Here is a 144,179-nt window from a genome sequence, read left to right as displayed (position 1 = left end):
AGACTCCTCCCGGCGGCACCCGTTTCCGTACAAGGACACTGAGTACCCCGAGGCTCTCCCGAGTCGAAGAGCAACATTCAGACCCGGAGGCACTTTGGAATACTCGCGTGTGTGCCGAGCGAAGGGCAGCAGCTTGCACACCGCCTCGGGGGAGCTAGATTTCCTCAGCACACCAACAGCCTCGGGAACACTGTGGTAGCTTGGGCAGCAGGCCACGGAAGGCTGCATCATTACTGTAGTCAGAGCTGCGCTGAGCAAAACGTCTTGCTTACAATTCCTTCTAGGACCTCATGCCTGAAGTCAGCCTACCTCAAGGAGTAAGTCGGCTGGCCGTCCAAGGGCCTCTAGAGCACAGTTTCTAGGGTAACGCTGCAGGCATTCGGAAGATGCACGTGAGCCTACGACACCTAAGGCGTTCTTTCATTTAAGCAGTTCGCTACACGCGGGGCACCCTGCCTAGAGAAGATGATTCTCGAGGGACCCAGTGAGCAGCTAGGTCTCTTTGGACTTGTTAGAAACCACAGACGCTTCTTCTGCACGTAAACCTGGAAAAGGCAGCCCTCTGAGGCAAGCCTGGTCTTCCCGGCTTGAAAGCTCCATTCATGCGGCCTTGAAGCTTCCTGAACAACGCTGTGGTTGCTGGACTTGTACTCACTGCAGGCATGGCTCTGGAAGCAGCAGAGTTTTCTCGAAAGGAAGAGGGTGCTTTCAGGCCCTGGGCGGGAGCATACCCTGCCCTGCTCTAGAGCGAAGGGGAATCCCGACGTGGGCCGTAGCCTCTACCTAAGGCCCTGATTTGCCATCCAGAAGGGTAGTTTTGCGGCCTTTTCCTTGAGGCCTTTGTCGCACTCCTGCCCTCGTGTAACGGTACTAATCCTGTCAGGACTCCTGGCCCCCTCGCGTCAGCACCCGTGTCCCTACAAGAACTCTGAGTACCCTCAGGCTCCCCTGGGCCTGCTGGGCCACACTCAGACACGTAGGCCCTTCTGGGTGCCCCTGGCTAGGCCCAGTGAAGCGTAACACGCTGCACTCTCTCCTGGGGGGAGCTAGATTGCTTCAGCTCACCAACGGATTCAGGAACACGGTTCTAGCAAGTCCAGCATGCCACGGAAGTCGGCCACATTGCCCTGGTCTGAGCTGTACTGAGAAGAACTCTGCGCTTGCTAGTCCCTCTAGGCACTCATACCTGAAGTCACCGTAGCTCAGGTGCAAAGGCGGCCTGCGTTACAAATTCCGCCAAAGCGCAGATCTCTGTGGAACACTTCAGGGTTTCGGTAGATGCACGGGACCCTGCGAGACCTAGGGCACTCTGTGGTCCCGGCAGTTCGCTACACGCAGAACGTCCTGTGTAAGGAAAGTTGAATCAGGGAAGAGCCAAGTATGTCGCTAGGTCTCTTTTGACTTGACAGAAACCACAGACACGTACGCTGCGTGTCTTCCTGGAGCTGCTGCCTGATGGGACCGGCCTTGTTTCGGCACCTTGAGAGGTCCCGTTACGCGCCTCGCAGCTCCCTGGAAAACACTGCTGTTGTCGGGCCTCCTCTCACGGCAGGCATGGCTGCGAGAGGGAAAAGACGGTTTCGCGAGGAACCGGGGCATTCCAGTTTCTCGGTCAGAGCTCATCCTGTCCTGTTCGGTAGCTAAGGGGAAGCTCCAAGTGAGGCCTAGCTTCGAAGGAGGGCCCTGATATGCCGTGCAGCAGGGTAGGAGTGCAGCAGCTCCCAGGAGGCCTTAGCTCTCTCTTCTGCTTCAGTGGAACGGTAGTAAGCTTTCCGGGTCTCCTAGACTCCTCGCGGCAGCACCCGTTTCCGTACAAGGACACTGAGGACCCCCGGGCTCTCCTGAGCTGAAGAGCCACATTCACACCCCTAGACACTTCGGAGTACCCGTGTGCGTGCCGAGTGAAGGGCAGCAGCTTTCACGCTGCCTCGGGGGAGCTAGATTGCCTCAGCTCACCAACAGCCTCAGGAACATATTTGTAGCTCTAGTTGCAGAAGGCCATGGAAGTGTGCCTCATTACCGTAGTCAGAGCTGTACTGAGAGAAGCACTTTGCTTACAATTCCCTCCAGGACCTCATACCTGAAGTCAACCTAACTCAAGGAGAATGTCGGCTTGGGGAGGGCGGGGGGGTGGGGGGAGGGATTCCAAGTGCAACTTGAGCACAGTTTCTGGTGTAAAGCCGCAGGCTTTGGGACGATTCGCAGGACCCAAGAAACCTAGCGCATTCTTTCGTTCAGGCCGTTCACCTCAGGAAGAATACCCTGCATAGAAAAGTTGATTGTGGAAGGACTCCGTGAGAAGCTAGGTCTCTTTGACTTGGTAGAAACCACGGAAGAGTCTGCCCCATGTCAACCTGGAAATGGCCGTTTGAGACAAGCCTTGCTTTCCCGCCTTGAAAGCTGCATTTATGCGGCCTCGAAGCTACCTGGAAAGCACTGCTGTGGCCCGGATTCTCATCCGTGCAGGCGTGGCTCTGAGAAGAGAAAGAGTTTCCATGAAAGAAACAGGGTGCCTTCCCGTTGCTGTTTGGGAGCTCATCCTCCCTGCCCTATAGTTACCTTAAAACTCCACTGAGCAGAAGCCTCAAATGAAGGCCCTGAATTGCGTGCAGAATGGTAGGCGCGCGGCAGTTTCCATGAGGCAGTAGTCGTTGCCCTTCCTTAGTGTAACGCTGCTAAGCTTCTCAGGATTCCTAGGCGCCTCGCGTCGGCCCGTGTCTCTGTACGAGGACGCTGTGTAGTCCACGGACCCCTGGGCCTCCCGAGCAACGTCCAGCCCAGGAAACCCTTCGGAGTACCCCTGTGCGTACGCCTATTGATCGGCAGCATTTGCACACTCCCTTGGGAGAGCTAGATTTCCTCAGCTCTCCAGCAGTTTGCGGAACACGGTTCTAGCCAGTGCAGCGTGCCGTGGACTTCTGCCTCATCGCCCTTGTCTGAGCTGCACTGAGAAAATCCCTCTGCTTTTCAGTATCCCTAGCACCTCATCTCTGAAGTCACCCCACCGCAAGGAGGCATTCAACTAGTGCTCCCACTGCAACTAGAGCACCGTTCTCCGTGTAACACGGCCGGACTTTGGAAGCTGCCCTTCTAGGAACTCATACCCGAAGTCACCGTATCTCAGGGGGAAAGGCGGGCTTGCCTTCCAACTTCCACGAAAGCACAGGTCTCTGTGTAACACTTCAGGCTTTTAGTAGAGGCAAGGGACCCTAGGAGACCAAAGGCATTCCTTGCTCTAGGCAGTTTGGTACACCCAGAGCACCCTGTGAAGAACGCTTGAAGCAAGTATGTACTAAGTCGCTTTTGCCTTGGATAGAAAGCACAGATACTTATGCTCCGTGTCATCCTGGGGCTGGTGCCCGATGGGACCAGCCTTGTTTCCGCACCTTGAAGAATCCTCTATTGCGCCTTGAAGCTCCCTGAGAAACACTGCTGTTGCCGGGCCTCTTCTCACGGCAGGCATGGCTGTGAGAGGGAAGAGACGGTTTCACATGGAACCGGGGCACTCCACTTTCTCGGTCAGAGCTCATCCTGGCCTGTTGTATAGCTAAGGGGAAACTCCAAGTGAGGCCTAGCTTCGAAGGAGCACCCTGATATGCCACGCAGCAGGGTAGGAGTGCAGCAGCTTCCCTGAGGCCTTAGTTCTCTCTTCTGCTTCAGTGGAAGGGTTGGAAGCTCTTCGGGACTCCTAGACTCCTCCCGGCGGCACCCGTTTCCGTACAAGGACACTGAGTACCCCGAGGCTCTCCCGAGTCGAAGAGCAACATTCAGACCCGGAGGCACTTTGGAATACTCGCGTGTGTGCCGAGCGAAGGGCAGCAGCTTGCACACCGCCTCGGGGGAGCTAGATTTCCTCAGCACACCAACAGCCTCGGGAACACTGTGGTAGCTTGGGCAGCAGGCCACGGAAGGCTGCATCATTACTGTAGTCGGAGCTGCGCTGAGCAAAACGTCTTGCTTACAATTCCTTCTAGGACCTCATGCCTGAAGTCAGCCTACCTCAAGGAGTAAGTCGGCTGGCCGTCCAAGGGCCTCTAGAGCACAGTTTCTAGGGTAACGCTGCAGGCATTCGGAAGATGCACGTGAGCCTACGACACCTAAGGCGTTCTTTCATTTAAGCAGTTCGCTACACGCGGGGCACCCTGCCTAGAGAAGATGATTCTCGAGGGACCCAGTGAGCAGCTAGGTCTCTTTGGACTTGTTAGAAACCACAGACGCTTCTTCTGCACGTAAACCTGGAAAAGGCAGCCCTCTGAGGCAAGCCTGGTCTTCCCGGCTTGAAAGCTCCATTCATGCGGCCTTGAAGCTTCCTGAACAACGCTTTGGTTGCTGGACTTGTACTCACTGCAGGCATGGCTCTGGAAGCAGCAGAGTTTTCTCGAAAGGAAGAGGGTGCTTTCAGGCCCTGGGCGGGAGCATACCCTGCCCTGCTCTAGAGCGAAGGGGAATCCCGACGTGGGCCGTAGCCTCTACCTAAGGCCCTGATTTGCCATCCAGAAGGGTAGTTTTGCGGCCTTTTCCTTGAGGCCTTTGTCGCACTCCTGCCCTCGTGTAACGGTACTAATCCTATCAGGACTCCTGGCCCCCTCGCGTCAGCACCCGTGTCCCTACAAGAACTCTGAGTACCCTCAGGCTCCCCTGGGCCTGCTGGGCCACACTCAGACACGTAGGCCCTTCTGGGTGCCCCTGGCTAGGCCCAGTGAAGCGTAACACGCTGCACTCTCTCCTGGGGGGAGCTAGATTGCTTCAGCTCACCAACGGATTCAGGAACACAGTTCTAGCAAGTCCAGCATGCCACGGAAGTCGGCCACATTGCCCTGGTCTGAGCTGTACTGAGAAGAACTCTCCGCTTGCTAGTCCCTCTAGGCACTCATACCTGAAGTCACCGTAGCTCAGGTGCAAAGGCGGCCTGCGTTACAAATTCCGCCAAAGCGCAGATCTCTGTGGAACACTTCAGGGTTTTGGTAGATGCACGGGACCCTGCGAGACCTAGGGCACTCTGTGGTCCCGGCAGTTCGCTACACGCAGAACGTCCTGTGTAGAAAAGTTGAATCAGGGAAGAGCCAAGTATGTCGCTAGGTCTCTTTTGACTTGACAGAAACCACAGACACGTACGCTGCGTGTCTTCCTGGAGCTGCTGCCTGATGGGACCGGCCTTGTTTCGGCACCTTGAGAGGTCCCGTTACGCGCCTCGCAGCTCCCTGGAAAACACTGCTGTTGTCGGGCCTCCTCTCACGGCAGGCATGGCTGCGAGAGGGAAAAGACGGTTTCGCGAGGAACCGGGGCATTCCAGTTTCTCGGTCAGAGCTCATCCTGTCCTGTTCGGTAGCTAAGGGGAAGCTCCAAGTGAGGCCTAGCTTCGAAGGAGGGCCCTGATATGCCGTGCAGCAGGGTAGGAGTGCAGCAGCTCCCAGGAGGCCTTAGCTCTCTCTTCTGCTTCAGTGGAACGGTAGTAAGCTTTCCGGGTCTCCTAGACTCCTCGCGGCAGCACCCGTTTCCGTACAAGGACACTGAGGACCCCGGGCTCTCCTGAGTTGAAGAGCCACATTCACACCCCTAGACACTTCGGAGTACCCGTGTGCGTGCCGAGTGAAGGGCAGCAGCTTTCACGCTGCCTCGGGGGAGCTAGATTGCCTCAGCTCACCAACAGCCTCAGGAACATATTTGTAGCTCTAGTTGCAGAAGGCCATGGAAGTGTGCCTCATTACCGTAGTCAGAGCTGTACTGAGAGAAGCACTTTGCTTACAATTCCCTCCAGGACCTCATACCTGAAGTCAACCTAACTCAAGGAGAAGTTCGGATTGGGGGGGGGGGGGTCCAAGTGCAACCAGAGCACAGTTTCTGGTGTAAAGCCGCAGGCTTTGGGACGATTCGCTGGACCCAAGAAACCTAGCGCATTCTTTCGTTCAGGCCGTTCACCTCAGGAAGAATACCCTGCATAGAAAAGTTGATTGTGGCAGGACTCCATGAGAAGCTCGGTCTCTTTGACTTGGTAGAAACCACTGAAGAGTCTGCCCCATGTCAACCTGGAAATGGCCGTTTGAGACAAGCCTTGCTTTCCCGCCTTGAAAGCTGCATTTATGCGGCCTCGAAGCTACCTGGAAAACACTGATGTGGCCCGGATTCTCATCCGTGCAGGCGTGGCTCTGAGAAGAGAAAGAGTTTCCATGAAAGAAACAGGGTGCCTTCCCGTTGCTGTTTGGGAGCTCATCCTCCCTGCCCTATAGTTACCTTAAAACTCCACTGAGCAGAAGCCTCAAATGAAGGCCCTGAATTGCATGCAGAATGGTAGGCGCGCAGCAGTTTCCATGAGGCAGTAGTCGTTGCCCTTCCTTAGTGTAACGCTGCTAAGTGATTCAAACCAATAAGATGCAAAAGTCTTTTCCATAAGAGGATGGGGGAGAATGCCTCCTTTATAAGAAAGCTTACTCCCAAAAATTGATCTCCCAGAGATCAATTTTCAAAACACATACAGACACAAACAGAACACCCTAGGAAGATCATCAGGTAGAACATTTACATCTCAAAGACACAGAAAGAGAAATGTAAGTTCCCCCTTGAAGGCCTTCGTTAAAATCAGAATTTTGAAAAGATATTTTTATCAAGCCAGCTTATTAAACTTGATTTAATTTAACTTAACTGTGTATGAAATAAAAGAGGCCCCTCATTTTTAGAGTGAGGTTTCCTTTAATTTCCAACTAAGTAAGTACTTGTAAGTGTAAGTTTTGTACATACATAAACCTGACTGTGGTGTTAGTCGGAGGCTGGCAATCTGTTCTTTCTTTTTGTTTTTCTCTGAAAACTTTTATACCCCATTCAGAGGTTGGTTTGTTGAATTACCATCACTAGTATAGCCAATTCAAGGAAAAACAACAGGCCAGTCTTCCCACTAATTACCCTGTTCAACACCACTCAGCCTTTAACTGAGCAAAGTCTTCCCAGTCTTTCAACTGAGGATAAACCACTCAGTGTCTAAACTGAGTAAAACCTTCCCAGTGCCTTTCACTGAGGATAACCCACTCAGTGTCTAAACTAAGCAAAAATCTTCCCGTTGTCTCTTACACTGAGGATAATCCAGGTACCTCTTCTTGACACTAAGTTTCAAGGAAGACCTACTCCTCCAGAGAGGAGTTTAACATAACTGAATAAAACTTAAGATCATCACCTAGATCTAGGAGATCCTAGAACCCGGAAAGATTCACCCAAATTCGTGGAAGGAAGTGGATGGGCCTAAGAGACCTCTGCTGGTACCAAGGCTCTGGATCCTCATAGAGTTCAGGCAAAGGAGAGAAGTCTGCTCTGGTCCCTTCATGGTTGCCAAAATACCAGAACTGTCAACTGAAAAAAAAAGCACAACCTAAAAGTTGAGAGTTATGTTTTATTCAGGAGACATTCTTAGGACTTCACGCCCTGAAGAGAGCCTCTCAGATAAATGCTGAGAAAACTGTTCTGAAGAGGAAGGCGGGGAGGCCAGAATATATAGAAGTTTTTGCAACAATACCACATAGAACAAAATGTTACTGTTAATAAAACAAAACTAGATATCTCAAGTTAAAGAATTTTTTGCTTTTCTATGTATGGGAAGATGCAAGAGTCTAGATTCACTGAAGTCATTCCCTTGATATGCATCTCAGCTACCTGGGGCCAGTATCCTGAGTTTTCTCATCCTGAGTTTCCTCAGGCTGCACTATCAGGGGTGGCTGCAGTCTGATGACTGCAAGATGGTGGGCATTCCTTTTTGCCATCCTGAACTCCCTCAGAGCCCACTGTTTTGGGTGGTTGCAATTGCTGCAACATCCTTTGTTTACTGATATGGCAGGCAATATTTCATTTATCATTTTTATTAGATGAGATTAAGAATATTAATGATTTCCTTTCAAAACTTCAGCATTGTCATTTCTTTTTTCCACTGCATAATAGAATTCCTTGTAACAAGTGACCCACTTTTGTTGAAAAGATGTTTCCATACCCCATTTCTGGTCATAACTGCAGTGCTACGTGGGAAGAACAGTTCTGCTTATAAGCCACTTACAGTTTGTAACTCAGACAGTTTTACTTCCTCAGAAACTTCACAGAATCAATAAGCAGCTTATCTAAGAATGACTTTTAGTGATCTGCATATGAAATTGTGACCAGGATTGATTGCAGCATCAGGAAGAAGTTTCCCTGCCTCTGCAGAGTTAGGCAATGCAAAGGGTGTGGAGAGGCTAGTGTCTTGGGCCTCCAACTCAACAGGTTTCTCTGGGTCCCAGTTCTGTGAGCTTCATCAGTATCTAAGGTAACAAAGGCTGTAACAGAGGACAATATGATACAGTCTAAAATATATTTGGAGTTGGCTTTGTTTCCCTAGTAAGCAGGCTCATTATCCAGGATTGTGGGCTTACCATCTAGCTAATATTTGTGGATGGTTAGACTGTATTTCCTAGCCACTCTCAGAAGAAGTCAGGGCAACCAAGACTTCTGTGGAAAAGGAGGGGGACTCTACTAAGACTCTGTCTTGTCTTAAGATTTTATGAATGAAAGGAAAATTTTTCTCCTTTTATCAGACCTTGTGGAGACACTTGGAAAGTCTGGACTCCTGAGGAGGAACATGCGGTTGAAGATCTCCTTTAAATTAAAGGGAGATCCTGGGTCTAGTATGCAGAATATATAAAGAACTCTTACAGGACAGAACAGTGGCTGCCAGGGTCAAGGGGTGTGGGAAATGGGGAGAGTTTGTCAAAATGCATAAACTTCCATTTATAAGATGAGTAAATTCTGGGGATGTAATATAAAGCATGATGATACAGTTAATAATACCACTTTATGTACATGAAGTTGCTAATAGAGTAAATTTTAAATGCTCTCACCAAAAAAAGGTAATTATGTGAAGTGATGGAGATGTTAACTAATCCAGTAAAATGGCAATTATTTTGCAGTACATACAGGCATCAAATCATCACCTTAAATTTACACAATATATATGTCAGTTCTGGAAAAATCATATTTTAAGAATTAGAAAAAGAAAACTTTACAATTCAACAACAAAAAGACAAGCAACTTAATCAAAATATGGGCCAAGGACTTGGATAGATATTTCTCCAAAGAAGATTACAGCCAATAAACACTAAAAGATGCTCAACATCATTAGTTGTTAAGGAAACTCAAGTCAAAACCTCAATGAGGTACCATCTCACACCCAAGATGATAACTATGACAAAACAAAGCAAAAATAGAAAATAAGTGTTGGCAAGGATGTGGAGAAATTGAAACCTTCCTACATTGCTGGTGGAAATGTAAAAATGGTCTCACCACTGGGGAAAACAGTATGAGAGTTTCTCAAAAAGTTACACATAGAATTATGATGCAGCAATTGAACTCCTAGGTATAAAGTCAAAAGAATTGAAAAGTGTTCCAATAATTTGTACACAAATATTCATAGCAGCATTATTTATAACAATCAAAAGGTAGAAACAACCCAAATGCCCATCAAATGATGAACAGATAAATAAATGTAGGGTATACATACAATATTATTCAGTTAAAAAAAGAAGAAAATTCTGCAATATGCTACAGCACAGATGAATCTTGAGGATATTAAGCTAAGTGAAATAAACCAGTCACACAAAAAAAATACTGTATGATTCCACTTACATGAGGTTCCTAGAGTAGTCAAATTGATAGAGACAGAAAGTAGAATGGTGGTTGTCAGGGACTGGGGTGAGGAAGAAGTAAGGAGTTATTGTTTAGTGGATTCAGAGTTTCAGTTTCATCTTTCATTGGGAAGATGAAAAAGTTCTGGAGATGGATGGTGGTGATGGTTGTACAGAAATGCTAAAATACTTAATGGTGCAGAACTGTAAACATAGTTAAAATGATAAAATTTTATTTCATGTATCTTTTATCACAGTTTAAAAAAAAGAAATGAAGTATGCTACATACTACAATGTTGATGAACCTCGAAAATGTTATGACAAGTGAAAGAAGTCAATCATAAAAGGTCATATGTTGCATAATTCCATTTATATGCAATATCAAGTCGGTATAGCCACAGAAACAGAAAGCAGATTTGTGATTGCCAGAAGCTGGGGAGGAGGGATTGGGGAGTGACTGCTTGATGGATATGGGGTCTCCTTTGGTGTGATAAACAATGTTTTTGAAATAGATAGAGATGATGGTTGCACAACCTTGTGAATGTTCTAAATGCCACTGAACTGTATGCTTTAAAATTGTTAATTTATGTTACGTGAATTTCACCTCAATTTTTTTTTTAATGCAGGTGAGGCACCTTCAGGGTTAGCAAAGCCCTGTAGACCAGTGTGCAGATCATGAAAAAGAGGGAAAAAAAGAGACTTTCAATGCAATGCAAGTGATGCAGGTGTACAGGCTAGGAGCTTGACTGGCCAGCCTCCCTTAATAGCACAGTTATTGACCATGTCATCCTTATCCGAAACCCTGGTTTTATTTTGTTATTTTCTTATCATAAGTACTGGTGTTACCTGCAAGCCTATACCAATGTTTTCTTAAATACTGCAACCAATATATTACCTTCAGAACCAAAATCCTTAGAAAACCACAGCAAGGAACTGTGTGTTGCAAACAGCATCAGACTGGAGAATAGGGAGCAAGAAGTGATATGCAGCAAATGGAGCAAGAGTTGAGAGAAAGAATGCAGAGCAAAAGAGAGCTTAGGCAACCTTCAGGAAAGACCTGTGGGACAAGCACAATTTCAGAGGCCTGATAAAGGGCTAGACTTCCAGCATTCACTCAAGGGGGCTAGACTCTTCTTATATAGAAATTAAAGACTAGAGAAGCTGAGGTAATCTGGTTTATACTGAAAAACATATACAGTGCCGAGGACCAGCCAGAGAAAGAGGATTTCACCACCCAGGGTCAGAAGAGAAGGGGTAAGGAACTGAAATAGCACCGACAAGTGGGGTCAGAAGGACCAAGACAACTGATGGTTGCAAGGCAAATTTTATTATGCTACAGTTGCAGATTATATAGACTAGAATAAGGAGGGTTGCCAGATGGTGGTTTACATTATCTACAGACTGTCTCGGCTCAAGGTTAACTTCCCTGGGAGAAAACCCATAAACCCAGAATCATTCAAAATAACCTGCACGTGCAGGGGGGAGACAGCTTTGCTTGTCTCATTTTACATTCTTTCTGATCTCTGGGCCCTGGTAATTTATCTCCCATGGAATGAAACAAGGAGAGGAACAAGTAGGCACAGTCCCTTCGAGCAGCGGTGGTATGCCTGGCATGTCCACAGCTTGCTCTCAAGGCTGACCGTTTCCCACAATACAGAAGTTTTCCTGTGAAGTGGAATTCTGGAAAAGATCATGGCCCAAAACATAATGCATGCTCCCAGGCACAGCACCTGCCAATCCTGAAAGAGTGTCAATTCTCTATCTAGGCAAGGACTCTCCCATAACACCCAGGGAAGGGAATTCACATAAAGGTCAGACCAACTTCTCCAAATCTGCCTTAACCATCCTTGTCTATTGATGGTACTTGTGGGTACAAGGTGAAATCCTAAAAGTTGCAGGGAAAGTGGTACAAAAAGTGTCACAACAGGAGTTTCCTGGGAAGGTTGGGGCTTGGTATAAACTGTCATTTGTTCTGGTTGGAGGCAAGTATGGGATGACAGCTTGTCCCAGCACCAGGCACATGAAACTCTCCAGTGCCTGAAACCAAGCAGGACCCTGTGGGTCCCTCATGGATACAAAAGCCTTTATGTTTCCCCCATTTCTTGTTTGTAGCAAAAGGTCTGTCAGCCTCCTAGACCTTCCCTGAGTTCCAAAGGGCAGATTCAAACAGTTACCAATTAGCGAAGTTTGGGCTTTTTGAGCATGAGCTGCCTGTTCTCTTTGCTTGGCCCTTGAAATAAAACTTTTTCTGCTCCAAATGTCGATGTTTCCGTTTGGTATCACTCCACGTGGGGCACGCAATCTTGGGTTTGACAACATGTCCAGGACTTCTGATGATGACTCCAAAGCACAGTTGGGGAGGCACATGAAATGCAGACCCCATGTGGATAGGTCATTGGCTTTGTTCATGGCAGTGTTCCTAGTGCTGAGAACACTATCTGGCACATAGTAGCTGAAAAAAATAATTGTATGTACCTGAATGAGTGAGAGGTAGGGAAGAGGAATTGATCCCAGCTAGAAACTAAAAGACCTCATTTAAAAAAAAAACAAAACCTCCTGTGTAGAAACACTAAAAAGAAAGCTCCTAAGTCAGAAAGAACCCAACTCCATCTCAACACAAAATGGGGATCATCACTGCAGTCCCTTCACTTAAGTTGTTTTGGATTGCTTTGTATGTAATACCTCTGTTTTAAGATAGAAATCTCTCAAAATTCAGATTCAGTTTGTCATTTAAGTCCATAAAAATTCCTCTCACACAAAAAATATAGGAATCAGAAAAATATGGCTTAAGGAGTTTTACTTTGTGTGTCCCCTTCTAGCAGTTTCTAGTATACTCCACAAGGTGCAAAAACAGTTTACTTTAAATGTTGGATAAATTCCAGCTGTGGGATTGACTGGCCACACACCATGAAGGCGAAAGTGTGACAGAATGTTCTCAGTAGGTACCAAGTGCTATGAGCATAGTACAACCCCATAGGATTAGCCCTAATTTTCACATGAAGGGGATCTTCAAGGAGGTTGAGAAATTCCTTTAAATAGTATGAAGGAGCTAAGTCCTCTTTGATGTCAAAGGTGAAACTCATGCACCAGGCAGTGTGGTGTGTCAGCTTCTAGTATCCAAAGATATGGGATTCTGTGTCATACTCTGCTCCAAAACATCCTCTGCTCCCTTCTCAGCCAAAATATCTATATTTTTATTATTAAACATTGTACATAGAATATTGGTAAGTCCATAAGATTTCCATGACTACATTTTTGGAAGGTAACTTGACACTGTTAATTAATTATAACTGATAACATAACCTTATACTCAGCCATCCATTTCAGGCACTCTAAAAATGTATGTGCAGCCTTACTGATTATGTCCTTCCCCATCCACAAAAAAAAACCAAAAATAAAAATGAAAAACAAATTGAAAATAAGTTAATGCCTACCCACAGGAGAAAGATGAGTCAATCATGATTTATGCAGACTATGAGATATGTGGAGGCTCCCAAGAATGGGTTGGGGCCATGTTGGCTGCCCAAGGCTTGCTGTTGAAAGTGTAATGACTTCACCAGGCTTTCAGATGACTTGGTGCTTTCTTCCTTGCTGAGACCATCCTGCTCTGACCTCCAGACTGTCCCTCATGTCCTGCTCACCTTTGTCATATCACAGGATCCCAGTATCCTCATACAACCCATATCCACATGCTCTGTTCATGTACTCTGCTTTGTTCTGTCTCAGCCTTATATCCCATCCATCAAACTTTTCTTCCACAACACTTCAGAATTCAGCCACTCACAATCCCCATTACCACTTCTCATCTGGACTCTGGCAACAGCCTCCTAAGTGGTCTCAGTGTGTCCACTCTGGCCCCTACACTCTATTCACTATACTAGAATTGGAGAAATCATTGCAAAACAAAAATCATTGTGTCGCTCTTGAAACATTTGATGGCCTCCAGCACATTTGGACATTGACATTGCCTCATGGAGGCTACACCTCTTGGCTTCATCTTTCTCTCTATTGCTCTTAGTTATGATGCTCCAGTCACACTGGCCTTTGTCTCTCAACCACCATAAACTCATTTCATTTCTGGGCCTTTTACACAGGCTGTTTCTCCTGTTCTGACTGCTTGCCTCTCAGATCTCCCCATTGCTGCTTCCTCATCATCATTCAGATCTTAACTAAAATGTCTGCTTTTCAGAGAGGATACCTCAAACATCAGGCAAAACCACGCTCATAAATTCTCTACTTTATCTTTTCCATGGTAATTATCAATATCCTTAATGATCTTATTTGTTTGTTAAAATGTTTATTCCCTATCTTTTTGGCACAATATAGGCAGGACTCTGCCTTATGATTAGAACAATACCCAGCTCACAATAGGGAATCAATACACGGAGGAAGAAAAAAAGATAACACACCAAAGTGATCAAATTGGTCTCCCTGAGCACAGAGTGGGCAGGAGAGATAAGGGGGGAAAAGGACTGTAAAATAAAAAGAAAAATGTCCATTATAAGAACGCACACATAGTGAAAAATGTTTTTCACATGCATAAAACTGAGCATGTGTGAGTTTGCGTGTGTGCGTGTGTGTGTGTTATTAAAGAAAAAAATATTTATGACACTTGTTAAAGATAGTAGGGAAGACTTTATTCAAGGGGTCTACTACAATGAGGGTTTTTTTTATACATCTTTATTAGAGTATAATTGCTTTACAATGGTGTGTTAGTTTCTGCTTTATAACAACGTGAATCAGTTATACATATACATATGTTCTCATATCTCTTCCCTCTTGCATCTCCCTCCCTCCCACCCTCCCTATTACACCTCTCCAGGTGGTCACAGAGCACCAAGCTGATCTCCCTGCGCTATGCGGCTGATTCCCACTAGCTATCTACCTTATGTTTGGTAGTTTATATATGTCCATGACACTCTCTCACTTTGTCACAGCTTACCCTTCCCCCTCCCTATATCCTCAAGTCCATTCTCTAGTAGGTCTGTGTCTTTATTCCTGTCTTATCCCTAGGTTCTTCAAGACATTTTTTCCCTTATATTCCATATATATGTGTTAGCATATGGTATTTGTCTTTCTCTTTCTGACTTACTTCACTCTGTATGACAGACTAGGTCAATCTACCTCATTACAAATAGCTCAATTTCGTTTCTTTCTATGGCTGAGTAATATTCCATTGTATATATGTGCCACATCTTCTTTATCCATTCATCCAATGATGGACCCTTAGGTTGTTTCCATCTCTGGGCTATTGTAAATAGACCTGCAATGAACATTTTGGTACCTGATTCTTTATGAATTATGGTTTTCTCAGGGTATATGCTCAGTAGTGGGATTGCTGGGTCATATGGTAGTTCTATTTGTAGTTCTTTAAGGAACCTCCATACTGTTCTCCATAGTGGCTGTACCAATTCACATTCCCACCAGCAGTGCAAGAGTGTTCCCTTTACTCCACACCCTCTCCAGCATTTATTTTTTCTAGATTTTTTGATGATGGCCATTCTGACCGGTGTGAGATGATATCTCATTGTAGTTTTGATTTGCATTTCTCTAATGATTAATGATGTTGAGCATTCTTTCACGTGTTTGTTGGCAGTCTGTATATCTTCTGTGGAGAAATGTCTATTTAGGTCTTCTTCCATTTTTGGATTGGATTGTTTATTTTTTTGTTATTGAGCTGCATGAGCTGCTTATAAATTTTGGAGATTAATCCTTTGTCAGTTGCTTCATTTGCAAATATTTTTTCCCATTCTGAGGGTTGTCTTTAGGTCTTGTTTATGGTTTCCTTTGCTGTGCAAAAGCTTTGAAGTTTCATTAGGTCCCGTTTGTTTATTTTTGTTTGTTTGTTTTTTAACATCTTTATTGGGGTATAATTGCTTTACAATGGTGTGTTAGTTTCTGCTTTATAACAAAGTGAATCAGTTATACATATGTTCCCATATCTCTTCCCTCTTGCATCTCCCTCCCTCCCACCCTCCCTATCCCACCTCTCCAGGTAGTCACAAAGCACCGAGCTGATACCCCTGTGCTATGCGGCTGCTTCCCACTAGCTATCTACCTTACTTTTGGTAGTGTATATATGTCCATGCCTCTCTCTTGCCTTGTCACAGCTCACCCTTCCCCCTCCCCATATCCTCAAGTCCGTTCTCCAGTAGGTCTGTGTTTTTATTCCTGTCTTACCCCTAGGTTCTTCATTACATTTTATTTTATTAAATTCCATATATATGTGTTAGCATACGGTATTTGTCTTTCTCTTCCTGACTTACTTCACTCTGTATGACAGACTCTAGGTCCATCCATCTCATTACAAAGAGCTCAATTTCGTTTCTTTTTATGGCTGAGTAATATTCCATTGTATATATGTGCCACATCTTCTTTATCCATTCATCTGATGATGGGCACATAGGTTGTCTCCATCTCCGGGCTATCGTAAATAGAGCTGCGATGAACATTTTGGTACATGACTCTTTATGAATTATGGTTTTCTCAGGGTATATGCTCAGTAGTGGGATTGCTGGGTCATATGGTAGTTCTATTTGTAGTTTTTTAAGGAACCTCCATATTGTTCTCCATAGTGGCTGTACCAATTCACATTCCCACCAGTAGTGCAAGAGTGTTCCCTTTTCTCCACACCCTCTCCAGCATTTATTGTTTCTAGATTTTTTTTATGGTGGCCATTCTGACCGGTGTGAGATGATATCTCATTGTAGTTTTGATTTGCATTTCTCTAATGATTAATGATGTTGAGCATTCTTTCATGTGTTTGTTCACACTCTATATATCTTCTTTGGAGAAATGTCTATTTAGATCTTCTGCCCATTTTTGGATTGGGTTTTTTGATTTTTTGTTATTGAGCTGCATGAGCTGCTTGTAAATTTTGAAAATTAATCTTTTGTCAGTTGCTTCATTTGCAAATATTTTCTCCATTCTGAGGTTGTTTTTGGTCTCATTTATGGCTTCCTTTGCTGTGCAAAGCTTTGAAGTTTCATTTGGTCCCATTTGGGGTTTTTTTTGTTTGTTTTTATTTCCATTTCTCTACGAGGTGGGTCAAAAATCGTCTTGCTGTGATTTATGTCATAGAGTGTTCTGCCTATGTTTTCCTCTAAGAGTTTGATAGTTTCTGGCCTTACATTTAGGTCTTTAATCCACTTTGAGCTTATTTTTTTGTATGGTGTTGGGGAGTGATCTACTCCCATACTTTTACATGTAGCTGTCCAGTTTTCCCAGCACCACTTATTGAAGAGGCTGTCCTTTCTCCATTGTGCATTCCTAACTCCTTTATCAAAGATAAGGTGACCATATGTGCGTGGGTTTATCTCTGAGCTTTCTATCCTGTTCCATTGAGCTATCTTTCTGTTTTTGTGCCAGTAGCATACTGTCTTGATTACTGCAGCTTTGTAGTATAGTCTGAGGTCAGGGAGCCTGCTTCCTCCAGCTGCGTTTTTCATTCTCAAGATCGCTTTGGCTATTCAGGGTCTTTTGTGTTTCCATACAAATTGTGAAATTTTTTGTTCTAATTCTGTGAAAAATGCCAGTGGTAGTTTGATAGGGATTGCATTCAATCTGTAGATAGCTTTGGGTAGTAGAGCCATTTTCACAATGTTGATTCTTCCAATCCAAGAACATGGTATATCTCGCCATCTATTTGTATCATCTTTAATTTCTTTCATCAGTGTCTTATAATTTTCTGCATACAGGTCTTTGGTCTCTTTAGGTGGGTTTATTCCTAGATATTTTATTCTTTTTGTTGCAATGGTAAATGGGAGTGTTTTCATGATTTCACTTTCAGATTTTTCATCATTAGTGTATAGGAATGCAAGAGATTTCTGTGCATTAATTTTGTATCCTGCAACTTTGCCAAATTCATTGATTAGCTCTAGTAGTTTTCTGGTAGCATCTTTAGGATACTCTATGTATAGTATCATGTCATCTGCAAACAGTGACAGGTTTACTTCTTCTTTTCTGATTTGGATTCCTTTAATTTCCTTTTCTTCTCTGATTGCTGTGGCTAAAACTTCCAAAATTATATTGAATAAGAGTGGTGAGAGTGGGCAACCTTGTCTTGTTCCTGAGCTTAGTGGAAATGCTTTCAGTTTTTCACCATTGAGGATGATGTTGGCTGTGTGTTTGTCATATATGGCCTTTATTATGTTGAGGAAAGTTCCCTCTATGCCTACTTTCTGCAGGGTTTTTATCATAAATGGGTGTTGAATTTTGTAAAAAGCTTTCTCTGCATCTACTGAGATGATCATATGGTTTTTCTCCTTCAATTTGTTAATATGGTGTATCACATTGATTGATTTGTATATATTGAAGAATCCTTGCATTCCTGGAATAAACCCCACTTGATCATGGTGTATGATCCTTTCAATATGCTGTTGGATTCTGTTTGCTAGTATTTTGTTGAGGATTTTTGCATCTATGTTCATCAGTGATATTGGCCTGTAGTTTTCTTTCTTTGTGACATCCTTGTCTGGTTTTGGTATCAAGGTGATGGTGGCCTCGTAGAATGAATTTGGGAGTGTTCCTCACTCTGCTATATTTTGGAAGAGTTTGAGAAGGATAGTTGTTAGCTCTTCTCTAAATGTTTGATAGAATTCACCTGTGAAGCCATCTGATCCTGGACTTTTGTTTTGTTGGAAGATTTTTAATCACAGTTTCAATTTCAGTGCTTGTGATTGGTCTGTTCATATTTTCTATTTCTTCCTGATTCAGTCTTGGCAGGTTGTGCATTTCTAAGAACTTGTCCATTTCTTCCAGGTTGTCCATTTTGTTGGCATAGAGTTGCTTGTAGTAATCTCTCATGATCTTTTGTATTTCTGCAGTGTCAGTTTTTACTTCTCCTTTTTCATTTCTAATTCTATTGATTTGAGACTTCTTCCTTTTTTTCTTGATGAGTCTGGCTAATGGTTTATCTATTTTGTTTATCTTCTCAAAGAACCAGCTTTTAGTTTTATTGATCTTTGCTATTATTTCCTTCATTTCATTTTCATTTATTTCTGATCTGATCTTTAAATTTCTTTCCTTCTGCTAACTTGGGGTTTTTTGTTCTTCTTTCTCTTATTGCTTTAGGTGCAAGGTTAGGTTGTTTATTCAAAATGTTTCCTGTTTCTTAAGGTAGGATTGTATTGCTATAAACTTCCCTCTAAGAACTGCTTTTGCTGTAACCCATAGGTTTTGGATCATCGTGTTTTCATTGTCATTTGTTTCTAGGTATCTTTTATTTCCTCTTTGATTTCTTCAGTGATCACTTCGTTATTAAGTAGTGTATTGTTTAGCCTCCATGTGTTTGTATTTTTTTTACAGATATTTTCCTGTAATGGATATCTAGTCTCATAGTGTTTTGGTCGGGAAAGATACTTGATACAATTTCAATTTTCTTAAATTTACCAAGACTTGATTTGTGACCCAAGATATGATATATCCTGGAGAATGTTCCATGAGCATTTGAGAAAATTGTGTATTCTGTTGTTTTTGGATGGAATGTCCTATAAATATCAATTAAGTCCATCTTGTTTAATGTATCATTTAAAGCTTGTGTTTCCTTATTTATTTTCATTTTAGATGATTTGTCCATTCGTGAAAGTGGGGTGTTAATGTCCCCTACTAGGAATGTGTTACTGTCGATTTCCCCTTTTATGGGTGTTACTATTTGCCTTATGTATTGTGGTGCTCCTATCTTGGGTGCATAAATATTTACAATTGTTATATCTTCTTCTTGGATCGATCCCTTGATCATTATGTAGTGTTCTTCTTGGTGTTTTGTAATAGTCTTTATTTTAAAGTCTATTTTGTCTGACCTGAGAATTGCAACTCCAGCTTTCTTTTGGTTTCCATTTGCATGGAATATCTTTTTCCATCCCCTCACTTTCTCTGTGTATGTGTCTCTAGGTCTGAAGTGGGTCTCTTGTAGACAGCATATATATGGGTTTTGTTTTTGTATCCATTCAGCCAATCTGTGTCTTTAGGTGGGAGCATTTAGTCCATTTACATTTAAGGTAATTATCGATATGTATGTTCCTATTCCCCTTTTCTTAATTGTTTTGGGTTCGTTATTGTAGGTCTTTTCCTTCTCTTGTGTTTCTTGCCTAGAAAAGTTCCTTTAGCATTTGTTGTAAAGCTGGTTTGGTGGTGTTGAACTCTCTCTGCTTTTGCTTGTCTGTAAAGGTTTTAATTTCTCCATCAAATTGGAAAGAGATCCTTGCTGGATAGAGTAATCTTGGTTGTAGGTTTTTCTCCTTCATCACTTTAAATATGTCCTACCAGTCCCTTCTGGCTTGCAGAGTGTCTGCTGAAAGGTCAGCTGTTAACCTTATGGGGATTCCCTTGTGTGTTATTTGTTGTTTTTCCCTTGCTGCTTTTAATATGTTTACTTTGTATTTAATTTTTGACAGTTTGATTAATACGTGTCTTGGCATGTTTCTCCTTGGATTTATTCTGTATGGGACTCTCTGTGCTTCCTGGACTTGACTATTTCCTTTCCCATATTAGGGAAGTTTTCAACTGTAATCTGCTCAAATATTTTCTCAGTCCCTTTCTTTTTCTCTTCTTCTTCTGGAATCCCTATAATTCAAATATTGGTGTGTTTAATGTTGTCCCAGAGGTCTCTGAGACTGTCCTCAGTTCTTTTCATTCTTTTTTCTTTATTCTGCTCTGCAGTAGTTATTTCCACTATTTTATCTTCCAGGTCACTTATCCGTTCTTCTGCCTCAGTTATTCTGCTATTGATCCCATCTAGAGAATTTTAATTTCATTTATTGTGTTGTTCATCATTGTTTGTTTCATCATTATTTCTTCTAGGTTCTTGTTAAATGTTTCTTGCACTTTCTCTATTCTATTTCCAAGATTTTGGATCATCTTTACTATCATTATTCTGAATTCTTTTTCAGGTAGATTGCCTATTTTCTCTTCATTTGTTAGGTCTGGTGGGTTTTTATCTTGCTCCTTCATCTGCTGTGTTTTTTTCTGTCTTCTCATTTTGCTTATCTTACTGTGTTTGGGGTCTCCTTTTTGCAGTCTGCAGTTTCGTAGTTCCCTTTGTTTTTGGTGTCTGTCCCCAGTGGCTAAGGTCTGTTCAGTGTGTTGTGTAGGCTTCCTGTTGGAGGGGACTAGTGCCTGTGTTCTGGTGGATGAGGCTGGATCTTGTCTTTCTGGTGGGCAGGTCCATGTCTGGTGGTATGTTTTGGGGTGTCTGTGGACTTACTTTGATTTTAGGCAGCCTCTCTGCTAATGGGTGGGGTTGTGTTGCTGTCATGCTAGTTGTTTGGCATAGGGTGTCCAGCACTGTAGCTTACTGGTTGTTGAGTGAAGCTGGGTGTTGGTGTTGAGATGGAGATCTCTGGGAGATTTTCACCATTTTATATTATGTGGAGCTGTGATGTCTCTTGTGGACCAGTGTCCTGAAGTTGGCTCTCCCACCTCAGAGGCAGAGCACTGACTCCTGGCTGCAGCACTATGAGCCTTTCATCCACACAGTTCAGAATAAAAGTGAGGAAAAAGTAAAAAGAAAGAAAGAAAGAAAAAACGGAAGAAAGAAAGAGGATAAAGAAACTAAATAAAGTAAGGTAAAATAAAATAAAGTTATTAAAATAAAAAATAATTAAGAAAAAAATTTTTTTTAAGTTAAAAAAAAATAACAGACGGATAGAACCCTAGGACAAATGGTGAAAGCAAAGCTATACAGACAAAATATCACACAGAAGCATACACATACACACTCACAAAAAGAGGAAAAGGGGAAAAAAAGATAAATCTTGCTCTCAAAGTCCACCTCCTAAATTTGGGATGATTCGTTGTCTATGCAGGTTTTCCACAGATGCAGGGTACATCAAGTTGATTGCAGAGATTTAATCCACTGCTCCTGAGGCTGCTGCGAGAGATTTCCCTTTCTCTTCTTTGTTCCCACAGCTCCCGGGGTTCAGCTTTGGATGTGGCCCTGCCTCTGCCTGTAGGTCACCGGAGGGCGTCTGTTTTTTGCTCAGACAGGATGGGGTTAAAGGAGCCGCTGATTCGGGGGCTCTGGCTCACTCTGGCTGGGGGGAGGGAGGGGTATGGAATGCGGGGCGAGCCTGCAGCGGCAGAGGTCAGCATGACGTTGCACCAGCCTGAGGCATGACTTGCCTTCTCCTGAGGAAGTTGTCCCTGGATCCTGGGACCGTAGCAGTGGCGGGTTGCACAGGCTCCGGGGAGGGGATGTGTGGATAGCGCCCTGTGCTCACACACAGGCTTCTTGGTGGCAGCAGCAGCAGCCTTAGCATCTCATGCCCATCTCTGGGGTCCGCGTTTTTAGCTGCGGCTTGTGCCTGTCTCTGGAACTCCTTTAAGCAGTGCTCTTAATTCCGTCTCGTTGTGCACCAGGATACAAAGAGGGAAGAAAAAGTCTCTTGCCTCTTTGGCAGGTCCAGACTTTTTCCTGGACTCCCTTCCGGCTAGCCGTGGTGCACCCACCCCTTCAGGCTGTGTTTACACTGCCAGTTGTCTCCCTGGGCTCTGAGCCTCAGCTCCCAGCCCCACCCGACCCGGCGGATGAGCAGACAAGCCTCTTGGGCTGGTGAGTGCTGGTCAGCACCGATCCTCTGTGCAGGAATCTCTCCGCTTTGCCGTCCACACCACTGTGGCTGCACTCACCTCCACGGCTGCGAAGCTCCCCCCCTTTGCCACCCGCAGTCTCCTCCCATGAAGGGGCTTCTAGTGTGTGGAAACATTTCCTCCTTCATGGCTCCCTCCCACTGGTGCAGGTCCCATCCCTATTCTTTTGTCTCTGTTTATTCTTTTGCGCTACCCAGGTACGTGGGGAGTTTCTTGCCTTTTGGGAGGTCTGAGGTCTTCTGCCAGCGTTCAGTAGGTGTTCTGTAGGAGTTGTTCCACGTGTAGATGCATTTCTGATGTATCTGTGGGGAGGAAAGTGATCTCCACGTCTTATTCTTCCGCCATCTTCCCCCTCTCAACACAAAGTATTTTTTTCAAAAATATAAAAGTCTACAAAGAAAGAGAGGCTGTTTGGTACAAAAATAATTGTAATAAGGATAATAAAAAAGAAGTGTGCACAAGGAAAAAGGTAGCAGACACAGGGAAATTGGCCAGGAAATCTAAATTTTATGTCAATAGTAATATAATCCAAGCTACCTTGGTTGACCTGCACTTCCCAAACACATACCACAGGTAGCCAGGATGAGATCAGGTTTTAGGACCTTTCCACCCATTCAACTAGAGGCGTTAAGTAATGGGGACAGATATGTGAGTTTTGAGCGAACTTTCAGAGTGCTAAAATCAAATCAGTGGAAAAAAGATCAGCTGACCAGGCTGAAGGGAGAGGCAACACAAAACTAGTGAGGCACCACAATGCTCAGCAAGTCAACAACAAAAAGATGAGGGTGTTGACTGTGGCTTCAACTGGAGTTCAGATGTCCAGAATTTTCTTCCTAGGCAGTTGTCTTCATTTTTTTGCTTGTTGCCTCTTAAAGCAATATTAAACAAACAAACAAATAAAACCTATTCAACCTCAAATACATTTTTAGGTTGACATTTCAATTGCTTTACCATTAGTTTACTGATACAAAGGATATATTTTCCAGGATATTGCAGACAGGATTTTAAAATTTTTTGTAAAATTCTTGGGGTCAATTTGGCTTTTTCACTTTATGGAAAATAAACACCCTTTGACTTATTTGCCAAAACTAATCATCATTGTCAAATAAGTCAGCCAAATCCAACTCACATTCTGACAGAAATGTTCTCATTTTATTGTTTAATCCAAATAAACATGGTGTTAGGAGTCTCTGTGACTGGAGACTTGACAAGAGCCTGTTGCTTAAATGAAATGTCACTCTCAGGGATGAAGCTTTCTCAAACTGTCCCCTTGTTTGGCCCTTGGAAGTATTTAAAACCAGGGTCTGTGATCAGATTTGGAATGGGTGGAGAGGCTTTAGTGAAGTGGGTGAAGGATGACTATGGAAGGGGATGTGGGAAAGAAGAATATGCAAAGCAGTGACATTTTTTGGAGCAAGGTATCTGTAGTAAAGAGTACCTGCCTAAGGTGAGAATCTGGAAATTAGGTATTTAAAACTATCACTGGCCATATAACCCCTGGAAAGTCTTCCCATATCCCAAGGGGTACACATATCCTAGTCTGAATAACAATAATCTAAGTTCCCTCAAGTTCAGTGTGTGCCAGGATTGAATGAACTAAAAAGTACACTATCAAGGTAGTCAATAACAGTACTAATAAAAATTACTCCAATCTTGGAAATAAAGCAAGGAGATGCCATATCAATACATCATGCTAGAAGACAATTGTTGAAAAAGTCCATCTAAGGGTCATCTGACTCTTTAGGGAAAAGTTTGATTATTTATTTTTAACTATGTATTATTGACTAAGCCCAGATGTTTTACAGCCCTGAAAAGTTAGAAGTTATCCCATAAGAAACTGATGAGATGATTTTCTTTATAATGGTGGGAAAATAAGCCCAAATGTTACATTTAATTACCCTATAGGACATAAAGTAGGGCTGCATCTAATTTAGCAGTCTTAATTCATTATTCCTTTTTGTTCTCATTCATTGTAACAATCAGTTTTTCAAATTCTCTTTGAACTCATTTTATGGGTTCCCTTAATAATGAGATAATGAAACATTGGCATGAGAATTATGTTTTAACATTTAGAGAATTACATGTTGACAGAAAAAGTATACACAAAGTACAAACAAGTTGCAAGGAAAGTGTATGTGATACAGAAGAAGACATATGAGGAAGACCTGGTAGAGATGATACCTGAGTTGAGGGAGAAAAGGAGGCTCTTCTACACAGGAAGAGCCTCAGGTTTGGGAGCACAGTGGCATGGTTGTAGGATGTACTAGAGGCTGAGAGGTGGGAAAAAGTTATCCTGGGCCATGCATATCATGCTAATGTGTTGGAGACTTGTCTTGCATAAAAACAGGAGACCTTGAATAATTTTTAGCAACAAAGTGACATAAGATGGATTTGTATTATAAAGACCAATTCTGTTTGAGGAGAGCATGCATAGGTGGAAATAAACCCAAAGATAAAGACACTAAACTACTGAGACATGAGAAGGTTATGAACTATGGCAGTGTCAGTAGGAATGAGCAGGTACAGAATAAATAGGACATGATCGTTGCTTCAATGTGGGGATGGGGAAAGAGAGATAGGAGGTGAGAAAATGCATAAGTATAAGTAACATTTGATAATTGATTATGAGGGGGTGCCAAGGAGCAGGAGGAGCTGACATATCCTGACATATCCATATCAGCAATAATTACTGCTTGAGGCATAGAATTGTATCAGGTGGCAGGAACACAAATATCTAGCATGTGAAACATATAGAAGTAGGGCAAGGGGAAAAGGCTTTAAATTTCTAACTTTTTGCATAGTTCATATACATTGTAGAATAAACTCTTTTTCTGCCTGGATTACTCAAAATTCCATCCCTCCTTATGGAATGTTTGCTTAATTGATCTGATTCTGAATCATCTCAGTATGCATAACAGTATAACTTTTTTTTTCAGAAGGTAAGTCACATTTGCCTTTTAGCCAAATTTGCCAAATAGAATGCTTTGCTGGATGGAATGTAAGGAATTGAAAAGATTAAGTAAGTATAGTCCTCCATGAGAAAAAAAGCCAACTAAAGTGAATCCTTTCAAACAAATATAAAAATATAGATTTGTGTATAAATTAAATGACCTAAAAGGATTGACACCTCAGTGATAATGAGCACACCCACCACCCAAATCTTGGTTTCTAAGAATCATTCTGTAATAAAAGAAACCAGAAATGGCTGATCCTAAGGCTGGGCTGAGAAAATACTAAATGAACCTGGAGCATCCTGTAGTGTCAGAAAGTAACAAAGTTCTAAAGAAAAAAAAAAATTCTCAAAAGGACACAGGAGAAAAACTGAAAGAGCTCCCAATGGCCAAAGATGGAACAATTTGAACAACAAAATAAATAATGATAGAATTCTAGGGTGAGGTTGACTTTTTTTCTTCTTTCAGTACTCTACAGATGTTGCTCCACTGTCTTCTACCTTGCATTGTTCCCAGTGAAAAATATGGTCTCTTTCTTAACTTTGTTCCTCTGTACATAATTGTACATAATGTGTTTCTTTACTTGGCCTGATTTTAAGATTTTCTGTTTACAATTAATTTTAAACAATTTGATTATGACATACTTTGGTGTTTTCTTCATGTTACTTGTGCTTATGTATTATTGAGCTTCTTGGATCTATGGGTTTATAGGTTCATTAAATTTATACAATTTTGGTCATTATTTTTTCAAATACTTTCTATGCCCCTCCCTATTCTCCTTTGGGGACTCAAACTATAAATTAGACCAGTGTGTGTGAAGTTGTCACACAGTGAGGCACTCTTTATTTATTTCCAATCTTTTTTTCACATGGTATTTCATTTTGCATAGCTTCTATTGCTGTTTTCAAGTTCACTAATCTTTTCTGCCAGGTCTAAACTGTCATTAATCCCATACAGTGTACTTTTTATCTTAGATATTGTATTATATTACTAACTCCATTAAAAACCACACCAGCATCCCTATCAAATTACCAATGGTATATTTTACAGAACTAGAACAAAAAATCTTAAAATTTGTATGGAGACACAAAAGACACAAATAGCCAAAGCAATCTTGAGGGAAAAAAATGGAGCTGGAGGAATCAGACTCAAATATAGACTTCAAACTATACTACAAAGCTACAGTAATCAAAGCTATGGTACTGGCACAAAAACAGAAATATAGATCAATGGAACAGGATAGAAACCCAGAGATAAACCCACGGATCTATGGTCAACTAATCTATGACAAAGGAGGCAAGGACATAGAATGGAGAAAAGACAGTCTCTTCAATAAGTGGTGCTAGGAAAACTGAACAGCTACATGTAAAAGAATGAAATTAGAACACTCTCTAACACCATACACAAAAACAAACTCAAAATGGATCAAAGACCTAAATGTAAGATCAGACACTATAAAACTCTTAGAGGAAAACATAATTTGACATAAATCACAGCAAGATCTTTTTTGACCCACCTCCTAGAGAAATGGAAATAAAAACAGAAATAAACAAATGGGACCTAATGAAACGTCAAAGCTTTTGCACAGCCAAGGAAACCATAAACAAGACAAAAAGACAACCCTCAGAATGGGAGAAAATATTTGCAAATGAATCAACGGACAAAGGATTAATCTCCACAATATACAAGCAGCTCATGCAGCTCAATATCACAAAAACAAACAATGCAATCCAAAAATGGACAGAACACTGCAATAGACATTTCTCCAAAGAAGACATACAGATGGCCAAGAGGCATATGAAAAGCTGCTCAACAACACTAATTATTAGAGAAATGCAAATCAAAACTACAATGAGGTATCATCTCACACCAGTTAGAATGGGCATCATCAGAAATTCTACAAACAACAAATGCTGGAGAGGGTGTGGAGAAACGGGACCCCTCTTGCACTGTTGGTGAGAATGTAAACTGATACAGCCACTATGGAGAACAGTATGGAAGTTCCTTAAAAAAACTAAGAATTATCCTATGACCCAGCAATCCCACTACTGGGCATATATCCAGAGAAAACCATAATTCAAAAAGACACATGCACCCCAATGTTCATTGCAACACTATTTACAATAGCCAGGTCATGGACTCAACCTAAATGTCCACTGACAGACAAATGGATAAAGAAGATATGGTACATACATACATTGGAATATTACTCAGCCATAAAAGGGAAGGAAATTGGATCATTTGTAGAGACATGGATGGACTTAGAGACTGTCATACAGAGTGAAGTAAGTCAGAAGGAGAAAAACAAATATCATATATTAACTAATATATGTGGAATCTAGAAAAATGGTACAGATGAACTGGTTTGCAAGGCAGAAATAGACACAGATGTAGAGACCAAATGTATGGACACCAAGGAGGGGAAGTGTGGGGGGGGGGTTGGTGGGATGAACTGGGAGATTGGGATTGACATACATACACTAATATGTATAAAATAGATAACTAAGAACCTGCAGTATAAAAAATAAATAAAAGAAAATTCAAATAAAAAGAGAGCTATTAAGCCACAAAAAAATAAAATGTTACTGCTACTTGCAAACCAACCAATGTTTGAAGTTTGAGGAATGTTAATTCTGTATGAGAATAGATCTATATTCAATAATAATCCTTTGTACCTCTAAAAAAAAAAAAAAACCAAAGCAGGATTTCTTTGTGTAACTTGGATGGCTGATTCTATAATTCTTCTTAGAAGAGATGTGGTAGATATGACAAATTTATTTACCACTGGTGTTTTACCGGGATCCTTGTCTTTGAATAGCTCTTCTAGGAGCTGCCTAGAAGGAATACTGCAGGTCTGTGTATGTGGTTGAAGAAGTTCTTTTGGACATATGTATATTTATGTGTGTGTTAAGGGGAATGTAATGGGGAGTGGGAAGGAATGCTGGGATATCAAAGTAAGTAAGGCTTACACTGGTAGTGGAATCCTAGTATGTTTCACTCCTGCACTTCAAAGTACAGTTCCTTTTACTTTTTGTTTTCTTAGTGTCTGCCATGGCACTTCACTCACAGAACTTCAACAGTTTCTCTATTTCTCTTTCAAGCCCCATGAATCTACCAGGAGCACCAGTGTTTTTAGTAAACAGTTCACAGACTTTAGCCTCAGTGAAAATTTCACCATTCTAGGTGTTCCACTTCTACATAGAGAGCTGAGCAATCTGACTGTTTTAAGTGCACTTTATTAACTGCTCCCACATCCAGTCCATAAGCAAGGCCTTTTGGTCCTGTTTCCAATTCATCCTTTTCTCTCCATCCCCATTGCCATCACCCTATTCAAGTCACCACCATATATTACCTGGACTATTGAAGTAGCCCTGTACCTGGTTCTCTTCCTTCTGTTTTTGCCTACAAAGCTACCAAAAGATTTTTTATCCATTTGTTTAATTATTGACTTTGGGCAGATTCTACAAATTGTTAAACTTGTAGAATAGGTAGGTCAAAGGAATATTTATGTAAAAATTTGCTCATATTGTCTAATTCATTACCTCCAAAAAGTTGAACTAATTTACACTTCACCAGTATTTACACATTCACCAACTTTGAATATTATTATTCTGTTTAATCTTTGCTGTTCTTAAAATGGAAAGTGATGTTTCATTATTCTAATTTACATTTCTTTGGTTACTAATCAGAATGAATATATCTTTTTATGTTTTTTAACAGTTTGTATTTCTTATTTTGAAATTGCCCTGTTCATGATTCTTTGCTCATTTGGGGGGAAGAGAAGATTATGTGTCTTTTTAAAATTGATATATAGAACTCTTAGTAAAATACAGATACTAACCTTTTCACTGCCCTCTATGTTACATATTTTCTCCCCCAAATATATTTTATTGCTGCCTTTATTTATTATTTTTTAAACTAAGGATCCAATAAAGGTTGTTTATATTTGGTTGTTAGGTACCTTTAGTTTCTTTTTAATATAGAAGAGTCTCTCAAAAATTTTTGTATGCATATAGTCTCTTACTTCTCTCTGTTGCATAGTGTTCTATAGTATGCATCTGTCACATTAAATTTATCCAGCCATGGAGGCCTAGATTTTCTCCAACACCCTCATCCCACAAATAATGGTACAATAAAAATTCCTGCCACTATCCTTTTATGTGTTGATGTGAGAATTTCTCTGAGATACACAAGTATGGTTTGTTTGGTTGCTGAGCAATGCATATTAACATCAATAAGAATTACCTGATTTCTTTCCAGAAAGGCCTTACCAGCCTAAATTCCCACCAGCAGTAGACTACCAAGACTTGTATCTTGTTTAACCATTTACTGGCAGCAAAGCAAAGGTAAATTTCTAAATATATCTCATTTGGTTTTATCCATATGTAAATGAAGATTAAAATGCCTACCTTATAAAGTTAAGATGAAGATGAAAGGTAATATATAAATCACTTATCACCAATCACTCACTAAATGGTAGCCAGTGTTATTATCACGTCTCTTCTGTTAGACTGTCCGCTCTTTGATAGCATGCATAAGTCTTCAGCTATTTCTGCCTGTCTCTCTTCCCCCATTCCAAATTCTCTGAGTTACAAATTGTGATGGGGGTATCCTTATTAACCTGACAATTTACTTCTAGAAGTCACAAATTGAGTAGCAAGAGTCTAGGCTCTAGCACACATTATAAAACATTTTGCTTTGGAGAAATTACATTTAAGTTGTTTATTTTATTAGATTGTGTTCAGTGAAGGACTAACTCAGCAGGCCTGGCTCACCTAAAGCCTACATATTCCAAACAAAGGTTTGGCCTGGAGGAGCTTCAAGATGGCAGAAGAGTAAGACATGGAGATCACTTCATCTCCACAAATACATCAGAAATACATCTATATGTGGAACAACCCCTATAAAACACCTACTGAATGTTGGCAGAAGAACTCAGACCTCTCAAAAGGCAAGAAGCTCCCCACATACCTGGGTAGGGCAAAAGAAAAAACAGAGACAAAAGAATAGGGACGGGACCTGCACCAGTGGGAGGGAGCTGTGAAGGAGGAAAAGTTTCCACACACTAGGTAGCTGTGGGTGGCGGAGGGAGGAAACTTCAGAGCCATGGAGGACAGCATAGCAACAGGGGTGCGGAGGGCAAAGCGGAGAGATTCCCGCACAGAGGATTGGTGCGGACCAGCACTCACCAGCTTGAGAGACTTGTCTGCTCACCCACTGGGGTGGGCGGTGCCTGGGAGCTGAGGTTCGGGCTTCGGAGGTCAGATCCCAGGGAGAGGACTGGGGTTGGCTGCATGAACATGGCCTGAAGGGGGCTAGTGTGCCACAGCTAGCCGGGAGGGAGTCTGGGAAAAGGTCTGGAGCTGCCGATGAGACAAGAGACTTTTTCTTGCCTCTTTGTTTCCTGATGCGTGAGGAGAGAGGAATAAGAACACCACTCAAAGGAGCTCCAGAGACGGGCGTGAGCCACGGCTATCAGCGCGGACCCCAGAGACGGGCATGAGACACTAAGGCTGCTGCTGCAGCGACCAAGAAGCCTGTGTGCAAGCACAGGTCACTATCCACACCTCCACTCCCGGGAGCCTGTGCAGCCTGCCACTGCCAGGGTGCCGTGATCCAGGGACAACTTCCCTGGGAGAACACACGGTGCGCCTCAGGCTGGTGCAAGGTCATGCCAGCCTCTGCCGCTGCAGACTCACCCTGAACTCCGTACCCCCCCCTCCCCCCAGCCAGAGTGAGCCAGAGCCCCCGAATCAGCGGCTCTTTTAACCTCTTCCTGTCTGAGTGAAGAACAGACGTCCTCTGGCAACCTACATGCAGAGGCGGGGCCAAATCCAAAGCTGAACCCCAGGAGCTGTGCGAACAAAGAAGAGAAAGGGAAATTTCTTGCAGCAGCCTCAGCAGCAGCGGATTAAATCTCCACAGACAACTTGATGTACACTGCATCTGTGGAATACCTGAATAGACAACAAATCATCTCAAATTGAGGAGGTGGACTTTGAGAGCAAGATTTCTTATTTTTCCCCCTTTTCCTCTTTTTCTGAGTGTGTATGTGTATGCTTCTGTGTGAGATTTTGTCTGAGATAGCTTTGCTTTCACCATTTGTCCCAGGGTTCTGTCTATCCATTTTATTTTTTATTTTCCTATTATAATTTTTAGCACTTGTTATCATTGGTGGATTTGTTTTTGGTTTGGTTGTTCTCTTCTTTCTTTCATTTTTTCTTTTTTTAATTACTTGAAATTTTTTTTAATAATTATTTTTTATTTTAATAACTTTGTTTCATTTTATTTTACTTTACTTTATTTTATCTTCATTCGTTCTTTCTTTCCTTTCTTCCTTTATTGTGAGCCGTGTGGATGACAGGCTCTTTGTACTCCAGCCAGGTGTCAGGGCTGAGCCTCTGAGGTGGGAGAGCCAAATTCAAGACACTGGTCCACAAGAGACCTCCCAGCTCCACATAATATCAAACGGTGAAAATCTTCCAGATATCTCCATCTCAATGCCAAGACTCAGCTCCACTCAACGACCAGCAAGCTACAGTACTGGACACCCTATGACAAACAACTAGCAAGACAGGAACACAATGCAATCCATTAGCACAGAGGCTGCCTAAAATCATAATAAGGACACAGACACCCCAAAAGCTACCACAAGAAGTGGACCTGTCCACTGGAAAGGCAAGATCCAGCCTCATCCACCAGAACACAGGCACTAGTCCCCTCTACCAGGAACCCAGCACAACCCACTGAACCAACCTTAGCCACTGGGGACAGACACCAAAAACAATGGGAACTACGAACCTGCAGCCTGTGAAAAGCAGACCCCACATGCAGTAAGTTAAGCAAACTGAGATGACAGAGAAACACACAGCGGATGAAGGAGCAAGGAAAAAACTGACCAGATCTAACAAATGAAGAGGGAATAGGCAGTCTACCTGAAAAAGAATTCAGAATAATGATAGTAAAGATGATCCAAAATCTTGGAAATAGAATGGACAAAATACAAGAAACGTTTAACAAGGAACTAGAAGAACTAAAGTGCAAAGAAACAGTGATGAACAACACAATAAATGAAACTAAAAATTCTCTAGAAGGGATCAATAGCAGAATAACTGAGGCAGAATGGGTAAGTGACCTGGAAGATAAAATAGTGGAAATAACTACTGCAGAGCAGAATAAAGAAAAAAGAATGAAAAGAATTGAGGACAGTCTTAGATATCTCTGGGACAACATTAAATGCACCAACATTCGCATTATAGGGGTCCCAGAAGAATAAGAGAAAAAGAAAGGGACTGAGAAAATATTTGAAGAGATCATAGTTGAAAACTTCCTAATGTGGGAAGGGAAATAGTTAATGAAGTCCAGGAAGCACAGAGAGCCCCATACAGGATAAATCCAAGGAGAAACATGCCAAGACACATATTAATCAAAGTATCAAAAATTAAATACAAAGAAAAAATATTAAAAGCAGCAAGGGAAAAATAACACACCCAGGAATCCCCATAAGGTTAACAGGTGATCTTTCAGCAGAAACTCTGTACGGCAGAAGGGAATGGCAGGACATATTTAAAGTGATGAAGGAAAAAAACCTAAAACCAAGATTACTCTACCCAGCAAGGATCTCATTCAGATTTGACAGAGAAATGAAAACCTTTACAGACAAGCAAAAGCTAAGACAATTCAGCACCATGAATCCAACTTAACAACAAATGCTAAGGGAACTGCTCTAGGCAGGAAAAACAAGAGAAGGAAAAGACCTACAATAACAAACACAAAACAATTAAGAAAATGGCAATAGGAACATACATATCAATAATTACCTTAAATGTAAATGGATTAAATGTTCCAACCGAAAGACATAGACTGGCTGAATGGATACAAAAACAAGAGCCGTATATATGCTGTCTACAGGTGACCCACTTCAGACCTAGGGACACATAAAGACTGAAAGTGAGGGGATGTAAAAAAATATTCCATGCAAATGGAAATCAAAAGAAAGCTGGAGTAGCAATTCTCATATCAGACACAATGTACTTTAAAACAAAGACTATTACAAGAAACAAAGAAGGACACTACACAATGATTAAGGGATCAATCCAAGAAAAAGATATAACAATTGTAAATATTGATGCACCCAAGATAGGAGCACCTCAATACATAAGGCAAATAGTAACACCCATAAAAGGTGTAACGACAGTAACACAATCACAGTAGGGGACTTTAACACCACACTTTCACAAATGGACAGACCATCCAAAATGAAAATAAATGAAAATAAATAAGGAAACACAAGCTTTAAATGATACATTAAACAAGATGGACTTAATTGCCATTTACAGGACATTGCATCAAAAAACAACAGAGTACACATTCTTCTCAGGTGCTCATGTAACATTCTCTAGGATAGATCATATCTTGGGTCACAAATCAAGCCTTGGTAAATTTAACAAAACTGAAATTGTGAGAGGCCCGTGTACCACAAAAAAAAAGAAAAAAATTCAACATGCATTTATGACAAAAAAAAAAAAACCCTCCAGACAGTAGGCATTAGAGGGAACCTACCTCAACATAATAAAGGTCACATATGACAAACCCACAATCAACATTGTCCTCAATGGTGAAAAACTAAAAACATTTCCACTAAGATCAGGAAGAAGACAATGTTGCCCACTCTAACCGCTATTATTTACATTGTTTTGGAAGTTTTAGCCACAGCAATCAGAGAAGAAAAAGAAATAAAAGGAATCCAAATTGGAAAAGAAGAAGTAAAACTGTCACTGTTTGCAGATGACATGATACTCTACATAGAGAATCCTAAAGATGCTACCAGAAAACTACTAGAGCTAATCAATGAATTTGGTAAAGTAGTAGGATAGAAAATTAATGCACAGAAATCTCTAGTATTCCTATACACTAATGATGAAAAATCTGAAAGTGAAATTAAGGAAAGACTTGCATTTACCTTTGCAACAAAAAGAATAAAATACCTAGGAATAAACCTACTAAGGAGACAAAAGACTTGTATGCAGAAAACTATAAGACACTGATGAAAGAAATTAAAGATGATACAAATAGATGGAGAGATATACCATGTTCTTGGATTGGGAGAATCAACATTGTGAAAATGACTATACTACCCAAGACAATCTGCAGATTAAATGCAATACCTATCAAACTACCACTGGCATTTTTCATAGAAGTAGAACAAAATAGTTCACAATTTGTATGGAAACACAAAAGACCCCGAATAGCCAAAGCAATCTTGAGAAGGAGCTGGAGGAATCAGCCTCCCTGACTTCCAACTATACTACAATGCTACAGTAATCAAGACAGCATGGTACTGGCACAAAAACAGAAATATAGATCAATGGAACAGGAATGAAAGCCCAGAGATAAACCCATGTCCATATGGCCAACTTGTCATTGATAAAGGAGGCAAGAATATACAGTGGAGAAAAGAGAGCCTCTTCAATAAGTGGTGCTGGGAAAACTGGACAGCTACATCTAAAAGAATGAAATTAGAACACTCCCTAACACCATACACAAAATAAAGTCAAAATGGATTAAAGACCTAAATGTAAGGCCAGACATTATAAAATTCTTAGAGGAAAACAGAGACAGAACACTCTATGACATAAATCACAGCAAGATCCTTTTTGACCCACCTCCTAGAGTAATGGAAATAAAAACAAAAATAAACAAATGGGACCTAATGAAACTTAAAAGCTTTGCACAGCAAAGGAAACAATAAAGAATACAAAAAGACAACCCTCAGCATGGGAGAAAATATTTGCAAATGAAGCTACTGACAAAGGATTAATCTCCAAAACATACAAGCAGCTCATGCAGCTCAGTATCAAAAAAACAAACAACCCAATCGAAAAATGGGCAGAATACCTAAATAGACATTTCTCCAAAGAAGATATACAGATTGCCAACAAACACATGAAAGAATGCTCAACATCATTAATCACTAGAGAAATGCAAATCAAAACTACAATGAGATATCATCTCACACCAGTCAGAATGGCCATCATCAAAAATGCTGGAGAGGGTTTGGAGAAAATGGAACCCTCTTGCACTGTTGGTGGGAATGTACATTGATATAGCCACTGTGCAGGACAGTATGGAGGTTCCTTGAAAACCTAAAAATAGAACTACCATACGACCCGGCAATCCCACTACTGGGCATATACCCTGAGAAAACCATAATTCAAAAAGAGTCATGTACCACAATGTTCATTGTAGCTCTATTTACAATAGCCAGGACATGGTAGCAACCTAAGTGTCCATCGGCAGATGAATGGATCAAGATGTGGCACATCTTGTTACAATGGAATATTACTCAGCCATAAAAAGAAACGAAATTGAGTTATTTGTAGTGATGTGGATGGACCTAGAATTTGTTATATAGAGTGAAGTAAGTCAGAAAGAGAAAAACAAATACCGTACGCTAACACATTTATATGGAATCTAGAAAAAAAGGTCATGAAGAATCTAGGGGAAGGATGGAAATAAAGACACAAACCTACTAGAGAATGGACTTGAGGACATGGGGAGGGGGAAGGTTAAGCTGAGACAAAGTGAGAGAGTGGCATGGACATAGATACACTACCATATGTAAAACCGATAGCTAGTGGGACGCAGCCGCATAGCACAGGGAGTTCAGCTGGGTGCTTTGCGACCACCTAGAGGGGTGGGATGGTGGGGCAAGGGAGATGCAAGAGGGAAGAGATATGGGGATATATTTATATGCATAGCTGATTCACTTTGTTATAAGGCAGAAACTAACACACCTTTGTAAAGCAATTATACTCCAATATAGATGAAAAAAACACCCCAAGAAACAAAGGTTTGGCCTGTGACTGTCTTCTGGGAGATAACCTCTAAGCCCTTGGAATTTCCCTATAAGCCTGATAGTAATGGCTTTGTTTACCTGGGGCCTTGGAGTATGCTAGGAAGCTTATGCTAACAATGTGATTTATGATGGGGTCTTTGGGCCACTTGGTATCAATATCATCTCTGGAGGGGCTGAGGACTGAGTACCTAAGGTCAGTCACTTGGTGCTCCATGCTATGTGACTGACCCCCAATAAACACCTTGGATACCAAGGCTTAGGTAAGCTTCCTGGGCTTCATGCATATTGTCACACATCATTGCTGGGGTAATTAAACGATATCCATAACCTCCACTCAGAGAAGACAACTGGAAACTTGTTGCATGGTCTCTCCTGGACTCTGCCCTATGTGCCCTTTAACTTTTCTGATTTCAATCTGCATCCTTTCACTGTAATAAACCATACCATGAGTTTAACAGCTTTTCCTTTTCTTAATTAAAATGTTTATTAAATTATTTTTTATTAATTATTGCTCCAGCTTTATTGAGGTATAATCAATAAAAACTGAAAAAATTTATGGTGTTCAGTTGATGTTTTGATATTCATATAGACTATGAAATAGTCACTCCAACCAAGCTATTAACATATCTATCACTTCACAGTTGCCATTTTCTTTCGTTTTTCTTTTTGTAATGAGAACACTTAGGATCAACCCTCTTAGCAAATTTCAAGAACACAATACAGTACTGATAATGACAGTCACACTGCTGTACATTAGGTCTTCAGAACTTATTTTGCATAACTGAAATTATATACTCATTGACAAACATCTCCCATTTCTCTCTTCCTCAAACCCCTGGAAACCACCATTCTACTCCACCGCTTCTAGGAGTTTGGCTATTTTAGATTCCACATGTAAGTGACATCATGCAATACTTGTCTTTCTGTATTTGGCTTATTTTATTTAGCATAATGTCCTCCAGGCTCATCCATGTTGTCACAAATGGCCATATTTACATCGTTTAAAATGATGAATTATATAATATTGCAATATACATATATATATATCACATTTTCTTTAAACAATCATCTGAAGATAAATATTTATGTTGTTTCCATATCTTGCCAACTGTGAATAATGCTGCAATAAACATGGGAGTGCAGATATCTCTTTGAGATTCTGATTTTATTTCTTCTGGATATATACCCAGAAGTGGGATCGCTGGATCATACGGTAATTTTGTTTTTTTACATTTGGGGAGAAGCTCTATACTGTTTTCCACATTGTCTGTACCAATTTACATTCCCACCAGCAGTGTACACATGTTCACTTTTATCAAAATTCTTGCAACACTTGTTATTTTTTGTCTTTTTTATAACAGCCATTCTAACAGATTTGAGGTGGTATCTCACTGTGGTTTTGATTTGCATTTCCTTGATGATTAGTGAAGTTGAGCATCTTTTCATATACCTGTTGGTCATTTGCACGTCTTCTTTTGAGAAATGTCTATTTAGGTCTTTTGCCCATGTGGTTTTTTTGGGGGGTTTTTTGGGGGTTTTTTGCGGTACACGGGTCTCTCACTGTTGTGGCCTCTCCCTTTGCGGAGCAAAGGTTCCGGACGCGCAGGCTCAGTGGCCATGGCTCACGGACCCAGCCATGGCTCACGTCCCGCTCCGCGGGACGTGGGATCTTCCAGGACCTGGGCACGAACCCGTGTCCCCTGCATCGGCAGGCGGACTCTCAACCACTGTGCCACCAGGGAAGCCCTTGCCCATGTTTTAATCAGGCTATTTATTTATCTATTTACCTATTAAGTTGCATGAGTTCCATATATATTTTAGATATTAACCCCTTATTGGATATATAATTTGAAAATATTTTCTCCCATTCAGTAGGTTGCTTTTTCATTTTGTTGATTATTTCCTTTGCTGTACAAAAGCTTTATATGCAATCTCACTTGTCTAATTTTGCTTTGTAGCCTGTGCTTTTGGTGTCATATCAAAAAAATATTTGTCCAGTCAGATTTTTTCCCTGTTTTCCTTCAGTAGTTTTAGAGTTTCAGGTCTTATGCTTGAGAATTTCATCCACTTTGAGTGATGTATGGTGTAAGACAAGGGTCCAAGTTCATGGATTGCATATGGATATCCAATTTTCCAAATACCATAACACACGTATCCTTCAGTGAGTGCCATTATTTTCCTAGAGCCTAGGATGTTGAATTAAATTATGTGGAATCCCAGGTCTTTGACATTGATTAGTGCAGAATTAATTAGAAGGTAAGAATAAGGGTCTATTTAATTCCTATGGTATAACTATCAACACAATGCAATAAATAATTCATCTCCTAAAATTTACTTTTATGACTCTGCAAATCAAGGGACCAGACCTCACAGTGCCATCATCAAATATTACTTCCAGTGTTACATTTCTGGCAATGCATTTTAATTGGGATTTTCACAAACTGGTATGTATTTAGAATATAATCAAGAAAGATGACAAGTTCATTTTGGCATTTCAAACAAATGGAATTAGACATGTTTGTACAGATATAGAAGGCAGAACCAGAATCAAAGTATGGATGAAATAGTTTTTGGCTTAATAAAAAGGACATAATTCCAAAATATGATAGCTATCCATAAATGGATTGGGCCTATTTAACATATCCTCTTTTCTGGCTATATTTAAGAATAGGATAGGGGACAACTGGTCTGAGGTATCGTTGGGGGAATTTCCTACTCACAATTCAAGGCTGGTGGCTTCTAAAATCCTGTCAGTTTCCTAGTGCCGACTAAAAAGCCTTCAGTCAAGGATAAGTAGCAGTAAAGTCCCTGATAGAAGGGGCAGTCTAGGTAGATGACCTGAGCTCAATACAAGAATTTCTATGTTCTTTCAGGAAAAACTGATTTTGGACATCAATATGCTTTGGGAAGCAATGTCTGATCAGTGAGTGTAAATGAAGCTATAACTCAGTACACCAAGTGCTATGGACTCAAGCCCTGGAAGGGACCTAAGCCAATGGATACACAATAGCAAATCAAACAAAAATCTTTAGGATTGTACAAGACCCATTTAAAACAACAACAATAATACAAGATGCAAATCAATAGTGAAATGACTGGACTTACTCCATTCTTCAGTTAAGTCCACCTGGGTCTCTTTAATAAGGAGGAAGACATAAGTTCTTCAGAGTTTCAGTGTTTGTCTTCTTTCAAATAGGCATCGAATTCTCAAACACCTAATAAAAAATATTCTGACTATATTTGTTCCCCAAATTCGTGGAGCAGGTCCTATCTATCACATTAACTCTTTAACCAGCCAAGCCACTTTACTTTTGGAGCTTAGGTTGGCATCTGCAAAGTAGGAATATCTCACAAGGTCCTTTCCAGCCAGTAATCATAACATTTATAGAGCCACAATTAGTGTTAGCTGATTTCTGTACATCAGCACTTTACCCAAACATGATCTGAGACTTTGAGTAATCAGTTCATATACACCATGTTGGTACCATCAAGTAGCTCTGGATTGGAACAGGAATCTGTATGTTTCCTAAGACTGTCCTCCCCATGAATCCCACAGCCCAGGTAAGTTCTCTGTCAGCTTCTTTATAGACTTTGAAGAGGAACAGAATATCGTAGTTATAGCATACAGCACTTCCCCGGTTCGGGATTCCAGATCCCGGGGCTCTGTATCCGTGTCTGAACGTGCCCATCCATATACTTGTTGGCGGCACCAAACCAAGACCAGAAGTGCAGTCACTAACAAAACCCCCTGCACGTGACACCCTCAGCTCGCCAGGTCCGGTTCTGTCTTAGGAAAAAGAAACTACTCTTGGGGGCTTTGGGAGATGACGCATTTCCGGCGTGCTGCGGAGTCCTGACGCCAAGGAGGCCCCGGAAACGTGGAGGCGGGGCCTGAGGTGGGCGGGCGCTGCTGAGGCTTTGGGCGCAGGCGACGAACTTGTGGCGGGCGCTGAGATCCGGGGCGGGGCTTCCTGCCCCTCGCCGGCTTGTGGGGAAGCGGAGCGGGGTTACCTCGGCCGCTGGAGACGCTGTTGGCAGCTCTCTGAGTTGAGTTCTGTTCGTGGCTGTGGCTTGTGCCCGCTTTTAGCTGCTCTTCTCGCCTCGTTTCTCTTGCTGCTCCGGCCTCGGCAGCGCTCACAGCCCTCGGAGTCGCCACTGGCGCCGCCGCCTGAACCGCAGGCCGCTTTGGGCCGCGGAGCCCATGAGAGCGCGGGCCCCGCCGCCGCATTTGCGGCGTAGCTGTAGTCCCGGAACACCCCTAGCCGGCGCGGGCATGGCAGCGGCATGAACGCGGAATCTCCACTGGAGAGGGAGGAGAAGGCGGCGTCGGAGCCCGAGGCGGGAGCCATGGTGGAGAAGCGCGCCAGCGCGCGGGCCTCGAGTGGCAGTTCGGTGAGCGCGGGCTTGGAGTTCGGACGCTTTACTCAGCCCGAAGCCCCAAGCCAGGGGAGGTTGGGCGGCGTCGCGGCCGGAGTCCGGGGACGCCTGATGCGGGGCTGGGGCCTGGGTCGCCTGGGGATGAGGATATACTGATCCTCCGCGTCGGCTCGAGGGGCTCTGGCTGTCGGAAAGCCTGTCCTTTTCCGTGTCAGCCAGCCGAATTCATCACTGCTAGGCTTTCCTAGCACTGCTCATCGCTAGACAAAAATGTAGGCGACTTGGTTATTGATTCAAAAGACACCCGACGTGGGACCGTGAATATAAGTAATTTGGTTCTTTCAGAGTTCTCCATACACGTGACAGTGGATACTATTTTCATGGTGCACTTTCTGGCTTGAGCCTACTTAGAAGATGTATGGAGAACCTTTAGAACCGGCATTGGGCCCTGGACCGGGAAGCTGGCGGTGGAGGCTGGGCAGCGCCTTCCTGTTCCTTCATGGTTCTCTAGGCGGTCGCAGAAGCGGTTGGTGAGCAGGATTTCAGAGGAAGCTGCCTATCCCAGGGCCTAACTGAGGAGCGTATTCAGGCTAATCTCTTTTAACAGTTTCACATGAGATTCAGATGGCTTCCGAAGCACTGGTTTAATTGGCCTGGATTCAGCAGAACAGGCTGTCAGTGGCGCTTAAGTGTCTGACGTTGGAACTCTAAGCATAGAGTGTCATTTCTCAAAGATATATTGTTTTCTATTTAGGACAGGAAATATAGAAACAGTACAATGAATAGAAACTAATGCCAAGGAGACTTTTCCCAAAGAAAATAGAAATTTTAGGGAAATTAAATTATATGCAGTCGGCTTCAGATTTAATTTGCTTTTAAAGAATGCTAAATGATGTTGAAGGCCCCTTCCTGCCCAAGTGTCTTCTTATTTTTGAGAAAAAAAATTAGGAGTTCTTCATTTCGAAGATAAGATTTCTGGAAAGTGGGAAAGTGTTTTTGGTAGGACGAGGGAAATTCTATAGAATTGGTTTTTCTCGTTTTGTTTTTGATTACATAAAATGTAGACTTATCTTCCTGCCGACTAAGGGAAACGAAACTGCCAGCTCCTCCTCCTGTCTTTGAATTGATAGACCATAATTACCAGTGGCCAAGCTAGTAACCTGAGAGGTAGACTCCATCCTTTCCCATCCCTTCATCCAATAAGTTAGTAAGTCGAGCTAAGTTTACCAGGTAAAGATTTTAGGTTTTTTATCCTTTCTGCATTCCTGTGGTTCAGTTCCTTAGCATTTTTGACCTAGATTTTGACTATCTCTTGAGACCCTTGCTTACTTCATCATCATGCTGCTCTCCACAGTATTGATTAGTGTAATCTAACGTGTAAATATGATCATTACTGCTGTCCTTAAATATTTTCATTGGCTCTCTTTGGCTTATAGGATAAAAAAAATAACCTGGCAGGTTGAAGCATTAAAGCATAGTGATTAGGTGAGCATGCTTGGAATCCCAGTTCCCACTTTTTATTACCTGTATAACTTTGGGCAAGTTATATAACCTCTCCACATTAATGATAGTGTTTACCTCAGAGAATTGTGAGGGTTACTACAACCTGGCACCTGGTAAGTCCTCAATAAATATTAGCTTTTATTGTTATTCTCAATATTTTAAGCATGAATGATTGGTCAGAATGTATGGTGATCCTTGTCTGATAAAAAGCATTCATTTCTCTCCCATTTACTAATCTATAGAGGAACTAGACCCCAACCTAAAAGTTAAAGTTGCTGATTTTATATGCTTAGAACAGGAGTTTTTGAGGAATGTGTACTCAAAGAAACTGAGACAGTTTATTCCCTGATTGCTTTCCCTGTGAGTTGATGCTAATTTAGGCACAAACAGATTCCTGTCCAGTCTTTCCTTACCTCTTAGGGTGTGTCTAGTCAGTATTGATAAATTGCAGTGAATTCTGACAGTGAGTTTTGGTGCTTGCTCTACTTAGATGACTATAGCATGGGTAGGTAGCAGGGTTCAGCCACTGGTGCTTTTGGTAATGTGTGTTGCCTGGGAAAGCAGTGAATGTCTTTAATCATATATGTTCGTGTCATATGCCAGTACCCCCAAATTATACATCTTTCCTGTTTGCAGTTTCTTTCTAGTATTGCTTCCAGGTGCTACATTCTTTGGCCTCCAAGACTTGACTTCATTTTAATGTGTTGGAATTTCCTTATAGCTTGATTCTAGTGTATTCATGGTTTCAGTTTCGATGCCAGAAGCACAAGCAAGACTGCCCACATACAGGAAATCAGCTGAAACTTTTCTACCTTGTTTGGCAAAGAGATGTATTGACCTGAATAATAGAAGGGAATCACATATTTATTCTAAGAGACGATTGCAATCTAGAGAAGGGAGTTTTGTATAGTAAATAAGTTCTTGTTTTATTGTCCTTTCTTTGCCCTATCCCTTCCTAATTGTGCGTGTACATACACCTTGAAATGTTGTGTCAGAATTATTTGCATTATCATTGAATGCATATCCTTTTGGAATCATTTACCTTTGAGCATCTGAAGAGAATTAAGGATTTTCTGCAAAGAAAACACAACTGAGTTTAGCATACTGTGTATTTCAGAATGTTCATTGACTCCAAAAAGCCAGTACTTAGATACCAGTTAAGATCTCTGATGTAGGGCCTCTCAGGATCAATGCCATTCTGGTGACATTTGATGTGTTTTTAGTTGATTTTCCTCAGACCGTTTCAGAGGGGCTCCTGTAAAGACTAATTTTGATTTATAAGGACAAGAATATTATATACTTTATAGGCAAAATGGAAATAGTACTCAAGAGCAGTTTGTTACCCCCCAAAAAAGGCTAAAATGACTAGATATGTTTTGTTTGTAAAGAGGTGAAAGAGGGGACTTCCCTGGCGGTCCAGTGGTTAAGACTCCACGCTTCCACTGCAGCAGGGCACGGGTTCCATCCCTGGTCAGGGAACTAAGATCCCACATCCCATGGGTGGCACGGCCAAAAAAAAAAAAAAAGTGAGAGCGGACCTAGGGACATTTTAGGGGAATTTTTTTTTTAATTAGCTTTCAATTCTTAACACTGTTAGGAATCAGTATGATCATTTTAGTAATAAAATAGTACTGGGACATTAGCACAACCAAACTCTGTTAAGTAAATTATAGCAGATAAAAGAAATGAAAAGCATTTGTGAGCGGTTGATCTATCGCAATTCATAAAAGTAAATGCATTGTGCTTTCATAGCAGAAACATTTATATTTCATATTAAGAATTATGCAGATCTCTAGTCAACTTTCAAGCCTTTATCAGAACACAGATGTTGTTGCTGCTGTTATGTTGTTCTTAGGCCTAGTATAGGCAGGATTTTGTAAAACTTGCTTCTTAGGATATCTGAGCATCCTTTCCCACTGGTTTTCTTACTAGATTAAGTCTTTGAAGACAGGAACTACAGCTGAGTATATTTTAATCTAAAATAGTCCTTTAATCTAAAATAGTCTAAAATGAATGTGTGTTAGAGAAGTAAATTAGTCTAGTTTAAACCAGTAATTATGCTTATCAATGAAATTAGCTTGTTGCTTTTATATAAGTTTTGGTTGGACTTATAAAACAGATTGGAGAGTCTGTTTTATTCTCTGAAGAGTTTGTGTAAGATGGTAATACAGTTGTAGAACTTTGTGGTTCTTCAGTTTTTTTGGCTAATGTAGTTCTAGAACAATGTAGATTTTCCGTTTGATTTTCTGTTTCTTTCTGTCAATTTTAGTAAGTTGTATTTTCCTAGGAATTTGTCCACTTCATCTAAAATTTCAAATTAATTGGCATAAAGTTGTTCCTAACAGCCTCTTAGGCTCTTTTTAATTACTGTAGGATCTTTAGTCTATTTTTTTTTATTGCTGACATTGGTAATTTTTACCTTATCTTTAAAAAATATTCTTTAGGGTCTTCTGGATAAATATTCACGAATTTTTCAAGTGGCATTAATTTCATGTCTTATTTCTGTATTATATGAACTATATCCAGGAAAATGTTCAGTAGTAACTGTAAAAGTGCACAGCCTTCTCTGCATACCAGGAATATATACTTTTTCCACTGTCCAGGATGATGTTAGCTATACAGGTGAGATAAACATGCTTTATTACACTATGGAAGCGTCTTTTTATTCCTCATTCTCCTTCTTGCTGGTGTTTTCTCTCTCCTTTCCCCCTTCTTTCTCTTTCCTTCCTTCCCTCTCTCCCTCCTTCTAGTGTAGTGTCTCATAGAACCTTCACAAGTGGTTTATGAAATCTGAGATGTGCCCTGGGGAAAGAGGTTGTGGCGTAGCAAGGGCATTGTTATATGAAAATTGGAAGAGAAATTTGTCCTTAGTATCTGTAATCAATTATAAAAAATAAGAGTTTTTAACCCTGCAAAAAACATCATATTTGTGAAGTTTGGTCAATTTCCTATCTAGATGCCTGACTTTTTTATATGTAGCTTTGTATTTGCTTGTCTTTTAAAAACAGCTTTATTGAAATGTAATTATAAAAACTATATATGTTTACAGTGTACAGATTTGTGTTTTGACACTTGTGAAATCGTTACTGCAATCAACATAGTGAACATATCCATCACCCCTAAAAGTTTCCTTGTGCCCATTTGTACATCCTCTATCCACCTCCACCTTCCCAGGCAAGCATTTATCTACTTTCTGTTACTATATATTAGTTTTAATTATTTTAAGTTTTATATAAATGGGCTCATACAGAATATATTCTTTTTGGTCTGGCTTTTTTCAACTCAGATAAATTATTTTGAGATTTATTCATGTTGTTGTATAAATCAGTAGTGCATTCCTTTTTGTTGCTGAGTAGTGTTCAGTTGTATGGATGTATCAGTTTGTTTATCCATTCATCCCTTGGTGAACATTTGGTTTATCACCAGTTTTTGGCGGTTACAAATAAAGCGGCGATGAGCATTCATGAACCAGTCTTTGTATGGAGTATACTTTATTTTCTTTTAAGTAAATAAGTGGAATGGCTGGATCATATGGTAGGTGTATTGCTTAACTTTTTAAGAAACTGCCCAGCTGTTTTGAAAATTTTTAAATTTTAATTTTGCATTGGCACTAGCACTATGAGAGTTCATCTACATCCTCATCAACACTTGGTCAGTCAATTTTAGCCCTACCTACTAGAAGTAGGTCTGTAGTGGTATCTTACCATGCTTTTATTTTGCATCTCCCTATGGCTAATTATGTTCAACATCTTTCCGTAAACTTACTTGCCATTTGTATATCCTCTTGGTGAAGTGTCTGTTCACATCTTTTGCCTATTTATTTGTTGTTGTTGGGTCGTTTATTATCTTATAATTAAGTTTTAAGAGTTCTTTATATATTGGGGTTGTAAGTCTTTTATCAGATATATGTTTGCAAATATTTTCTTCTCAGCAGAAGTTTTAATGAAATTTAATTTTATCAATATGCTCTTTAGGGATTGTGTTTTTGGTTTCATATCCAAGAAATCCTAACTCAGTATCACAATAATTTCCTTTTATATTTTTAGAATGTTTTTAAATTTTACAATTAGGTTTATGACCCATTTTGAATTAATTTTTTATATGGTGTACAGTATTAGTGGCAGTTCTTTTTTTGCATATGGTAACGTGAATTGTTGCCTCTTCTGTTGAAAAGACTTATTCACTGAATTGCCTTTGCACCTTTGTCAAAATTCAGTTATCCATGTATGTGTCAGTCTATTCTGGATTCTTTATTTTGTTTCATTGATCTGTTCGTTTATCTTTACATCAGTACCATTCAATCGCTATTACTGGAGATTCATAGTAAGATTTGGAACGAATAGAGTTTGTCCTACAACCTTGTTCTTCTCTTTTAAAACTGTTTTGGCTATTCTGGGTCCTTTGCATTTTAGAATTATAGAATCAGCTTGTCAATTTCTACAAAAAAGCCTGCTGATATTTTCATTGGGCTTTTGTTGATCCAGCAGATCAGTTTAGGAAGAATTGAAAACAGTATAGTCTTCTGATCCATAAATGAGGTATTTCTCCATTTATTTTAGATCTTTAATTTCTTTCAACTGTGCTTTATAAGTTTCAACAGGTCTTTTGTGTCATTTGTCACATTTTCCCTATATCACACGTTTTAGGTGCTATTGAACATGTAAATGTAATATAAATGTAAATTATTAAGAAATTTTAAATTCACAACTGTTTGTTGCCAATATATAGAAATACAGTTGATTTAAGAAAAAATTTTAATTGTGATATAATATACAAAATTGTAAATTGTAACAAAATTTACAATTTAATTATTTTTATGTGTATAGTTCAGTAGTGTTAAGTATATTCACATTGTTGTGCAACCAATCTCCAGAACTTTTTCATCTTCTAAAACTGAAACTCTATATCCATTAAAGAGCAACTTCCCATTTACTCCAGCTCCTGGTAACCACCATTCTGCCTTCAGTTTCTGAGTATTGACTACTCTAGATACCTCATATAAGTGGAGTCATATACATAATTTGTCATTTTCTGACTGGCTTATTTCACTTAGCATAATGTCCTCAAGACATGTTGTCTTCAAGATTGTTGAAGGCATGTATGGCATGTGTCAGGATTTCCATTTTTTAAAAAAAATAAATTATTTATTTATTTATTTTTGGCTGCGTCGGGTCCTTGTTGCTCCGTGCTTTTGGCTGCGTTGGGTCCTCATTTCTGCTCACGGGCTTTCTTTAGTTGAGGCAAGTGGGGGCTACTCTTCTTTGCGGCGCATGGCTTCTCATTACTGTGACTTCTCTTGTTGCAGAGCACGGGCTCTAGGCACGCGGTATTCAGTAGTTGTGGCACACAAGCTCTAGAGTGCAGACTCAGTAGTTGTGGTGCATGGGCTTAGTTGCTCCGCGGCATGTGGGATCTTCTTGGACCAGGGCTCGAACCCATGTCCCCTGTGTTGGCAGGTGGATTCTTAACCACTGTGCCACCATGGAAGGCCTTTCCTTCCTTTAAGGCTGAATAATATTCCATTTTCTGTATGTGCCACATTTTCTCTATTTATCTTTTGATGAGCACTTAGGTTGTTTCTATCTTTTGGCTATTGTGAATAATGCCACTGAACATGAATGTACAAATATTGGGTTGACCAAATTGTTAACATATTATGGAAAAACCCGAACAAACTTTTTTGCCAACCCAATATTTCTTTGAGATCCAACTTTCAGTTCTTTTGCATATCTACCCAGAAGTGGAATTGCTAGATCATTGGATAATTCTATTTTTATTTATTTATTTATTTTTGGCAGTACGCGGGCCTCTCACTGTTGTGGCCTCTCCCGTTGTGGAGCACAGGCTCCGGACGCGCAGGCTCAGCGGCCATGGCTCACGGGCCCAGCCGCTCCGCAGCATGCGGGATCCTCCCGAGCTGGGGCATGAACCCGTGTCCCCTGCATTGGCAGGCGGACTCTCAACCACTGCGCCACCAGGGAAGCCCTATTTTTAATTTTTTAAGGAACCATTATACTGTTTCCCATAGTGGCTGCACCATTTTACATTCCCACCAACAGTGCACAAGGGTTCTAGTTTCTCAGGTGGAGAAACTCCTCATCAACACTTGTCATTTTCTTTCTTTCTTTTTTTTTTACAATACAGAATACAGTTAACTTTTATTTTTTTAATAAATTTATTTATTTATTTTTTACTGCATTGGGTCTTCGTTGCTGCACATGGGCCTCCTCCACTTGTGGCGAGCAGGGGCTACTCTTCATTGCAGTGTGTGGGCCTCTCACTGCGGTGGCCTCTCCTGTTGCGGAGCATGGGCTCTAGGCACGTGGGCTTCAGTAGTTGTGGTGCATGGGCTTAGTTGCTCCACGGCATGTGGGATCTTCCTGGACCAGAGCTCGAACCCGTGTCCCCTGCATTGGCAGGAGAATTCTTAACCACTGTGCCACCAGGGAAGCCCAACACTTGTCATTTTCTGTTTTGTTTTTGTTGTGGATAGTAGCCATCCTGATGTGTATGAAGTGATATCTCATTCTGATTTTGCATTTTCCTAATGATTAGCATGTTGAACATCTTCTCATATGCTTGTTTGGCCATTTGTATATTTTCATTAGATTTTGAATTGGATTATTTGGATTAACTCCTTATCAGATACATGTTTTGCAGATATTTTCTCCATAGGTTGCCTTTTCACTCTGTTGATTCTGTCCGTTGATGCACAAGTTTTAAATTTGTATAAAGTCCAGTTTATCTATTTTTACTTTTGTTGCCTGTGTGTTTTGGTGTCATTGCCAAGAAATCATTGTCAAATCTAATGTTGTGAAGCTTTTCCCCTATGTTGTCATCTAAGAGTTTTAGAGTTTTAGGTCTTATGTTTAGGTCTATTTTTTTCCCCGCTAATCCCAAACTCCTAATTTATCCCTCCCCATAGGTCTTTGGTTTATTTTAAAAGTTTGTAATTTTGTTGAAGCTCGATATATGTTGTTTCTTTTGTTGCTTGTCATTTTGGAGTCATGTCTAAGAATCCATTACTAAATCTAAGATTTATCTCTGTGTTTTCTTCTAGGAGTTTTATGGCTTTTAGCTTAGTTCATTCATCTGTTTTGAGTTAATTTTTGTGTGTGGTGTGAGGTAGGGTTCCACCTTCATTCTTTATATGTGGAAATTGAGTTGTCTTAGCATCATTTGTTGGAGAGCCTGTTGTTTGCTCATTGATTGAATGGGTTTGGCACTGTTGGCAAAAATCAGTTGGACATAGATATATGGATTTCTTTGTGGGCTTTCAGTTTTATTCAGTTGGTATATATGATAGACTCTCTCTTGCTTCTATGTTGACAAGTCACTGGTGTTTACTGTGTACTGTGATCCTTGAGTTGGGGGTTATGTGGGGGACAAAGGGAGTAGCTTTCAACCTTATCTTTTTCCAGTTGGCAGCAGATGACCTGATTGACAAAAGCCAGATGTCCTAGTTCATCTGGACTTTTCAGGTCATGTTGAGAAAGCAGGTGAAGGGGTTGGTGAAGATTGTCCTTTGCCTAGATACACACTATCCAGGCCAGACTTCTTAGTGTGGGTAAGGGATAGGTGGGTAAGTAAAGGTCTGTGCTTTACTTTGCCTGAGACTCCTATTACAACTTAACTCAGGTTGCTGCAGTCCAGGCTACCTACCATATGTATGTGCTGATTCTATTTGTGGAGAAATTTGGGCTCTCTAAGAAAGGCATTGTAAGTAATACAAGTGGTTAGTAGCACATACTCTGGAGGTATGTGACTCCCTGGATGTAATACCAGCTTTGCCACTTACTAATCACTTGAATCAGGCAAGTACTTAAGCTCTGTGCATCTGAGTTTTGTCATCTATAAAGTGGGGATAATAATAGTTCCTGTGTCAAAAGATTGTAGTGAGGATAAAATGATAGTAATGTGCTTTGATCAGGGCTTGGCATGGTGTCTATTGCTGCTGCTGTAAAAGGATAATTTTTGCCTGTGTGTATCTCAGAATCCTTTGTAATAGACTGTCCCTCACCTGTGTCCTTGTCCTTCAGAGTGTTTATTTCCATTTTAAATTTTACATTTCATGAAGTGGGAGCCGGGATAGTTTCTTCTATTGCTGCCATGGTTCCCAGCATCTAGCTGACATATGGTAGAGCTCAACAAATATGTGTTGAATGAATTGATCCCTTGGAGTTCAATTTTTTTTTTTTTTTTTTTGGGCTGCGCCACATAGCTTGCGGGATCCTAATTCCCAGACCAGGGATTGAACCCGGGCCACAGCAGTGAAAGCGCCAAGTCCTAACCACAGGACCACCAGGGAACGCCCTGGAGTTGAGTATTTTTATTGTTAAAGAATGTTGATAGAAATAGGAATATTTACAAAGACAGTTCTTGGGATCTTAGTTTGCTTTAAGTTGGTTGGTAGTTGATAAATTAAGTTTGAAAACTTGAGTGAGGGAAAAGCAGTTCTTTTACAAATATTTAATGAATGCTTGGTCTGTCCTACATGATAGCCATGTCATTTATTCAGCTATTTAATGTGAGACTGACAAATTTTTTTTTTTTTTTTGCGCTACGCAGGCCTCTCACTGTTGTGGCCTCTCCCGTTGTGGAGCACAGGCTCCAGACGCGCAGGCTTAGCGGCCATGGCTCACGGGTCCAGCCGCTCCGCGGTATGTGGGATCCTCCCGGACCGGAGCACGAACCTGTGTCCCCTGCATCGGCAGGTGAACTCTCAACCACTGCGCCACCAGGAAAGCCCGAGACTGACAATTTTTTTTAAAGTTTTGCGAAAAAGTCATTTCATCTGGAGAAATAAGCAGTAAAATTGTTTTTCTGACTTGCATTCCAATATTATTAGGTAGGAGGAAGAAAAGCAAAGCCTTTAGGTATAGTCATTTATTTGCTTTTTAAAACCATTTGTGTTCTCCTCGTGTTTATATTTAAAAGCTTTCTAGTAAAAAATTTATTTTTGATGGAGCATTTTACTAACCAGGTATATATGATATAAGCAGAAAGTACCATAAGTATGAATTATTAAAATATTGAGGGCTAATAGTGAAACATACTTTTCCTACATGTCTTTTATAGTAAAGCAGAGATGACTGACTGAATCTTGTGGCAGTACTTTCCAACTATGGAGTACCAATTTTCAATTAGAATGTATTTTAAAATAATTTTTTTTCTGTCCAGAAGTATGATGGAGCCAACAGTTTACATAGTTATAGACTTGGTTCCTTAAAATATCAAACTCAAATATTTCATTTTAACGTTGTGCATGACATAATAATGTATTTGATAAAGAGATTTATTATTGTACATAAGAAATCCAGGAATAGTGTGCTGTGCTTAGCAGTTTAATATCACCAAGGACCTGGTGGGCTCATTACATTCATAAGCTTCACTCTTCTCAATATGTTGGCTTTTGGTCTTTAGGATTGATCCCTTGTGGTCTCTTAAGTTCAAGTGCATTTTAACAACCCTGCATTTTTAGTCCTGCCACCCCACATTTACTGTTTTTGACATTCTATTTTACATCTTTTTGTTTTGCGTATCCCTTAACTGCTTATTGCAGATATAGATGATTTTGCTACTTCTTTCTTTACACTTTCCCTACTAGCTTTATACATGGCTGATTTATTACCTTTACTGTATATTTGCCTTTACCAATGAGATTTTTCCTTTTATAATTTTCATGTTTCTAGTTGTGGCCCTTTTCTTTTTTTTTCCTCTTAGAAAAGTTCCTTTTAACATTTCTTGTAAAGTTGGTTTGATGGTGCTGAACTCTTAGCTTGCTTGTCTGTGAAACTTTTGATCTCTCCATCAAATCTGAATGAAATTCTTTGTTGTAGGTTTTCCCCTTTCATCACTTTAAATATCATGTCCCTTCCTTCTGGTCTGCTGAGTTTATGCTGAAAAGTCAGCTGATATTCATGGGAATTCCCTTGAATGTAACTTGTTGCTTTTATTCTCTCTTTATCTTTTATTTTTGCCATTTTAATTACTGTTTATCTTGGTGTGGTTCTCTTTGGGTTGATCCTGTTTGGGATGTCTGTGATTCCTGGACCTGGAGGTCTGTGTTTCCTTTCCCCCGTTAAGGAAATTTTCAGCTATTATGTCTTAAAATATGTTTTCTCTCTCTTCTCCTTCTGGGACCCCTATAATGCAAATGTAGTATGCTTGATGTTGTTCTAAAGGTCTCTTAGGCTGTCCTCCTTTCTTTCTTTTCCTTTTGTCTGTTCTGCTACAGTGATTTCTACTCTGTCTTCCAGCTTGCTGATCCATTCCCTTGTATCATTCAGTTTGTTGTTGATTCCTTCTAGTGTATTTTTCATTTCACTTATTGTATTCTTTGTCTCTGTTTGGTTCTTCTTTATATTTGCTTGTTATATGTATTATATACGCACAAAAGTTTAACTCTTTGTTAAACACGAGTTTTTAACTGTAATAGAGTCCAACATAACTTTTTCTTGCATGGATGGTGACAATAGTGTTGTGTATACAAACTCATCATGAAACTAAGGGACCTAATTTTGGGGTCTGTGATCTGTTTTGAGTTGCTTGTTTTTTAGTGTAGCAATATATACATAACATAAAATTTATCATCTTAGACATTTTTAAGTTCATAGTTCAGTGGCATTTAAGTATATTAAAGTTGTTGTGCAACCATTACCATTGTCCATCTCCAGAACTTATTCATTATCCCAAACTGAATTCGGTACCCATTAAACTATAACTCCCCAATTCCCTTTCCTCCCAGCCCCTGGCAACCACCATCTACAATCTATCTCTGTGAGTCTGACTACTCTAGGTACCTCGTATAAATTGAATTATACAGCAACTGTCCTTTTATGACTGGCTTATTTCACTTAGCATATTGTCTTCAAGGTTTATCCGTGTTGTAACATGTCAGAATGTCCTGTCTTTTGTACTGCTGAAAACTATTCCCTTGCATGCATATACCATATTTTGTTCATACATTCTCCACCAATGGACTCTTGGGTGGCTTCTACCTTTTGGCTGTTGTGAATAATGCTGCTGTGAACGTGGGTGAACTTGGAGACCCTGCATTCAATTCTTTTGGGTATATACCCAAAAGCAGAATTGCTGGACCTCTAGGTAATTCTATTTTTAATTTTTTTTTAGGAACCCCATACTGTTTTTCACAGTGGTTGTAGCATATTACATTCCCATTAACGGTGCACCAGGGTTCCAGTTTCTCTAAATCTTTGTTAACACTTGTTTTTTCTGATTTTAATTTTTTTTTTAGTCATGGCCATCCTAATGAGCACAGGTAATATCTCATTTTGCTTTTGATTCTCATTCCCCTAATGCTTAGTGATGTTCAGTGTCTTTTCATGTATTTATTTGTTCTTTGCCCAATTTTTTATTTGTCCTTGAGTTGTAGGACTTTTAAAAAATATACTCTGTATGTTAATTTCTTATCAGATATGTGATTTGCAAATGTTTTCTTCTATGCGTTGTCTTTTTACTCTGTTGGTAATGTCCTTTAATGCACAAAAGCTTTCTATTTTGATCAAGTCCAATTTATCTATTTTTTTATTTTGTTGCTTTTTCTTTTGGTGTTATATCCAAGAAATCGTTACCAAGTCCAGTGTCATGAAGCTTTTCCCCTATGTTGTCATCTAAGAGTTTTATAGTTTTAGCTCTTATGTTCAGGGCTTTAATCCATTCTGAGTTAATTTTTTGTGCATGATGTAAGGTAGAAAAGGTCTACATGTGAATATCCAACTTCCCCAGCACGTTTGTTGAAGAGACTGTCCTTTCTTCATTAAATGGCCTTAGCACCCTTGTTGCAAATGATTTGACCATTATGCAAGTGTTCATTTCTGGATTCTATTATACTCCTTAGGTCTATATGTCTGTCTTTATGCCAGTACCACACTGTTTTGATTAGCTTTGTACTATGTTTTGAAATTAGGAAGTGTGAGAACTACAGTTTTGTTCTTCTTTTTCAAGATTGTTTTGGCTATTCAGGATTCCTTGAGATTCCATGTAAGATCATGATATCCTCAAACAAATAATTTTACTTCTTCCTTTCCAGTTTGGATGTCTTTTATTTCTTTTTTTCCCTAATTAGTCTGGCTAGAACTTCCACTACTGTGTTGAATAGAAACTGAAAGCGGGCATCTTTTTCTTCTTCCTGGTCTTAGAGGAAAAGTTTTTTCAGCCATTGACTATTTTGACATTAGGTGTGGATTTTTCATATGTGGCCTTTATATTGAGATAAGATAATTTCCTTCAATGCTAGTTTTTTGGAACTTTTTTTTTTATCATAAAAGGGTGTTAATTTTCTCAAATGCTTTTTCTGCATCAGTTGAGATGGAGCATGTGGGTTTTTACCCCCCTTCATTTTAATGTGGTGTATTCCATTGGTTGATTTTTATATGTGAACTATTCTTAACATTCCATGAATAAATCTCACTTGGTCATGGTGTATAACCCTTTTCATATACTGCTGCATTTGGTTTGCTGGCGTATTGTTAAGAACTGTTGCATCAACAGCATAAGGAAAATTAGTCTCTAGTTGTCTTTTCTGGTAGGGTCTTTGTCTGGCTTTATACAGGTAATGCTGTTTTCATAGAGAATGTTGATAAAATGTGGTCAGTTGTGAGAAGAGTTTGAGAGGGATTGGTGTTCTTTAAATGTTTGCTTTAAAGTGAAGCCATCAGGTTCAGGGCTTTTCTTTGTCAGGAGGTTTTTGATCACTGATTCAATCTCTTTATTAGTTCTAGGTCTGTTCATATGTTCTGCTTCTTTATGATTCAGCCTTAGTAGATTTCTAGGAATTTGTCTCTTTCATCCAGTTAATCCAACTTATTGGCTTACACATGTCCAAGTACTGCCTTATAACCTTTCTTTCATTTCTGATTTTAGCAATTTAAGTCTTCCTCTAGTTTTTTTTGGTTTTCCAAAGATTTGTCAATTTTTTCATATTTTCATAAATATCAACTTCATTTTGTTGATTTTCTGTGTTGCTTTTCTGTATTGCATTTATTTCTGCTTTAATCTACTGTTTCCTTTTTCTTGCTTTGTGTTTAGTTTTCTCTTTTCTAGTTTCTTACAGGGAAAAGTTAGATTGTTGATGTCAGATCTTCTGTAATAATCAGGCATTTACAGCTGTAAGTTTCTCTCTAAGCACTGCTTTAGCTGCATTTAACAAGCTTTGATATGCTGTGTTTTCCTTTTCCTTCATCTGAAAGTTTTGTAACTTTCTGTGTGATTTCTTTTTTGACACATGGCTATTTAGGAGTATGTTGAATAATGTTCATATTTATGAATTTTCCAAATTTTCTTATGTTACTGATTCCTAGCTGCATTGTGTTCAAGAACATAGTGTGATTTTTAATTCTTTTTTTTTTTTTTTTTTTTTGCGGTACACGGGCCTCTCACTGTTGTGGCCTCTTCCATTGCGGAACACAGGCCCCGGACGAGCAGGCTCAGTGGCCATGGCTCACGGGCCCAGCCACTCCGCAGCCTGTGGGATCTTCCTGGACCAGGGCACGAGCCTGTGTCCCCTGCATCGGCAGGCGGACTCTCAACCACTGTGCCACCAGGGAAGCCCCACCTCATTGTGGTTTTGATTTGCATTTCTCTAATGATTAATGATGTTGAGCATCCGTTCATGTGTTTGTTGGCAATCTGTATATCTTTGAAGAAATGTCTGTTTAGGTGTTCTGCCCATTTTTAGATTGCGTTGTTTGTTTTTTAGATATTGAGCTGCATGAACTGCTTGTACATTTTGGAGATTAATCCTTTGTCAGTTGCTTCATTTGCAAATATTTTCTCCCATTCTGAGGGTTGTCTTTTCATCTTGTTTATGGTTGCCTTTGCTGTGCAAAGGCTTTTAAGTTTTCTTAGGTCCCACTTGTTTATTTTTGTTTTTATTTCCATTACTCTAGGAGGTGGGTCAAAAAGGATCTTGCTGTGATTTATGTCATAGAGTGTTCTGCCTATGTTTTCCTCTAAGAGTTTTATAGCATCTGGCCTTATATTTAGGTCTTTGATCCGTTTTGAGTTTATTTTTGTGTATGGTGTTAGGAAGTGTTCAAATTGCATTCTTTTCCATGTAGGTGTCCAGTTTTCCCAGCACGATTTATTGAAGAGACTGTCTTTTCTCCATCACATATTCTTGCCTACTTTGTCAAAGCTAAGGTGACCATGTGTGCATGGGTTTATCTCTGGGCATTCTATCCTGTTCCATTGATCTATATTTCTCTGTACCAGTACCATACTGTCTTGATTACTGTAGTTCTGTAGCATAACTTGAAGTCAGGGAGGCTGATTCCTCCAGCTCTGTTTTTCTTAAGATTACATTAGCTCTTTGGGGTCTTTTCTGTTTCCATACAAATTGTGAAATTTTTTGTTCTAGTTCTGTGAAAAATGCCATTTTTAGTTTGATAGGGATTGCATTGAATCTGTAGTTTGCTTTGGGTAGTATAGTCATTTTCACAGTGTTGATTCTTCCAATTTAAAAACATGGTGTATCTCTCCATCTGTTTGTATCATCTTTAATTTCTTTCATCAGTGTCTTATAGTTCTCTGCATACAGGTCTTTTGTCTGCTTAGGTAGGTTTATTCCTAGGTATTTTATTCTTTTTGTTGCAGTGGTAATGGGAGTGTTTCCTTAATTTCTCTTTCAGATTTTTCGTCATTAGTGTATAGGAATGCAAGAGATTTCTGTGCATTAATATTGTATTTTGCTACTCTACCAAATTCACTGATTAGCTCTAGTAGTTTTCTTGTAACATCTTTAGGATTCTCTATGTATAGTGTCATGTCATCTGTAACAGTGACAGTTTTACTTCTTCTTTTCCAATTTGGATTCTTTTTATTTCTTTTTCTTCTCTGATTGCTGTGGCTAAAACTTCCAAAACAATGTTGAATAATAGTGGTGAGACTGGGCAACCTTGTCTTGTTCCTGATCTTAGAGGAAATGGTTTCAGTTTTTCACCATGGAGAATGATGTTGGCTCTGGGTTTGTCATATATGGCCTTTATTATGTTGAGGTAGGTTCCCTCTGTGCCTACTTTCTGGAGGGTTTTTATCATAAATAGGTATTGAATTTTGTCAAAAGCTTTTTCTGAATCTATTGAGATGATCATATGGTTTTTCTCTTTGAATTTGTTAATATGGTTTATTACATTGAATGATTTGTGTATATTGAAGAATCCTTGCATTCCTGGGATAAAACTCGCTTGATCATGGTGTATGATCCTTTTAATGTGCTGCTGGATTCTGTTTGCTAGTATTTTGTTGAGAATTTTTGCATCTGTGTTCATCAGTGATATTGGCCTGTAGTTTTCTTTCTTTGTGACATCTTTGTCTGGTTTTGGTATCAGGGTGATGGTGGCCTTGTAGAATAAGTTTGGGAGTGCTTCTCCCTCTGCAGTATTTTGGAAGAGTTTGAGAGGGTTTGGTGTTAGCTTTTCTCTAAATGTTTAATAGAATTTGCCTGTGAAGCCATCTGATCCTGGGCTTTTGTTTGTTGGAAGATTTTTAATCAGTTTCAATTTCAGTGCTTGTTCTGTTTATACTTTCTGTTTCTTCCTGGTTCTGTCTTGGAAGGTTGTGCTTTTCTAAGAAGTTGTCGATTTTTGTCCATTTTATTGGCATATAGTTGCTTGTAGTAATCTCTCATGATCCTTTGTATTTCTGCAGTGTCAGTTGTTACTTCTCCTTTTCATTTCTAATTCTGTTGATTTGAGTCTTCTCCCTGCTTTTCTTGATGAGTCTGGCTAATGGTTTAACAATTTTGCATATCTTCTCAAAGAACCAGCTTTTAGTTTTATTGATCTTTGGTATCCTTTCCTTCATTTCTGATCTGATATTTATGATTTCTTTCCTTCTGCTAAATTTGAGTTTTGTTTGTTCTTCTTTCTCAAATTGCTTTAGGTGTAAGGTCAGGTTGTTTATTTGAGATTTTTCTTGTTTCTTGAGGTAGGCTTGTATAGCTATCAACTTCTCTCTTAGAACTGCTTTTGCTGCATCCCATAGGTTTTGGGTCATCGTGTTTTCATTGTCATTTGTTTCTAGGTATCTTTTGATTTCTTCTTTGATTTTTTTCGGTGATCTCTTGGTTACTTAGTACGAATTGTTTAGCCCCCATGTGTTTGTATTTTTTACAATTTTTTTCCTGTAATTGATATCTAGTCTCATAGTTTTCTGGTCGGAAAATATACCTGATACGATTTCAATTTTCTTAAGTTTACCAAGGCTTGATTTGTGACCCAAGATATGATCTATTCTGGAGAATGTTCCATGAGCACTTGAGAAGAAAGTGTATTTTGTTGTTTTTGGATGGAATATCCCATAAATATCAATTAAGTTCATCTTGTATAATGTGTCATTTAAAGTCTGTGTTCCCTTTTTTATTTTGTTTTGGATGATCTGTCCATTGGTGAAAGTGGGGTGTTAAAGTACCCTACTATTATTGTGTTGCTGTCAATTTCCCCTTTAATGGCTGTTAGCATTTGACTTATGTATTGTGGTGCTCCTATGTTGGGTGCATAAATATTTACAATCGTTATATCTCCCTATTGGATTGACCCCTTGATTATCATGTAGTGCCCTTTTCTGTCTCTTGAAATAATCTTTATTTTAAAGTCTATTTTGTCTGATATGAGAATTGCTACTCCAACTTTCTTTGATTTCCATTTGCATGGAATATCTTTTTCCATCCCCTCACTTTTAGTCTTTATGTGTCCCTAGGTCTGAAGTGGATCTCTTGTAGACAGCATATGTACAGGTCTTGTTTTTGTATCCATTCTGCTAGTCTGTGTCTTTTGGTTGGAGCATTTAATCCATTTACTTCTAAGGTAATTATCGATATGTGTGTTCCTATTACCATTTTCTTAATTGTTTTGGGTTTGTTTTTGTAGTTCTTTTCCTTCGTGTTTCCTGCCTAGAGAAGTTCCTTTAACATTTGTTGTAAAGCTGGTTTGGTGGTGCTGAATTCTTTTAGCTTTTGCTTGTCTGCAAAAGTTTTAATTTCTCTGTAGAATCTGAATGAGACCCTTGCTGGGTACAGTAATCTTGGTTGTAGGTTTTTCCCTTTCATCACTTTAAATATGTCCTGCCACTCCCTCTGGCTTGCAGAGTTCCTGCTGAAAGATCACCTGTTAACCTTATGGAGATTCCCTTGTATGTAGTTTTTTGCTTTTCCCTTGCTGCTTTTAATATTTTCTCTTTGTACTTAATTTTTTTTTTTTTTGCGGGCCTCTCACTGTTGTGGCCTCTCCCATTGCGGAGCACAGGCTCCGGATGCACAGGCTCAGCAGCCATGGCTCACGGGCCCAGCCACTCCATGGCATGTGGGATATTCCCAGACCGGGGCACGAACACGTGTCCCCTGCATCGGCAGGCGGACTCTCAACCACTGCACCACCTGGGAAGCCCCTGGATCATCTTTACTGTCATTACTCTGAATTCTTATTCAGGTAGACTGCCTATTTTCTCTTCATTTGTTTGGTCTGGTGGCTTTTTTACCTTGCTTCTTCACCTGCTGCATACTTCTCTGTCTTCTCATTTTGTTTAACTTATTGTGTTTGGGGTTGGGGTCTCCTTTTTGCAGGCTGCAGGTTCATAGTTACCGCTGTTTTTTGTGTCTGCCCCCAGTGGGTGAGTTTGGTTCCGTGGCTTGTGTAGGCTTCCTGGTGGAGGGAACTGGTACCTGTGTTCTGGTGGGTGGGACTGGATATTGTCTTTCTGGTGGGCAGGGCTGTCTGTTGGTCTGTTTTGGGGTGTCTGTGAACTTCTTAAAATTTTAGGCAGCCTCTCTGCTTATGGGTGGGGTTGTGTTCCTGTCTTGCTAGTTGTTTGGCATGGGGCATCAAGAACTGGGGCTTGCTGTCCATTGGGTGGAGCTGGGTCTTAGTATTGAGACAGAGGTCTCTAGGTGAGCTCTCACCAACTGACATTACGTGAAGCCAGGAGGTCGCTGGTGGTCCAATGTCCTGGTCTTGACCTGCCACCTTGGAGGCTCAGGCCTGACACGTGGCCGGAGCACCAGGACCTCTCAACCACACTGTACTCTTGTTTCCAACACACCCTGCAGGCAGAGATCCAGGAGACTGAATGATGTGGTAGGAATTCTCACCTTCTTCTGGCTTCTGTCCGGTGTCCCAGCATCTCTTACTGCAACAGCTTTGGGGCAAGTAGTATCCAGCCACTAAAGTTGCATCCCACTCTCATCCCAGCTGTTTGGTAGGAAGAAATTGCCCTCTACCCTTCTAGGTTATTCTGGCTGGTCAAAATGGCTGAAACTCTCACCTTAAATACCATCTTCTACTAAAGATAAAAGAGGGTGTATCTTTTATTTTTAAAGGGTATGGGTGCTAGTGGATGAGAGAGAATGATTTAATGTTGCACAATATAAATATCTTTGATATTGATTGTAAACAGGTCCTATAAATGAATATGAAAGATTATACTCTTTATGAAAAAAAGTGTGTAAAGAATGAACAGACAATTCATAGAAAAATAAATATAAATTCCTAATAATCATAGGAAAGAAGCTCAACTTCACTTGTAATCAGAGAAATGCAAAATAAAATGATAATCATTTTAAAAATCTAACAAATTTTAAAATTATTTGTAGTCTTAGAATATGGGGAAACAGGTATTTTCAAACACTGTTAATGAGACCGGTTCTTTTTAAAATTTTTGGTAACTTTTAAAAAGTTTTTTTTGTTTTTTATTTATATTCAGTTATGAATACACTCATATATTCATCCCCCTACTCCACCAGTTGAAACACAGTCTTATTTCATCTGCATTTTGTGTAAACTGGTCCTTAAGTATCAGCTGAGTTGAATCCAAGCTTTTGTTTGTTTTATTTTATTTTGGCAAGAATAAGTTAAAAGTGGTGTTATTTCTTGTTGTAGCACATGATGCAAGAAATAATCTTTGACTCTCTTAGTGATGTTATGAATGATCAGGTTTCAGGTGTTAGTCTGATTATTCCTTTATGAAGTACCTTGTTCACTTTTACCTAATGACTTTCACGGCCATTAATAGTTATTGCCTAGATTTACTATTTAAGTGAGCTTATTACAAAGTGTGAGGATTATATGTTAATCATTCCTTCTTCATTCATTATTGAAATTCTTAAAAAGGAGAACTTTAGCTAATCAGTATTGGGTTACCCTGAGATATGGAAAAGCAGAATAAATGCTTCTCTCTTTCTCTCTTTTTTTTTTTTTTACTCCACATTTACCAATTTTCAGAATAATGGCTTAGTTTTCTAGCATCCACCAAAGATTGATGGACTTACAAATTTGAATATATATATGTTTCAATCTGTGGCAGACATTACTCTTTTTACTCAGTCTTTGCCCAGTGCCGTTTCCTTCAGGTTGGCTCCTGAATCCTTTTGATATGACTGTAGTCTGTGATAGCATCTTTGCTTTTGGAAAGATATGTTCCAGGATCATGTACATATTTTGCCCCAAACCTGGAATCAGCTCATTGTCTAAAAAGTTCAATTTTCTTTTAGTGGGAAATGATATTTCAAGACCACAGTCTGGGCTCTAGGAGATGTTCGCTTCTGTTGGGTTTGCTCATTTTTTTCTAGGTCTTTTCAGTGAATAGAATTAGGAAATCGTAACTATTTTCCTTTAAGGTAATGTGTATCATAATCTATACTGATATTTTTAAACCAGATTTAGGATTTCAAGTATTTACTTCTTTGATTTTATATTTGTATCTCTTTCTCTTACAAAGAAAATCTTGGTTCCTAGAGACAATAGCATAGTACCTTATTTACTCTGTTCTACTAGTTACATTTGAAAGTTTCAGGAAATAAAAACAATGTTATTAGTACCAACATGATTACTTTAAAACAGTTCAAGATTTTTTTGACCCTTAGAATGTAGCCTCTAAGGATGTGCGTTCAAATTCTGTGTTTTAAAGCAACTAAACAACATCTTGATACACAGGTTGATTTATTTCATTTGGATTTAATTTTGTTTTAGAATTAGGTAACGCATTTACATGGTTCCAAAGTCAAATATATAAAACAAGGTATGAAATCTTGCTACCATCTCTGTGGCCTCCATTTCTCTCCCTCCTTCCTTCTGTATGTAACTGCTTTTCTTTGGTTGCTTATTTTTCTTTCCACCTGTGTTTTGTTTTTTAATATAAGCAAATATATGTGTGTACATAGGTATTCATATTATTTGATCATCTCTTAGATTAAAAAGTACTGTACATTGCACAGTATTGTGTGCCTTGCTTTTTTTTACTTAACAACATATTCTGATCATTGCTCCAAAGCAATATGTAGACATCTCCTTTTATTACTGTATAATACTCCAGTGTGTGGATTGACTATAGTCTACTCTGTCAGTACTTTACTGAATGAACCGAGTCCCTTGTGAAGGCAGAAGCACTATCAGAGTGTTCCCAAAGCCTTGTGTGTATGACACCTCATATTTTGGCCGTTTTGTCTTTGGGACAAATCCCTAAAGTGGGATTGTTTCTTTGGAGGATAAATATGTAAGTAATTTTGCTAGATGTTGCCACATTGTACCATTTTTCATCCCATTAGCAGTGTAAGAGAATATTGTGAAACTTTGGAAGTTTTGCTATTCTGATAGTGAGAAATTATCTGAGTAAACCTCAATTTTGCATTTTTCTTATTATGAATGAAGTTGTTGAAGTGCTATTTGATATCTTATTCTATGAACTGTTTGTGCTTACCTTTTGCCCATCTTACTATTGCGTTGTTAGTCTTTTTCTTCTTGATTTTTTAGAAGAATTTTATATGTTAGAGATATTAGTTGATTAGCTGATGTAAGTTGAAGTGTATTTTTTTTTACCCACAGTTTGTACAGCTTTTTGATTATAATTGGTTCTTATTATAATTTAAAGTGTGTATATAACCTTTGGCGCAATTCTACTTCCAGGAATTTATCCTAGAATGCTGTACATTTGTATATATGAAAGGATATTAGTTGTCCCAACAATTCCATTCCTTGGTTATAGCCAAGGGAATTGGAAATCTATGTTTCTACAAAAACTTGTACATCAGTGTTTATAGCAGCACTATTCATAATAGCCAAAGGTAGAAAAAACTCAAGTGTCAATTAAACTGATGAATGAATACACAAAATGCAGTATATCTATACAATGGAATATTGTTTGGCCATAGAACTGAAAAATGAACATGGATGAACTTTGAAAATATTGTGCCGAATGGAAGCAGCAAGACACAATAAGCCACACGTTTTATGATTACGTTTGTGAATTCTATTTATATATGATTCTAGAATAGGCAACTCCACAGAGACAGAAGGTAGATTAGCAGTTACCAGGGGATGGGGTGAGGAGAAAATGGGGAGTGAGTGCTAATGGATATGAGATTTCTTTTTAGGTGATGGTTTTAGAACTTTGTGAATATATGAAAAACCACTGAATTGTATATTTGAAAATGGTGAATTTCATGGGATATGAATTATATCCCAATAAAAAAATTTTAATGAGTATCTCCAACCTAATCATGAGAGAACATTAGACATATTCAAACTGAAGGGCATTCTACAAAATAACTGGTGAAGTATATACCAGAACTCCTCAAAAGTGTCAAGATCATGAAAAATAAAAAATAAAAATCTTAGGAATCATCTCAGATTGGAAAAGCTTAAGGAAACAGACCTAAATGCAGTGTGAAATCCTGGATTAGGTCCTAAACTAGGAAAAAGAAAAAATTAGTGGGGAAAATAGTGAATTCAAATAAGATTTGTAGATTAGCTAAAGTAGTGTAGTAATGTTAGTTTCCAGGTTTGAATAATTGTACCATAGTTATTTAAGATGTTAACATTTGGGGAAGCTGGTAAGGGGTATACAAGGACTCTACTGGTTTTACAGCTTTCTATAAGTTTAAAATTATCTCAGAAAGTTTTAAAATGAAAATTATTAATTGCAACAACATTGAAAAAGTGGAAACTCCATTGATAACGATCAATATGGAATGGTTAAAATAATGCTATATTCATACAGTGGAATACCATGTAGCTATTTGTATACAGTGACATGGAAAGATATAGAATAAGGTAAAAAAAAAAGGTAATATGTATATCCTGTTACCATTTATATAAAAGGATGTTTTTACCTGTGAATGTACATTCATAAAAATATATGACAGATTTCTAGCATTGTGATTGCCTGTGGAGAGTAGAACATGTATATTCCCTTACTTTAAGGTTTTATGACTTTCATTTGTTCATGTAACAGTTGTAATATTTTTAAGTGTATATATTCCATAAAAAGGAATGCAGAAAGATAATAAACTCATTAGTCTCTACTGTTATATAAAACATTAGGTGGAAGAGAAGTGCTAAGTCCAAGTATGTAGTTCCCTTAATACTGCCTTTCATGTATTTGATATTTTGGTTCTTTGTATTAAAGCTCATCAGCTAACTTTTAGGAGTATATGTGCAGTGATTCATTGGTTTGTTGCTGTGTCCTACTTTGAATGAAATCCATGGAGTACTTGTTTTGCACCATGTCTTGTTTTGATGACTAGTTACAAGCTTCTATACTATAGCCAGAGTGATGTTAAACCCCTTGTCATGTCTCCTTAGGAGAGAATCACAGTAGGCTTAAGAGAGCTGAGACTAGGGGCTTCCCTGGTGGCGCAGTGGTTGAGAGTCCACCTGCCGATGCAGGGGACACGGGTTCGTGCCCTGGTCTGGGAAGATCCCACATGCCGCGGAGCGGCTGGGCCCATGAGCCATGGCCACTGAGCCTGCGCGTCCAGCGCCTGTGCTCCGCAACGGGAGAGGCCACAACAGTGAGAGGCCCGCGTACACACACACACACACACACACACACACACACACAAAAGAGAGCTGAGACTAGAAGTTGTTTTCCTTAAGCAATACAATGTTAATTCCTCATATTAAAAAAATAAAATCAGTGCTTACTGTTTCCTATGACGGGTAGTATACAGTCTTTTAAACAGAATGCTATGGACAATGCCTTTTATTTACCTATAAGCTAACTTTCAGTATGCTAGGAAAATCATCACTGAGTTAAAAACTTCCTGCATTTAGCACCCTGGAGTACCCTACATGTGAGAGGAAGCTCAAAGACAAGTCTAGACCTACAACTGCTCTTGGCTTTTTCTATTTGAAGTTTATGTTTGAAAGAAATAGGTCTTAATCCATATGGATGCCTCATCATTAATCACACAGGCTTCCTTTCCTTCTATTGAAGAATGCCCTTTTGGGGTCCCTTACATGATTTCGAATATTCCACATGCTTATATATGTAAATGTATGTATATATACATTTTTCTTTAATTGTGGTAAAATACATATAATATAAAAATGGATAAAATGGTAAATTTTAAGTGTACAGTTCAGTAGTATTAACTATATTTGCATTGTTAATCGACAGAACATTTTCATCTTGCAAACCAAACTTACACCCATTAAACAACAATTTCCTCTTTCCTCCTACCCTGGCCTGTGGCTTTGGCATCCACCATTCTACCTTTTGTTTTTGTTTTTTTAAAAAAAATTATTTATTTTTTGGCGGCGTTGGGTCTTCACTGCTGCACACGGGCTTTCTCTAGTTGCAGCAAGCAGGGGCTACTCTTTGTTGCAGTGAGCGGGCTTCATTGCGGTGGCTTCACTTATTGCGGAGCACGGGCTCTAGGCACGTGGGCTTCAGTAGTGGTGGCTCACGGGCTTAGTTGCTCCGCGGCATGTGGGATCTTCCTGGACAAGGGCTTGAACCCGTGTCCCCTGCATTGACAGGTGGTTTCTTAACCACTGCGCCACCAGGGAAGTCTCATACCTTTTGTTTCTATGCGTTCTTCTACTTTAGATACCACATATTAGTGGAATCAAAAAGTATTTGTTTTTTTTTGTGACTGGTTTATTTCACTTAGCATAGTGTCCTCAAGGTTCATTCATGTTGTAACATGTTTCACATGCTTATATTTTAAGTCATTTGTCACCCACGTTCCCCTGCTTCCGAACACCACTGATACTGTGAAGTGTTGTGTTTTTTTTTGTAGTCTAGCGTTCAAAAAATGATTTCTCAGACATTTGTGTTTGCTCTTTCTAATCACAAATGTCTATAACATATAGTGACTACACAATCTACTCTTTTAAATAAAATAGTAAAAAATGATGTTTGTGATGAAGGGTAATCTCACACATTTTTCATTGAGTTATGTTTGGACTAAGGATGATATTGGAGAGTTACAAAAGAGACTCAAAAATAATCTTAAGAGTTTAAAATTAATCATGAGGGCAACGGGGTGGGGAGTTGTATCAGTTACTATTTGCTACATAAGAAACTACCCCAAAATTTAGTGGCTTAAAACAAATATTCTTTGGGTTAGCAGTTTTGGCTAGGCTCAGTGTGGGGTTCTTCACTGGATTTTTTTGGAGTTACTCATACTTCTTTAGTCATCTGCAGGCTTGATTGGAGTTGGATGATCTCAACTGGCCTTGCCCCTGTATCAGGCAGTTGGCAACGACTATTCACTGGTTGGTCTGGAGGGCCTCATATGCTCTCATTCTCCTATGCCTAGATGGTATTTCTTCATGTGGTCTAGAAGGCCTCTGGAGGCCTATGTCAGAAGTCCGTGTTGTTACTTTACCTATCTGTTGGTTAGATCAAGTTATTAAACCACCCCAGATCTAGGGAAGTGGAGAAATAGACTACCTTTTGATGGAACTGACAGCACAGTCATGTTGTAGAAAGGTTTTGTGTACAGGAATGGGAGGAACCTATAGCTCATTTTTTGCAGTCTTCTACAGGAGTAATAGAATAAGATTTGTATTTTAGAATGATCACTCTGAGTGTAGTGTCAAGAAAGATTTGGAGGGGGCAGTGAAGAGGAGTCAAGGCAGGATCATCTGTGGGAGAGATGGTAATGTGAGTGTGTAAAAACATCATCACACACTTTTCATCCTCTGCTTCTAAACATCTCAAGATGTTCCATACTGATTTATAAAGAGGCAAAATGGAGAGGGGAGACATTGAACTGATCCAGAGAGGCTGCACTAGATAATGTTCAACAAGAAATAATCAGTTAAGCTTTGATAAATACTTTCTAATTAGCTCATAATTTAAAGGAGAAGCCTGTGTCACTTTTTTCATTAGCATACTAGCCACCAAGAGCTTAGGAAGAATTGGAAGGAAAGCAGATTTATTTTTGTCACCATTTCATATCCAGTTGCCCACACAAAGTTCCCACCATACCAGGGCCCGGCTGTCATGCCACATTGGTATTTGCTAGGGATGAATGATAATTCAATTAAAGTAGTTTATGTAGAGGTGAAAGAAAGTGTTTGCATTTTAGAAGAGGTGTTTGTTAATTTAAACAATTTCTCACTGACAGATGTAAGCTTTTAATGTTTGAACAAAAGGTGGGTTGTCTATTTTTTGCAAGGTGTTAAAAATAGCATAATTATATAATGATATGTGCACACAGACAAAAGTGTGTACCTGTTTTTATATTTAATCAGCATTGCAGCCACATGGATCTCTTTTCCAGTGGTCTCCATAAATAGAGCTTGCCTGGGAAAGAAGCACTAAATCACAGAAATTGCAAATGAGAAATAGGGTGGCCCGCCTATGCTTTCTACTGTGGGTGGTTTTCAGAGGGTTTTTTTGTTTTGTTTTGTTTTTAATTCTTGTGTGCATGATGCTTGATAAACAAAATGATTTAAAAGGAATAGTTAGGCTATTTGTTGACATATTCACTTGCAGTTTGAGAGTAGTTTCTTTGCAGTGTGGGGTGGGTAACTATCAGAATTTCCACCCAAATAATTTGGAAATTATTAGTAAATGCATATAACCCATTTACTTTTTTAAAAGTTATTTTTGCCACCACTTCTGCTTTTGTTTTCATGCTGTGGATTTTAAAACAGATTACAGATATCTTCTTATTTCAAAATTTAATACATTAGCATGTGGCTCTAAGGTGTGAGGATATTTTAAAAAATCTTACTTCAGTACCATTATTACAATGAGTATAAGTCTTGAGTATCATCTAATATTCCATTTTCAAATTTCCATGACTGTGTTGATGAAAAATTAATCAGTCGATCTAAGAAAGAAATGGAAAATTTTGAGCCAAATTTGAGGATTATAACTGGGAAGAGCATCTCAGAAAACTCTGAGAACTGTTTGGCCCATCAGAAGTCAAGACACAGTTATATTAAGCTTTTTTGAGACAGAGCGTTGTCCATCAAATGACATATTATTGACAGTTCACACAATCCAGATCTGAGTGCCATGTGACACCTTATCAAGAAAAGAATGTTATCTTTAAGGAGTTGACTTAGGAGAATGTTGTTCTTCATGGTTGAGGGGAAATTTCTGCTGATGGGGAAGGTTTGGTTGATGCATAATGCAGATACACAATCCACAGTGGGGAGAGAGGGGGTGCCAAATGGCAGAGAAAATTTTTTATGTTTAAATTTTTCTTGTCTTGGCATAAAATACGAATTTTATTTCACAGTTGACTCAGTTTTTTTCCAGTTAGTTTGAGTCAAAACCCAAAGTGCACATATTGCTTTTGGTTAATATTTCTTAAATTTGTTTTAATCTATATACTGATGTAGTATATGGTTCCTCCCCCCCACCCCATACTGTTTCTTTGAGGAATATGGGTCATTTTTTTCTACATTCTGGGGTTTGCTGTTTAAAAGACCAGAGAAAAGACATCAGTCTCAGAAGAGCTCCTTCTTCTATATCATGTGTATTTTGTCGAGTGCTTGTTATATAGAGAGAAGAGCTATTTGGGATACATCTCTGAACAAAACAGACAAAAAATCCTTTTCCTTCATGGCATTTACATTCCCATTCCAGGGGAGGTAGACAATAAACAGAATGAAGTTTGTTAGACATCTTCTAGAAAACAATAGAGCATAACAAGGGAATAGGGACGTGTAGGACCAGTTGGATGTGTTAGATGTGTGGCCAAGTGCAGTAGGAGCTAGGGAGGGTGGAGCAGAGGAGTAACATCTGATTTACATTTAAATGGTTGCTCTGGCTGCCCTGCAGAGGGTGAAGGAGCTAGGATGGAAAGCTACTCTGTTATTGGCACAATTACAATGGCAGAGTTTCTGACTCCAGGGGCTGGAACAACTGATGCAGAAGGTCTCCTCACAGGCAGAGGCTGATGAGTTGCTACCATTTCCATTCACTATTCTATTGATAAAGAACTGATGAAACTGAAACCTCACAGCTCAGATGGGATTTGAACCCACAGGCTGGGATTCGAACCCAGACTTGAACCCACTGTCTTTTAATTGAGGTCACACACCTGGTCTCAGGATTTAATGATGCTCAGGTTCTTTATGTCTTGTCACAGAAAGAATTCAGTGAGAGACAAAGTGATAGGTAAGTAGATTTATTTAGAGAGATAACACATTCCATAGACAGAATGCAGTTGTCTTGGAAAGTCAGAGCGGCCTAGGGAGAAACACTGCACAGACAGAGTGTGGGCCATCTAAGAAGGCAAGAGGCCCTGAAATATGGGGTGGCTAGTTGTTAAGGGCTGGGTAATTTCATAGGCTAACGAGTGGGAGGATTATTCCAACTATTTCGGGAAAGTGATGGGGATTTCCAGGAATTGGGCCATGACCCACTTTTTGGCCTTTTGTGATTGGCCTCTGAACTGTCATGGCGCCTGTGGGTATGTCATTTAGCATGCTCATGTATTACAATGAGTGTATACTGAGATTCAAGGTCTAGTGGAAGTCGAATCTACCACCATCTTGGACCTAGTTGGTTCTAACTAGTTTATGCTGTATCCAAGGCTATGTCATTCTTTTAAAGGTTGTGCTCTACCCCCTTCCCTCCTTGTTTCAAAACATGGTTTGAAGGCTGGGTTGTATTAAAGATCTTTTTTTTTAGTTGTTTGATGCTTAATTGCTTCTTTTTCTTTTAAATTTTGTAAAATGCTTTCTGTTTTTCAAATGTCTTATTTAGTGACATTTAAAACTACTTATTATTAGACATTGCAAAAATCTAGAAATTTACAAGTTTGGATTTTTAATAACAATTGTTCTTGGCCCGTTTTGAAAATTTTCAAAACTACAAAAATTAAAAGAATAGTAAAATGAATAGTCATTCCCTTCATCTAAATTCAACAATTTAACAAAATTAAATTTTGTGACATTTGCTTTAGAAAGTATATATGTTCCTTTTTTTTTTTTTTTTTGCCAAATCATTTGACAACAAGTTGCAGTAACATTAAGGCTGTTGCAGGAAAGATAGCGGGAGTGAGAGGATGGTCACCTCCTATCTCAGGCGAGTCCCTGGGACAGCCACCAAGTGTGGGTTCTTGGCTTTGCACAGGAAAGAATTCAAGAGCAAGCCATAGTAAAGTGAAAGAAAGTTTATTCAGGTAGAAACACACTCCATATACAGAGTGTGGACCATCTCAGAAGGTGAGAGAGGCACCAGGGTACGGGGTTGTCAGTTTTTATAGGGGTAGGTAATTTCATAGCCTAATGAGTGGGAGGAGTATTCCAGCTATTTTGGGGAAGGGATGGGGATTTCCAGGAATTGGGCCGTTTCCCACTTGTTGACCTTTTATGGTCAGCCTTGGAACTGTTATGGCACCTGTTGGTGTGTCATTTAGTGTGCTGATGTGTTACAGTGAGCATATACTGAGGCTCAAGGTCTAGTGGAAGTCGACTTGTGCGCCATCTTGAACCTAGTTGGTTCTAACCAGTTTATCGTGTCCTCAGGCCATGTCATTCTTTTAAAGGTTGTGCCCTGCCCCCTTCCTGTCTCAATGCCAAATGATTATCTAATATATAGTACATATTGAAATTTTTTCCTCTTGTCTCCTTTTTATCCAGGATCCAGTTCAGTATCCCCCATTTGTTTTCTATGACTCTTGTTTCCTTTAATTTGTACAAGTCTCCTACCTTTACTTTGGTCTTTTATGACATTGACTTTTGTGTGTGTGTGTGCGGTACGTGGGCCTCTCACTGTTGTGGCCTCTCGCGTTGCGGAGCACAGGCTCCGGACGCGCAGGCTCAGTGGCCATGGCTCACGGGTCCAGCCACTCCGCGGCATGTGGGATCTTCCCGGACCAGGGCACGAACCCATGTCCCCTGCATCGGCAGGCGGACTCTCAACCACTGCGCCACCAGGGAAGCCCCGACATTGACATTTTTAAGGAGACCAGGCCAGTTGTCTTGTAGAATGTCTCACAATCTGAATTTGATCATTTCCTCATGATTAGATTCTAATTAAACCATGCAGATGTGCTTTTACCTTTTGAAGTCTTAAAAATATAAGCTTAGGAATAATGGGGATTTTGCAGAGTCTTTTGTAAGTATCACTTCCAGTTATTACAAAATGCTAGTACAGCACTTGATTTTGTAAAAACCATTGGCACAGAGTCAAAGAACATTAAATTGAGTGGACTTTTAGGTTTTATCTCCAGAAGTCATAAACTGCAGAAAACTAGCAGAATAGGCACAGTTTTTCAAACAAAACAGAAACAGAAAGCTGGATTTTGACACCTTGAGGTATCAAAGTGTGTTTTCAGATTTGACCTAGTCCTTATTGTTCTTCCCCACCTCCTATAATTTTACGTCATCTGTGCTGCCCCTGAAGCTTTTGAGCATATCCCCTGCCTACCACTCTTGTGTGGCAAGGGAAACTTCAGGCTTAGGCCAAATTGCTAAGGAACACATAATTAATGTGTTCAGACAGAATATTCAGGTCCTGGAACTCCAGTCTCTTGAAGAAGCAGTTGATTTCCTACCAAAGTTCCAGTGATTTGCATTGATGGGACAAGTAGAAAGTCTCATCAATGGCACCTTCCATGATTAGGGAAGATGAAGAAATCAGAGATACCACAGAATTAAGTTTTATCTTAAATAATATAGGTAGGTCCTAAGTTTATTTTATACAGTTTGTGTGTGTGTGTGTGTGTGTATGTTAGATACCATTTTAGGATAATGAGTTTCTTATAGCTGTTTACTATTTTTCATAATAATTTCCTTCCTTTTTTAGCTACAAGGCTTTGGCCGACCAAGTGTACACCATGCTGCTCTTGTCATCTTCCTTGAATTCTTTGCATGGGGCCTATTGACAACTCCAATGTTAACTGTAAGTATTGCTGAACTAGGTCCTTGTTTATGAGAGCAGAGACATTGTTAAGCATATGTCCCCAGAGCTGTATGTCTAGGTATGTATTTGAGAGTAGCTCTTGACAATAATTTAAGACTGTTTACCATTGGGTTGTTTCCACTGTGTAGACTGTGAACCACCTGCAACTAAATACCTGCTTATTAAATATTCCTGGGTAGCAGGGCCACTCCCAGAATCTCGGGAGTGCTGTGAATGAACTACAGTCTGTATATCTAGGAAAATCTTTAAGAAGTCTTTAAGAAATTATTGCAAAGCTTTGTTGAAGTTTGTAACTTCCTTTGTATGGGTGTAATGACCTTTGACTTAAGAACATAGTAACAGGAGATTAGTAAGTACCGTTTAACAATGACAGTGATGAATGTAAGAATGCCCCGATTTCCGTTTTTGATAGCTGACCTACAGCCATTTCTTTGTAGAAGCCATTGAATTTCTTAGTAAGAACTTGGATGTTTGATATATAGTGTGGTTAGAGGGAAGGGAGATGCTGAAGAAAAGATTGGGGTGCAGATTTTAGGTGCCTAGTAACTACTTAACACTTAGTTTTAGTAAAGGTATTTTTTAATTGGCCTTACAGTTCAGTTGACTTAAATTGTTTTTTAAAAATCGTTGGTTAGGGCTTCCCTGGTGGCACTGTGGTTGAGAGTCCACTTGCCGATGCAGGGGACACGGGTTCGTGCCCCGGTCCGGGAAGATCCCACATGCCGCGGAGCGGCTGGGCCCGTGAGCCGTGGCCGCTGAGCCTGCGCGTCCGGAGCCTGTGCTCCGCAACGGGAGAGGCCACAACAGTGAGGGGCCTGCGTACTGCAAAAAAAAAAAAAAAAAAATCTTTGGTTAACCCTTCCCAATCACCAGCCTTACCAGAGAATCCCTTTGGGTTCAGATAAACTTTGTTCCCAAGTTAGGTTTAGAAAATAGAGAACTTTAGAGGATGACTATTAGCCTTACATATGACTTTGCTATACCCTTTTTAAAGTTTTTAATTCTTTTGGCACAGTTAAAATTACATTTTGGATGGAACAGGTTAAAAAACTGCCTGTGTTTTTATCCTCTATTTTATTCTTTTTCATTGCATTTCCTTTTTCTTCATAATGCTTTACTGCAGGAGGTAACTGGTTATTAGTTAATGGGGGATAAGTGGTCTCCATTTTAAGTTTCACGAAATCCTGCGTGCTGTGTGAATCACAGTCTCTAGTGCCTAGGGCTGCCTGGAACACAGTTGATGCTCAACGTGTATTTTCTTTGAACAAATGTATGTGTTGTGGGCACACACATAATGTGTTGTCAAGTTATTGCTTCTCCAAGACATATTTTTAGTGTAAATATAGACACACCATGCTGCTCATTTTAATAAACTGTTATAATAATTTTTTTTTTTTCCCCCCGGTACGCGGGCCTCTCACTGTTGTGGCCTCTCCCATTGCGGAGCACAGGCTCCCGACGCGTAGGCTCAGCAGCCATGGCTCACGGGCCCAGCCGCTCCGCAGCATGTGGGATCTTCCCGGACCGGGGCACGAACCTGTGTCCCCTGCATCGGCAGGCGGACTCTCAACCACTGCGCCACCAGGGAAGCCCATATAAAAATAATTTTTCATTAATTTTTAATTTTTGGCCCTAGTTCTCTGAATTTTTCCCCACAGTTTCTTTAGCTTACAAAGTTAAGAGTTTCAAACTAGTATTTTTCTGATGCAACCCGTTGCCTATAATTGCTAAATGTAGAAGTAATTCTGTAATCATTCTTCATTTGGTAAGAATTCAAATTGAAATGAAGAATGTTGTAGTGTTTTTGATACCATGTGAGAAATTCTAAAACCTCCTTCCAGATGGTTAAAATTCTTGGGCCTTTTTGACCCTAGACCAGATTATCAGATCCCTTTTAAATTTAATTAATAAGTTAATGGACTAATTAATGTACCTTCTTCCTTCTTACTGCCCAAAGCAGATAATTTTCTTAGGGTTACTGTGTCCCTGTTAGACCCTGCAGTGCAGTCTTAGAAACCAGCTTAAGTGCTGCTTTACTGCCTCTTTGCAGTTTCTGAGCAATTTTGCTTCTTGCAAAGATTTGGTTAAAAAGAACATTTATGTGAGGAATACAGAGTTACTAGCGTCACTCTACAGTGTCATAGAAGAAGTGTTGTTGAGTTAATAGATGTGCTTATTCTCTTTCTCTAAGCTCTTGGTGTTGCTAAATTAAGCTAAATGTCCTTTACTTTCCTATCTCCCCCAGATTTTACACCACAGTTTAACTCTCTTTCTTTTTTGACATGGGGGGACTGGTTCACTCCTCCTTTTGAAAAGAAAGATCTCTTTTTTCCCCCCTTGCTGTAGCTAGTGGGCAGCACTCTGTCCTGTTTCCAAAGCAAGAAAATACAGTCTTGAGATGAGGATTTGGAAATATAAAACAGTACATACATATTCATATATTGTCCAATCTGACTATCTCTGCATCCTAGCATTCATTAGGACCCTCTGTTTGAAGTAGTGTAGAACAATTTCTTCTTCTTAGTCATTTTCTCTGAGATTTGTTGCCTGTCTCATGTGGCCATGTCATAGATTACAACTTTAGTTTGCTAATTAAGCACCATCAGAAAGGTCTCCACCCCTAATACACTGAAGCAAAACCACAAAGTTGGCCTTACACAGTGACCTTAACCTTCTAGTAGTACTATTAGTTCTTCGTACATAAAAATGACCTTTCTCTTGTCTTACATCCCTGCCTGACATTCTACCCTCTACTCAAAATGTGCATCCTTTTAGAGGGCCTGATCTCATTTTAATATAAATAAAGTAATCTGATTAAATTTATTTAAAAGTCTTTAGGTATATTTAAATAGAACACTTATTTCAATAAAGATATACTTAATATTCTTGTGAGTGAAGAATTTTAGTTTTGCAATTTGCAGATTTTCTTTTATAAGCTCACCTTCCTGGAATCCTGATAGAGATTCAAGGACTCAATATTCCTTACTATACCATCTTCTGTCTGTATGGTGATCTAATAATCCAAAGAATTCTCTTTAAACACTTCCCTGCTGCATTCAGTTTTCCTATCCCTTCTTACTTACTCTCAAAATATGTTTTCATTTAACAAACATATATTCTATCTCATCAGCCCCTTATTTGCTCCACAGTCCAGCGCTTCTGCTTCCTTTGCTTTAATCAGTGTTTCCTCTTGGGAGTTGAGGTGGATGGAATGGATAGAGCTGTTTGTCAGGCATTTTGGGCATAATACACAGGCACTTTGAGGCATGATTTGCTCTGCACATGAAAAGGAAGTAAGTTCTAACTATAGTCACATGGACACTGTTTGCTTTCTGGAGTCATAAGATTTTCCAGGCTCATTTTTATGGTTTTGACAGGTTCCTAATGGTGTTTTGACCAAAGTACCCAGAACCTACCCTCTGGTGTGCCATATAATTATTAAAATAAGTAGCATTCACTAAAGGTATCCATAATATATGATGACAGTGTGTTAAATCTTTGCCTTCTTTTGCCAAGCTGACCGTTATGATATCATGAGTATTAATTAGACACAGTGACCTTTGTTTGGCATTTATTTCTGACCTATTTTTGTGTGTTGTATGTTGTAATCTGTAGCATGCTTTTATATCTATAAACTTGTGAATGCTTAAAAAAAACAATGCTGATTTCCAACTTACCTAATTAATACAGTTATAAGAAGAGTTGACATGGAAATACAAGGAAACTGTTGTGGGTCTCTTCGGCTTAAAATTTGGTATATAAAATATTTAGTGTGCATTCTGTTTTTTTCATAGATTTTTCAGCATTTTAATATGTCATTATATTGTCTGGCATCCATTGTATCTGACAGGAAGTCAGCTGTTAATAAGTATTATTGTTCTCTTGATGTCAGGGGGTCTGCAAACTATGGCCCACAGGCCTAATCTGGCCTACTGCGTGTTTTTATGTGGTCTGTATACTAAGAATGTTTTTTACATTTTTAAAAGGTTGGAAAATATCAAAAGAAGGTATTTGGTGACACATGAAAATTATATGAAATTCAAATGTAAAATTCTGTTGGACCATGACAATGCCCATTGAATGTGACAGCTTTTGTTCTACAATGGCAGAGTTGAGTAGTTGCACCACAGACAACCTTACCTGAAATATTTACTATGTACTGTATGTTCCTTTATGGAATAAGTCTGTCAGTCCCTGATGTAAATGGTAATTCATTCCCTTTTTCTTGCCGCTTTAGAGATTTTCTCTTTGTCTTTCAACAGTTTGACTATGCTATAATGTGTCTAGGTGTGGATCTTTCTGTGTTACATTTTTTTTGGCCATGCCCTGCAGTTTGTGGGATCTTAGTTCCCTGACCAGGGATTGAACTTGCCCCCTCGGCAATGAATGCTGAGTCCCAACCACTGGACTGCTAGGGAATTCCCTTTTTGTGTTACTTTTACTTGGGGTTTGTTTGGCTTCCGGGGTCTGTAGATTAACATTTTTTATCAAATTTGGGAAGTTTTTGGCCATTATATTTTTTAATATTTTTGCTCCCCTTTCTCTCCTTCTCTTTTGGGACTCTCATTATACTTCATAATGTTTCACAGGTCTTGGAAGCAAAGTTCATCTTTTTTTTTCCCTCAAAAATTACTGTCAGACTTTTGACTTTTGATATTACAGGAGGTCAACAAATTCTGTCCTAATAAAGCTGGACAAAACAGTCAAAAACAACCATTTCAGTGCTCTGGGATTCAAAGGCACACAACAAACTGAGAAGCATTTATTTATTAAGCTACTGAACTTCAGGCAAGAATAGTGAGTTTGCAGTTCTGAGCTATATCCTTTTGCTATAATTATAACTGTGAGTATAACAGTTTCTGAGTCCTGTGAATCCTTTTAGCAAATCTCTGAAATCCGTTCTATCGTTGATGGACATTTGGGTTTACTGTGTTTGCCTATTACAAATACTGCTTTTGTGATATTTCTTGTATATGTCTTATCAGTTAAGGTGTAAACATTTTTTCTTGTTTCTTGTAATACATACTTAGGAGAAAAATTGGAGGGTTTTGTTCAATTTAGGTATATACTGCCAAAAGTTTTCCAGAGTGGTTGAATCAATTTACCCTCCAACAAGCCAGGCTCTACATCTTCACTCACAGTTGGTATTTCATTTTAGTCATTCTGATGGGTACAGTGTGGCCTTAATTTGCATCTTCCTAATGATCAATGAAGTTAACCCCCTTTATGTATATTTATTTGCCATGTGAATATCTGATCATATTTCTTTTCCCTCCTTGGATTGCCTTTTCACTCTCTTAATAGTGTCTTTTTATGAACAGTAGTTCATAATCTTTACATAGTTCAGTTAACTGATGTTTTTCTTATGTTTGGTTGCTTTCTTAAAATCTTGCTAAAGAAACTTTCTTCTTCCCCAGAGCTTTATTGGTTTATTTTACACACACAGATCTACCATACATCTAGAAAAAAATCACTGTATTTTATAGTGGTCAAGATTCATTTTGGTTCATATATAGTTGAACCAGCATCATTTATTTAAAAAATCTTTCTTTCCCCACTGTATGTGTCAACTTTGTCATAAAGCAGGCAGCCATATTCATGTGGATTTGTTTCTAGGTTTTGTATTCTATTTGTGTATGTATCCTGTGTCGATACTATGCTGTGTTGATTTCCATAGCAATATCTTGATATCTTATATAACTTTCATAACTTGGTTCTTCTTTCTCAAGATTGCCTTGGCTATTGTAGGTCTTTTCTATATCCATATACATTTTGTAGTCAGCTCTTCAATATTCACAAAATATCTTGCTGGGAATTTTGATTGTGATTGCATTACTACAGAAATTGAGGGAGAACTGACATCTTTACACTATTGAGTCTTCTAATCTACATGGTATATTCTCCTTTTATCCAGTCTTTAAAACTTTCTCTGAATAATGTTTTACATTTCTCAGTGCATGAATTTTTCACGAGATTTATTCCTAGGTATTTGGGTTTTGATGCTATAGTAAATAATGTAGTTTTAAAGGTTAATTTTCTAATTGTTGATGGTACATAAAACAATTTGTTTTTGTGTCCTGACCTTGTGTTTAGTAATTTTTCTAGATTCACTTATTAATCCTTATAGTTTATCTGTAGGTTTTATACACATTCATATCTTTTGTAAATAATGACAGTTTTTAACTCATTCCAATCCTTTTTATTTTTATTTCTTTTTCTTTCTTTGTTGTATTGATTATGACATCCAGTGTAAGGTTGAATAGAAGCAGTCATAGCGGGTGTCCTTATCTCATAAATGATTTGATATTCTAAAATTCACCACTAAGTATGATGTTTGCTGTAGATTGTTTTTATAGACACTCGTTATCAGAGAAAGGAAGTTCCCTTCTGTTTCTGTTTTGCTTATTGTTATAATGAATGGGTGTTAACTTTTATCAGATGAAGTTTCTGCATATAACCAGACAATTAGATTTTCCCCTTTATTCTGGTAATGTGGTCAGTTATATTGATTTTTGAATATTAAGCCACCCTTGTATTCTTGTAGTAAATTCCACTCAGTTATGAGAAATATATAATTTTAAAAACCATCACTGGATATGATTTACTAGTATTTTGTTCGTGTCTTTGTAATTATGGGCACAATAGAGATTGGAGTGTAATTTTCTTTTCTTGTAATGTCCTCATCATGTTTTAGTATTAAGGTTTTGTTGGCCTTATAAAAATTAATTTGGAAAGGGTCTCCTCATTCTCTGGGAAAGTTTGAGTGAGATTGCTGATATTTCTTCTTTAAATGTTTGGAAGAATTTGGTGAGGCTGAAGTTTTTTGTTCTTTTGTTTATTTTAGCAAAGATTTTTAATAACATTTCATTTTTTAATGAGATGTGACTATTCAGATTATGTATATTTTCTAGTGTCTGTTTTGGTAAGTTCTGTTTTTCAAAGAATTTTTTCACTAAACGTATAAGAGTCTAGTTTATTAGCAAAAAGTTCATAATATCTTCTTTCCTTTTTTTTTTTTTTTTTTTGCGGTACGCGGGCTTCTCACCGTTGTGGCCTCTCCCGTTGCGGAGCACAGGCTTCAGACGCTCAGGCTCAGCGGTCATGGCTCACGGACCCAGCCGCTCCGCGGCATGTGGGATCTTCCCAGACCAGGGCACGAACCCGTGTCCCCTGCATCGGCAGGTGGACTCAACCACTGCGTCACCAGGGAAGCCCCTACTTTTTTTTAAAATTGAGGTCTAATTGATGTATAACATTAGTTTCAGGTTTACAACATAATGATTTGATGTTTGTATATATTACAGAATGATCACCACAGTAAATCTAGTCAACTTCCATCACCATACATAGTTATAAATTTTGTGTGTGATGAGAACTTAATTTTAAGATATACCTGCTTAGCACTTTTCAAATATGCAATACAGTATTATTAACTAAAATCAGCATGCTGTACACTACATCTCTATGACTTATTTGTTTAGGGTTTTTTTTGTCTTTTTTATTATTAATTTTTATCCGAGTATAGTTGATTTACAATGTTGCATTAGTTTCTGCTGCACAGCAAAGTGAATCAGCTCAATGTATACATATATCCCTTCTTTTTTGGATTTCCTTCCCATTTAGGTCACCACAGAGCATGGAGTAGAGTTCCCTGTGCTATACAGTAGGTTCTCACTAGTTATCCATTTTATACATAGTAGTGTATATATGTCAATCCCAAGCTCCCAGTTCATCCCCCCTCCCCGCTTGGTATCCATACATTTGTTCTCTACATCTGTTTCTGCTTTTCAATTAGGTCCATCTGTGCCATTTATCTAGATTCCACATATAAGCAATATCATACGATATTTGTCTTTCTCTTTCCGACTTACTTTACTCTGTATGACGGTCTCTAGGTCCATGACTTATGTGTTTTATAATTGGAAGTTTGTACCTTTTGACCCCCTTCATTAATTTGCCTACTCCCTGCCCCCTTGCCTCTGGCAGCCACAAATCTATGAGCTTGGTTTTTTGCTTTTGTTTTTTTAGATTCTACATATAGGTGAAATTATACAGTATTTGTCTTTCTCTGTCTGACTTATTTCACTTAGCATAATGCCCTCAAGTTCCTTCCATGTTGTCACCAATGGCAAGATTCCATTCTTTTTTTTTTTTTTTTTTGGCGGTACGCGGGCCTCTCACTGTTGTGGCCTCTCCCGTTGCGGAGCATAGGCTCCAGACGCGCAGGCTCAGCGGCCATGGCTCACGGGCCTAGCCGCTCCGCGGCATGTGGGATCTTCCTGGACTGGGGCACGAACCCGTGTCCCCTGCATCAGCAGGCAGACTCTCAACCACTGCGCCACCAGGGAAGCCCTCCATTCTTTTTTTATAGCCAACTAATTAATGTTCATATATATGTGTGTATATATACACACATACATACACAGCACATCTTCTTCATCCATTGATGACCATTTCAGTTGCTTCCATATCTTGCCTACTGTAAATAATGACGTGATGAACACAGAGGTGCATAAATCTTTTCAAATTAGTGTTTTTGTTTTCTTCAGCTAAATACCCAGAAGTGGAACTCCTGATTCATATGGTAGTCCTATTTTTAATTTTTTGAGGAACCTCCATACTGTCCTCCAGTAGTTGCTGCACCAATTTACATTCTCACCAACAGTGCACAAGGGTTCCCCTTTTCCCACATCCTCGCCAGCACTTGTTATTTCTTGTCTTTTTGATAATAGCCATTCTAACAGGTGTTAGATGATATATCTCATTGTGGTTTTGATTTGCATTTCCCTGGTGATTAGTGATATTAAGCATCTTTCATGTACCTGTTGGCCATCAGTATGTCTTCTTTGGAAAAATGTCTGTTCAGATCTTCTGCCCATTTTTTAGTCACACTGTTCTGTTTTTTGCTATTGAGTTGTATGAGTTATTTATATATTTTGGATATTAACCTATTATAGGTACATGATTTGCACATATTTTCTCCTAGTTAGTAGGTTGCCTTTTCATTTTGTTGATGGTTTCCTTTGCTGTACGTAATCTTCATTCTTGTTATTAGTAATTTGTGTTTTTTCCCTTGGTTAATCTTATTGATAGTTTATCACTTTTACTAAGCTTTCAAAGAAGTTATTTTTGGCTTTGTTGATTTCCATTATTGAATGTTTGGATTTTATTTCATCGATTTCTCTTTTTTATTTTATTTATTTATTTATTTATTTTGGCAGTACACGGGCCTCTCACTGTTGTGGCCTCTCCCGTTGCAGAGCACAGGCGCTGGACACGCAGGCTCAGCGGCCATGGCTTATGGGCCCAGCCGCTCCACGGCATGTGGGATCTTCCTGGACCGGGGCACGAACCCATGTCCCCTGCATCGGCAGGTGGACTCTCAACCACTGCGCCACCAGGGGAGCCCCTGATTTCTCTTTTTTAAAACATTACCTCATTTCCTTATTTCTTTGGGTTGGATTTGCTGTTCTTTTCCTAGCTTCTTCATAAAGAAGCTTAGAACATTGATTTCAGCCCTTTTTTGGTTTTCAGTTACATGTATTTAAAACTAAATTCCTTTCAAGCATTAATATTGATATACATATAACTCATGAGGTTTAATTTATTATATCTTTATTATCATTTTGTTCATTCTTTTTTCTAATATTTCTTATAACTTCTTTGAATCACAGATTATTGGAAGTGTATTTTCTAATTTCTAAACATTTGGGATTTTTCTAGCTTGCGTTATTAGAGAACATATTGTGATGAATTGTTTCGGTTCTTTGAAATTTGTTGAAGTTTGCTTTATATTCTAGTATATGGTTAATTCTGATAAATGTTCCATGTGATCTAAAGAGAGCAAGTATTTTGTGGTTGGAATAGTGTTTTAAGTGTTAACTATTTTGAGTTAATTATGTTTGATGCCTTTTATATAATCACTGAAGTTTTTGTCTACCTGTTCTGCCATATGTTGAGAGAGATGTGTTTCTCTTCTACCTCCATTATTGTTGTGCAGCTAAATTATATATTTTTTAAACAATATAATACATTGTTATATTTTATACAGTCAGTATTCAGTTAGATTTACCCTATTATATTTCCATTCTGGTGCTCTTCTTCCTCTTTCTATATTATCTTCTAATCAATTCTTGAAGACTTTCCTTACTTGTTTTGCTTTGTTTGGTGCTGGTCCTTGTGTAACACATTGTTTTTAATGCATGTGGCATCCTCTTGAAACTTTTGGAGGACACTTATACTTATTTTAAAGCTTTCTTCTGTTTCCTACCATGATTTGGTTATTTGGCAGTGAGGTAGATTATCTTTTCCTTTCTATGTTCTTTTTTGTGCCTTCCAGTGTTTTTTTTCAACTTCTTTTGTTGAATTTTATACATATTTATATTTACAGATGAGGGGGTAGGTCAGGGATTGTGAAAACAAATGTCTTCTGGGGCTATGCAAGTGTAGTAAACGTGAGAAGTGGGGGTAAGAATGGGTTGGTGTTATCGGTGGAATACATGCTCTTTCTACTGCAGCAGCCACTATCTACTTAGCCAGTCGATGACATGGCAGTTCAGGCCCCATTCTGACTTCCTATGAAATACTAGAAAACCATATGGAGTTTGGTGAAATTTCCTGAAATCTACACATGACAGCCAGCTCACTTTGGAAAATATGAGTCAGAAAGCATATCATTTTACCAATTTGCCACCCATGTTCTAGACACCTCAGGTAGCTTATAGAGTGTCATTCTCCAGCCCAGGTGGAAATCCCTGTTCTGTAGTACCGAATACAAGCACTGCTTGTAGGAGTTCTGGAAGTCTGGGTGCTCTGGGATTTCCTCTGTAGTGCTGAAGTAGTTTCTCAAGTGATTGTAAGGCTTTGTGGCACTCTTGGCAGCCATAAGTGACCTGGGAAACTAAGTTTTGAATCCCACCCCCATTCAGTTCTGCACGTATCCCACTTACAAGCCCCACTTCAGAGAACTATGCTTGTGATTGTTATCTTGGGGACAAATATAGAGGTCAGCAGCTTTGAGAGCAAGATAGCAGGGGCTTATTTTGTAACCTTTTAATGACCTATTCAGTTATGGATGTTCTTCCTCCTCCTCCAGTTCTGTTTTTTTGTTTTTTCCTTGGATTCTGAAAAATTTACTTCAAAGATCTTTTTCACCTTAACATGTGACTATTTTCTTCAACTTGTTTAGGGTTCATTTTCAGCGTTTTCCTATCTGCTCTGTATCATCCAGAAGTGTTTCACTATTCTTCCAAGTAAATAGTGAATGCTATAAATTGATTTCATATTTTTTCTGTCATATCAGTGATACTTTAGGTAGAAGTGGAGAAGAACAGCTGTATATGTGTGTATGTTTGAATGTAATATATATACACACACAGATATTTATTAGCTTCATTGTACTGGAAGTCAATTCAGTTCTCTGAAGTTTCTAAATTTCTTTTTTAAGTGATAAGCAAATGCCATTGTATTTTATGTTTACTGTATTCCTTCTCAAGAAAAAAGATAATATCTTTCTTGAAGTTTTTAGTATAGAAAGATATTTAAAATGAAAGCTTTGATCTTATCTGAGATATTTAATATACTTTTTATCATTAGGTTTACTTTATTATGGTAACAGTTATTGTCTTTTGTAGTAAAATTATATACTTTATTTTAATTTTTTTGAATTTATCATAAGTTTGGAACGTTGCTGTTTTCAGCTGCTTTATTTTGTGAAGGTTTAGTCCTTAGCTTTGTAAAAAAAAATTTATTGACTTGTTTTGTTTTACGTACTTGTTTAATAAAACTTTACTATTTCTTTTTTTTTAAATAGGAAAAAGTAGGAAAGTTTTAAAAAGCACAGATTGAACATTTTTAGAGGAACTTCCTGCATCATGGCTCTATTACCCAGAAACAGTCTCTCGTACTGCCAGAAATTCCATTAGATCTTTATTTTAATGTGCAGTTCAGTAAATCCAAGTTCTGTCATTCATACATGGATATGGTTTTGCCAAATTAAAGAGGTTATCTCTTATTCCTAGATTGCATCACCTGCATAAGTGAATGCATGTTTGGGTCATGTTGAGTGTAGAATTGTTTTAGGGGAGGTCAGAGGTCTGGAGGGTGAGGACGAAGCAGGGGGCAGCAGAGGAGAAGCATTGCTGCCCCTTTGACAGAATGAAGACAGCTCTGAAGTTATTGGTGTAGTGTTCACCAGCACTACCCCAACCCTATTGTTTCCCACTGGCAAAAACTGTGAAGAAATCCATGGGCAAAGGGGAGTTAGAAAAATATCTGTAAGCTCTCAGCCTTGGTCTGACAGAGTATAATAGGGAAAAAGTGGGGCTAAGACAATGGATAAATAACTGGCACACCCAGGATCAGAGAAACTTTATTTAAAATATACTGACTCTGGTGTTTTGCTATTGTACCATATTTCGGTGGTGCATATGACAAATTATTAAACAGTTCTAATATTGATTTGTATTCCTTTTTCTTTAAAGAAAATTTCTGTATCTCTGTATCCTGTGAAATTTGTTATTTAAGGAAGATTTTTCTGAAAACTTTGATGATTTTCTGCTTGAGATATTTGGTGTCCTTCATTTACTTTTCTGTTTTTTCAGTACAGGAAGTAGAGTTCAAATGCCACTAGCTTAGATGACACATTTTTTCTAAACCTTAAAAATTATGTGTTAGGAGATAGATTGGAAGTAATTTTTCTATGGATACATTTTAATTTCATTTTTTGAAGAACCTGTGGAGATAAACTGTCTAAAGTTAGAATACAGTTGCTCTATCCTGCCCCCCTTTTTTATAATTCATAGGACTTCAGGTGCATAGAATTAGATTAATCATAACTCTTTTTTCATGATACATAGATTTCATTGTTTCACTCATGGAATGAAACATTCATCCCCCCTTATTTTATGTTTTATCCTTCTTTGTTTTTAAAATTTATTTCTATAACATATTTTTTAAGGATGTTTGGAACACCTGTGAACCCATGCTTAACCCAACAACAATTTATTTCTATCTGTGTCCTCTTTGCCTACTCTTTCCCTGCCTCTCCCACAAAGACAACCACAATTCTGAATTTATTTATTTATCATTTACTTGATTATTTTCTAGTTCTAGCTCACATTATTATATGTATACACACACAAAGATATATCTATGTTATTTAATTCTGACTATTTTTGAACTTCTAAAAAAGAGTATATAACATGTATAATGTTCTGTTGTCTTCTGGGACTTCAAGCTTTTTTTTCTATTATGTACTTTTAACACAAGTTATTTTTCTGTTCTCCTGGTAGTGAACATTTGTTTCCAGTTGTTCCATTGTCTATACAGTGCTGCTATAAACATTCTTGTACATGTCCTGGCGTTCACATGCTTGATTTTCTTTGGTGGTTAAACACTGCTGGATCATAGGTATTCAAAAGTTCAGTTTAACCAGATTTTGCTAAATTGTTTTGCAAAGTGATTATACTAATTTAGATTTCTACCAGCAACATATAAGAGATCCTGTGGTTCCAAATGCTGTGGTTCAGTTTCTGTCTAAAATTTGGTTTTAGAGTGGTATACTTTTTTTTTTTTTAACATCTTTATTGGAGTATAATTGCTTTACAATGGTATGTTAGTTTCAGCTTCACAACAAAATGAATCAGTTATATATATACATATATTCCCATATCTCTTCCCGCTTGCGTCTCCCTCCCTCCCACCCTCCCTATCCCACCACTCCAGGCGGTCACAAAGCACCGAGCTGATCTCCCTGTGCTATGCGGCTGCTTCCCACTAGTTATCTACCTTACATTTGGTAGTGTATATATGTCCATGCCTCTTTATCGCTTTGTCACCGTTTACCCTTCCCCCTCCCCATAGCCTCAAGTCCATTCTCTAGTAAGTCTGTGTCTTTATTCCTGTTTCACCCCTAGGTTTTTCATGACATTTTTTTTTTTTTAATTCCATATATATGTGTTAGCATACGGTATTTGTCTCTCTCTTTCTGACTTACTTCACTCTGTATGACAGACTCTAGGTCTATCCACCTCATTACAAATAGCTCAATTTCGTCTCTTTTTATGGCTGAGTAATATTCCATTGTATATATGTGCCACATCTTCTTTATCCATTCATCCGATGATGGACACTTAGGTTGTTTCCATCTCTGGGCTATTGTAAATAGAGCTGCAATGAACATTTTGGTACATGACTCTTTTTGAATTACGGTTTTCTCAGGGTATATGCCCAGTAGTGGGATTGCTGGGTCATATGGTAGTTCTATTTGTAGCTTTTTAAGGAACCTCCATACTGTTCTCCACAGTGGCTGTATCAATTTACATTCCCACCAACAGTGTAAGAGGGTTCCCTTTTCTCCACACCCTCTCCAGCATTTATTGTTTCTAGATTTTTTGATGATGGCCATTCTGACTGGTGTGAGGAGTGGTATACTTTTTGCCTTTTAACTGGTGTATTAAGTCTACGTGAATTCAGTTACCTCATTATTTTGTTCTGTGTACCACAGTTCTCAGTTGTCATTTTATTCCTTTTTGCCTTCTTTTGCATTGAATAGTTAGGCTAATTTTTCTCCTATTATATTAGAAGTATTCTACTCTATTTCTGTCATTTTTGGTTACCATGGCATTACATGCAAACTTATCAAAGTCTAATAATATCTTTACTCTCATCTAGGATAATATTAGCATAAATGAGGTAAATGAATTTAACGCTTTATAGTCATTTACCTCATTTATGCTAATATTATTAAGTATTTTAATTCTGTATAATTGAAAATAAAACCTATAAGACCCATTATTTTTGTTTTGTAGCATCCCTGTTCATTTATATTTACCATTTTCTTTGCTCTTTATTCTGTTTTGCATCTTGAACCTTAATTACATCTGGATTATTTTCCTTCTCCTGGAAGTATATTTTTTATATTTTATTAATTGGGGTCTATAAGTTAGTAAACTCATTACTGTAAGTTAGTAACCTAGTTTTTGCTAGGTCAAAAATGTTATATTTGCCTTTGTCCTCAAAGGACATTTTAACTGGGTATAGAATTTTAGATTGGCATTTGTTTTGTTTTTCTCATTATATTGATGATAGAATAGCATGCTCCTTGTCTGGGTTCAGTTGTTACAATTATGAAACAGTCTAACTGTTGTTCTTTTGAAAGCAATCTGTATTTCTCTGGCTGTTTATAGGTATTTTTCTTTGGTTCTCTATAATTTTAATTGTGAATGTGGATTTCTTTTTATACTGCTTAAAAGTTGTTAGGCTGCTTTAATCTCTGCATTGATGTCTGTCATTGGTTCTAGTACATTCTCAGCCATTGGCTCCTGAAATATTGTCTCTGCCTCATTCGCATTACTGGACAAGTTTAATTGTCAGACTTTCTTACTGGACCCTCTGTGTTTCTTACTTTTTCTCTTATATTCTGTCTTTTTGTCTCTCTATGCTGCATTCTGGATGACTTCTTTTGACCAACTTTTCGGTTCAGTTATTCTCTTTAAGCTGTGTCTAATCTTGTTAAACATATCCATTGAGTTTCTAATTTAAAGTTAATGCATTTTTTCTCTTCTAGGATTTCTTTTTGTTCTTTTAATCTGCTACAAAGTTTCAAGCTTGTTTTATATATCTTGCAACAAAGTAATAAACATGCTAATTTTAAAGTCTGTTGAGTAATCCCAAAATGTGAGGTCTTTGAGAGTCTGTTTCTGTTTTGTAGTTTTGTTTGCTTGTTGCTGTTCATGATGTCTTATTTACTTTTGTATCTGATTACCTTTGATTATGTGCTTGTCATTATATTTGAAAAATACACATACGGTTGATTTGAAGCCGAGGTGATGACCTTTTCAGAAATGATTTTAGATATTTTTCTTCCTAGACATCTGGAGGTGCTACCAGTCTGGATCACTGTAATCCAAATTTAAAGGTTTGAGGTTTCCTGGACTTCGTAGGTGACATGAAGCTGGGCTGCAGGTTCATACCTGAGTTTGTATAGCTGCTTGTAGTACATACTTAAAATTGTAGGTGGTTGAGGGGGTAGCCAATTTAACAGTTTATTTTTGCTACAAATGCTTTTGTAGCAAAAGCAGCTGAATGTTGGGCATAACCTTTTTAGGTGACTGCTTTATTTAGATTTCTGCCTCACTATCTTGTTACCTTTTCATAAGTCATTGTTACCTAAATTTTTTTCATTCCAGGGTTTATTTTGTTTACCTAGTCTGCCATTAACAGAGGCAGAAATCATTTCCTTTAATTTGCTTTTGAATTTTTCTTGATGTTTGTTTGCTTTTTGTAGGTTCTGCATGAAACATTTCCTCAACACACATTCCTCATGAATGGTCTCATTCAAGGTGTAAAGGTAAGAACAATTTCTGTGTGGTTCACAGTGAACCAAAGCCAGGAACCCTTAGTAGTTTAACTCTGGAAGTTTAAACGGAACATAGGGAAATGGTTACCATTAGTAAATTCTATAAATCAAAATTTTAGCTGGATTATCAAAGTCAAAATAAAATATAACCCAAATCCATAAGACACTGGTAAGAACAGTACTTTATTTTTATTAGCATGTACAGAGCAGTATATGAAGGGTATAATTATGTGAACTTTTTTGTTTGTTTGTTTGTTTTTGTTTTTGTTTTTGCGGTACGCGGGCCTCTCACTGCTGTGGCCTCTCCCGTTGTGGAGCACAGGCTCCGGACGCGCAGGCTCAGCGGCCATGGCTCACGGGCCCAGCTGCTCCATGGCATGTGGGATCTTCCCGGACCAGGGCACGAACCCGTGTCCCCTGCATCAGCAGGCGGACTCTCAACCACTGCGCCATCAGGGAAGCCCTATGTGAACTTTTAATTGCTGTATCAACAGAATAAAATGGGCAAGTATTAATATCTTCTTTTGAGATAGACTTTGAGATTGAAGAAGAGGAGCAATCAGGATTTAGTTGTATATATAGTCTTTCGGCAAGGCTGGTGTTCTAGCCATAACTTTCTGAGCTCTCAACTACTTGACTTAATTAGGTTTAATTCATTGTTTAAATTTAATGTGATATTTGTCAGAAAAGCTTATAAATAAGGGTTAAAATATGATGTTATGTTCCGGTTGCAATTTGTAGTAAAGTATATGGGTATAGCATGTAATTTGTCCTTTTCAACTTAGATAGTATCAACCTACTTAATTTTACTTTGTGCTGAACAGCACACTTAAAATTATACCCTAGTAATTTGCTGAATTCATAGCTTTGAGCAGCATTAATTGTCATTAATACTATTTATTCTCTGCCTATTTTCAAAAAGCATTTTGAGAATGCTTACAATAATCACATAAGTAAACCAGGGCAATTTAAACAAAGTAAAACAAGAACTTTTTAATACTCATTGAGCGGAGGAATATTATCAAGAATCTGATGTGTGTTCATTTAAGCACCAGTTTGTGAGCAGTTTTTAACTACATGATAAAAAGAAAAACTAAATAAATGAGAGAGGGCATTGATTAAAAATACAACATAAGCTTATCCTTACAGTAGATTCTTGTGGAAGTTACCATGAATCTTTTTCTTTTGTCTTGTGGAGCTAATAAAATGTGTTTTAGTATGGTTCTGCTAAATAAAACCAGTTAGGTCTGCACCCTAAAGTCAAGTGGCATGCTTATTACACTTTCACTTAGAGACATCCACAATATTATTCTAAAAAACCATAGAACAAAAAGTATTTGATTCAAGAGTGTGGACAAGAATTTATTTAACCTTCAATGACTATTGAACTTCAATTTATTGAACTTAAGTAAGGAGTTATATACTTTAATAATTGGCTATTGTTTCTGGGGTGGGGATATAATAAGAGAACCCAACAGCAAAGCACAGCTCTATTAAGATATCCTAATATGGATATGCGCACAGTGGCATGAATATGGCTTTGGATTGCTTTAACATTAAATCTCTGTCTACATCTTATTAACTGTTACCTTAGTCATATAATTTAATCTCCCCTTCATTATGAAGTAATGAGAAAAACAAAAAAACCTCTAGTAGGGTGATTATGAGGATTAAATGAGCTAGTAGATGTAAAGCTATTAGCATAGTACATTCATTCATGTGCTAAATACTCAGTAAATTTTGCAAAGAAGAGTACATAAAAAGCAAAAACTATTAGAAGGAAATCTTGGTGACCATTTTTCCTACCAGTTTGGGGAAAGATTTTCTTTTTTTAGAAAAAGAATTCATAAAGGAAAAAATTGAGTCATTTACATCAATATTTTAACTTTAGTAAGTCAAAGCCACCATCATCAAACTGAAAATACAAATGACAAAATGTTATTGGTAATAGAAGGAGGAATACATAAAAGCACTCACAAAGTAAAACCATAGGAAAATGACTGATGTCCCAGAAGGGCAAAGAAGGGTATAACTTGGCAGTTTACAAAAGATGTCAGTGTGAAAATAAGTTTATCACTAATAAGCAGTAAGTCCCAAATTAAATGAGATAATATTTTTACATACTGGAAGAAATTTTAAACTGACAAGAACTACTTCAGTTTGTGGTAAATTGGGTCCCCGTGCACTGTTGATGACAGGATAAATATAGCTCTTCTGTAAGGCAGTATTTTAAGAGTTAAAAATATTCACATATTTTAACAAAGTAATTCCATTTCTAGAAAGTTGTTCTTATCAAATAGAGTTATTCAGAGGTTCGGGTAAAGGGCTATTTGTAATAGTAAACATAGAAACTTTTTAAATGCCTTAAAATTAAAAGAATAAATATGTTGTGGGGGCTTCCCTGGTGGTGCAGTGGTTGAGAGTCCGCCTGCCGATGCAGGGGACACGGGTTTGTGCCCCGGTCCGGGAAGATCCCACATGCCGCAGAGCGGCTGGGCCCATGATCCATGGCTGCTGAGCCTGCGCGTCCGGAGCCTGTGCTCCGCAATGGGAGAGGCCACAACAGTGAGAGGCCCACGTACCGCAAAAACAAAAACAAAAAAAAAGTTGTGGTATAGCCATATAATGTAATACAGGCATATAAAGAACATGTTTTTGAAGAACACCATGTAATGTGTGAAACAAAAAGGATATACAACTATACAGTATGGTTTCAAGTGTGTTTTGACCAAAATAAATGTAAATAAGCAGGGGGAAAAAATGATTTCAAACCTGAAATTTGAAAGTATGTGGATTTATGGATGATTTTTAATTTTCTTCTTTATGTATTTTATTTATCTTTGTAGATTTTCTACAGTTAACTTTTACTTTTTAAGTTTACTGTCATAATGCATGGAAGAGAAGGTTTAGATTTGGGGTGAGCATCAATTAAGGATGCAAGAGTAACCAGTTCTGTTTTGTGAATTCTCCAGTTTTAGTTTTGGAGTTGTTTGTTTGTTTTTGTTTTTGGTTATTGCAGCAGCTTTATTGAGATATAATTCACCTATCATGCAAGTCACCCACTTAAAATGTACATTCAGTGGTTTTTAATATATTCACAAAGTTGTGCAGCCATCAGCACACAATTTTAGAACATTTTCATTGCCCCTGAAAGAAATCCTGTACTGATTAGTAGTCATTTCTCATTTCCCCCTAACCTCTTCAGTGTTAAGCAAGCACAAATCTACCTTCTGTCTCTATAGATTTGTCTCTTCTGAACATTTCATGTAAATAGAGTCATACAGTATGTTCTTTTGTGACTGGCTTCCCTCACTTATAATGTTTTCAAGGTTCACCTGTGTTGTAGCACATAGTAGTACTTCATTCTTTTTATGGCCAAATAATATTTTACTGTATGGATATACCACAGTTTATCCATTTATCAGTTGATAGACATTTGGAGTTGTTTCTAGTTTTTTGTTTGTTTGTTTGTTTTTGCGATATGCGGGCCTCTCACTGCTGTGGCCTCTCCCGTTGTGGAGCACAGGCTCCGGACGCGCAGGCTCAGCGGCCATGGCTTACGGGCCCAGCCACTCCGTGGCATGTGGGATCTTCCCAGACCGGGGCACGAACCTGTGTCCCCTGCATCGGCAGGCGGACTCTCAACCACTGCGCCACCAGGGAAGTCCTGTTTCTAGTTTTTGATTATTGTGACTAATGCTGCTGTGAACATTTGTGTACAGGTTTTCATGTGGACATATGTTTTCACTTCATCCTAGGTACATGCTTAGGAGTAGAAATGCTGGGTTATATGGTAACTTGAGTTTTTTTTAAATTATGTTTTTAAATTAACTTCTTTCTTAACCCTGTTTCTGGCAAGTAATATATGTTCCTCATCTCCTAGACTTCTGACAGATGGGTGGCTGAAGCCATGGACAACAATTTCTTTTATCTCTACACTTACTCCCTTGGTGGTATCGTCAGACTTACTCACTTTCAACTCTCAAATAAATATCTTCCTCGACCTTGGGCCAGAACTTCAGACTTGTCTATCCAGTTGCCTAATTGACATCTCTATTTCCTTGCCTAATAAGTATCTCAAAGTTAACAGCTCCAAAACTAAGATCCTGGTCTTCCCCTCCAGCCTGACCAACCCACAAGTCTTCCTCATATCAGTTACTGGTCATGCCATTCTTGCTCACGCCAAAATTCCTGGAATCAGTCTTCTTTCTCTTCCATATCCCAAACCCAATCCATCAGCAAGTTCTGTGATTCTACCTTCAAAATAGAACTATAATCAAAACAGTACCTGGTCTCCTTTCAGTAGAGATCATGATAAAATATAAGCCAGTTTGTGGCACTCTTCTTAATCAACCCCACCCACACCCTGTTTTCTCCTTTGGTGTCATCCCTGTTCTTTCCTCCACTTCCTGCTGACCTTGCGCAGCCACAGCTTCCTCAGCCAGTGCTTGCCTGAGGGCTTTGCAGGTACTGTTTTTTCTGCTTGCTTTTCCCAGATTTTGGCAGGCTTCACTCCTTAACCCCTCAGCTCTTCACCCAGATGTCATTTTTCAGTGAAGCCTTCAATGACTACCATCTTGAATAATGTGTCCAGTTCTCATCACTCCCAATCCCCCTTCTCTGCTTTTTCTTCAAAGCATTATCTTACCTCTGACATGCTGTATATTTTGCTTTATCTTATCTTGTTATTATGTGTTCTCATCACCCCTCCTCTTTTAGACTGGAAGTTTCTTAAAGACATGAATTTTTGTCCACTTTGCTCATTGCTGTCCCCAGCACCTAGAACAGTTCTTGGCACATGGTAGGCACTAAGTAAATACTGTTGAAATAACATTTCTTTCCAGTCTTTTTCTATGCATTTTTATATAGTCAAGATCCAGCTTACTCAGAGACTTTAACTATGTATCTTTTTTTTCTTGTATCAGCGGTAACTAATTATATCATAGTAATTTCCCCGTAACATTAAAACTACATAAAATACAGGCAGCCCCCTCTTGCATGTTCCAATATGCACAAATTTCAGTTACCACAGTTCGGTTATATAACATGAGTCTCCCAATTCAGCACGATGCAGAATTCCGTTACCTGGTGTATTAACTGAGAAGCTGCATGAAATACAAACTGCTGCTAACTCCTCAGTCCACAAAACACTACATAAATAACAGATGCACATCATAACCAGTCACGCATTTCAAAGTGTTGGTGACCAGTCACTGTGCATCTTAGTTCATGCACGTACAGCAAAACATGCCATTGTGTTGCCTCCTTGATCCAGTGAGAAACCCACATGACAGTTTACAAAAATGGATCATTGAAAGAAGGAATTGGCCAACAAGGATGAGAATGCAATAAAGAAATAAATAATGATAATGCTGGAAGTGGGATTCATATAGAACCTCAGAGGAATTATAGAAGAACCAGCTGGTTGGAGAGACTCTAGATGTGTAGCCAAAGGAACTTAGTGAAGATAAACTTATCAGCATAAATGAGGAAAATGGTTGTGATGAAAAGGATAAAGATGTCCCAGAGGAAGTGATGCCAGCAAAAAGCTTGGACTTATATACACTACCAAACGTAAAATAGCTAGCTAGTGGGAAGCAGCCACATAGCACAGGGAGATCAGCTTGGTGCTTTGTGACCACCTGGAGGGGTGGGATAGGGAGGGTGGGAGGGAGGGAGACGCGGGAGGGAAGAGATATGGGGCCATATGTATATGTATAACTGATTCACTTTGTTATAAAGCAGAAGCTAACACACTATTGTAAAGCAATTATACTCCAATAAAGATGTTTAAAAAAATAAAAGAGCTCTCAGAGATGATATTGCATGACACTGAAAGCACAACGGATAAATGTTGGAAGCTGATCCAAACTTAAAAAGGCGTGTGACAGTTTTCCAAAGCAAAGAAGATACTGTGCATCATACATTATATGCCTTACAAAGAAGACAAGCACTGTTCAAATGACTCTTGATAAGTTTTTTACAAAGAAATAAAACACTTTAATTCTTTAAATTACAGTGTACTAAATACATACTATTGATAGTTTTACTATTTTTTTCATTTCACTAAATATGTATAACTGATAGTAAAAGTTTTCAGTGTTCTGGCAAAAATTTCTAAATGTCGTAAAATAAATCAGTTTTTCCCATTGATTAAAATCACTTTACATGGTTTCAGCTTGCACATTTTTTTTCAGTCCTGTACTACCATGCAAAGCAAAAACTGCCTGTATTTAAAGTGGTTATACATATACTATTCTATTGTATGAATATGCTATAATTTATCCATTTCCTTGTATAAGTGGTTTCTAATTTCAAACTACTGAAGATAATTCTGTAACAAATTATTTTTTATTTTTATTTTTTTGCGGTATGCGGGCCTCTCACTGTTGTAGCCTCTCCCGTTGTGGAGCACAGGCTCTGGACACGCAGACTCTGCGGCCATGGCTCACGGGCCCAGCTGCTCCGCGGCATGTGGGATCTTCCCGGACCGGGGCACGAACCCGTGTTCCCTGCATCGGCAGGCGGACTCTCAACCACTGCGCCACCAGGGAAGCCCCTGTAACAAATTTTTTTAAATAAATCTTTACATTTTTTATTGTTTCCCAAAAAATTAGAGTTGTAAAGGTATAACTAGTGAGTAGAAAAGTTTGGGCATTTTAAAAGATCTTGAATATATAGTACCACATTATCTCCTAGAGCAGTTGTGCCATTTCACACGTCCATCAACAGTGTGTGTATCTGTTTCACCATGCTCTAATACAAGTATTACTTTTCAGATCTTCACTAATCTGATAAGCTTGAAAATGATGTCTCAATGTAATTTTATTTCTTTGATTTCAAGTGAGGTTGGGTATTTTTACATTATTTGCTGGCTACTTTTATGAAGTGCCTTCAAGTTCTTTGTTTATTGTTTATTTTTCTAATGAGGATTGTTCAGTTCTTTATTTTTAAATGATGTACTTCATTTTATGATAATCCCCTCATTTTAATGATTATTAGTTTAAGTACCTGTTGTTCATCTTAACAATTATAAAGGGAAAAACTCACACTTGATCCCTCTTCTCAGATTTTGAAAGTCCTATTCTCCAAACATTTTTCAATAGCAGTTTTTATTTTTATGGAATTGAAACATATGGTAGACATTGTGATGTGACTAGCAATAAGAAGTTTTGTTAGCGTTCTCCAGAGAAATAAGACCAATAGAATATATATAAAGAGGGTTATTTTAAGGAATTGGCTCACATGATTGTGAGGCTGGCAAGTCTGATATATGTACGGCAGGTTGGCAGGCTGGAAACTCAAGCAGGAGTTAATGCTACAGTCCTGAGGCAGAATTCTTTCTTCTACTGGAAACCTCAGATTTTGCTCTTAAGCCCTTCAGCTGATTAAACAAGACTTTCATATTATTGAGGGTAATACCCTTTACTTTAAAGCCAACTGATTGTAGATGTTAGACCACATCTACAAAATACTGTCACAGCAACACCCACACTAGTATTTGATTAAATAACTTGGTACTATAGCCTAGCCAAACTGACACATAAAATTAACCACTAAAGTATTATAGTTTTGGCTACACTTCATTGGAAGTATAACCAGACTGAGATGCTGTGGTTTGACTTAGTAGATGAAGTCTAGGTATTACTGCTGGTTAACATGAGCAGATAGAGTGACTGTAATCATTTTTTCATGAAGACCAGCTGGTCTGATTGCCCAATGTCTACCTTGAAACTTCTTGAAGCTTCCTTCTTTAGCATGTTTTATATTTAATACAAAACTAGATATCTTCATCAGTGTCCCAAACTAAAACTAAGTGGGCCAGATGCCCAGGGTTGATTTACACCTGGATCAATTGATATGAAGAAGATGCCTCTGTAGCATGCAGCTTTAATCTTGTCTAGCTTTGACTTCACAGCAAGGGGTGGGAAAGGCAAAAAAGTAGAAGACCCAGCAGTCCATCCCAGGGCTTGGCCACAGAAGTTCACATGCATTGCTTCTTAGTCTAGACTTGATGGTCAAGTCTGATCAAGGAGATGGCCATGTAGATCTACCAGGACACTCATCCGGGGACATTTAATATGTCAAGAGTTTCTCTAATCCTGGGAATTGCTGCTGAGCTGTCTCATCCTGCTATTTAATGAATTAAATTATGAAGCAGCGCATAGCATAAGCACACAGAGAAACTGTTGGCTGATGTTTCTAAGAATTAAAAATAAAAAACAAGATACCTTTAAAGTCCTCTTATAGCTACTCTTTAGGATTACTAAGTACCGAAGTGCTTTGCACACACACACACACACACACACACACAGAGTAATTCTTGCTTTCTTAATTTGGACAGGAACTTGTCCTTTTAATATCCTTTTAATTATCTGTAAATAAAATTTTTAAAACAACCTACTTGAGAGAGATGACTTCATAAATTTTAAATAGTTTTTTATAACAAGCTGCTAATTTATCCATTTATTAAAACATGTTTAAGAGAATTCACAAGTAGATAAGTCTAGTACTTTATATGCTTCAGGATAGAGCCACTAAAATGTCAGTAAAAAAAAAAAAAGTGTAATAATTGGTTTGAATTATGGGCTTATGGGTTAGTCTCAGGTCCTAGAGCCACCTCACACCTGAGCTGAATCCCTCTTCTACTGCTTATGAGCCGTGAGCCTTAGGCTACTTACCCTAATAGTACCCATCTCAGAAGGTAAGACATTTGTGTGAAAGGCATAGAACAGTTTGGCATATAGGAATGCTAGCTGTTATTCTTTCTTGTAATCAATTTGAAGTAATGGCCCTACTACTTCTAAGATTAAGGGAAAGCCTGTGACAGTGTGTTTCTTTATATTTTAATTTAATTGCACTTTCATATGCTTTTCTTTCTGCTTTCAGTGGATCTTCCCTACATCCATCCCCTTTTCTCCCCTTATCAAAAGAAAACACTCCAGCCCTCTTGCCCATCTTGTTCTTTCCTTGAAGTCTCAGGATTACCAGCTGTTCTTAGACCTTCATGCTTCACAAATTCCCTTTCCCGGACTTCAGTTGAACTAAAGTCATTTTGTGGATCATATTTCTCATTTGCCCTGTTAAACTGATTGTTATGCACCCTGGGAAGGGAAGCTGTGTACTGTACAGGGTCTTACTGGGTCCTAGGTCTGAAAGGTGACCCCTGTTTTAGTACAGTTATTTTATGTGAAAGGATTTGCATTTGTCAGTTATGTAAATAAAAACCACAATTCCATTAGTGTGAAATTTTCTCTTTGATGTCCTTTTAAGAAGTGAAAGAAATAAAAGTCATTATTAGTAAAATACTGCATGAAAAATCAAAGTGAATGAATATAATTTTGGGGTAAACTATGTCTATATGTTGCAGGTTCCTTGCGGCTTATAAAGGATACTTATAAAAGGATACTTGTTATAAGATGCGAACTTTTTCATGGAAAAATGAAAATTTTCAGAAGTAGTTAAATAACTGTACTTTATTCTTCATTGGTGGTACCATTGCCCCCTCAAACTCAGTTGTAAAGTTAATTAAAATATTTGAAGGAAAAAAAATTTTAGTTTTAAAACTTGTTAAGGGTTTTGACCTAATTATTTTAGTCAAATGTTTGCCAACTGCATATGTTAAGGAAAACTTACGCTTAAAACTTTTATGATGGCTATATAAAGTATAAAATTCATGTACTTTTGCTTCAGATGAGTTGTATTTGCTATTCTTTGTATGCTCTAAAAAGTTTATTGGATAATTGTATTTAATGGAACAATAAGCTTTAATTGCTGTTTTGTCAAATTAGAGCCTGTAAGGCCATGTCAGAATTACTGGCCAATTAATTATGCCACCTTAAAAACCTGTTGGACTGGGAAGCTAACTTACAAAAGTGACGTATTAACTGTTGGTTAATTTTGCCATCCACACCTAGGCTCCTACACACCATGTTTTATCCAGTATTCGTTGGGCCACGATAGCATGGCTTAGTACATTCAGTTCTCATTTTTCCCGGATTTCATATTTGCAGATCTGCCTACTCGCTAAATTTATTTGTAACCCCCAAATCAATACAGTGCTTCCATGTTCATTTATGTATGGCATAAGGAGGGAATTTGAGTTGCCCAACTGCGAGTTTCCAGCTGAGGTTGAACAAGGGGACATTCTCTCTTCTTGTTTCAGGTCTCATACTATAAACATGTTCTTTCTGCAGTCCATGTAATGCCATATATTTTGCATTTTTGTTCCTTTTGTTGACAATTTCTCTGTTTAAAATGGCCCCAAGTGTAGTGCCAAAGTGTTGTCAAGTATTTCTAAATGCAGGAGGGCCTTGATGTACCTTATGGAGAAAATACTGTGTTAAGATAAGCCTCATTCAGACATGAGTCATAGGGCTGTCAGCTGAAACTTCATTGTTAATAAATCAACAATATACATATTAAATAAGGCATCTTTAAACAGAAACACACATTAATCAATGTTATGTATTGATCAGTTAATGAAACTATGTGACCAGAGGCTTGCAAGAACCCAACCTTGTGTTTCCTCTATCAACAATGGTTCCATGTTCTCTAATTCTGTGAATAATGAGAATCAACTGTATTTGTGTTAACGGCTAGGGCCTTGATGTCAGTCTCGTTTTAATTTTTAAACATTTTGTTCTCATTTGCAAATTATGCTCTGCATCTTTAGGACTGATGAAGTACTTGCCTAATCAAGGTACAGATATCCTTCTTAATCTACTGTTGTAATAATGTGGTCTGATAGGATCTAGGGCTAGATTGGGTAGTGAAGAAATAACTCTGGGACAGAAAAAAGTCTTTGATTTTTAAGAAATACAAGTTTTCCAAAGAGGCAAGTATTTATTAGATTGAATTTTAGCATCTTAATAAAAATGTAGGTTCTCCCAGAGGGTATTTTCAACATCTGTTGTCACTGAGAATTTTATTTAAATAACAATTATTTAATGAATAGATTAAATTACAACTTAAATCCAGAATCTAGATAGCAGTATCTTTTATCTGTAAAAACTACATTATTTTAAATAAAACTTCAGTGCTTGGCCTTCTCATATCCTTTGTTTTAATGGCATGCATTCTATAGCTTAAAGCATTGTATGAAATCTAAAATCAGAACTGTCCAAAAAGTTTTCCAGGGTTCTTTGTGTTTAGAGTTTTTATTACTGTTTTTGTGGTGGTTGTTACTTCAACTGCCTTGTCCTCTTAAATTTCTTTACGTATTTTTCTTGACCAGTTCTATACTGAACTGGTATTTGATATGCCAAGAACTCAGGCATTTGATATTTTTAAATTTTATTTATTTATTTATTTATTTATTTATTTATGGCTGTGTTAGGTCTTCGTTTCTGTGCGAGGGCTTTCTCTAGTTGCGGCAGATGGGAGCCACTCTTCATCGCAGTGCGCGGGCCTCTCACTCTCGTGGCCTCTCTTGTTGCGGAACGCAGGCTCCAGACGCGCAGGCTCAGTAATTTTGGCTCACGGGCCTAGTTGCTCCGCGGCATGTGGGATCTTCCCAGACCAGGGCTCGAACCCGTGTCCCCTGCATTGGCAGGCAGATTCTCAACCACTGCACCACCAGGGAAGCCCTGATATTTTTAGAGAATTTTAAAGCAACGTAAAAGATTTTCGTTTCTAAAATTTATGAAACTGATAGTTGCAAGTCATGAATTTAAGCCCTGCTTCTGCAGTCGTTTAGCTCTTAGTTAAAAAGGAGATCATTTAACTGTCTTGATGCAAGAACAGACCAAATGCCCTGGAAATCCACTGTGGCTTATAAATTACAAGGTTTGATGCCTGGGTAGGGTTAATATTTTATTTCAGAGGAGCCAAAATGCTTTTCTCCTCAACTTGCCTGCCCTCCATTGAGTCTTCTCTCACCTCCCCTTACATCAGTTTACTGGTGACTGATAAGGGATTAGAATCCTATTCTTCTTCTCAGCCGTGTGACCTTGGAAACTACTGTGAGTTGATTTGCTCTTAAAAGTTCTATTCAGTTTACCAAACCTCTTTGAAAGCCCTTATTACCAGACCCTGTGATAGGCATCAAGGGTACAGAGAAGGAAAGAAACCATTCCTCTGACCTTAATCTCAATTTCTAATCCAATAGAGAAGATAGACAAATAACAAGTAATTGTAATAGAGTGTTACAGTTATAATAGAAGCAATATGTACCAGGTTGGGGGGGAGGGTTGTTTGTTTTGCACCCCTCAAAAACCAGTGTGATTAATTCTGTTTGAGTAGCTAAGAAAATAGAGGAAGAGGTGCTTCTTGCTCGGAGTTGAGAAGAATGACTAGTAGTTTACCAGGTCCAAGTGTGGGAAGCATACAGGCACAACAAGGGCCTTTGCAATGCCTTTTGGCACAAAGGAACACAATATTGTATATGTTCAGAAAACTAAGAAGTATTGTATATAGACAAAACATAGAGGATGTGTGTTAGGTGATAGATGTTGGAGTGTTCTACCTGTATGCTATGCTGAGGAATTTTTTTAATGTATTATGAAATTCAAATACACAAAAGGAGAGAATAATGTAATAAACGCCCATGTACTTATCACCATAGTTTCTATTTGTAGTATTTAAAAGCAAAGTTCAGACACTCATTATTTCACCTATTAAATACCTGCTAAAGAATTTCAACTCTGCACAGTGGAGAGTTTTAAACAAAGGATCAAAGAACGGAAGTCTGCAGCTCATCAAGGTTCTCTTGGGGGTATGTGGAGGACAGATTGGAGGGAACTAGGACCAGGGGCGGGAAGCAGTTAGAAAGCAGTTTTATTTAAATCCAGGCAAGAAATGCTGAACAGTGTCACACAGCAGGAGATGGATAAAGAGAAATCATTACAAGAGAATGGTCTGAAAAATCGCCTTGGGGAGTGGAGGGATGATGGGAAAGCTTTGGACAGCTTCTTAGCAAAGATGGGAAGTGTGGGTGTTTGGTCAGGTTTATAGGGAACAGTGTGCATGTTAAATGTCGAAATGGGGAAGTCCATTTGGCTGTAGGCACAGAGCTCAGAAGAGATATTGCAAAGCTGTTCATAATGTAGGTGGTGGTGGCCATGTGTGCAGACAGAGCATGTAAAGGGAGGATGATAGCACCAACAGGGTCTGAGAGGCAAGCCTGTGGCCACCTCAAAGGGCCCTGATTTCAAAAAGGAAATAGATACGGAAGTGGCCAGCCAGCAGAGTGACTGGCAAATTGTGAGGAAGTGGTAAATGTGAGTTTCTTCCTTTGCTTATGTGTGGTGTTCTTGCTTCCCCTTAGCCTCAACTCTTTTTTCAAATCTTATGCAACTTGCATTATCTCTGTCCTAAGTTCACCAGGCAAATGGAACATTAAATTTGATGCCAAGAAAATTTGCTTTTCTTATGGACATTTAGTATATGCATACTTATCCTGCTATCCCTATTAGTTTATCCCTTTGAGAGCAGAAGGTGTGTATTCATTTGAGTGTCTTCACTTCGGTTAATTCAGAGCTTTGCACGTGATAGATATGGTATACATATTTATTAAAATGAATTAAGTGTCTGGCTTCTTTCCATACACTTGGTGTGTGTTCACGTTATGGGCCAACTGTGGGTGTATATATTTTACATCACCTCTCTTTTCCAGTTTCTCCCAGAAAACGAGCTCTTATCCCTTTCTTCCCTCTCAAACAGCACGCTTAGAAATTTTGTTAGTTTTTTTTTTTAATGACAGGTTATATTTAATGTTTCAAATTACTCTGTTTTGGAGCCACTGAAATGAATTGGAGCATTTAGAAATACATTTAGAAAATAAGAATTACAAGTAGTTGGGGGATCACATTATAAATCTGACCTTTGCTTCTGCTTTCTTCTCCAGGGCCTGCTCTCTTTTCTGAGCGCCCCACTTATAGGTGCGCTGTCTGATGTGTGGGGAAGGAAGCCCTTTCTCCTCGGCACCGTCTTCTTCACCTGCTTCCCAATTCCACTGATGAGGATTAGTCCATGGTGAGTGGCTAGGTCCTCCATCATGACTGTCTGTTTTGGGTCACATGTGGACAGTACACCTGCAGTGTGCTTTTTAACCTTTGCAAAACAGTTGTACCTGTGTTTTCATTTGAACTCTTCGGTAATACTGAAAGCTAGTAGGCAGTTGCCATCATGCCCACCTAAGTTCTTCACTTAGGTGAAGAAATAGAAAGAAAAGATGTCTCTAAGGGCAGCTATTGTTGCCATGAGGTAAGTTACAAGATTGGGTCCTGGGAGGGGGCAGACAATCCCTGTACTCACTCAATTGTGGCTCATTTGACTTTGAAAATGTGTTGTTTTTGTCAGCTCATTGCTCTAGGGCACTGACATGAACATAGTTTATATCAAAAGGCAGGAGTCACTTTTGTGTGTACTGTATTAAGACCAATAACCTATTCTAAATCATAATGTGAATTTTAATTTGATCTCATTTTTTCATGATAAATAAGGAGAGAATAGTTAGCATGTAACCAAGACTATTTAGTTAATAAAAATGGGTTGGAATTTGCACCTGAGCAGTAACTTAGTTTTTCTGGAGTACAGAGGATGGTATTTTGGCCAAAATTCCTGTTGCTGAGATGCTATTCCTATGTGAAGAACATACTTTAGAATGGAGGGTTTTTGTGTTTCAGTTTTTTGGGTTTTTTTAAAAAATTCAATTAATAGTTTCGGAGGGGGGTGCTCATGTGAAAATACTCTCATTTGATAGAAATTTTAGGTCAACATTTGTCATGTTCCAAATGTGTTGGCTATCTATAATGAATCATTTTATTTCCTACCAGATAAATTTTTATAAAATACTTTTTGGTATTGAGTCTTTCTGTCCAAGAACAAGTCATGCTTTTCTGATGAATTAGGGTTTTTTTTTAATGTCCTCTCAATACCTTAAAATTATTTTCTTCAGATCTTTAAATGATTTTACCTCTTCTCTTCCAGTTTTTGTTGTTGGTTTTTTTTTTTTGGTTTTTTTTTTTTTGCGGTATGCGGGCCTCTCACTGCTTTGGCCCCTCCCACCGTGGAGCACAGGCCCTGGACGCGCAGCCCCAGCGGCCACAGCTCATGGGCCCAGCTGCTCCACAGCATGTGGGATCCTCCCGGACCGGGGCACGAACCCGTGTCCCCTGCATCGGCAGGCAGACTCTCAACCACTGCGCCACCAGGGAAGCCCTCTTCCAGTTTTCATGCTGCTGCTTCTGCTACTTGTGTAGACTAATGAATAATGTTAAATAAAAGTAATGATTATGGACCTATCTAGGACCTATCTACCTCATATATATGAAGGAAATATAATGTTTCATCATTGAGTATTAAAATGCCTTTTGGGTTTAAAAATACTTGTTCCTATTTTATTTAGAGATTTTCTTTTTTAAAATCAAGGTTGAATGTCAAATTTTATTTGATGCCTTTTGCATCAGTTGAGATCATTTGAATTTTCTTCTTAGATCTACCAGCATGATGAAGCATATTAATAGATTTCTAATATTGAAACATCCTTACCTCCTAGGATTAAACCCTACTTTTCTGTGAGATTCTGTTTGCTAATATTTTAACTAGATTTTTTAAGCATCTATGCATATGATAGAAATTTTTTGTCTTAATTACATTAATTTTTAAAATGCTTCCTGCTTTTGTGTATATGTATTATTCTTAGCTAAAGCTAGGAAGTTTAGAAAGTTTTAATTTCTGTTCTGGCTACCTTTAAAAGTATAACTTTACTGCATACCCTTACTCTTTCATTTTTTTAAACTGCATTTACTGAAACCCCTTGAACAATGACAAAATTAGTATGTTTCTCCTTCCTCTCCATCTTGATTATAATTTTATTAGTTGTCCTCTATATCTTTAAATATACATGTATTTTTTAAATTTATTTGTTGGTTTATAGTCTTTACATGGTATCTTTGGCTTTGGTTATAAAAGTGTGTATACACTACCTCTCTCATGGGTGTTTAAAATAATCTTTTTATAGGTGGTATTTTGCAATGATTTCCATGTCTGGAGTCTTCTCAGTCACGTTCTCTGTGATATTTGCCTATGTAGCTGATGTTACTCAGGAGCATGAGCGAAGTACTGCTTATGGATGGGTAAGATAATAGATTGTTTTTTAATCAGAGAAATAATGAACATTCTACTAAAAATTCACTGGAAAGTGAGATTTTATTAAAATAGTGTTAAATATTGACTTATGTAAAAGAAAATCCAAAGCAATTGAAATGAAAAAGGAGACTTATGAGAAGTTAAAAATAGCAAGATAGAAATTGCTAGTAATTTATTTTCTGGTTTTAGTGTTGTAAGATTGGCAGGATGTGTTGAGTTGTCAGTTGCAAAGTTTTTCTAAAGTTGGTTTGATTTGTTTCTTGTTAGCTAATCTCTTGAGGAAACATAACAGTAAACAAGTGCTACGATCATAGGTCTCTGTGTACCTAATAAGAATTGGAGAGGTGATAAAACCTCAGCCATGTTAATCCATTGTTACTGTATTGCTAGTTGTGTGACTCGGGCACTTATTTGGGACATGGTACTACAGAAAAAGGACTACATTCATTCAGCAAATAATTGCTGAGTGTAAAACAAAAGTTATAGGAGAACTTTTTTGGGTAATTGACAATCATTTCTAATTTTCTTAGGCAAGGTAATGGCACTGTGGTTACATAGGGGAAGAAAGACCTGTAGAAGATGGCAGGCTGAAGCCATTTAGGTCAGAGTGTCACAACTCTGAAAATTACTTAAGTGGTTCAAGGGGAAAAGATGACAGGCGAGCATTTGTGGGTATGTGTTCAGTGTGTGAACCTCTTGGGGTAATTGGGTGTGGACAGGAAAAATTTTCCCTTCTTCCCTTTTAGGTTCTTTGGCCAGCATAATAATTAAATTGACGTAAGACAGATTAACAGGAGAAAAACAAATTTAATTTCATTTGTATGGGAGTCCCACAAAGATGTGAGATACTCAAGGAAAGTCAGGCAATTGAGGCTTATATACCATCCTGAGCTAAGGAGAAAGAGGGTAGGGGTCTGGGGCTTCAAAGGGAAGGAAGACAATTCACAGGAAGATGAGAGCAAATATCTGGTAAACAAGTTTGCCATTCCATGCAGATAAGTCTGATATAAAAAGTTATCTTTACTATTTGCTCTCTTCCTGGCATAGGCCTCCTGTCTAAATTCTTTTAGGCTGTTAAGGGAAAGGTAAAAAGCTTTTCCTGAGTCTCCTGGGTCTTAATTGCCTTCAGCTAAAAACAATCTACATGCCAAAGTGGCACATTTTGGGGTGGCTTATTCTGCTCCCCTTCAGTGTGCAGTGTGCACTTCTCTCCACTTTCCTGTGTTTGAAATGTTTATAGTAAGAAGATGGAAGAAGAAAGATGATCTGGCTGGGTTGTTGAATGTTTGGAGGGGGATTGAATGCCAGAAACTCAGGTTACTTCTCTCCTGAGTCTTACTTTTTCTTTTAAATCCCACTTCCTGGAAGACAGTAAGTAGTCATTCAGTGTTGACTGAATGAATAATTGTATGGATCAATGATGGACATATAAGTCAGTCACTACTGTTCCACAGAACACAACAGCAATTTTTACTTTGTTGACTTTAGACATCAGTAGTTTTAAAACTTCTCCTTTGATCCCACTTACCCTGTAGCTATTACTTGCTCTCTCCTTTCCTTCTTCCCTCCTTCCCTGAACGTTTCTCATGCCATGTCCTAAAACAGGGGCATCTCCAGAGTGCTGCGGAGGAGGATAGAGGGAGAAGCAGATAGGAAGGCTTCAAAGAAGGCAGGGTGTTCAAGGTGGGCTCTCAGGGTTGGTCAGCAGATTTGAGGGGTGCCAGAAGCCTCATTTATCACACTTGTGCAGCTTTTCTCAACATCACAGAAAACACTCATTTCCCTCCAATTTTGTTCGATTTTTGTTCCTTGCTTCCACCAGAAAAACCCCTCATGAAGCTGTTGTGCTAAGCAGTCGTACTTAGGAAAGATTTCAGAGAGAGAGAGAGTTCTGGAACCAAAGTGATCATGACTTAGTTCCCCTGTCTCCAGCTCAGTTCTTCATCTGTAAAATGGCAATTATAATAATGGCTGTTCGTAGGTATGTTGAGAGAAGTTAGTGAGAGGAGCGCCCTACTGAAGTGTGCCCTCAGCCAGCATGTAAGGCTTCCTGGACTTGGTCACAGGACCCAGGATTTGGCCAGTGGCTAACCTTTACATTTACCTCTACATGTCAGATGTTAAGATGACAAACCTGAAAAAAGTGAAAGAAAAAAAGCTTGCAGGCTACCTTACAGATATAGGAGGATTTATTGCCAGTTAATTATAGGATTGTCAATCAAGTCTAGCTGAAATTCTAAGAAGCATTTTGAGATCTGTTAAAGAATATATATGTATATCTTCCTTACTGAAACTCCTCCAGTAAACAAAGAAAAGTGGTAATTTCTTTCAATGGCTACAATAATGAATTTAAGTTAATGCTCATTGAGAGACTGTTGTGGTGAAGTCATCCTTTAGATTTATTCACTCGTGTCGTATTGAGTGTTAAAGAGGGATTTTAGATAAATACACAAACTAAGCAAGTAGGCTGCTTTAAGTTTTAAGAAAGATGCAACATTTTACATAGAATTTCATGGGGCCATAGATTCTCAGAAACTCATTCAACAAATATTTATTGAGCAATGTAACTAATCAAATAAAACAATTAGGAAACCACTGCTGCTCCCTGTCCTCTTCTGATATTTGAAATTTGGTGGCTAACCTTTTTATTTTCATTTCCATATTCCACATGATTAAATTGGCTCTCAGAGTATTCATTATTAAATATTTTAATAACAGATTTTTTCCCACTAAATTCCTATTGTTTCTCACTATTACTACATGTATATAATAATTATGTTTTACTTTTTGCATACTTGAAGAAATTAAACTGATCTTTAAGTGTTATACCTGCTTCAGTGGACCACTAAGGGAATGGAGGGAGGAAGATTAGGGTATTATAGGTGGGCATTAGTAGACAGAGAGATGGGAGGAGGAAATCCTGAGCACTGTAGGACCTAAACAAATTGGGCTGTGTTAGGAGGAGGGGATAGGCCTGCCCCTCTGTGTCTGAGAGAATTTGCCTTGCGGTACCATCTAAGTCAAGTTATGAAGCTTTCAAGTCTTCAGATACATAGACTTGTAAATAATAATGCTCATGTCTTTTTCGTGGTTTGCAAGACTTAAAGATTCTCATTAAGATTTCTGCCTTTGGTAATTTCTCCATGGCAGTGTACAAATGTTTGAATTATGGAAATACCAGAAAATAGAGCACTTCTCCCTTAGAGCAGTGTTGCAGGATATATCACATGGATGGGAAAGATGAATTTAAAAGTTTACCGTGGTTTGGAGTGCATCATTTATTGATAATGAGCATTAATCTCATAATCAATCATTATTTATCCCTCTTGTTTATATCTGAAGTAGTTACTGTATCCCCTTCAAATTTGTGGGGGAGCTTAGTAAAGAAGGCAGTCATTTTCTATTCAAAACTGATGTATCGTGTATTCTTATATATTAAATTATTGTTATATAGATAATAATTTAATTCCATTGTTCTTTTTTTTTTGCGGTATGTGGGCCTCTCACTGTTGTGGTCTCTCCCGTTGCGGAGCACAGGCTCCGGAAGCGCAGGCTCAATGGCCATGGCTCATGGGCCCAGCCGCTCCGCGGCATGTGGGATCCTCCCGGACCGGGGCACGAACCCGTGTCCCCTGCATCGGCAGGTGGACTCTCAACCACTGCACCACAAGGGAAGCCCAATTCCATTGTTCTTAATGACCAAATCTTGAGTTATTGAACAGTCTTTATCTTAGAAAATGTCCAATTGGCTAGAATAGAATTATGATAGTAGAATTAGAAATGTCTTTGACAAATAACAAAATAAATGATTGAGTGTTTTCTTCTGTATACTCCATGATCTTTAGATTCTTTACACTTGGAATGCTGTGGAATTATAGAAGCAGTTTTAGCTGAAATTTAGGTCTAAGTCTGTGCATTTTAGTGAGAAAGATTAATTTGAGAAATTGGAAAATGGCTTCCAGTTCTTGCTCATCTATGTGAACTTAAGACATATATTGTTTCTTTATTTGTACATTGAGTTGTAGAATATCTTCTCAATTTACATACAGTAATTTGATAAGGATTAAGTAGTGGAAAACTGTTATGAATAAATGAATGAATGACCCATTTTGTGCAGGTATGATGTTGTTAGTATTAGCACCTGAGGACCCTGCAGCAGTGCTTCCGTAGCACGTGAGGATGCTGCAGGAGTGCTCCCATAGCTGTTTGCATGTCATTGCAATTTATAATATAAAGTTACATGATTGCCTTGATCTTCTTAAATAAAATGAAAAACCCTGAAGGGCAGGAGCTCTGTCTTCTTATTTATCTGGCACATAGTAGATGCTCAATAAATATTGAACCAGGGAATTCCTGTTCCCCAAATTAGAATTCTCTATACTCCCTTTTTTTCTCCAGAAATTTATTTACTTTTGGCTTTTATAATATTTTTAGTATAATACTAATTTCCAATACGTTGTATTATCATATTCAGTTGGGGGGTGATGGATGAAGAAAAAATGTTATTGGCTACCCAGGAGTCATAATTTCAATCATAGATAATGATTTCTGTAGTTTCTGTTAAAATCCATTAGAAGTTTAAATAACCAACTTATTATAAATGTGCTTTTGACACTCAGTCTGGTTATAATTTGGAGACTGCCCATTTAAGCTTCTGAACATTCAGATTACATTTCAGAATAAAGGGAGCTTTCTACGTGCTTGTAGGAAAGCAGTGTGAAGAAGCTTCACATGGATTCAAGTTGCAAGGGTGATCAGTTGAGTCAGTGGTCTCTGGTATTAGGTGGAGGTTGGGGATGACAGCATGACAAAAGTCCCTAGCCTGGGGATTTCTCCATTTAAAAAGCTTTGACATCTCCCTCAACAAATCTTTTCGGATTTTTTGTTGTTGTTATAGCTTTTTCTAAGATTACCAGAGATTTTTCCCCCTCTCAGTGCTAATGAAATGGTGAAACAGTACATGTTTTTGGAAGATGAAATCAAGCCTAGTCTCTGAGTAATTTGTAGATTTTATCATCAACCCTGCAGAAATTTTTTTCATACCTTTCTCTCTACATCCCCATTCCCCAAATAAAGAAGATTAAAACATGTATATTGTATTTATGGGGAAGGTTTTACAATTTTTATTTCTAACAAATCATTATTTTGTATTCTTGTAGCTTTCTAGAATAACTCCAATTAGTTAATAGCTTATGAACAAGTCCTTAAAACAAAATTACTTTCATTCTTTTTCATTCTTAAAAGTTGTGTGCAGCACAATCCTTTTGTCTTTTTAAAGCCAGGGATGGATGACTTCAGGTATGTACCTGTGGGAACCTGGATGAGAACAGGAATATAGCTGTGCACCTGCAGCAGATGGGACCCTGGGTGAGAGTGTGCTTTTTCCATAGGTCTCAGCCACATTTGCAGCCAGTCTGGTCAGCAGCCCAGCCATTGGAGCATACCTGTCCGCCAGTTATGGAGACAGCCTTGTTGTGCTGGTGGCCACAGTGGTGGCTCTTCTGGACATCTGCTTCATCTTATTGGCTGTTCCAGAATCTTTGCCAGAGAAAATGAGACCTCTTTCCTGGGGAGCTCAGATTTCTTGGAAACAAGCAGACCCTTTTGCGGTAAATAAAAACATGAAAACATTTACTTTCCTAAATATCTTTCTAAGCCATGCAAATAAAAGAACATTCCTGCAGCCTCAAGCATCCTAGCAGTTGTTGATCTATTTTTTTTTTCCAGTAAAAATAGAAAAAATGTATTTGCAAGTAAGGGAATGAGGTAGACTGTATACCAAGGAATATATAGAATTGCTACTTCTTAAGTCAAACGTGGTTATCCTGTGGGAAGAGACAAGAAATGTCCAGTTTATCCCTGATGAAGACTTGGGAAGGAAGGTTTTTTTCTTTTTGCATAGTTGTTTTCATCCTTCTTTTAACAAAATAAATGAAAGTGGCCATTTGAAGAGGTTGTTTCGATTCACTTAAATTCAAAAAGGTTAAATACATTTGGACCGACTAAAGTAGTTATTATCTAAGTTGTTAACATACACCCACGTTGAACAGAGGCTTTGAACTTGTCTTTTGCAGATTGAGTAGAGTCTTTGTTTTCTCTTTTGTCATGGGGGAATCCCATTAACAACTAGAAAAAGTACTGAGAAGAAGAATCTTCTCTCCCCACCTTCTCTGGTTTGAAATTGTTCTTGAAGAAAATATGTGAGGAAAAATATAACCAGAGATTTGATATTTGCATTTTTCCCTTAAGTTTACCTTTTAGGAAAAATACATATAAAAAAACTAACTCATGAGAAATTCTTTTCTAAAAAGCTCCCTCATTTTATGACCTGGGGACCCTGCTCATTCTGTTTGTGCTGTAATGTCAGATATCAAGAAGTAGGTGTGGAGAAAAGGAAACCAGGAGTGGAGCCAGTCAGACCTTCCACCTTGTCAAGCTACACAGAGAAATTCCTCTGTGAAGTGGAACTATTGTGGCTTACTTTTCAGGGCTGTTACGAGGATTGCAGTGAATGTATATAAATTAACCAGTCTAGTGTCTGGTATATAGCAGGGTCCCAATAGACATTAGCTACTTTTGCTTTTAATTATGTGAAGGTTACAGTTATGATCACCTAGAATGCACTGCAGAATTCTACACTCTGTAGACAACTTTTGGTGCACCTTTTGGTCTACTCAAACATCCTGTGTAGAGAGGAGTATAGGATTTTGGACAAGGTTGTAACATTCAAAAAGTTGTTACTTGTCAGAGAATCTTGTCGTCACTGACCCCATGGCTGGAGCATACTTTTTTGTCTACCAATTTTAAAGGCAAATTTAATGCTAACATTTAAAAAAATAGAGTAAATTTATGTGTAATGAAAACACTGTACTGTTTATGGCTTTAAAGGAGTTGTATTATGAATGAAAGAGAGAGAGGAGATTTTCTTAAAAGGTTCTGGAGCAATGTTTTTTCAGGGTCTGTTCATAGGATGTTCAGGGTCTGTTTCAGGATGTGAACCAGTATTGTTAACAAAGAGAGAAAGCTGTAATATTTGAAACATACCTCTGAAATTAGGACTTGTAACCTCCTTAAAGAGATGGTGATAGATTTAATGTTAAGGCTCAATTCCTTTTATAATCCATTCATCTTTTGTTATCCACCTTAATAGATCAAAACAGTGCAGCCAATATCCCAGAATATCAGTGACATCAGTATCTATTTGCTTTTAATATGTTTCTGTTTCTGCTTATTCCTAGTCACTGAAGAAAGTTGGAAAAGATTCTACTGTCTTACTAATCTGCATCACCGTTTTTCTTTCATACCTTCCTGAGGCTGGACAGTATTCAAGTTTTTTCCTCTATCTCAGGCAGGTGAGTAGTGAGTGCCTAGTAGCTTTTGAACATGAGGAAAACCAGAGATTGGGATCTGGCTAGAGGTGTTTTGTGGGAAAACACTGTAGAGAAAAAAAATGTGTTAACTTGCTTCTAGTTATAAATGTAGGTGCTGACATATAATTAGTAGTCAGGAGACCTTTAGTGCAATAATTTTAAAAACACAATAAAATGTTTACTGTGGAAAAAATTTCTTTGAGAGTTATACAGAAAGAGAATTAGTAGAAACAGAATTTATTAAATCTTTAATAATACCCATTAAATTTCACAGAGAGGTAAAGTTTATTTCAGAAGTGCCCTGACCCCTGGGTCTGATCACAGCCAGCTTGCTTAGCCATCTGTAGTAGGCCATAGCTCAACACCACTGTAGACTTCAAGGTGGCTCACAAACAATAACCAGAATAATCTTTTCTCCCTTCTGATTTTTCTCTTTAAAAATTTACACTTTGGGGCTTCCCTGGTGGCGCAGTGGTTGAGAGTCCGCCTGCTGATGCAGGAGACACGGGTTCATGCCCCGGTCCGGGAAGATCCCACATGCCGCAGAGCGGCTGGGCCCGTGAGCCATGGCCGCTGAGCCTGCGCATCCGGAGCCTGTGCTCCACAACGGGAGAGGCCACAACAGTGAGATGCCCGCGTACCGCACACAAAAAAATTACACTTTGTCCTCCCCAAAAGGCAATTGACTTACAGCAATTAAAAAAAAAAGTTCCCTTTTCCAACTGTTGTTTTAGGTCTCTGGGATTGCTAAGACCTGAGTTGCCTTCCATTGCAATCCTGTCTTGGTCTTTTACTGATTTCACTAGAAGTCCTCCTGCTAATGGTTTACTTCACTTTGTCAGAGCAAGCCTCCTCCTAAGATAAATTCCTCTATTTTTAGAGATATTTTTAAATAAAATTTGTTAAATTCTCCGTTCTCATAGTTTTCCTGAGAGTATGAGACTATAATATTTTATATGGTGGCACGTTTAAGTAAAACTTTTTTCAAGCAGTTTTATTTTTGCTTTTGCTCATTATGGTGGGTGGATGCTGGAGATTCGGACGGAAGAGTGGTGAGATAGTGTGGTTAATGTAGAAAATTATATATGCATATATTAAATTACATTAAATTTGCATTTAATATAGAAAATAATGTAGGAAAAATGGGAAAGTCCAAGGAAGAAAGTGAAAAAACATGTCTCCTTTTCAAAGTGTTCAACATAGAGTTCCCAGCAAATCTATTTCTAGGTATATAGCCAAGAGAATTGAAAACACATACCTATACAAAAACTCTTACACAAATTATTATTCATAGTAGCCAAAAAGTAGAAACAACCCATATGCCTATTAACTGATGAAATGGATCAACAAATGTGAAATATCTATACAATGGAATGTTATTATTTGGCAGTAAAAAGCAATGAAGCACTGATACACGCTACAACATGGGTGAACTTTGAAAACATTATAAGTGAAAGAAGCCAGACCATATATAGTATGATTCCATTTGTATGAAATGCTCAGAATAAATAAATCCATAGAGATAGAAAGTAGATTACTGGCTAGGTGGTAGAGTAGGCTGGGGGAATGGGAATCCTAATGGGGTACGATGTTTCTTTGAGGAGTGATGAGAGCTTTTAAAATTGATCATGGTGATAATTTCCCAACTCTGTGAATATAAAACTAAAACCATTGAATTGTACACTTGTAATGGGTGAATTGTATGGTATTTTAATTCTGTCTCAATAAAGCTGTTTTAAAAAGTATATTTACGGGGGGTGTGGGGAGGGATGGACTGGGAGTTTGGGGTTAGTAGATGCAAACTATTACATATAGAATGGATGGACAACAGGGTCCTACTGTATAGCACAAAGAACTATATATTCAGTGTCCTGGGATAAACCGTAATGGAAAAGAATATAAAAGAGAATGTATATTATGCATAACTGAGTCACTTTGCTGTACAGCAGAAACTGATGCATTTTAAATCAACAATACTTCAATTAAAAATATATATATATTTACAAATTAGACTGAGAAATAGATTCCAATTTTTAAAAATTGCATTTGATTAGAGAGTAATAGGATATTATTAATGTCAGCAGCACTGGTTTGGGAACCAGAGGTTCTAACTCTAACTCTTTTTATTAGCTAGTTGTGTAACTTGAAGCAACACGGTCATTTATGAAATGTGAAGATTGTATACAATAATTTTTAAAGCTTTTTTTGGAATTTTATAAAGTTTCAATAGATAGGGCAAATAAAAACTTGATATTTAAAACTTAAAAGTTTTGGTAGGCATTTCGGAGCTGCTGTTAAGATTAAGAGGCTTAGAAATCATTACCAGCTAACTTTGGCTGCCTATTAGAATTAGAATCACCATGGAAGCTTTTTAAAACATACCTGTGTCTGGGCCCAGAGAGTCTGATTTAATTGGTCTCAAGTGGATTCCAGCATCTCATTTCTCCTCTCTCCCTTCTTCTCTTCTCCCCTTCTCTGTTGCCCACATGATTTTAATGTGCAGCCAAAGTTGAGAGCCACTGACTTTGCCAGTGAGCATACTGTGTTGGCAGCATCAAAAATCGAATCATTTTCTTCATGTTCTCTCCAACGCTTGATAATGTTATGTTTGTCTCTTGGTGGGTTGCAGATGGGGATGGATATGAAAAAAATAGGTAGGCCTACAATAGAAAATATTATCTTAATATTTAATATTTGTTAAATTAAGTTGTGCCACTTATAATGATTTCTTATGACAGATTTAGATATAAATTATTGGTTAAATAGGTTCAACTTTGAGCACTGCCTAATTTGCCATTGTCAAGGTTTTATGAACTTTCCTCAACTATTTTATTCTATGGCTTTAATGGAACATAACATTCCTTATTTTTATAATATCTGTATTACAAAGTGTTTTCATTTCCACAGGTCATAGGTTTTGGATCTGTTAAAATTGCAGCATTCATAGCTATGGTAGGAATTCTTTCTATTGTGGCTCAGGTGAGTGTTATTTTACCCATCCTTTTTTTTTTTTTTTTAGTGTTTTTAATCTGAAGTAACTGTAGATTCATAGGAAGCTGCAAAGAAATATTCATGGAGATCTCCTGCACCACTACCTCAGTTCCCCTCCTCCTCTGCCATGGTAACATCTTGTGTCCTGTGGTACAATATCAAACCCAGTAAACTGACAATGAATACAGACCATAGAGTTATTCCATTTTTAATAGAATCTTAAGGTTATGATTTAGGAGGAATTTAACACAACTTTTCAATACTTTGTAGAGCATGTGTTGTTACCTCTAATGGATCAATTCAGCACCAGCCACAATCTAACTCCAGTATTGCAAAATTAACCAGAAAAATGTTTCAGTGTTATTTTAATATTGAAAAGTAATGAAGGTGAAAAGCAGAAATGAAATTTTGTAACTATTACAATCCTTGCTATCCCCAGGACTGAAGAAATGGTGGTAAGTCAGTATGTTAGGATATATGTAATGAGTAAAGAGTATTTATTAAACGTTTCCCCATCTATTATAGGACCACAAAAGGCAGGGCATATGTGCTTTAAATTAATTCATTGATATGCTTAGGTGCATTCACTATATCATATGGGACTATTATGAGGCTATTTTCCTGGAACCGCTATATGCTGCTTTAAAGCATGGTAGGCCAGGTGGAGCATTCTTCTGTGATAACTCTTTCAAAGAGAAATGAGAAGCCTGCAAAACTGCTTTGCCCAAATATTAGAATTGACAAGGCTTATAGGAATGCATCAAACCAAGGGCCTTTTATTTTTTTTAACTGTATCAGCAAATGTAAATTATGTTAAACTTTCAAGTTGCTTATGATTTTGGCTTGTTTTTTATATTAACTCTGGTTAGTCAGTTAGCCCAGATTCACCTTTTATCCTATGCCTTTTCAGGCTATATCACCTAAGTTTTTAGTAGAGTATATATTTGTTAAAATCACATTTGTATCAGTCCAACTTTGTGAAACTGTTAACCCCCACCAAAATCCCACATACTCTGTAAATGTTCATCAGGGGTTTGCTATTCACTGGTAGTTAAATTATTGGCATTTCTCCAAAGAGACAGAGGCATTTTCTTCTCAATCACAGTAACTGTTGAACAGCTGTGATGACCTTTTGGGAAGTGATAAGCACCAGATAAACAGGTTTCTGGGGAGGAGGCCGAAGGCCCTGAGCCCAGGTTAGTCTGGGAAGGCCCCGAAGTTTCACCCCTTTTGAGCTACATCAGTACTGCATGGCCTCCAAGGTCTTAGGTCAGGTGGTCTGCTATTTTGAGATTCTTGGTCACCATTAATGGGCTTCCCCACAGAACTTGCATCAGATCTTGTGCTTGTATTCATATGGTTACTCAGGATTATCCCCTTTGCTTTGCAGACGGTCTTTCTTACCATCTTGATGAGGTCATTGGGGAATAAGAACACCGTTCTCCTTGGTTTGGGTTTTCAGATGTTCCAGTTAGCCTGGTACGGTTTTGGATCTCAGGCATGGTAAGCCTCTCCCATAGATTCTTATGAACTAATAGACAGATGTATCTTTTAGAGGAGCTCGAATTAGTTGAGTGTGATGTGAAGGAAGCAGGAGTTATTTTACTGGCATAGTGTATTCAACATTTCAAAAACTGTTTAGACTTAATTTGGGAAAGGGTAGAGCTGGTAATTTAGGATTATTTGGATAGATTGCCTTCACCTCAGCAGGCTTTCAGTGAGTTGTTACTTCCTCCGACCCCCCAAAAAAAAGTTTTAGGCCTAATTTTTAAACACATTTGTCAGTTTTTGGAGACAACACATTATAGGCAAAAACAAAACAAGAAGACAAGGAAAAATGACTGATTATGGTGGGATTTATTACTATCATTAGCTGAGTGACTTTGGACAGTGACATAACCTTTATAATACAAAGCATATGAGTTAGATGAACACTGAGATCTCCTCCAGAATCTTGTATATCCTGATCAGTTATTACTCCTAATGTATTAGATTCCCATTAAGAGGAAGGAAGGTCAAATTAAGCCCTGTGGAATAAGAAGAAATAAAAAGAATTTTGAGTGCTATTTTGTTGTGTGGCAAGTTTCCCTATGTGCCTGGCTACCAAATACTAGAGTCCATATCTCCGTTTTAGATACTTGAATTGGTCCCCATTTTGCAGTCATAAATGGATGACACAATTTAGAAGAACTCGAAATGCTTTAGGTGGTCAGTGGTTGATTCTTTTTGTTCTTGGAAATCTTAATTTCATCCCATGAACTTTGGTTCAGTAGCTGATTCAGTCAAACTCATGCTACCTTAGAAAGATTCTGTCAACCTAAAGGGTTTTTCCTTTTAAGTAAGGACGTGCATGTCATCCCCAAGAGAGTCTGGCCAAGCAGGTTTTAAGCCCAGTTGGGGCCTCACTTTGCTCACACTCAACGCCTAATACTGACACACATATAGGTCCCTTTCATTGAGAAAAAAACAAAGGTCTAAAGGAAGCACACTTGGAAGTCTGCAGGATGTCATCCTGAACTTCAGGTCTCTGAAGTGTTACGTGCCACCAACTTTTTCTGTAGGTGACACACAACACTTTATTGAGGGGTAGAAAACTGAGCAGCTCAAAGACAGTATGGAGGTGAGCCTTTGAGAAGTACAAAGAAAAAAGTGGAAAATTGGTAGTGAAAATGTGGTATTTATAGGAACAAGAAATCCTTCTGCATTTCATTGAGCTTGCATCTAAATACGGTAATAGGGAAACTAGGAAGAAGAACAGATTTGACAGAGGTAAAATAAAGAAATGAAACTTTCCCAGCCCGTGAAGTGATCAGTATAAACAGATGCATAACCTTCTAGGTTAAAAAAAAAAATCCATTTTTAAAGAGGAAAAAAATAAATGCAACTTAACACAAGAAAACAGAAAGCATTTAGTGCTTTTGCCATTGATTGTACTCTGAACAGCAAGCTCATTGGGGCTGGCCTGCTCCCTGACCGCAGCCTGTCCTGTCATTGCAGGATGATGTGGGCAGCAGGGACCGTGGCCGCCATGTCCAGCATCACATTTCCAGCAGTCAGTGCCCTCGTCTCTCGGAATGCAGAGTCAGATCAGCAAGGTGAGGTCACTGTTTTCCTCCTTCAACGGAGACGTACCTGCCATAAGCATGAGCAACTCTGAATCTCTCTTCACATCAACAAAGCAAGAGGTTACAGCCATGTGGTCCCTGCTCAACAATCATACCTATTTACTTTGGCAAATAGGAAAATTCTGTTTTCCTTCCTACTTTGATCTTTGATCATATTTTTGAAATCTGGACTCAGCAGGTCAGAATACTAAGATAGTTATCCATTTTCTCTTTTCAGTTTTGACTCCTCTTTTATTTGTCACTGTTAGAATTTACTAGACTTTAATCATATTTTAACAGACTAGTTAGTAAAACAATGAGTTCTTTATTTAATCACTGAAATTTCTTTAATTTGGAATCACTCAAAGTCCATTACTCAATTTAGGAAATGATTCTTTGAGTGGACAAAGAAAAATAAATCTGAGTAGTTCTTGATAATTGGATGCAGAGTGAGAGACAAAATTAAGATGACTGTGTAGAGTAGCACTCTGTCTAGACTCTTCATCCTTCTTGTGCCTCTGGCTTCCCTATCAAGCAGTTCCTACTGCCAAAATTAGTTCTTTTCTTTCACCATCACTTAATGGCTTACCTGACTGTAGTCAGGAAGTAGTGAATTTTAGAAGAAAAAAATTTTAATGCCTTAGAGATATTTCTAAAGTTTCAATTAAAAACTAGATTGGAAAAGCTAGTTTATTCATTGGAACTATTTTTCCGCATCAGAAATTAGCCATCTTATTCATATCTACTTTTTTTTAATGTTTTTTTTTTTTTTTAACAGTAGGTCCTTGTTGGTTATCTATTTTAAACATAGCAGTATCATTTGAAGACCACAAATTCTGTGTGTTACCCTGGTTATGTTAACTTAGCTGACTGCATCCTTGGGGAGGTGTTGTGCTTAAAGTAAAGGCATGAGCTATCTGTGAAGGATGGGCATTGCCTTGGCATCTAAGAGACACTATCCTATCTCTCAGGGCATGAATTTTCTTTGGCTTTTTTTATGCTTACATGTATTAATACAGATGTTTCTAAATGTCAGCATATAAACTTATTAGAACACACTGTATTAGGGTGAATTATATTTGACCATTTTTGATTTACAGAAATATTCATCTCATGATTCAAGCTAATTTTTGACCTGCCACATTAGATACCAGAGATATCTAGAAATTAGCACTTGGATTTTTCAGTAGAGGTGTACAGGGAGATGGACCTGGAATATGGAGGTCACTGTGAGGAACAGAATCTGTCTGAAGGTGCTGGGAGCACACAGCATCAGGACCTCTGTGGACTCACACATGGGCAGGCATACAAGAGGCAAAGGGCAGATTTTTATTGTAAAAGTGCCATTAAGTGAGTAGAAAAGGAAAATCTCAATCCACAGAAAAGTGTAAATTGCCTATAAATGGAGACTATTAAAACTTTTTTATTATTCCCTGATTATAGGAAGATCTGCTGTTAGGGAATTCAGCCTCAAAAGGATTTTAGAAACATCACTGTCATTTCATACCCTATAGATCTTAGGACATTGAGTGAGGACAACATTAAAAGGACATAGAAAACCAAGGAAACATTTGTGCAATGAATGAAAATATGATGGGTAAAGTCCCTAAAATATCCTTTCCACAGCCCAGACTACTCAGTCCAGCAGAAGCAGTATTTCATATTAGTAAGAAAGTACTGTTAAGTCTCCAGTCTTGAGATGCTTATCTGAGAAGACTGGCTCTCTTCTCTTTTTTCTGACTTAGGAGTTGCCCAAGGTATCATAACTGGAATAAGAGGACTGTGTAATGGCCTGGGGCCAGCCCTGTATGGCTTCATATTCTACATGTTCCACGTGGAACTGACTGAGTTGGAACTGGAATTGAATTCTAACAATGCTGCCCTGCAGGTAATTTGGTAATAAGTCTAGGTTTACAATAGCAGTTGTGTCTGATTATAGCAAAATCTTCTGACCTTAAATTTGGAAAGTGTTCTTATTTTTATAATACTATTGTATTTGACAGTAGTAAGTGCTATGTTCATTGCTTCCTGGGACTAGGGAGGGATCATTTCAGTGATTTAATATCTTATATAAAAGATTTGTCTTAACTTTGTTCAGATTCTGTTTTCACCTATATAATTACTCTGATCAGAATGCTGTCCTCTGGTGAAGCTCAGGCCAAATAAAAGATGAAATGACCTAAAATTCCAGCTAGAATTTGAGCTAGAGTGCTTTTTCTACTATTTATTTGCTATTACTTCCCTCCTTCCAAGCTATATTTAATATAGATTTCTATACAAAATTGGAATTACTGTTCATGTACATAGTTAATGATCTCAGGTCACAGGGCAGGATTAGAGATAAATAACTGTTGTTTACATGTTTGGTTAAGCTGTTGGAAAGTTTGGTTAAGGTGTTGGAAAGTGGTGCACAAAGCAGTGATTAGTTGCCCTCCATCATATTCCAGACACCAGGCTCTGTTAGAATTTGCTATGACACTTAATGAACATTTGCTTATGAGAAAATAACTCACTTCTCAGTGGTGTGCTTTTTTGGGGTCGTCCAGAACTAATTTTGATTGGAAAGACTAACCAGATTCTTCATTTGTTTTCCACACCCGTCAGGGAGCTGTCATCCCAGGCCCACCGTTTTTATTTGGGGCATGTATAGTTCTTATGTCTTTTCTGGTTGCCTTATTCATCCCTGAATACAGTAAAGGCAGTGGAATTAAAAAACATAACAACAGCATCAGCGGCAGCCTGACCAACACAATAGAACGAGGCAGTGATGAAGACATTGAGCCACTACTGCAGGACAGCAGCATCTGGGAGCTCTCTTCCTTCGAGGAGCCTGGGAATCAGTGCACTGAACTATAGACTGCAGAAACTAGAATTCTGTAGACTCCATCTCTGAGAGCCATGGAGGAGCCACACCACACTGGAGACTTCATGGTGCTGGAGGGGAGATACTAGTGGCATGCTTCAGGGCTGAGTTTGAGAAGTAACCACCTCCATCCCTCGTCTCCCGCCCCTTCCTCCTCCTGTTCCTTTTCTACCATTCTCTTTCTTTCTGTTTATATGTTAGAACAAGTTAAGGTTTGAAATACTTTTCTGCAAATAATATGCAACTCTCAAAGTTATCTGGAGTCCACACTTCGAAACTCAGAAAAAGTCATCTCTGGTAGAAAGGATGACTTTCCTTTAATAACTCCAGAGTAAGAGTGACCATGTCCTTTTCAGTAGAAGGTGCAGGATTATAGTACAACTGCCTTCTCTGGCAAAATTTGAGATAAAGAATCCCATATTTTCTTCCCTCCTGTTTCTCTGAACTGTGCCCGTTTAGCCCATAGGTGTTTATGAGTGGCTGCTCAGTATCGGGGATCTATTGCCTTTGTTCAAAGGTCAAGCAAATAACTAGTCTTACTCTCCTTTCCTTATCTCTACTTCCTATTCTTGGCTAGAATGAAATTCAGCATATACACATCTGGACAGTAATAATATTGATTAGTGATAACCTTTACCAGATGAAGGAAATTTTTTAAATAAATTTAAATCATGAAGAACTAGCAATTCAGATTCCTGGGCCTAATGTTTTGGTTAGATCCAAGGTGATTTTACAGAAGAAAAACATACATCAGCCATTCTGGCAACATAGAAATTGGAGGGTGCTTGTAAGAAAGTTTTCAACAATGTAAACATTCCTAGGTGAGAATGAGAGTTAGTAACTGGATACCAGTGGAGTTTATATCCAAGTTTAGACTCATGTAATGCATTCTTACTATATTTGCTCCCACCTACATCTCCTGTGTCTTACTTTTCAGTGTTTTTCATTCATCACACCCCTGCCTTAACTGCTCTATGTAGGCATTTGTTTTCAGTCAGTCTTTATTTTCATCTATGTATCTGCCACTTGAATCTCATGGGAATATGCACAGTAAATTCCTTTCTAAAATATGATGGTTTAAGAAGCTCAGTTTCAAAATAAGTGTCTTGCTAATTTTTCGAGATGTTTTATGGACAAAGAAAACTTCAGATTATATGTGTTTTCCTGCACCAGTAGGTGGACCATTAACTAGGGCCCATCTTTAACACAGCACTCCTTTGAAAGTTTTATAGGTATGAAATATATGTAGATATTCATAAGGAGTTTTAATTTTTTTTGATGGGGTGCTATGTAAATCTTGTATTTATAAATGTAATGAAGGTATTGACAGAAAAAAATATATACAACTTTTATAAAGGATTGTGTACTGACTGAATACATTTAAAAGAAAATATATTTTGAAACCTGTTCTGCTGTGAACAAAGATAACATATCTTTTTACTATGCTGTTGGTTTTTAAGTTAAGCTTCCTAATGCATAATAAATTTGCAATGGATACTTTTATGTCTTTTGTGTTTCTTTACAGCGAACAGTACCATTGATCTTTGCGTTCTCCTTTGGGTGACTTTCAACTGAAATAAGTTTTTAGTCCTTAAGCTAATGAAGAAGATGTGTGTATTTTCAAAATAAGTTTCATTTCAAAATCTCCCTTCAAAAAGTTGTGATCTTCAAAAAGAGATCACAACTTTTTTTTTTTTTTTTAAAAAGCAGGGATACAAACATACTTGTACACCCATATTTATTAGCAGCATCACTAACAACAACCAAAAGGTGGAAGCAACCCAAGTGTCCATTGTTGGATGAATGGATAAAGAAAATATGGTATATATTATACATAAATGGAATATTATTTGGCCTTTAAAAGGAACGAAATTCTGACATACGCTACAATGTGGATGAACCTTGAAGATATTATGCTAAGTGAAATAAGGCAGTCACAAGATGACAAATACTATATGGTTCAATTTATATGAAATATCTAGTCAAATTCATACAGAAAGTAGAATAGTGGTTGCAGGACTAAGGGGAAAGGGAAGTGGGAAGTTATTTAATGGGTAGAGTTTCAGTTTTGCAGGTAAAGTTCTGGAGATGGATGGTGAGGATGGTTGCACAACAATGTAAATGTACTTAATGCCACTGAACTACTTAAAAATGGTTTAAATGATCCATTTTATGTTAGGTATATTTTGCCACAATTTTTAAAAGATGCTCTCATGGAGTCTTTGTTCTTTACCACTGCTTATCAAAATTGTAGTTTCGTTTCTTTTTTTTAATTGTAGTTTCTTTACCCAGTATAACAAATGACATTTTTTTAAATTAGGTAGATTTTTAAAATTGAGATAAAATTAACCATTTTAACCATTCCAAAGTGTACAATTCAGTAGTTTTTAGTTTATTCACAAGGTTGTACAGCTATTAGCACTATCTAATTCCAGAACATTTCCATCATCCCAAAAGAGAAACCCCATACCCATTAGCAATCACTACCAATTCCCCCTATCCCCATCCCCTGGAAACCGGTAATATACTTTATGTCTATAGATTTGCCTATTTTGGACATTTCATATAAATGGAATCATACAGTATGTGACCTTTTGTGTCTGGCTTCTTTCACATGTTTTCAAGTTTCATCTATGTTGTAGCATGTGTTAATTTTTATTCCTTTTTAAGGCTGAATATTCCATTGTGTGGCATATACCACATTTTCTTTATTTAGTTAATTGATAATGTATCAATCAAATGTCAGTTGGCATTTGGATTGTTTTCACTTTTAGGTTATTATGAATAATGCTGCTATAAACATTCTTGTCTAAGTTTTTGTGTGAACATGTCCTCCTAGGTGTATGTCAGGGAGTAGAGTTGCTAGGTCATGTAGTAACTATGATTAGCCATCTGAGCAACTGACATAGAGCTGCACATTTTACATTCCCATCAGTAATGTAAGAGGGCTTCAATTTCTCTGTATCCTTGCCAACATTTATTATTTTCTGTTTTGTTGTTGTTTATAGACATCCTAGTGAGTTTAGAGTGGTATCTCACTGTGGTTTTGATTTGCATTTCCCTTATGATGATGATGTTGAGCACCTTTTTGTGCTTATTGGCCATTTATATCTTTTCTTTGGAGAAATGTCTATTCAAGTCCTTTGCCTATTTTTGAATCAAGATGTTTGTTCTCGTTGAGTTGTAAGAGTTCTTTATATATTCTGGACACCAGACTCTTACCAGATGTATGATTTGCAAATATTTTCTCCCATTCTGTGGGTTGGCTTTTCTGTTTCTTTATGGTGTCCTTTGATGCACAAAAGTTTGTGTTAATTAGGTCCGATTTATCAGCTTTTTTTCTTTTTGGTGTTTTGTATGGTGTCATATCTAAGAATCTGTTATCAAATCCAAAGTAATGAATTTATCCATTTGTTTTCTTTTTTCACACATCTTAAAAGTTACCATTTTAACCACTTTAAAAGTACAATTCAGTGTTTTTTAGTATAGTCATAATATTGTTTAGCCATCTGTACTATCTAACTCCAAAATCTTTTTGTGTGCTTGCTGGCCATTTGAATATTCTCTTTGCAGAAATGTGTATTCAAATCCTTTGCCCATTTTTAAAATGGATTATCTTTTGTTGTTGGCTTGTAAGTGATCTTTATATATTCTGGATGTAGACTCTTATCAGATATACTGTTTATAAATACTTTCTCTCATTCTGTGGTTTTTCTTTTTACTTTCTTGATAGTGTCCTCTCATGCACAGATTTTGATAAAGTCCAGTTTATTTATTTTTTTCTTTTGTCAGTTTTGCTTTTGGTGGCATATTTGAGAAACCATTGACTAATCCAAGGTCATGAAGGTTTACAACTATTTTTCCCTTCTAAGTGTTATATAGTTGTATCTCTTACATTTAGGTCTTTAATCCATTTGGGTAAATTTTTTGTATATGGTGTGAGATAGAAGTCCTAATTTATCCTTTTTCATGTAGTTATCCAGTGCCCTGTACCATTTGTGGTTGTCTTTTTTTAAAAAAAACATCTTTATTGGAGTATAATTGCTTTACAATGGTGTGTTAGTTTCTGCTTTATAACAAAGTGAATCAGCTATACATATACATATATCCCCATATCTCCTCCCTCTTGCGTCTCCCTCCCTCCCACCTTCCTTATCCCACCCTCCCTATCCCACCCCTCTAGGTGGACACAGAGCACCGAGCTGATCTCCCTGTGCTATGTAGCTGCTTCCCACTAGCTATTTTACATTTGGTAGTATATATAAGTCCATGCCACTCTCTCACTTCGTCCCAACTTACCCTTACCCCTCCCTGTGTCCTCAAGTCCATTCTCTACGTCTGCGTCTTTATTCCTGTCCTGCCCCTAGGTTCTTAAGAACTTTTTTTTTTTTAGATTCCATATATATCTGTTAGCATACGGTATTTGTTTTTCTCTTTCTGACTTACTTCACTCTGTATGACAGACTAGGTCCATCCACCTCACTCAATTTCGTTTATTTTTATAGCCGAGTAATATTCCATTGTATATATATGCCACATCGTCTGTCGATGGAAACTTAGGTCACTGCCATGACCTGGCTATTGTAAATAGTGCTACAATGAATATTGGGGTGCATATGTCTTTTTGAATTATGGTTTTCTCTGGGTTTATGCCCAGTAGTGGGATTGCTGGCTCATATAGTAATTCTATTTTTTGTTTTTCAAGGAACCTCCATACTGTTCTCCATAGTGGCTGTATCAATTTACATTCCCACCAACAGTGCAAGAGGGTTCCCTTTTCTCCACACCCTCTCCAGCATTCGTTGTTTGTAGATTTTCTGATGATGCCCATTCTAACTAAGTGTGAGGAGGTGATACCTCATTGTAGTTTTGATTTGCATTTCTCTAATGATTAATGATATTGAGCAGCTTTTCATGTGCTTCTTGGCCATCTGTATGTCTTCTTCGGAGAAATGTCTATTTAGGTCTGCCCATTTTTGGATTGTGTTGTTTGTTTTTTTGATATTGAGCTGTATGAGCTGCTTGAAAATTTTGGAGATTAATCCTTTGTCAGTTGATTTGTTAGTAAATATTTTCTCCCAGTCTGAGGATTGTCTTTTCGTCTTGTTTGTAGTTTCCTTTGCTTTGCAAAAGATTTCAAGTTTCATTAGGTTCCATTTGTTTATTTTTTATTTTATTTCCATTACTCTAGAAAGTGGATCAGACAAGATCTTGCTGTGATGTATGTCAGAATGTTCTTCTTATGTTTTCCTCTAAGAGGTTTATAGTGTCTGGTCTTACACTTAGGTCTCTAATCCATTTTGAGTTTATTTTTGTATATGGTGTTAGGGAGTGTTCTAATTTCATTCTTTTACATATACCTGGCCAGTTTTCCCAGCACCACTTATTGAAGAGACTTTATTTTCTCCACTGTATATCCTTGCCTCCTTTGTCATAGATTAGTTGAACAGAGGTGCGTGGGTTTCTCTCTGGGCTTTCTATCCTGTTCCATTGATCTATATTTCTGTTTTTGTGCCAGTACCACATTGTCTTGATTACTGTAGCTTTGTAGTATAGTCTGAAGTCAGGGAGTCTGATTCCTCCAGTTCCATTTTTTTTCCTCATTACTGCTTTGACTATTCGGGGTCTTTTGTGTTTCCATACAAATTGTGAATTTTTTTCTTCTAGTTCTATGAAAAATACCATTGGTAGTTTGATAGGGATTGCATTCAATCTGTGGATTGCTTTGGGTAGTAGAGTCATTTTCACAATGTTGATTCTTCCGATCCAAGAAACGTGGTATACCTCTCCATCTATTTGTATCATCTTTAATTTCTTTCATCAGTGTCATATAGTTTTCTGCATACAGGTCTTTTGTCTCTTTAGGTAGGTTTATTCCTAGGTATTTTATTCTTTTTGTTGCATTGGTAAATGGGAGTGTTTCCTTAATTTCTCTTTCAGATTTTCCATCATTAGTGTATAGGAATGCAGGAGATTTCTGTGCATTAATTTTGTATCCTGCTACTTTACCAAATTCATTGATTACCTCTAGTAGATTTCTGGTAGCATCTTTAGGACTCTCTATGTATGGTATCATGTCATCTGCAAACAACCACAACTTTACTTCTCCTTTTCTGATTTGTATTCCTTTTATTTCTTTTTCTTCTCTGATTGCTGTGGCTAAAACTTCCAAAACTATTTTGAATTAGAGTGGTGAGAGTGGACAACCTTGTCTTGTTCCTGATCTTAGAGGAAATGGTTTCAATATCGCACCATTGAGAACGATGTTGGCTGTTGGTTTGTAATGTATGGCCTTTATTATGTTGAGGTAAGTTCCCTCTATGCCTACTTTCTGGAGGGTTTTTATCATAAATAGGTGTTGAATTTTGTTGAAAGTTTTTTCTGCATCTATTGAGATGATCGTATGGTTTTTCTGTCTCAATTTGTTAAAATGGTTTATCACATTGATTAATTTGCGTATATTGAAGAATCCTTGCATTCTTAGGATAAACCCCACTGAATCATGGTGTATGGTCCTTTAAATGTGCTGCTAGATTCTGTTTGCTAGTATTTTGATGAGGAATTTTGCATCTGTGTTCATCAGTGATACTGGCCTGTAGTTTTCTTTCTATGTGACATCTTTGTCTGGTTTTGGTATCAGGGTGATGGTGGCCTTGTCGAATGAGTTTGGGAGTGTTCCTCCCACTGCTATATTTTGGATGAATTTGAGAAGGATAGGTGTTAGCTCTTCTCTAAATGTTTGATAGAATTTGCCTGTGAAGCCATCTGGTCCTGGGCTTTTGTTTGTTGGAAGATTTTTAATCACAGTTTCAATTTCACTGCTTATGATTCGTCTGTTTATATTTTCTATTTCTTCCTGGTTCAGTCTCAGGAAATTGTGCTTTTCTAAGAATTTGTCCATTTCTTCCCATGTTGTGGGAAGTTCCCCTCTATTCCTAGTTTGTTGAGTGTTGTTTTTGTTGTTTGTTTTATAATAAAACGATGTTGGATTCTGTCACATGCTTTTTCTGCATTGAGATGATTGTGGGGGTGGTTTCCCTCATTCTATTTTGTAGTGTATTGCATTGGTTGATTTTCACATGTTGATCTACCCTTGCATTACTGGGATAATTCCCACTTGGTCATGTTACACAAACCCTTTAATATGTTGCTGGATTCAATGAAATTTTTTTCTTTTTAAGGATTTTTGCATCTATATTCATAAGAAATATAGGTCTTGTGACGTCTCTGGCTGGCTTTGGTAATGGTGGCCTCATATAAATGAGTTGGGAAATGTTCCCTTTTCTTCTATTTTTTGGAAGAGTTTAAGAAGGATTAGTGTTGATAACTACTTTAAACATTTGTTAGAATGCTACAGTATTAGGGTATCACACACCAGTTATTTAAACAGAGAGTTTAATATAACGAATAGTTAACTATACTGTTAACTAGGCAACCAAAAGAGTGAAATGAGAACTCTGAGGCAGTGGGAAGTGATTCCCAAATTTCAGCATGCATCAGGGTCAGCTGGAGTGCTAAACAGATTCCTGCTCACACCATCTGAGCCACTGACTCAGTAGGTTGGGTGGTGCATGGGAATCTGCATTTCTAACCAGTTCCCAGGAGATGCTGATGTTGCTGCTCCTGGCACCACAGTTTGAGAACTGCTGTTTCAAGTATCATGAGGGTAACAACTGTAGTTTCCCCAGGCTGAGGGAACAAAGAGTACAAGTTTGAATTATTAAAACATAGAATCTTAGGGAAGGGTCCCTGTGTGGTTTGATCTCAGATTTCTGAACAGGGATTGCCAAATGGTCAATGGTGGTGTTTCTAGGCCTGGAGGTAAGGTCTGTGGGGGTGGTGTATGGAGCTGGCACAGTGTACCTGGGGTTCTGCTTGTGTTGGGAAAACTGCAAACTGGGTTTAGCTGCTGCTATGGGAAGGAACCACCACTGTCAGGGTAAAGAAATTGTTGGAATGTGGGTGTGAGAAATGAGAACATAAGAAGGAGTAGTCAGTCACTCACTCTTCCTCTTCAGTTTGCAGTTTCCTTCTAGCATCCTTTATTGGCAGAGCTAACAGCCAGCTGGCAAAAGCAGAATGGGTATGCCAGCTAAAGGACAAGTTGGAACTGAGAGACAATAATTGAACCACTGGCACCATCAACATACCTGCTACACCTGTGTGAGCTCCTATGTGGCCACCAACCAACTCCATTTTTCTATTTAATGGCGTGTAACTATCTTATTTGCAATTGATGCACCCACCCTCTCCACAAAATCAGAGACACAAAGTCTTAGCAGTCAGTTATCTGTCACTGGACTTTGTAGATTACTCCCCCCAAATCAATCATAGTACCATTTGAAAATTCTCTTACAAAAAGGTATAATTAACCTCCAATAAAACTTGTATAAAATAAGGAGGAAAGAAAAGAAAATGCTTACTCTCTATATATAAACACATACCAGCAAAAGGAAGGAGATGATATATTTAGCTGCTCTGTCCTCTTTTCTGTGACTGGTCACATGGCCTTAGCTAGTATTTATAACTTCTGCTTTTACCCATTCCATATTTCTTTGGCCTTCACTAGCACTTCATCTCGTTGGGGTTTTCTACCTGACTGGTGACCAAGATCTTCATCACGGAAGGATCTGCACCCTCAGCAGTCGTGCCATTTTTCTTGGTAGCTGTAATTTTCTACTAACCTTTCTACTAAGCATGGAGTACTATGAGACACCTCAGAGAATCCCCTGGGTTCCAGACATAGCTCTCCTTTCCCCATTGTCAGTACAACCCATTTGTCTCCTGCCTCAGTGACATGAGGAAGCCAAGTGGCAGTCTCATCTTCCAGTGCAATAGAGGGGAGAGGGGGAAGATGGCGGAAGGGTAAGACGCGGAGATCACCTTCCTCCCCACAGATACATCAGAAATACATCTACACGTGAAACAACTCCTACAGAACACGTACTGAACGCTGGCAGAAGACCTCAGACCTCCCCAAAGGCAAGAAACTCCCCATGTACCTGGGTAGGGCAAAAGAAAAAAGAATAAACAGATAAAAGAATAGGGACGGGACCTGCACCAGTGGGAGGGAGCCGTGAAGGAGGAAATGTTTCCACACACTAGGAAGCCCCTTCAAGCGTGTAGACTGCAGGTGGCGGAGAGGGGGGGAGCTTCAGAGCCACGGAGGAGAGCGCAGCAACAGGGGTGCAGAGGGCAAAATGGAGAGATTTCCGCACAGAGGATCGGTGCCGACCAGGACTCACCAGCCCGAAAGGCTTCTCTGCTCATCCCCCGGGGCAGGCAGGACTGGGAGCTGAGGCTCAGGCGTAGGTCCGAGTGCAGGGAGAGGAATGGCGGCATGAACAGAGCCTGAAGGGGTTAGTGCACCACGGCTAGCCGGGAGGGAGTCCGGGAAAAAGTCTGGACCTGCCGAAGAGGCAAGAGACTTTTACTTCCCTCTTTGTTTCCTGGTGTGCAAGGAGAGGGGATTAAGAGCGCTGCTTAAAGGAGCTCCAGAGACCCGTGCGAACCGCGGCTAACAGCACGGACCCCAGAGACGGGCATGAGACGCTAAGGCTGCTGTGCCACTTGCAGCACAAGTCACTCTCCACACCTCCCTTCCAGGGATCCTGTGCAGCCCACCACTGCTAGGGTCCCGGGATCCAGGAACAACTTCCCTGGGAGAACGCACGGCGCACCTCAGGCTGGTGCAACGTCATGCTGGCCTCTGCCACGGCAGGCTCGCCCCGCACTCTGTACCCCTCCCTCCCCCAAGCCTGAGTGAGCCAGAGCCCCCTAATCAGTGGCTCCTTTAACCCCGTCCTGTCTGAGCGAAGAACAGACGCCCTCTGGTGACCTACATGCAGAGGCAGGGCCAAATCCAAAGCTGAGTCCCAGGAGCTGTGCGAACAAAGAAAAGAAAGGGAAATCTCTCCCAGCAGCCTCAGGAGCAGCAGATTAAATCTCCCCAATCAACTTGATGTACCCTGCATCTGTGGAATACCTGAATAGACAACAAATCATCCCAAATTGAGGAGGTGGACTTTGAGAGCAAGATTTATGATTTTTTTCCCCTTTTCCTCTTTTTGTGAGTATGTGTATGCTTCTGTGTGAGATTTTGTCTGTATAGCTTTGCTTTCACCATTTGTCCTAGGGTTCTATCCGTCCATTGTTTTTGTTTTTATTACTTAAAATTTTTTTCTTAATAATTATTTTTCCATATTAATAACTTTATTTTATTCTCTTTCTTTCTTCCTTTCTAATTTCTCTCCCTTTTATTCTGAGTCGTGTGGATGAAAGGCTCTTGGTGCTGCAGGCAGGAGTTAGTGCTGTGCCTCTGAGGTGTGAGAGCCAACTTCAGGACACTGGTCCACAAGAGACCTCCCAGCTCCACGTAATATCAGATGGCAAAAATCTTCCAGAGCTCTCCATCTCAACACCAACACACCCAGCTTCACTCAACGACCAGCAAGCTATAGTGCTGGACACTCTACGCCAAACAACTAGGAAGACAGGAACAAAACCCCACCCATTAGCAGAGAGGCTGTCTAAAATCATAATAAGTCCACAGACACCCCAAAACACACCACCAGACGTGGACCTGCCCACCAGAAAGACAAGATCCAGCCTCATCCACCAGAACACAGGCACTAGTCCCCTCCAACAGGAAGCCTACACAACACACTGAACCAACTTTAGCCACTGGGGACAGACACCAAAAACAATTGGAACTATGAACCTGCAGCGTGCAAAAAGGAGACTCCAAACACAGTAAGATAAGCAAAATGAGAAGACAGAAAAACACACAGCAGATGAAGGAGCAAGATAAAGACAAACCAGACTTAAAAAATGAAGAGGAAATAGGCAGTCTACCTGAAAAAGAATTCCGAATAATGATAGTAAAGATGATCCAAAATCTTGGAAATAGAATAGAGAAAATGCAAGAAACATTTAACAAGGACCTAGAAGAACTAAAGAGGAAACAAGCAACGATGAACAACACAATAAATGAAATTTAAAATACTCTAGATGGGATCAATAGCAGAATAACTGAGGCAGAAGAATGGATAAGTGACCTGGAAGATAAAATAGTGGAAGTAACTACTGCAGAGCAGAATAAAGAAAAAAGAATGAAAAGAACTGAGGACAGTCTCAGAGACCTCTGGGACAACATTAAACGCACCAACATTCGAATTATAGGGGTTCCAGAAGAAGAAGAGAAAAAGAAAGGGACTGAGAAAATATTTGAAGAGATTATAGTTGAAAACTTCCCTAATATGGGAAAGGAAATAGTTAATGAAGTTCAGGAAGCACAGAGAGTCCCATACAGGATAAGTACAAGGAGAAATACGCCAAGACACATATTAAACAAACTATCAAAAATTAAATACAAAGAAAACATTAAAAGCAGCAAGGGAAAAATAACAACAGACAAGGGAATCCCCATCAGGTTAACAGCTGATCTTTCAGCAGAAACTCTGCAAGCCAGAAGGGACTGGCAGGACATATTTAAAGTGATGAAGGAGAAAAACCTACAACCAAGATTACTCTACCCAGCAAGGATATCATTCAGATTTGATGGAGAAATTAAAACCTTTACAGACAAGCAAAAGCTGAGAGAGTCCAGCACCACCAAACCAGCTTTACAACAAATGCTAAAGGAACTTCTCTAGGCAAGAAACACAAGAGAAGGAAAAGACCTACAATAACAAACCCAAAACAATTAAGAAAATGGGAATAGGAACATACATATCGATAATTACCTTAAAAGTAAATGGATTAAATGCTCCCACCAAAAGACAGAGTGGCTGAATGGATACAAAAACAAGACCCATATATATGCTGTCTACAAGAGACCCACTTCAGAACTAGAGACAGATACAGACTGAAAGTGAGGGAATGGAAAAAATATTCCATGCAAATGGAAACCAAAAGAAACCTGGCGTTGCAATTCTCAGGTCAGACAAAATAGACTTTAAAATAAAGACTATTACAAAAGACAAAGAAGGACACTACATAATGATCAAGGGATTGATCAAAGAAGAAGCTATAACAATTGTAAATATTTATGCACCCAACACAGGAACACCTCAATATATAAGGCAAATACTAACAGCCATAAAAGGGGAAATCAACAGTAACACATTCATAGTAGGGGACTTTAACACCCCACTTTCACCAGTGCAATGGAATCATAGTTGTGTCACCTTGTGGCAGCATTATCCACTTATCTCCCCCTGGCAGCTCTCAGAGTTGCAAAGATAGGTTAATGTTGGTACCTGTGATGGTAAGAGGAGCCAACCCACTTCCTCCCTTGAGTCCTACCTAAATCCTTGTATTCTGGCTCTGAGAGACAATACCCTATATTGTTTCTCATACAAAACTATGGAGTTTGGATTTTATTCTTTTTATGCTTTTTTTTTCTTTCTCAGTTCTTTAAGGCAGAGGGAGTGAGCCTCTTGACTAGATCTCCTTGTCTCTTTCTGGCTTGCTTGTGTTTGAAAGCTTCTTTTTCCTCCTTTCTTTTTATTTTTAATTTTTATGTGTTTGACTGATCTTCCTTGATGTTGGGCCCAGAAATCTATCTCACAATTCCTCCGATTAGCAGTGCAGCTCCACTGCTGTGGCCTGAGCTATGACCTTCTCTGCAATGACTCTCACATGGCCTCATGTGCCAGCTGGGAATCATTGCACATTTAGGTCTTTGGAATACTGAAATACATGGATATCTAATACTGATTGTTACCATTTTAGTTCCAATAACTTGATTTTATATTTTGGTCATTTGGGGTAAGAAGAATAAAAAGGCTTACATTAAAGGAACATAACTTGAAAAAAATGTTATGAAAAACCCCATGATATTTGGGGGACCGGGATGAGTGATGTGAAGGTTATTAGACCCTTCGTACTTAAGTATGAATTGTTTCTTTTCAACTCTGCGTGAGATTAACTTCACTAAATTGAGTCATTTAGAATGCTCAAGAATGTGAATGTGTAAAGATAAACGTATTACAAAATATTAACATGCATTAGATGTATTAAAGTACTTTGGTATATTAGCTATTTTGGTTTTGTTTATGGGTTATACATTTAAAGTTGCTTTAACAGTCATGACCATTTTCTTTTTTGAAGCTATTACTTGTCTTAGAAAGAGCATAATGATCATTAGAGTCATTGTGTTCTAAAGTACACTGACCACTAGATGACAGAAGCTAGACAGTGATTTTCAAGGTTAGGCCCAATGCAGAGCATTGCTAGGTTCTGTTAGAACCTTTACTAAAATAAATAAATAAATAAATAAATAAATGGAATTTTGTGAAAATGGACATTTTTAAATATCTGCATACCAAAATTCTTGAGCAGTAATATCAAGACACTACAAAGTTGTACTTCTAAATTTTCATTGTTCTTACCTGTGTTTGGCATCAGTCATGATTTCATATTAAATGTATATAGTACATAAAAAGAGTATTAAAAGGAAGAGTGGTAATAACATATAAAGTTTGCTCATCTATTTTTTTTTCTGACCATAGTGATTCTAGAAGAAAGCATTGTCCTCTTCTGTCATGTAAGAGTACTTGAATCTTCCATTTTCTCATCTGGCTTTTCTACCAGTGTGGCAAGCTGTGAAAAGTCTACTTAGGGGAGTTCTAAGTCTGGCCAATTGCTGGTTTCAAAACTGAGTTTAGGATATCAGCAAAGATAATTACATACCAAAATTTCTTGTGGATTTTCTGTTGTATGCCTATTGCTTTGTAATTATATAAGAATAAAAAAACCTTTTGTCTAAATAGATTTAGAATCTACTTTCCTGCAGTTAAGAAAAGAAATATTCTTTCCCTCAGAGTTTTCAAGTGACCAAAATTCAGCTAATTTATTATAATTTTTTTAAAAATTAGTTTCAATTAGGTTCTCAGATGCCATTTCCTTGAATACTGAATGAATGAATATACTTCATCTTTCAGTTGGATGTGGGTCCAGTGTTCTCAATGAGTGTTATGACCCTTATTCTTGGTGTAGCACTGAGAAGCTCTCATAATTTTGTGGCGGAAAGTGAACAACAGCAGCTATTCAAGGAAAAATTAGATTATTCCCATACTAAAGCAGGGGACTAGGGAGAAACTGACTTCAACCCATTGCATTGCCTAGGAAGTATGGGGACCCCAGGGGGGAAATATATATATATATATAATCTTTGGAGGAAAAAAAAGTCAATTCCCCAATCCCAGAAAGACAAACACTTTCATAATCATTCCACGGAGGCCAACAGGTTGCAAAACCAACTGAATAGCCCTGCAAACATAAATCTCCACCAGACTCCTTAACCCTTTTTTTTTTTTTTTTTTTTTTTTTTTTTGCGTTACGCGGGACTGTCACTGTTGTGGCCCCTCCCGTTGCGGAGCACAGGCTCCGTACACGCAGGCTCAGCTGCCATGGCTCACGGGACTAGCTGCTCCGCGGCATGTGGGATCTTTCCGGACCGGGGCATGAACCCATGTCTCCTGCATCGGCAGGCGGACTCTCAACCACTGCGCCACCAGGGAAGCCCCAGACTACTTAACTCTCATCAAAGTAAGTGGGCTCCCAAGAAACTACCCAGAATGCTAGAGTGATTCAATCCTTCCCAGGGAACTCATTCAGTTGTTTACTCATTTGACACTGTTATTGAGGGTTCAGTATGTATTACGCATTGCTGTAAGGAATAGGGACACAGGATGACTAGGACAGGGACCCTAATAGGAAACAACAACAACAAAACCTCCAGATGTTCTGTCTCTGTGCATCACTCCTGACTGTTCCAATATCTTCTGAAATACCTGTCATTGAACTGACCCAAGCTTAGTTTAATTTTGATGGGTATAGTGAGTGATGATGATGATTACAAAAGTTCCCATTTGGCATTTTGTACATTTAGTCATTATTTCACTTAATCTTCACAGAAGTTTTTTGAAAGTGTTGGAGCAAACAAAGCTGAAATATATTTGTTCCAACACGCTCCTGAACAGCCAGTGGATTAAAGAAGAAATCAAAAGAGAAATCAAAAAACATCTTGAGATAAATAAAATGGAAACACTACCAAAACTTATGGGTTACAGCAAAAGCGCTTCTAGAGGAAAGTTTATAGCTATAAACATACACATCAAGCGGAGAAAAAAATCTCAAGAAAACAACAAAACATCTCAAAGAACTGGAAAAAAAATAAGAAATTAAGCTCAAGGTTAGCAGAAGAGAGGAAATAATAAAGATTAGAGTATAAGTAAATGAAATAGAGAACAGAAAAACAATAGAAAATATTAACCATAGTTTTTTCTTTGAAAAGATAAACAAAACTGACAAACGCCTAGCTAGACTAACCAAGGAAAAAAGAGAGGAGACCCAAATCAGATATAAATGAAAAAGGAGACATTACAACTGATACCACAGAAATACAAAAAATCATAAGAGTCTACTCTGAAAAATTATTTGTCAACAAACCGGGCAACCTAGAAAAAAACGGAAATATTCTTAGAAATATACAACTTACCAAGACTGAATCAGAAAGAAATAGAAAGTCTGAATAGGCCAAGTACTAGAAGGATATTGAATCAGAAATCAAAACTCTACCAATGAAGAAAAGCCCAGGACCAGATAACTGGTGAATTTTATCAAACACTTAAAGAATTAACACCAATGCTTCACAAACTCTACCAAAATATCAAAGAGGAGAGAACACTTCCTTATTTTACAAGGCCAACATCCTGATACCAAAGCCAAATAAGGATACTACTAGAAAAGAAAACTAGAGGTCAATATCCCTGATAAATATAGATGCAAAAAATTTCAACAAGATACCAGCAAACCAAATTCAGCAGCACATTAAAAGGATCATTCACCATGATCAAGTGGGATTTATCCCTGTGACGAAAGGATGTTTCAACATATACAAATCAATGTGATATATAAATAGAATAAAAGATAAAGTCATATGATCATTTCAATAGGCACAGAAAAAGAGCTTGAGAAAATTCAACATCTTTTCATAAAATTTTTTTTAAAAGCTCAAAAAATTGGGTATAGGAAGAATGAACCTCAAGACAACAAAAGCCATATATGACAAGCCCAAACCCACAGCAAACGTTATCCAATGATAAAAGGTTGACAGCTTTTCTTCTAAGGTCAGAAAGAGCACAAGTGTGCCCACTCTCACCACTCCTATTGAACACTGTACTGAAAGTCCTAGCTGGAGCAATCAGAAAAGACAAAAAAAGAACAGACATCCATATTGGAAAGGAAGAAGTAAAACTGTCTTTGCAAATGACATGATCTTAATATAGAAAACCCCAAAGACTCCACCCCCCAAAAAAAACTAACAACAAATTCAGTAAAGTTTCAGGATATAAAATCAATGCATAAATTTAGTTGTATTTCTATACAATAGCAACATACTATCTGAAAAAAAGTCCCATTCACAATAGCATCAAAAACAATGAAGTAGTTAGGAACAAATTTTACAAATGAATTGACATCTGCACAATGAAAACTATAAGACTTAGATGAAAGAAACTGAAGAAAACAAAAACAAATGGAAAGCTATCCCATACTCATGGATCAGAAGAATTAATATTGTTAATATCTCCATACTACCTAAAGCAATCTACAAATTTGATGCAATCTCCATCAAAATTCTAAGCCATTTTTCACAATGGTAGGACAAACAATCCTAAAATTTGTATGTAGCCAAAGTAATCTTGAGAAAGAACAAATAGCCAAAGTAATCTTGAGAAAGAACAAAGCTGGAGGCACTATAATTACTGATTTCAAACTATACTACAAAGCTATTGTAATTTAAAAAAAGCAGTATATTAGCATAAAAGATGACACATAGACCAATGGAACAGATTCAAGAGCCCAGAAATAAAGGAGCCAGGAATATACAATGGGGAAATGATAGTCTCTTCAATAAATGGTGTTGGGAAAACTGGATATTCACACGCAAAAGAATGAAACCAGACCCTTCCCTTACACCACTCATAAAATATTACATTAAAGATTTAAATACAAAACATGAAACCATAAAACCCCTAGAAGGAAATGGGAAAGCTCCTTGTTATTAGTCTTGGGAATGAATGTTTTGGGTATGACAACAAAAGCAAAAATCAACAAGTGGGTCTACATCAAACTAAAAAAACCTAAATCTGATTTAAAAACGGGCAGAGGATCTGAATAGACATTTTTTCCAAAGAAGACACACAGATATCTTGGCCAGAAAGTACATGAAAATGTGGTTGACATCACTAATCATCAGGGAAATGCAAATCAAAACCATGATAAGGTTTTTCTCCATGTCCCTCACAGTGGGCAGCAGATCTGAGGGGAGCTATCTGCTGAAGGTTCTGGGCCAATTGCTTTTTTGGGGCCCCACTGCCACCCACCCCACTCCTCCGTGGAGAGAAGATGGTGGGCCAGAACAGCACCATCTTGGGTGGAACACTTTTCATCAGGTACTACATTTACTTTGACCTCGAGACAGAGTGACCCCAAATTCAAGAACAGGCTGTGAGAATGAAGAAAGAAACAAAAGCTTGACAAAGAGAGAGTTGGCTTTCCAAGTTACCTGACCTTAAAGATGCTGAAGCTATTCAGAATTTCTTTTTCCAATAACTATGGCTTGGTGAAGAGTTACTAGCCCAGGGTGAATATGAGAAGGGTATAGACCACCTGACAAATGCAGTTGCTGTGTGTGGACAGTCATAGCAGTTATTGCAAGTGTTAGGGCTAACAATTCAACAACCAGTGTTCCAGATGCTTTTGACTAAGCTTCCAACAATTAGAGAATTAATTATAAATGCTCAGAGCTTGACTGAAGGTGATGTGGAATGAGAAAAAATGTCAACATAATTATCTCAATTTAAAATATTTTAAAAATCTTAACTCAGAAGATGAGCAGGTCTGGGGGTCGGGTGGGGGACATAAGGGCAAATATGCTTGTTTTTGACTGTCCTACATTGAAATCTACCAAAGTTAATTTTTACTTTGTGTAAAGCCATTTGTCTGTTTTATTTATTTTTCCCAGTAAAAAGCATATTTTGAGAGAGATTTTCATTTTATAAATACACTGTGTGTTACTGAAATTTAGATTTTGTTTATTCCTAAAACATGCAATTAAAATATACATATCACATTGTTTACATTACAAATACTCAGTGCTCAGTTTTGAAAGATGGCCAAAAAAGTGTAGAAGAAAGCTGAAGAATGCACATTTTTTTTAAGCAAGTACATTTTGCTTTACATCAGAAAACTGGATGGAAACTTGATTGTGTTTATCAAAGGTGAACATTAAAATCTTTGATTCTTTCCGTTTAATCTTTTTCCTCCCGGACCGGGGCACGAACCCACGTCCCCTGCATCGGCAGGCAGACTCTCAACCACTGTGCCACCAGGGAAGCCCCGTTTAATCTTTTATACATGTGAGATGTGCTGCTGTACTGTAGTAACAATTTCACCCTCCACTATGTATATTAATCTTGACATGTTTTGGTTAAATCAGTGGGCTTAATGTGTTCTGGATAGTTATCTCCTTAATAACTATCTAACTCATTTAGATATATGTAGTTGCAAATAGCACTGGAAATTAGATCTATGTGCATCCCTAATCTAGATGAATGAGCTTCAGCAGTTAATGTCTGCCCACTTACCTCATTTATAAAATGAGAGAATTGGTCTGCTTATTCAGAGAAGCCTCCCTTTCAGCTTCTTATTTCTTTGGTTCTGTTCAGCATCTTCAAATCCACCTGCTTCTGAGGGATATATCTGTTTGGGCAACCACACTTGCATTTTTTAATATTCTGAATTTTACATGCTTGCCTGACTTGGTATTTCTGAACTGTTTTTTTAAGATATAAATTGTGTTGATTTTCACTGAAATTATGGTTCTATCACTACTTCTTTAAATTAATCTGAAACTTAACCTTCAAGTTAAAAACAAAACAAAACAAAAAAACCATGAGATATCACCCCACACCTGTTAGAATGTCTATAATCAAAAAGACAAGAGATTACAAATGTTGACAAGGATGTGGAGAAAAGAGAACTCTTGTACACTGTTTCTGGGAATGTAAATTGGTACAGCCACTATGGAAAACCACATGAAGCTTCCTTTAAAAATTAAAAATAGGGCTTCCCTGGTGGTGCAGTTGTTGGGAGTCCGCCTGCCGATGCAGGGGACGCGGGTTCGTGCCCTGGGTCCGGGAGGATCCCGCATGCCGCGGAGCGGCTGGGCCCGTGAGCCGTGGCCGCTGAGCCTGCGCATCCGGAGCCTGTGCTCTGCAACGGGAGAGGCCGCGGCAGTGACAGGCCCGCATACTGCAAAAAAAATAAATAAATAAAAAATAGAGCTAACATATGATCCAGCAATCTCCCTTTGAGGTATATATCTGAAGGAAATGAGATCACTATCTTGAAGAGATAGCTGCATCCTCATGTTCATTGCAGCACTAACCTAAGTGTCTGTCAACAGATAAATGGATAAAGAAGTTGTGGTATATATGTACAATAGAATTGTACAATTCAGCCATAAAAAAGAAGGAAATTCTACCATTTAAGACAACATGGGGCTTCCCTGGTGGCACAGTGGTTAAGAATCCACCTGCCAATACAGGGGACATGGGTTCAAGCCCTGGGCCAGGAAGATACCACATGCCATGGAGCAACTAAGCCCTTGCACCACAACTACTAAGCCTGCCCTCTAGAACCAGTAAGCAACAACTACTGAATCCCCTACACCTAGAGCCCATGCTCCACAACAAGAGAAGCCACCACAATGAATAACCTGTGCACCACAATAAAGAGTATCCCCTGCTAGTCGCAACTAGAGAAAGCCCACGCACAGCAACAAAGACCTAACACAGCCAAAAATAAATAAATAAATATTTTTAAAAAGACAATATGGATGGACCTTGAGGGCATTATGCTTAGTGAAGTAAGTCACACAGAAAGACAAATACTGTATGACTGCATTTATATGTGGAATCTAAAAAAAAAAAATCTAAAAATCCCCCAAAAAACTAAAAAGCAGATTGTGGTTACCAGGATTGGAGGGGTTTGGGGAAGGGAGATGGAATATGTGAAGATAGTAAGAGGGTGCAAACTTTCCATTATAAGATGAATAAATTCTGGGGATCTAATTTATAGCATGGTGATTATACTTAACAATACTTTATTGTGTGATTGAAAGTTGCTAAGAGAGTAGATCTTAAAAGTTCTCACCACGCACATAAATTAACTATGTGAGGTGATGGATGTGTTAACTGACTTTAGCATGGTAATAATACCACAATATTTATATATATCAAGTCATCATGTTATACAATGTTATATGTCAATTATACAATGTTATATGTTAAACTTATACAATGTTATATGTCAATTATATGTCAATAAAGCTGGGAAAAATAAATGTCAAAAAAGATATTTGTTCAGTAGAGCAAGGCTGAATAGAGTGATATCCACTTGCTCTTTAATAGATTTTTCCAGAGGCCTCAGGCAAAGACACTTGATCTTCTCTAAGAGGTGTTTTTCTCTTATAGAAAGGACTATTTTAATGTTTTGATTGATCTTTCTGACCTAAGGTCTTAGTTTTGCTCATCCATTGGAATAGAATTTTTTTTTTTTGGCTGCGTTGGGTCTTCGTTGCTGCGCGCGGGCTTTTCTCTGGTTGCGGAGAGTGGGGCCACATCTCATTGCAGTGCACGGGCTTCTCATTGCGGTGGCTTCTCTTGTTGTGGAGCACAGGCTCTAGGCATGCGAGCTTCAGTAGTTGTGGCTCGCAGGCTCTAGAGCACAGGCTCAGTAGTTGTGGCGCACGGGATTAGTTGCTCCGTGGCATGGGGAATCTTCCCAGACCAGGGATCGAACCCCTGTCCCCTGCATTGGCAGGCGGATTCTTAACCACTGCGCCACCAGGGAAGCCCTGGAATAGAATTTTTAAAGTATTTTAAAACTCTATCTTCAGTATACTTTAATGTCTTCTGCTTCAGATATTTGAAACTAATAATGTCATGTGAGACTGTCAGCCAGGGTGACTACCAATGTCTTTTCCAGCATAGTCAGCTTATATGGCTGCTCAAGACTTAAGAAAGAGTGTTCCCAGGAAAAAGGCCAATGGCCTTTTAAGACCTAGCCTTTAAAACACAAGGCATTACTTCTGCCATATATATTGTTTGAAGTAGTTACAAGCCCACCTAGATTCAAGGGAGGGGTCATGAGAGATGTATCAAAAAATTTGCAACTGGGTTTGAAAACCACCATGGGTGGTAATGAGAAGGTTTTAAGATGGGAACACTTTAACCAGATTTGCATTTTAATTAGATCCACCTGGCTGGAATGAGAATAGATGTGGTGAGACCAGTTGAGAGAAACAAATGGTAGTAGTGGAGATGTGAATGGATACAGAGGTGTAAATGGATTCAGGAAATATTTAAGAGCTAAAATCTATGGGATATAAAACAATAACTGTAACACTACCATTTGGCTTATAACATATATGAATGTAATATACTGACAATAGCACAAAGGAGGAGGACAGAAATGAAGTTAGGATGGAATAAAGTTTCTACATTTTATTGAAATTAAGTTAGAATTAACATGAAGTGGATTGTGGTATAAATTAAGATGCATATTGTAATCCACAGAGCAACCAGCCACTAAGAAAATAACAAAAATTGTTTAAAAATCAACACTTGAATTAAAATGGTACAGTATAGAATTTTATTTTGAAAAATAGTAAAGAAAGAAGAATAAAAGAGACATGAGGCATATAGAAAATAAATAGCAAAGTGGAAAACATAACTTCCACCATATCAGTTACATGAAGTGTGAATGTATTAAACACTCCAAATATAGAGATTACACAACAAACAAAAATCCAGGACAAGATGACTTCACTGGTGAATTCTACAAAACATTTAAAGAATACCAATCCTTCTCAAACTCTTCCAAAAAAATAGAAGAGGAGGGAACATTTCCATACACATTTTACAAGACCAACATTACCCTGTTACCAAAACCAGAAAAGAATGCCATAAGAAAACAAAATTACAAGCCAATAGCCCTGTTGATGAACATAGATGCAAAAATCCTCAACAAAATATTAGCAAACTGAATTTAGCAATACATTAAAAGGATCATATATGATCATCAAGTGGGATTTATTCCAAGGATGCAGCATGGTTCAACATCTGCCAGTCAATCAGTGTGATTCATCACATTAACAAAATGAAGAATAAAAAATGATATGATTATCTCAATAGATGCAGAAAAAGCATTTGAAATTTTTCAACATCGATTTATGATAAAATCTCTCAACACACTTGGTATAGAGGGAATGTACCTCAACATGATAAAGCCCATATATAACAAACCTACAGCTTACATCATACTCAGTGGTGAAAAGCTTAGAGCTTTTTCTCTAAGATCAGGAATAAGACAAGGATGCCCACTCTCACCAGTTTTATTCAAAATAACATTGAAAGTCCTAGCCAGAGCAATTGTGGTGGTGGGGGGAAGGCATCCTAATCAGAAAGAAAAAAGTAAAACTGTCACTATTTGCAGATGACATGATATTACATATAGAAAACCCTAAAGATTCCACAAAAAACTATTGGAACTAATAAACAAATTCAGTAAAGTTCCAGAACACAAAATCATTGAACAGTTGACCCTCTGTCCATATCCTTGGGTTCTGCATCTGTGGACTCAACCAACTGCAGACTGAAAACGTTCATTAAAAAATTCTAGAAATTTTCAAAAAGCAAAATGCAAATTTGCTGCATGCCAGCAACTATTTACATAACATTTACATTGTATTAAGTATTATAAGTAATCTAGAAATTATTTAAAGTATATAGGAGAAAGTGTGTAGGTTATATGCAAATACTGTGCCATTTTATATAAGGGACTTCAGCATCCGTGGATTTGGGTATTTACAGGGGTCCTGGAACAAGATGCCTGAGGATACCAAGGGATAATTGTACAAAAATCAGTTGCATTTCTGTACACCAATAACAAACTATCAGAAAGATAAATTAAAGAAACAATCCCATTTACAATTGCATCAAAAAGAATAAAATATCTAGGAATAAATTTAACCAAAGAGGTGAAAGACCTATACACTGAAAACTATAAGCCATTGATGAAAGAAACTGAAAAAGACACAAATATATGGAAAGATATTCCATGTTCATGGATTGGAAGAATTAATATTGCCAAAATGTCCATACTACACAAAGCAACCTATAGATTCAATGCAATCCTGATCAATGTTCCAATGGCATTTTCCACAATAATAGAACAATCCTAAAATTTGTATGGAACCACAGAAGACCCTGAGCAGCCAAAGCA

At 38.5% G+C, this 144,179-nt stretch overlaps 1 protein-coding gene and 1 pseudogene across 2 annotated transcripts; both read left to right on the top strand.

Moving 5' to 3' along the window:
* Positions 1-40,061: 40,061 nt before the first annotated feature.
* On the top strand, positions 40,062-122,303 carry MFSD14B (major facilitator superfamily domain containing 14B). The gene is made up of 12 exons (XM_082843607.1): positions 40,062-40,421; positions 71,925-72,020; positions 88,330-88,392; positions 102,248-102,375; positions 104,366-104,480; positions 109,884-110,102; positions 111,732-111,845; positions 114,771-114,842; positions 116,245-116,357; positions 117,852-117,949; positions 119,704-119,846; positions 120,563-122,303. Exons 1-12 carry the CDS (start codon positions 40,314-40,316, stop codon positions 120,812-120,814), a joined length of 1,521 nt encoding a protein of 506 aa, XP_082699733.1. The 5' UTR covers positions 40,062-40,313; the 3' UTR covers positions 120,815-122,303.
* Positions 122,304-138,236: 15,933 nt separating this feature from the next.
* Positions 138,237-138,662, top strand: LOC309964415 (mitochondrial import receptor subunit TOM20 homolog; annotated as a pseudogene). Its single transcript has one exon. The product of its transcript is annotated as a mitochondrial import receptor subunit TOM20 homolog (transcript).
* The last annotated feature ends 5,517 nt before the right edge of the window (positions 138,663-144,179 follow it).

The sequence above is a fragment of the Leucopleurus acutus genome, assembly GCF_964270905.1.
Source record: "Leucopleurus acutus genome assembly, chromosome: 7".
Classification (NCBI taxonomy): domain Eukaryota; kingdom Metazoa; phylum Chordata; class Mammalia; order Artiodactyla; family Delphinidae; genus Leucopleurus; species Leucopleurus acutus.
The sequence above is the reverse complement of the archived record's forward strand: the minus strand, read 5'-3'. Positions and strand labels throughout refer to the sequence as shown.

Excerpts from the sequence above, each read along its gene's own strand:
- MFSD14B (XM_082843607.1), top strand. The coding sequence starts at position 40,314 with ATGAACGCGGAATCTCCACTGGAGAGGGAGGAGAAGGCGGCGTCGGAG. Across the intron at positions 111,846-114,770 it reads TTTTCCTCTATCTCAGGCAG|GTCATAGGTTTTGGATCTGT; the intron begins GTGAGTAGTGAG and ends TCATTTCCACAG. Across the intron at positions 119,847-120,562 it reads CTAACAATGCTGCCCTGCAG|GGAGCTGTCATCCCAGGCCC; the intron begins GTAATTTGGTAA and ends CACACCCGTCAG.